Source organism: Podarcis pityusensis, assembly GCF_964106645.2.
Source record: "Podarcis pityusensis genome assembly, chromosome: 10".
NCBI classification, from domain to species: domain Eukaryota; kingdom Metazoa; phylum Chordata; class Lepidosauria; order Squamata; family Lacertidae; genus Podarcis; species Podarcis pityusensis.
This window is the reverse complement of record NC_138035.1, coordinates 4,428,392-4,569,706: the sequence shown is the minus strand read 5'-3', so window position 1 is coordinate 4,569,706 and position 141,315 is coordinate 4,428,392. Positions and strand designations below refer to the sequence as shown.

At 49.1% G+C, this 141,315-nt stretch overlaps 7 protein-coding genes and 1 long non-coding RNA gene across 16 annotated transcripts in view; 5 read left to right on the top strand and 3 right to left on the bottom strand.

Moving 5' to 3' along the window:
- Positions 1 to 12,097, bottom strand: part of LOC308486230 (uncharacterized protein) — a 16,293-nt gene extending 4,196 nt beyond the window's left edge. For both annotated transcript variants that reach the window (XM_081022790.1, XM_081022791.1), the window contains exon 1: positions 11,946 to 12,097. The gene's annotated coding sequence lies outside the window, so the exon portion shown is untranslated. The remainder of the gene's footprint in view (positions 1 to 11,945) is intronic.
- Positions 12,098 to 16,497: 4,400 nt separating this feature from the next.
- On the bottom strand, positions 16,498 to 23,015 carry LOC308486448 (lithostathine-like). Its single transcript, XM_081023310.1, has 6 exons — positions 22,957 to 23,015; positions 21,001 to 21,079; positions 20,162 to 20,274; positions 19,228 to 19,365; positions 18,675 to 18,786; positions 16,498 to 17,049 (listed from the first exon to the last, which is right to left on the bottom strand). Exons 2-6 carry the CDS (start codon positions 21,065 to 21,067, stop codon positions 16,970 to 16,972), a joined length of 510 nt encoding a protein of 169 aa, XP_080879436.1. The 5' UTR covers positions 21,068 to 21,079; positions 22,957 to 23,015; the 3' UTR covers positions 16,498 to 16,969.
- A 12,053-nt stretch (positions 23,016 to 35,068) lies between these two features.
- LOC308486443 (C-type lectin lectoxin-Thr1-like) lies at positions 35,069 to 42,973 on the top strand. 2 transcript variants are annotated; one of them, XM_081023304.1, is made up of 6 exons: positions 35,069 to 35,197; positions 36,299 to 36,376; positions 38,548 to 38,642; positions 40,439 to 40,579; positions 41,883 to 41,997; positions 42,684 to 42,973. In XM_081023304.1, the coding sequence occupies exons 2-6, from the start codon at positions 36,319 to 36,321 to the stop codon at positions 42,812 to 42,814; spliced, it is 540 nt and encodes a 179-aa protein (XP_080879430.1). In that variant the 5' UTR covers positions 35,069 to 35,197; positions 36,299 to 36,318; the 3' UTR covers positions 42,815 to 42,973. The 2 variants fall into 2 exon arrangements, with proteins under 2 accessions (XP_080879430.1, XP_080879429.1); XM_081023303.1 differs by having other exon boundaries at positions 38,545 to 38,642.
- Positions 42,974 to 54,980: 12,007 nt separating this feature from the next.
- LOC308457790 (lithostathine-like) lies at positions 54,981 to 59,346 on the top strand. The gene is given in 6 exon segments (XM_080971965.1): positions 54,981 to 55,056; positions 55,757 to 55,869; positions 56,646 to 56,739; positions 56,742 to 56,788; positions 57,231 to 57,342; positions 58,770 to 59,346. Coding segments are annotated over 6 exon segments (507 nt in total). The 5' UTR covers positions 54,981 to 54,989; the 3' UTR covers positions 58,844 to 59,346.
- A 2,063-nt stretch (positions 59,347 to 61,409) lies between these two features.
- Positions 61,410 to 69,457, top strand: LOC308486359 (uncharacterized protein). 7 transcript variants are annotated; one of them, XM_081023154.1, is made up of 5 exons: positions 61,410 to 61,563; positions 62,460 to 62,595; positions 63,737 to 63,947; positions 64,877 to 65,021; positions 65,995 to 69,457. In XM_081023154.1, exon 5 carries the CDS (start codon positions 66,122 to 66,124, stop codon positions 67,316 to 67,318), a length of 1,197 nt encoding a protein of 398 aa, XP_080879280.1. In that variant the 5' UTR covers positions 61,410 to 61,563; positions 62,460 to 62,595; positions 63,737 to 63,947; positions 64,877 to 65,021; positions 65,995 to 66,121; the 3' UTR covers positions 67,319 to 69,457. The 7 variants fall into 7 exon arrangements, with proteins under 7 accessions (XP_080879280.1, XP_080879279.1, XP_080879278.1 ...); XM_081023153.1 differs by lacking the exon at positions 63,737 to 63,947; XM_081023152.1 differs by lacking the exon at positions 63,737 to 63,947 and having other exon boundaries at positions 62,460 to 62,600.
- On the bottom strand, positions 66,269 to 80,372 carry LOC308486503. Its single transcript, XR_013991103.1, has 3 exons — positions 80,248 to 80,372; positions 79,492 to 79,659; positions 66,269 to 66,398 (listed from the first exon to the last, which is right to left on the bottom strand). It is a non-coding gene; the product is annotated as an uncharacterized lncRNA (long non-coding RNA).
- On the top strand, positions 76,019 to 124,455 carry LOC308486260 (uncharacterized protein). Its single transcript, XM_081022871.1, has 4 exons — positions 76,019 to 76,112; positions 76,979 to 77,189; positions 78,140 to 78,284; positions 119,787 to 124,455. The coding sequence occupies exon 4, from the start codon at positions 119,969 to 119,971 to the stop codon at positions 121,892 to 121,894; it is 1,926 nt and encodes a 641-aa protein (XP_080878997.1). The 5' UTR covers positions 76,019 to 76,112; positions 76,979 to 77,189; positions 78,140 to 78,284; positions 119,787 to 119,968; the 3' UTR covers positions 121,895 to 124,455.
- LOC308486341 (uncharacterized protein) lies at positions 78,678 to 81,672 on the top strand. Its single transcript, XM_081023110.1, has 2 exons — positions 78,678 to 79,008; positions 79,256 to 81,672. Exon 2 carries the CDS (start codon positions 79,383 to 79,385, stop codon positions 80,670 to 80,672), a length of 1,290 nt encoding a protein of 429 aa, XP_080879236.1. The 5' UTR covers positions 78,678 to 79,008; positions 79,256 to 79,382; the 3' UTR covers positions 80,673 to 81,672.
- Positions 124,456 to 141,315: the final 16,860 nt, after the last annotated feature.

Below are 141,315 nucleotides of genomic sequence, written 5' to 3'. Positions count from 1 at the left end.
GAAGGCCAAAATAGAATTTCCTGACTGGAACATCCTGCTGGCAGGTGACTTTAATGCCAGGATAGGCAGCGACATCAATTCGTATGGCTCCAAAACCCAGTTTTCACCAGAGGCAGACTGGTTTATCCCTTGGAGTTCTGATGAAAAGGTCTTGAATAAGGCAGGTATTACATTACTGGAGATTGCTTTTAAGCATAATTTGTACAACCTGCATGGTACTTACATGGATAGGTCAGGAGGTTTCTTCTCTTTTATCGGCCCTCGTGGTGCAAGTGTGATTGACCATATTCTGGTCTCTCCAACAATTTTGGAGAGGGCACAGGGTCTCAGCACTTTTAACAGAACTGAGAGCGACCATCTTCCTAGAGCAATCTCACTAACTCCCCTCGAATCAGGGGGATTACAACATCTACATTGTGCAGCCCCTCCTCAAGCACCGGCCCCACGCAGGCGTAAATGGAACAGCGAGCTGGAGCTTAAAATCAATCAACACCTGCACTCTCCAGATTTATTGGTTCTGAGAGACCAGTGTCCTTTACCTAACTTTGATCCTTTTTCACTATATCAGCGGGTCTCAGAGTCCCTTTTCCCATTTCTTATAAACACCAGGCCTCCCAAACAACATAACAAATCGGGGGTCTGGTTTGACAAAGACTGCCGGAAGCTAAGATCCCTGCTTAGGAAACAACAAAATAAGGTAAAACAGGAGAGGACTTTGTCATCTATGGTAAATTTCCACAGATGGCGCTCTCACTATAAAAACACCTTAAAACTCAAGAAATCCCTTTACAGGAAGGAACAATGGGAGGCACTTGATAAGGCGATTAAATCGCGAGACGATAGAAAATTCTGGGCAATAGTAGCACAGGGAGTCTCATCCAAAGGAAAAATTGTAAACAGCAGTATTCCATCCGATGTGTGGTATCAACACTTTCTCAAGCTATACACACTCTCAAATACTGCTAATTTGAGTCCGTTCCTCCCATTGAAGAGTGAGCATCTAGCTAGTTGGGATCCTGTTACGGAATCAGAGTGCCTACAGCTAATTAAAACTTTAAAAAATGGCAAAGCTCCTGGTGAGGACATGATCCCCCCTGAGGTTTTTAAATCAAATGCCCAATGGTGGGCCATCTTTTTGGCCAAACTTTTTACGGCAATAAACAACACATGTAAAATCCCAGCAAACTGGAAACTAAGTGTGGTAGTCCCCATCTATAAGAAGGGAGACATTCAAGATCCAGCAAACTACCGCCCTATAAGCCTTCTGGACATCGCATACAAACTTTATACCCGGTACTTATTAAACAAGCTGGTAGATTGGGCGGACCATTCTAACCTGTTCAACCAGGAACAGGCAGGATTTAGAAAGGGCCACAATACGATAGGTCACTGCATGGTACTACAGACCCTGGTAGCTAAATATGCAAAAGCGTATAAGAGCAGACTCTTTGTGGCCTTCGTTGACTTGACATCTGCCTTCGACTCAATCTGTAGAGATAGACTATGGGAAAAATTATATGAAACGGACATTGACAGACGACTTTTAAAAATTCTCAGAGAGTTACATACAGACATTACAGTCAAAATCAGAACTGGGTCATCGGGAACTCTTACGGACCCACTGCCATTGGGGAAAGGGGTCAAACAGGGATGCCTGCTAGCCCCATTTCTTTTTAACTTTTATATAAACGACATTGTTCAGTACATGGCAAAGTACAAGTCATCGGCTCCAGCCCTTGAAGGTAAACGCCTGAATATTTTGCTATATGCCGATGACATGGTTTTAATGGCACTCACCCGAAGAGGCTTTCGCAGCATGCTGGAGGGGATCGCAGCCTACTGTTCCCATAATTCACTAAAGATAAACCATGACAAAACAAAAATTGTGGTGTTCACTAGAGCTCGCCACACCTTTAGATGGTCTTTAGATGAACATGTGATTGAACAGTGCCCTTTTTTTAAATATCTGGGTGTTACATTCCAGGCTACATCTAGCTGGCTAGCCCACTTTAAGGCTGTAACCATCCTAACACGAAGAACAATTGGTGTTTTGCTTAGTTTCTTCCATACCAGGGGAGGACAATTGGTGATCCCGGCATTAAGAGCTTTTGTTGGGAAAGCTATTCCCCAGATGTTATATGGGATAGAACTCTGGGGGTGGAACCAGAGGCTGTTGGAACGGCTTGAAATTTTGCAAAACTACTATCTCAAGAGGATTCTAGGCCTTCCGCAAGGAACCCCAGCAGCTTTCTTGAGGGTGGAGGTTGGTTTACCCTCTGTATCTGCCAGGGCCCACTTAAGATTCCTACGATTTTACATCAACCTTGCAAACACTTCAAACACCTTATTGGCCAAACAAGCCTTTGTATCTTTTCAAAAGAACACCACTTGGCGCCAAAACTTAACTGAGATCCTGGTCAGATACACCCTACCGGAGTTTAATATCCTCAAACGGTGGAGCCCGGACAAACTCCGGAAATGGATCCTGGAGAGAGACGCTCTGTTAGATACCACAAAAATACAGATCCCAGGGTCCTCCCACTGGTTTCCCCGACTGAAAGCAGTCAAAATCTGCGCCAATTACTTGGCGAATATCACCAATCCCACTCTTCGGAGAGCCTTTACTATGGCCCGTTTTCAAACCATTCCTACGGCCTATCTGTCAGGCAGATATGCAAAAATCCCAGTAGAGCAGCGGATATGTCCTTGTTATATGAGAACCAAAGAGGATCTCATACATTACATGTTGTATTGTCCCATCTATTCGGCCTTCAGGGATGCGATGTTACAAACTATTCCCAAATCAATAGTCAACTCTGAGGACCAAGTAAAGTTTTTACTGGTGGACGCTGATCCACGGATTTCTCACGTGGTAGCGGTCTTTGTGGTGAAGGCTATGAAAACTAGGGTATGGTTCCTGGATGAAACGGTGAGGTCCCTCCCATTGCTCTCCTAACCTGTTGTTGTATCTTCTTCCCTGAATGGTGGGGTTTATTGGGTAGTTTCCTTGCTGGGACAGCATGGCATGAATTTTAGCTTACTTTTATAATCTTTTTGTTTATCTTTTAATAATGTTTTATGGTATTTTGTGTAAAGGCATGGACCTCACAAATTTAATAAATTTGTTGTTGTTGTTGTTTCCTCACAGGAAAGGCAGCTGCTCTCTGTCCATGAACAGGCCCTCTCTGTCTCCGGTTCATCGTTCCTTTGGACATTTCCCATCCTCAGCATCATACTCCTCCACCCACCCCAGTTTCCACTTCTAGTTCTTCATGAATCACCTGCACAGTCCTATTGGCCTCAGGAGGTCTATATGAACCATTATGTGAGACCCAGCTCTACATCTTTTCCAGGGACTGTGGTCTGGGTCAGCCAGAGAACTAGTGACAAGGTTTGGTGTTTGGGATCAGCTGAATGGGTGCTCAGGGAAGCTCCTGTTCTTGTAGATGGACCTCTATCTGTTAGAATTCCTGCTCCATGATTGCAGTCATAGGATTGTTGTCTTTCACATGACGGTATATGTTTGAGTTGGAAGTGACGGAGACAGGATGTTTGTGTTACAGTCTTCAGTGAAGTGGGACTATTGTCCTTTGTCTTTTTCTCTTTGCTGTCTGATGCTAGAGAGAGAGGGAGCCATGTTGCAGTGCTCTGTGTGTGTTTATATGTAAATAAAGTAGATTAGCCAACATGCTGAGTTGCTGAGGTCTGTCACGTGCAAGCTGCACAAACTCTGTTGATGCCTAAGTGTGCCGGTGTCGGTTGGCATCGGTCGCTGTGATGTTCGGGCTAAAGAAAGCTTATGAAGCTCCTGAAAAAACCGACCAGGAGGGAGAGAACATGCCAGCCGTGCATGTGTCTCTGCCAGGGTCTTACTTGAGTGTAGGCTGATCTCCTGACACTATCTACATGCCTCACATTGCATGGAGAGAGCAGGAGATGCAGAAGGAAAGCAGCTGGAGCATGTGAATCCCAGACAGAAACACCAACCCCAATTGTTCTTTATAATAATGGTGTGCTGCCTGATCTCATGCCCGTCTTCTGACACAGGACTATCCTAATCTGGCACTGAAAAAGCTGGACATTAAAGTCAAGGTGGTAACTGTACTTAGTCAACCTTGAATATGTAGTATTGATTCATTAACAACTTGAAGTTTTGTTATTTCTTGAGATATGAATTTATTCCTGATCTGTCTTGCTACGGAAATTAAGGGGGCGGCGGCACATCTTTAAAGTTAAATATTACAAATATTAAATCTGTCATTGTGGCTAGTTAAAGGTACTTGCACAACTTTAAATTGCCATTCATTTTTTCTTGGTATTAACTCATTTCCCAGTATTTTGCTATTAACATTCTAGCCGATGCTGTCACATCAAGAAACACTCTTTTATTTTCATTTGGGGTGTTAGAATGCCAAAACAGATTACTTCAGGTTTCTTAAAATGTGTGTGTCCTAGCATTTATTATTTTTGGTTCCTCATAGGTCATGTGTGTGTGTGTGTGTGTGTGTGTGTGTGTGTGTTTTACTTTGGGGAAATGTCTATCACATGTTGAAAGACATTTTCATGAAGTTCTTTTATCAGATAGCACATGGTGAATTTTAAGCTTTTTTCATTGTTTCCCCATTTTTTTCAGTCCAGTAGTAATTTGGGCCCATCACCTCCTGGCAAACAGAAGGGGAAGAAATGGAGGCAGTGAGAGATTTTACTTTCTTGGGCTCCATGATCACTGCAGATGGTGACAGCAGTCACAAAATTAAAAGACGCCTGCTCCTTGGAAGAAAGGTGATGGCAAACCTAGACAGCATCTTAAAAAGCAGAGACATAACCTTGCCAACAAAGGTCTGTATAGTTAAAGCCATGGTTTTCCCAGTAGTGATGTATGGAAGTGAGAGCTGGACCATAAAGAAGACTGATCGCCGAGGAATTGATGCTTTTGAATCATGGTGCTGGAGGAGAATCTTGAGTGTCCCATGGACTGCAAAAAGATCAAACCTATCCATTCTTAAGGAAATTAGCCCTGAGTGCTCACTAGAAGGACAGATTGTGAAGCTGAGGCTCCAATACTTTGGCCACCTCATGAGAAAAGAAGACCCCTTGGAAAAGACCCTGATGTTGGGAAAGATTGAGGGCACAAGGAGAAGGGGACGACAGAGGACGAGATGGTTGGACATTGTTCTTGAAGCTACAAACAGTGGCTGGGGAAGCCCAGCCAGATGGGCGGGGTATAAATAAATTATTATTATTATTATTATTATTAACATGAGTCTGACCAAACTGTGGGAGGCAGTGGAAGACAGGAGTGCCTGGCGTGCTCTGGTCCATGGGGTCACGAAGAGTCGGACACAACTAAACGACTAAACAACAACAAGTAATCTGTGTGGTTTTGATAATATCTTTGTATTATTTAATAATGATTCTCTTCTAAATCTGATGTCTTTGTTTCAAGTCCGTTTTCATCTGACTGGTAATCTAATTTTTTGCTTTTTATTTTTTAAACTTTCTTGAATTTTTACCCTTCTCTTTCTGTGCATGTGGATTCTTAGATCACGGACTGCAGTTTCTTGAAGATGGACTTCTGGCAAGCGATGGGCTGCACCTCACAACGGTTGGGAGAAATGTTTTTGCCAAAAATCTCAGAAACCTCATCAGGAGGGCTTTAAACTGACTAATGTGGGGGAGGGAGACAGTGCTCCTGAAGGTAGGAGTCTATCAATTGATGAAGATGATCATCCAAATGTCATAGACCAAATGGAGCAAACAGCACGCAGACCTGGTGGTGGGAGGAAAAAATCCTTAAATAAGAGACACGGGGGAATGATTAATGGACTTCAATGTCTGTACACTAATGCGCAAAGCATGGGAAATAAACAAGATGAGCTTGAGCTCTTGGTACAGCAAACTAAATATGACATAATAGGCATCACTGAAACCTGGTGGGATAAGTCCCACGATTGGAATGTAATAATGGAGGGATACAATCTATTTCAGAGAAACAGACCAGACAAGAAAGGAGGAGGAGTGGCGTTATATGTCAGGGATGTGTATACCTGTGAAGAGATCCAAGATTTAGAACCTCAAAGCCAAAGTGAGAGCATTTGGGTCAAAATTAAGGGAGAGAAGAATAACAGTGACCTCATTGTGGGAGTTTACTATAGATCCCCAAGCCAAACGGAGGACATAGATGATGCCTTCCTGGAACAGATGGCCAAGCATGCAAAAGGAAGGGAGATAGTAGTAATGGGGGACTTCAATTACCCGGATATTTGTTGGATGTCAAACTCAGCCAAGAGCATAAGGTCAAACAGATTCCTCACTGGCCTTGCAGACAACTTCATTGTCCAGAAAGTGGGAGAAGCAACAAGAGGATCAGCCATTTTAGATCTGGTCCTAACCAATGTTGATGACCTGGTTAGTGGGGTAGAAGTGGAAGGATCATTAGGCGCGAGTGATCATGCTCTTCTGAAGTTTACTATAAAGCGGAAAGGAGCAGCCAAGCATACTAGGACTCAATTTCTTGACTTTAAGAAAGCCGACTTCATAAAACTTAGGGAAGTGCTGGGTGAGATCCCATGGACAGTAATACTAAAAGGAAAGGGAGTTCATGATGGCTGGGAGTTTGTTAAGAGGGAGATAGTAAAAGCACAACGTCAGGCAATACCAATGAGACGGAAACATGGAAGGTGCCTAAAGAAGCCAGGGTGGCTATCTAAAGAACTTTTAACTGAGTTAAGATTAAAAAAGGATGTGTACAAAAAATGGAAAAGGGGGGAAACCACCAAAGAGGAATTCAAACAAATAGCCAGCACGTGTAGACACAAAGTCAGAAAAGCTAAAGCACAGAATGAACTCAAGCTTGCTAGAGAGGTTAAAAGCAACAAAAAAGGCTTTTATGGGTATGTTCGTAGCAAAAGGAAGAACAAAGAAACAGTGGGGTCACTCAGAGGAGAAGATGGTGAAATGCAAACAGGGGACACAGAAAGGGCTGAACTCCTCAATGCCTTCTTTGCCTCAGTCTTCTCCGATAAAGAAAACAATGCCCGACCTGAAGAATTTGGAGCAAATGATTCAGCAAAGGAAACACAGCCCAGAATAACTAAGGAGATAGTACAAGAATACTTGGCTAGTTTAGATGTATTCAAGTCTCAAGGGCCAGATGAACTGCATCCAAGAGTATAAAAAGAACTGGCAGATGTGATCTCAGAACCACTTGCAGTCATCTTTGAGAATTCCTGGAGAACAGGCAAATTCCCGGCAGACTGGAGGAGGGCAAATGTTGTCCCTATTTTCAAAAAGGGGAAAGAGAGGACCCAAATAATTACCGTCCAGTCAGTCTGACATCAATACCAGGGAAGATTCTGGAGCAGATCATTAAGCAAACAGTCTGTGAGCACCTAGAAAGGAATGCTGTGATCACCAATAGTCAGCATGGATTTCTGAAAAATAAGTCATGTCAGACTAACCTGATCTCGTTTTTTGACAGAATTACAAGCCTGGTAGATGAAGGGAACACAGTGGATGTAGCCTACCTTGATTTCAGCAAGGCATTTGACAAGGTGCCCCATGATATTCTTGTAAAGAAGCTGGTAAAATGCGGTCTTGACTATGCTACCACTCAGTGGATTTGTAACTGGCTGACTGACTGAACCCAAAGGGTGCTCATCAATGGTTCCTCTTCATCCTGGAGAAGAGTGACTAGTGGGGTGCCACAGGGTTCTGTCTTGGGCCCGGTCTTATTCAACATCTTTATCAACGACTTGGATGATGGACTCAAGGGCATCCTGATCAAATTTGCAGATGACACCAAACTGGGAGGGGTGGCTAACACCCCAGAGGACAGGATCACACTTCAAAATGACCTTGACAGATTAGAGAACTGGGCCAAAACAAACAAGATGAATTTTAACAGGGAGAAATGTAAAGTATTGCACTTGGGCAAAAAAAATGAGAGGCACAAATACAAGATGGGGGACACCTGGCTTGAGAGCAGTACATGTGAAAAGGATCTAGGAGTCTTGGTTGACCACAAACTTGACATGAGCCAACAGTGTGACGCGGCAGCTAAAAAAGCCAATGCAATTCTGGGCTGCATCAATAGAAGTATAGCATCTAGATCAAGGGAAGTAATAGTGCCACTGTATTCTGCTCTGGTCAGACCTCACCTGGAGTAGTGTCCAGTTCTGGGCACCACAGTTCAAGAAGGACACTGACAAACTGGAACGGGTCCAGAGGAGGGCAACCAAAATGGTCAAAGGCCTGGAAACGATGCCTTATGAGGAACGGCTAAGGGAGCTGGGAATGTTTAGCCTGGAGAAGAGGAGGTTAAGGGGTGATATGATAGCCATGTTCAAATATATAAAAGGATGTCACATAGAGGAGGGAGAAAGGTTGTTTTCTGCTGCTCCAGAGAAGCGGACACGGAGCAATGGATCCAAACTCCAAGAAAGAAGATTCCACCTAAACATTAGGAAGAACTTCCTGACAGTAAGAGCTGTTCGACAGTGGAATTTGCTGCCAAGGAGTGTGGTGGAGTCTCCTTCTTTGGAGGTCTTTAAGCAGAGGCTTGACAACCATATGTCAGGAGTGCTCTGATGGTGTTTCCTGCTTGGCAGGGGGTTGGACTCGATGGCCCTTGTGGTCTCTTCCAACTCTATGATTCTATGAGTGCAAGTGAGCAACTTCCCATGAGTGCAAGACCAGAGTCTATAATAATAAAACCCCATAGAAAGGCCAAGGCAAAGACATTTCTCTCATGACATGTCCATCCTGTGCTAGCTATGGTGAGTGCCAGGCGTCATGGTTGATATGAAAGCCCTAAGTGGATTCGCCAGGGATTGCCACTGCTGTGCCACCATGGCGTTGTGAGACCAGAGGAGAGCTAGCTTGACACCTGAGAACACACAAAAAAATGCGGAGAACAAAGCAAACTGCATTTTTCAATCGTTACTGGACCTTCCTGCTAAGTGAAAAGCATAGACCACTATTGAGCTAGAATGCCACAAGTAATTTAGTAACAAAATGCAACAGGTGTTCTTTTTATGTGATATCCTATATCCAGCTATGTCCACTGCTATACTTGCAAATGACCTTAAGAGGTGTGACTTGCAAGTCCCTTTCAGGTTTACATAAACCTACACATCTGGAAGGGTGGATACCAAGTTATCATTTAGTGCATATCTATATAACATACGGGACTAAAGGGGGGTGGGAAATATGTCTATGTCTGAACTGTAGTTAAGTGCGGAGAAAATATTTGCAGTTCCTACGGAACCTAAGGAAATTTATCTCCGAAGGGGGGAAATGTTACGGAAATTACGGGGGAAGGGGGCACATCTTTAAAGTTAAATATTACAAATATTATGCCTGAATGTATCCTTTCAACTTGACTGCTCAGGGAAGTTACCTAGTTTTAAAAATAATATAAAATCATCTCGTTTCCTCCATTCCAAAGCTATTTTCCCCTTGAAAAAGGACTCCCGGAAGTTCCCAGAGGGGACAATTGCTGGGCTCATTGTTAGCCAAAGGAAGCCAAATCTCATCACCTGACTCGCCTCAGGCTCCAGACATGAAAAAGAACTTCTATTGTACTTTTGGGTGGTGGGTACTTAAGACATATTTGTCTATGCTAATCTTATACCTGAGTCTTGCCCTGCCATGTCTGCATGTTTGCCAAGGTTAACCCCTCCCTTTCGAACTGAATTCTGGGATGTGGTGGGAAAGTTTTAAAAGTCTTTGTCACCCCATCCTCGGGGTTCAAATTTGCTCTTTGAACCTATTGTGCAATAAATTTTGGTCTACAGCTATTTGCTCCGGTTGGTGGCTGGAATCCTTCCTTTATTCCACAGGGACCCCCGGGCTCTGCCCAATGAGCTGGGTGACTGAGCAGCCTCACACCTGGATTTTTCCTTAACAGTTTTAAATATAATAATTATAGGATGTCTTGAGGTGTTAGGGGAGCGGTAGTACCTTTGCTGGGGGAAATGTAGTCCGCCTTCTGGGGTAATATTTCCACCATTGGCCCCCACCCTGCACTCATCTCTCACCTGTGGCTTCCAGAACCTGTCAGCATGCAACAGGGGCCGTGATCCAAGCAAAGGCTTCAACCGGCCAGCTAAATCCCTGGGTGCTCACTTGTGGGGTGCCTCAGGGCTCCATCCTCTCCCCCATGCTTCTTAATATCTACATGAAACCACTGGGAGAGATCATCAGGAGGTTTGGGCTGGGTGTTCCCCAGTATGTGGATGATACTCAGCTCTTCCTCTCTTTCAAATTGGAACCAGTGCGGCACATGTGTTGTTTTGGGGGGAGAGAGGGCAGGCAGGTGTGGAGGATTCCCTGGTCCTGCACAGGGTAAGTGTGCCCCTGAAGGACCAGGTGCAAAGCCTGGGTGTCATTTTGGACTCATAGCTGTCCATGGAGGTGCAGGTCAGTTCTGTGTCCAGGGCAGTTGTCTGCCAGCTCCTTCTGGTACGCTGGCTGAGACCCTCCATGCCTGGAGACTGTCTCCCCAGACTGGTGCATCCTCTGGTGATCTCCCGCTTGGACTACTGCCATGTGATACATGGGGCTACCTTTGAAGGTGACTCGTAAGCTGCAACTAAACCAGAATGTGGCAGCTAGAGAACAGAAGGGGAGCAGCCGCTGAGACACCAGTCCGAAAGGATCTTCACTGACTCCCAGTACATTTCTGAGCACAATTCACATTGTTGGTGATGACCTTTAATTTGTCTCCACCCCCATCACTCAGTCTGTACACTGAGGTCCTCCTTCGAGGGTCTTCTGCTGGTTGAACCCCCCCCCCCCATGAGAAGCGAAGGTATGCTAGCTGAGACCCTCCATGCCTGGAGACTGTCTCCCCAGAGTGGTGCATGCTCTGGTGATCTCCCGCTTGGATTACTGCCATGTGCTACATGGGGCCATCTCTGAAGGTGACTCGTAAACTGCAATTAATCCAGAATGTGGCAGCTAGACTACAGAAGGGGAGCAGCCGCTGAGACACCAGTCCGAAAGGATCTTCACTGACTCCCAGTACATTTCTGAGCACATTTCACATTGTTGGTGCTGACCTTTAAATTGCTGTGGTTGCATTTTTCAGGCATAGATTCCTGTTATGCCTTCAGTCACAAATTTATTTGCTGAAGGAATTTTTTGCTGTCTCTGAGCTTTATTTCCTACTCTGCTAATTGTATGTCGGACTTGCTGTGGAAATCATTATGGAGGAGCAAGATCATTGACCTAAAGCCCTACAGCCTCACTCTCTGTAGACCTGAAGGAGCGTCTCCACCCCCATCGCTCAGTCTGTACACTGAGGTCCTCCTTCGAGGGTCTTCTGCTGGTTGAACCCCCCCCCCCATGAGAAGCGAAGTTACAGGGAAGCAGGCAGAGGGCAAGGAAATGGGCAACTATCTGACATTTGGAAGACAGCTGAAGGCAGCCCTGTATCGGGAGGTTTTTAATGTCTGATGTTTTACTGTCTTTTATATGTACTGTAATTTGCCCAGAGTGTCTGGGGAAACCCAGCCAGATAGGCAGCGTATAAATACTACAATCATTCTTATTATATTGAGATTTTTTTGTACAGTGGTACCTCGGGTTAAAGATTTAATTCGTTCCGGAGGTTCATACTTAACCTGAAACTGTTCTTATCCTGAAGCACCACTTTAGCTAATGGGGCCTCCTGCTGCCCCCGCGCCGCCAGAGAGCGATTTCTGTTCTCATCCTGAAGCAAAGTTCTTAACCCGAGGTACTATTTCTGGGTTAGAGGAGTCTGTAAACTGAAGCGTATGTAACCAGAGGTACCACTGTGATTATTTTGGAATTCGTTCTGCAATATCAACTCACAAAATGTTATGGGTGGAGAAAATCACAGGGTTGCCATAAACTATAATCCCCCCCACAAACACTCATTCACATACAGTCTGTAAATTAGGGGAGGTCACACAGCTCACCTGTGCTAATACTGGCAGTCTTTGACCTGCATAGGCACACCTTGTATGTAGAGCCTCCAGCCACAGGCACTGTCTATCCTGAAAATGGGTCCTTTGACTGGGAAGATTCATGCAATCACTGTCATCGGATGCTGATGTCAGTCACTCTGACACTGCCTACCAAAAATAAGAGCAACAGAAATGCCTTTGAGGTACAACTTCTGTATCAGCCCTGAGAGCCATTCCATGGAATCTGCACCCCTGTTTCTGATGACAGGTGTACATTATCCTCATCCTCAATGAACCAGGCAGTGGAAAAGACAATAAAGATGGAAGCCTGAGAGAGAGGAAAAGGTTTCTGGCTGCTTCCTGGGTGGGATTGCGGAAACAAAGAGCTGCTTCTGAGAAGGCCTCTCCCCTACTCTCTTCCTCTCCTGATCTGAACCGCTGCCACTGGACAGGGCAGGGGCTTATGGGGGTGGGAAGAGGATGGAGCTTGCAGGAAGGAAGGGGTGGGGGGGACAGGACCCCCCACTTTCCAGGGATCCCTCTTTGGTCGCCTTGAAAGGGTGGTGGATTCCTGGGCCGCAGGGAGAAGCCAAGGTGGCCACTCTGGAGATTCCCCGCGTGCGTCAGGATGGAGACGTCTCCCCAACGACTGGTCTTCCTTGATCTTTCCCCCCCCCCACGCCAGTGCTGCCCTTCCCTGCCCCAGGGATGCTCCCCCCGACTTCCTTGACCCCCTCCCTCTCCCTCACCCCTCGCCCTGCGTGCCCCATCCGGAGGACGCCCCCCCCAACACGAGTCACACGGGGGTCTCTATCCAGGCGTCCCTCGCGCACTTTAACCCATTCATGCCCCGCCTTTCTCCGTGCAGATCCCACAGGGCCCCAGGGATGCCTGCGTGGAGGAAACGGGGCAAAGCGGTCCTCGTTGGGATCCCCTGGGTGGGGTCCCCATGTCCGCCGCTGCCAAGGCGCTTCAGGGGGCACAGAAAGCCCCCTTCGCAGCAGGCGTGCAGGGATCCAGGCCCTGCCCGTGGGGCTCACGAAAGGCGCTTTGGGGAGTTGGCGGGGGTCTCTGGATCCTTCTCTCCCCTCCCCCCGCGACCCCTTTACCTCTTTGTCCTCGCTCCCAATTCTCCTTTCCTTTCCTGCAACATCCACGGGGGGGTGTCCTCCCCTGCCGCCCCTCCTCCCCTTTCCGAAAGCGCGCTCCCCTAGAGCTGCGGCGCAGAGCAGCAAGCCGGAGTGGAAGCTCTACTTGCGGGAGAAGCAGGCAATTTGGAAGGGGGCTCACCCCCCCTTTATTCCCGGAACAGAAGCCGAATGGTGAGGAGGAGGAAGAGGAGGAGGAGGAGAAATGGGTGCAACGGATGGGGGCGGGATTTGGGGTTATGGGGGGTGGGGGTGAGAGAAGGATGTGCCGGGAGGGGAGGGGAGGAATTGAGGGGGGAGGGAGAGAGGAAGGTTTTTCCCCTCCCCTCTTCCGTCTGTGGATCAGGAGAGGGAGGAGGGGCTGATCCTGGCAATCCACTTGCAAAGTGGGGTCCCCCACCCCACAATGTTTACATTGCAAAATCCTTCCCTCCCACGCCGCGAGGTTAGATCCATCCGTGTTTTAGGTACTGGTGCACAATGAGCTGCGGTTCGACTCTGTGACTCCTGTGTTACGGAAAAAATGGGGCTCTGACTTTTGCACACACACACACACACACACGAGACATCCAGGTAAAATTCATCCCTTGTGTCTCCCGTCAGAGGTAACACAATGAGGCCAGTGTCGTGGGGAAAATCCGTGGGCTCTCTTGGACAAATGAAGACACCGACCAGGGCAAATCAGAGCAAAACAGCAGCCAGTAGGCTTGGTCTTTATTTAGGTAAAGACTGTCGCGACAGGGCTCCCACCGTCCACGAGGTGAAGCAAGATGGAAGCCCAGAACAAAGGACGACCCCAACTTTTATTAGTTGCTAATCCCTTACGCTACACCCCCAAAATTACATCATATTTACATCATGATTACATTAAAATCAGGAGGAGTCGAGGAGGGGCTAAACAGGTAACTTGAGAGTCCTGACACCTGGCCGGAGCCCCCTCTCCCCTCCCCGTATGAGTCAGTTTGAAGAACAAAGAGGAAGGCGAAATTTCCTGCCCCCTGAGGGGAATCCGGGCAGAGTCCTTTGTGAGAGTCCGAGTAGAATACACTGAAATATGCAAGTTATTGTATCCGTGATAGCCTTCTGTCTGCGCCCATCACGGTGGCTATCAAGGTTATCCCGTCAGCTGGGAAGGGCCGCAGAGTACGTGACCGCTCGGTCGAGGGATTATGGCTGCCCTGTCCCAGGTCTCCCCCCTTTGATAGATCTTGTAACATGCAGCAAAATAAAAGTGGTCCGATAAAAATCCATGGTACGGCTGATTTTTGGTGAATTTGTAAAGAATACAGTTACTGAAGTTCAAAGTACTTTCCCTTTTCGGAAACAACTTGCAACATTTTGATTAGATCAGTCACGGTCCAGTGAACTCGGAAACAATGAATTGAGAGCTGTCAAAAGGTGAGGGAACAGACGCTCGCAGCCTGCAGTACCAGCGTGGCCGCCACAAGGGGCGCTGCTCGACAACGCTGATTGGTTGAGGCTGCCGCTGTTTGACCTAGAGTTCGGTCGTCCGGTCTACTCTCAATAAAGATAGGGCGGCATGGAGCGCTAAGAGGGAGAGTCGTCAAGCCAGCGCTTCCTTATTTACGGAAGGCTTTTAAGGGATGGCCCTCTAAAGAGACATCCCTAGGGTCGGGGAGGGGAGATGCGTGTGTGTGTGAATGTGGTGCTTATGCGATACAAGTGTTGAATGGGGGGGGTGATTTCCGGCGACACCAGTAAGAAATCAAGGCCAGCTGTTGATCTGTTTGCGGGCAGAGGCCCCCCCCCCCATGCAAGGAATAAAGTAATCCGGTCTCTGTAGCAGTTTATTTTGTGGGGGAAATCCTAAAAAAAAAAACACAACCTCAACAACTTCAAACCCAGAAAAAAGAGTTCAACAACTTTGGTTGGCCCTTTGGCTGGCCCTCACAGCCCTTCACTTCATCAGATCTTGCCCTCTTTGAAAAAAGTTTGGACACCACTGGAATAAAGTCATTCAACTTGTGATTTGGTGTGCGTACACTGTGGACTCAGTGGATGGCGCTGGGTCGCCACGGACAACTTCGTCATTTCTTACTACGATACAAAGCTACCAGCATGAGTTTGAGCAAAATGTGGGAGGCAGTGGAAGACAGGAGGGCCTGGCGTGCTCTGGTCCAGGGGGTCACGAAGAGTCGGACATGACTAAATGACTAAACAACAACTATTTCTGGGTTAGCGGAGTCTGTAACCTGAAGCGTCTGTAACCCGAGGTACCACTGCATTACAGAAAAGTCCTTGACGCAGCCAACCAACGCATGCACTAACGTTGCTTACGATCTCCTGATAGCAGCACTGACCAATCACACCAAACGCAATGGGGGGTTGGAGCGGAACAGCTGGAAATCAGCTGATTGGCAGACGCGGAACTGCACCTGACAATTATGTGGGCGGCAATTCCCACCCAGAGGGGCGTGAGGGGGCGAGCCCACTTTGTAAGCACCCAGGAATGGCCCTGCAGGGGAGATGGCTAGCGTGCCCACAGAGAGGGCTCTGAGTGCCCACCCTGGCATGCGTGCCGTAGGTTGGCCACCACTTAGCTAGACTGAGCTTGGAGCAACTAGGCTGGTGTGGAAGGAATTTTGTTGTTGCTGGAGTGCCTCTTTTCCTCCGACTGAAGTGCTCCCAAACCCTGAATCTTAGGAGGGCATGTTTGATAATAATTATAATTTATTATTTGTACCCCGCCCATCTGGCTGGGTTTCCCCAGCCACTCTGGGCGGCTTCCAACAAAGATTAAGAATACACTGGTACCTCGGGTTACATATGCTTCAGTTTACATACGCTTCTGGTTACATACTCCGCTAACCCAGAAATATTGCTTCAGGTTAAGAACTTTGCTTCAGGATGAGAACAGAAAACGTGCTCCGGCAGCGCGGCAGCAGCAGGAGGCCCCATTAGCTAAAGTGGTGCTTCAGGTTAAGAACAGTTTCAGGTTAAGAACAGACCTCCGGAACGAATTAAGTACTTAACCCGAGGTACCACTGTACATTAAAATGTATTGTTGGCTGGTTGGGGATCCCTACAGAAGTAGCAATGGCAGGACCCCAGATTCTTGTGTTGGTATCCTAAGGCTGGCATCACCTCCCCCCCCCCCAACGGCTTGTGTCCGTGTGCCATTCTGGCTCTAGCACTCATAGGACCTGGGAGATGAGGGTTCGAATCCTCACACAGCTACGATGCTCCTGCTGGGTGATCTTGGACCAATCGTGATATTTTAGCCTGGCCTACCTCAAAGGGCTGTAGTGAGGATGGAATGGGGTGGAGGGAGAACCATGCCTGCCACATGGACCTTTGGAGGGGGGAAAGGGGGGATCTGAATGTCACAATAAACAACTATTTCAAGAATACAGAGGACATGATCACAGAATTGCATGCACAGAAAGAGGTTTATTGTCACTACGGAGGAAGACGGGAGCTGGCCAGAGGGGGGGGGCGACAGCTTGCAAAGGTTTGCATTTCCATGATGTGGTCTGGGAAAGGGGGTTCCAAAGTTGGCCCCATCACTTTGCAAAGCACAAGGAAAGCTTCGTTTACTCAGCTAACCAGTCCACAAAAGCATCTCATCTCTTTGCAGAAAAGTGAGACAGGTTTCATATCTCATGGGGCAAATTTCCCAGTTTGGGGGGGGATGTACTGTTGTTCACACCCTCAAGCTCTGGATTTTGCTAGGTCTTAATGGAATCAAGAGTCCAAACTGGATTTACTTGGGGAAGCCCCTCTTGTTTTTTCTACTCCAGGCCAATAGAGGAGGGGAGGGAATAGATTTCCTACAGGTGGACAGAGCAGGTGGGAAAGGGGGCTGGCCTTGGACCTGTTGGGAAGCTGGAGGTCTGTGGGTGTTCCTCTCAGGCCCAGGGTGGCATTTCAGGCATAATCGGAGGCCTTGTATTTGCAAAGGTATGGCAAGCAAGTCGTACAGGAACGCTGGATCCATTTCTGGGAACCTGCAGGGCAGAAGGTTGAGAGAGATTATTAGGGTGTGTCCAGAAATTGAGAGAAAATGTAGACTTCCTTTTGAGTAAATCAAGTATTTCCTTGCCTGTTTTGGAGAGGGAGACAATTACAAGGAAAAGCAACGAAGAGATTTGATAAATACAAAAGCAGAAGTATTTCGAACAAGCCATTCTACTTTTGCCAGTAGGGTGTGTGTGTGTGTGTGTGTGTGTGTGTGTGATGCAGAACCCTTTCCCCATGGTTTGTGAGATCTTTGTCATGTTTGAGGTATTTTCTTGCATTCCCCACACCTGCATGAATGAAACTTCACTGAAGCCACCTATCAAAAATCTGAATTCTGCATTTAAATTAAGTTCCACCTTTGCAATGTGCCCTACTCTGGGACAACGAAGATCATGGCCACTGGTCCCATCACCTCCTGGCAAATAGAAGGGGGAGAAATGGAGGCAGTGAGAGATTTTACTTTCTTGGGCTCCATGATCACTGCAGATGGTGACAGCAGCCACGAAATTAAAAGGCGCCTGCTTCTTGGGAGAAAAGCAATGACAAACCTAGACAGCATCTTAAAAAGCAGAGACATAACCTTGCCAACAAAGGTCTGTATAGTTAAAGCCACGGTTTTCCCGGTAATGATGTATGGAAGTGAGAGCTGGACCATCAAGAAGGTTGATCGCCGAAGAATTGATGCTTTTGAATTATGGTGCTGGAGGAGACTCTTGAGAGTCCCATGGACTGCAAGAAGATCAAACCTCTCCATTTTGAAGAAAATCAGCCCTGAGTGCTCCATGGAAGGACAGATCCTGAAGCTGAGGCTCCAATACTTTGGCCACCTCATGAGAAGAGAAGACTCCCTGGGAAAGACCCTGATGTTGGGAAAGATGGAGGGCACAAGGAGAAGGGGACGGCAGAGGACGAGATGGTTGGACAGTGTTCTTGAAGCTACAAACATGAGTCTGACCAAACTGCGGGAGGCAGTGGAAGACAGAAGTGCCTGGCGTGCTCTGGTCCATGGGGTCACGAAGAGTCGGACACGACTAAACAACAACAACACTCTGGGACAAAGAACCACTCTAGACTTTGCCCACCGACCCCAATGGAGGTAACAGTTGAAAAACAAAAATGCAGCCCAGGTGATAAGAAGTGCCAAGTATAAAGAGGAAACTAGTGGGGTTCTCTCTCTAGAGCCCCATCTCTTCCTGTCCTCAGTTCCCTTGCCAAGTCCTTTCTGCACAGGAATAAGTAAGTCTGTCCTTTTCATTTTTTGTCAGTTTCCCATTTTCCCATTCTTGAGTTCTCTATATTTCCACATCAGTTTGTGATTCTTGGTGGGTTTGATTATTTAGCTCCTCCTGAACATTCATCAACATTTTAAGGCCATTTTCAAACCATTGGCGTGTTTTTGCAAAGCAATTTTCCCCAATACAAGGAACTTTTGCATGTTACTTTTGCAGATGTTAGCATTTTAAAGCACACTGGAAGTATATGTGTTTTTGCGCACACTTGGTTGGAGAACTGCACTGCAACTTTTAGAATATCTGAGAATGCCTTTGTTTTAGTTCCCCTCAATTCCTTGAATGGAATGGGGTTTCCTTCCCCAGTCTCTCTTCTTGCGTACCTGAATAAGAAAGAGAGACACATTCACTTGAAGAGATTGAGTGGCTGATGCTCCGGCCGTCCCAGAGGGGTTGAGAGAAGACAGATCCATCGCTCCATTCCCAGATCATATTCTGGAGAGAGAGAAGGAGAAAGGAAGGTCTTGTGATAAAAGGGGAATGGAAGCCCATTGCTCCCCACATCCCCAGAGAGGACACAGCTGGGGAATCAGCACAACTGACAAGGCCAAGGGGTTGGTTTGAGTCTCCAGCGGCTGGAGACATAAAGATGAAAGGGGACTGACAATTTGTACGGTGTTGGGGAGAATCTGTGACTTTATAGATAGCGCAATGAGAGTTGGCAAGGAGGAAAGACAATGAGGAGCTGGAGCTGGAGCTTCAGAACTTCCCACAGAGCCACTCCAAGAAATAATCCCATCTCCAAATGGGATTTGACATTTGGGGAAGAAGTGGTTTCAGAGGGAAGTGAGAGCCGGTGAGCTACATCTGAAGGACCTCAAGGGAGCTGAGGAGCTCGTACAGTCAGCATCTTCAGAGAGTCCTAAAGGCACCTACCGAGGTACGGCGGTCAGCTGCCAGGCCGATCCAGACGTTGCTAGGGCCATATAGTCGCAGGTAACTGTAAACCACATTTGCTTCCCTTGCAGAAAGAATGGAGGCCAGCTGGAACCCATGTCTCCTCTGGCAACTGACCTGCAGGGAGAAGAAAGGGGGAAACCAGTGAGATGCTGCCCAGAGCCAGGATTCCCAACAAGGATGCCCTTGCTCTTCTCTCTCTCTCTCTCTCTCTCTCTCTCTCTCTCTCTCTCTCTCTCTCTCTATTTTCACAACTCCTTTTTTATTATTGCAAAGTAAATACATCAATACCAAACCATGCATAAAGAACAATATAAAGGGGGGGAAATAAAGAAGAAAAAGGGGAGAAATGCAAAGAAAAGTAGACAGTAAAAGAATAAAGAAAAGTATAATATTTCAATACAATAAACACTATTTTACAAAATAATAGTAGTAATAGACTTCCATCACTCTCACAACATTTCCTTTCACATTTAATATTTTATCTGTATTTCAGTATTATTTTCATCTTAATATATAGATATGCATATATGTATGTTTCCCCTTTTCCATTCTCAAGGGTCATTCTAGACACAGCCAAATTTTTACATTAGAACCTTGTCTTTCTAAATAATCATTCAAGCACTTCCATTCCTTCTTGACTGTAATCACTGGCTTTAGTCTTATTATGTCCGTCAGTTTGGCCAGTTCCAAATATTCACATAATTTTCATAACCATTCCTCTTTGGTCGGTACCTGGTTACCCTTCCAGTACTTTGCAACCAGGATTCTCGCCGCTGAAAGAATTTAGTATTTTCTCTAGAAATATCACTATTCAATATTCCCAAAAGGTATGTTTCTGGTCTTTTGCTATGTGAAGTTCTTAGTAACTTGTTTATTTCTTCATTTATTTCTTCTCATTCCCCCAACTTACCTCAGCATCATCCCATGAGAGGCTGGAGCTAAAATACTGGTAGCAGTACTTTCTGTAGAAGATACCTCCTGCAGGGCAGTGAGCGCGAGCGCTCTGGGTGCGATTGGCGGCACCTGTGAGGAATTGGACTGAGAATGGAATAGATGCCCCAGACCACCAACCCTTTCCTTGACAGATGGAGCCCCTCGAGGAAGCCCTGGCTTTAGGAATCAGGAGGTTCCTTCTGGCTCTTTCCATACTAATCTTTCCCCCTTGACCTGCCACCTGCTCACCCTCCGCTTTATGGGAACCCAGACGTTATTGCCAAAATGGTTGCAGCACAGTGTTGTCTATGCAGCTCCAGCAGGGGCTTTTCCACACCTGATCTGTGATATAATAATATTATTATTATTATTATTAATAATAATAACAACAACAACAACAACAACAACAACAACAATTTATTTATACCCCGCCCGTCTGCCTGGGTCCCCCCAGCCACTCTGGGCGGCTTCCAACAAAACACTAAAATACAATAACTTATTAAACATTAAAAGCTTCTCTAAACAGGGCTGCCTTTAGATGTCTTCTAAAAGTTTGGTAGTTTTTTTTCTCTCTTTAACATCTGGTGGAAGGGTGTTCCACAGGGCGGGCACCACCACTGAGAAGGCCCTCTGCCTGGTTCTCTGTAACTTGGCTTCTCGCAGCGAGGGAACCACCAGAAGGCCCTCGGAGCTGGACCTCAGTGTCTGGGCTCAACGATGGGGGGGTGGAGATGCTCCTTCATGTATACTGGACCGAGGCTGCTTAGGGCTTTCAAGGTCAGCAGCAACACGTCTTCCCTTTCTACTAATGCTCACCTTCTGCCAAAGGGTTCAGGATCAGGCAGCCCAACAGGCAGAGTCCAAGGTAGACAACTTGCCCCATCTTCTGGTTCTCCTGGGAAAAGAAAATGTCAGCAACATTCATCCCAGCTAAGGGCATGGCATTTCCAGAAATGATGGGTCCATTGTGTGGTGCAAGGTTTGTGTGTATTTTTTGGGCTTTGAGCTTGTGATCATTCAAAATTCAAAAAACAGGCAATGCTAAGTTGCTTATAAGACCCAAACTATCTCATCTGCTTTGACAACATCAAATATTGCTGCCGCAAAGCAGCCAGGTTCAATATTTTCCAAGTCATACGAAAAGCAAAGTTAGCTGTGTTGCGGTTTGTAAGAAAAATCTCCAGATGCTTTTGGGGGCAATACCATTTTGAACACCAGGACCCTAAACTGGAAGAAGAGGCTTTTACACCCCCTGAATATGGTACTTTATTCCACGAGAGAACATCTACTGGGAAAAGTCACCCAGTTTGGTTTCTGTTTCTGGAACACCTAAAATTAATTCCCGCCTTTGCTAATATACGGACTGCCTCTTTCCTCCCCTTTCTGCCTCTCTTTTCTACCTTTCAGGGGACAGAGAGAGCTGGGGAACAACAACCACTTCTTGTGTTTCCAGAGAAGGGGGAGCAGCCACAGTTATGCGTCTTTCTCCCCAGTGGAACAGCCCAAAATGGTCGGCTTACCCTGTGCCTTGGCTCTGCACTGAGGTTATTGGGCTCAGTGTGGGATCATACAAGCCTTTGCAGGCAGCGGCAGAGCAAGCCGATTGGGCACCTGGGGTGGTGCTCATGCCCTGCGCACAGGGGCGGGGCCAGTGGCCTATGGGACTGGGCGAGCCAGGGCAGGATGCTCCATGGGGCCTCCGAGGAATCTGTCAGTCTTGCGTTCGGCCAAGCTATTCCTCCGGTCGAGCCCTCCGATGTTGATTAACGACCTGAGCCTTTGATGAGGCTCCAGGCACGTTCCCCCATTACGCAGAGTATACAGCAGCATGTGGAAGGACGAGAAATATGAGCTACATGCTAAGAGTTTTATTTTCTAACTACGCAGACAGAAAAGAAAAATACATCCTCTCTCTGTGAGAGCAGAGAGGCAACTGGGACAAAGGAACAGGAAACCAGTAATATAAACATCCGTCTCCCGTGAGACTTCCAACAGCCTGGAGTCTCTGGAATGTAAACAGAGTCTTGTGACTCCAAGCACTGCACAGTGGCAATAAATAGAAACCTATCAGAATCTGCCTGCCTCCTCCCATTCAGCAGCCCTACAGCTGAGGGGGAGGCAGCGGGCGGACCGTTTGGGGCAGCATGGAGCCCGTGGGTGCCCAAGCCACCATGTCACTCCCAGGAGAGATGCGTGGCTCAGGCGCACTGCAAGCCCTCTGGTGAGTGCCGCATGCCATTTTGTCACCCCCCTCAGTGGTGACACCCGGGGCGGACTGTCCCCACCGCCCCCTTCCTCCTCCCCTGCTTGCAGGGATTCAGCCTTTGTGTTTCAACCTTTTTTTTGCCACCCCCAAGCCCTGCCCAGTGATGCCGGAGAGCTCTGCCCAATAAAGAAAAGGAATAGAAAATTGCTACAGCTCCTCTAGTTACACAGCTGAGGTTAAACAGCGGACGGCGAGAGGAACGACAAAAACTGAGACAGAAGTGCAGCAGAATGGAAACAGGTCTGCTTGCAAGGAATGCAGGCTGTAATGGAAATCTCTGCCATCTTACATTCCCAGTCCTGCCCCATTCCTGCTGGCCCAGAAGGGGTGCCCATTCCCTTATTGGCTTGCTCTTCCTTCCAGTAAAATACATTCTAGGCCAGTGGAGAATCCTTTTCTCCCCAGAGTCTGTGACGCTGCTGACCTGTTTTCTTGAACCGTTTCTCTGCTAGGAAACGCAAGAGTGTTTTGAGGGTTGCAAAGGCAAAGGGGTAGATGGGTCTCACCTGCGTCCTTCTCTCCTACTGTCTTGCTGTGGCTGATCTGGAGTTGAGGGCGATTCTTGCAGCCTGTGCAAGGTGCTGTCCACCCCTGGGCATATTTATAGGAAGAGGACAATGCAGAAGGGAGACAAAGGTGAAGCCAACAAACCCTACACAACTGACCACAAAGCAAAAAGGGTTGGGTGATGAGCCATTGGGTGCCTTTTCATGAACCTGACAGATGATTAATGAAGGTGTCAAGTGGTCATTAGCCCAGGGAGAAAGGGTGGGGTTCAATTCATTGATTTGATTCGATTGCATAGCCTTTTTTATAATAACCCTTGGCAACCCAACCACCACAGCCCAGGGATAACGAGAATCAAGAAGTCATTGCCTTGTTCCTTGTGTTGGAGGAACAACACAGTACTTTGTGCTGTTGCTGGCTTTGTGGTGGTTTTCTTCTTCTACTTCCCTATTGAGACCTCTGACCAGATATTTGCACTGGGGCTCTGTCTATGTTCCCATGGCATAACCACACAAGACATGACATTTCTGGACACCTAAGTTACGAGAAGGAGCAGGCAAGCAACAGAGGCAATAAATCAAAATCAATAAGAGCCGTGCCTTCAGCAACAACACTTGCCTTTGTCTGCCTTGGGTCTTCCAACATTCGGCTTCGTTGGATACCAGGCGTTCTAGTTTTAGGAGAGAGGTAGAAAAGCTGTTCTCTATCCACTTTCTCTTTACCATTCATAGTTTTACAAATTTCTATCCTGTTACCTCTTATTTGCCTTTTTTCCAAACTAGAAATTCTCATATGCACAACATTTGTTATTTATTATTTATACCCCGCCCTTCTGGGGGTTGTATTAAAATACAATAAAACATCAGACATTAAAAACTTCCCTAAACAGGGCTGCCTTCAGATGTCTTCTAAAAGTCAGATAGTTGTCTGTTTCTTTGACATCTGATGGGAGGGTGTTCCACAGGGCGGGCGCCACTACCAAGAAGGCCCTCTGTCTGGTTCCCTGCACCCTCACTTCTCGCAGGGAGGGAACTGCCAGAAGGCCCTCGGAGCTGGACCTTGGTGTCCGGGCTGAACTGTGATGGCCTGGGATTCCGAGTCTGAGAGTGATCCGGAGGAATCCCAGCCGGCACAGGAGTCCCCGCCTCCAGGGCTGGCTGAACTGGGGCAAGGCCTAGATGCTGAGGAAACTCAAGAGCAGGCACCAGGTGAAATCATTCAGGCCCCAGAGGTGCTGGAAGACTCAGTGGCTACAGGTGAGCCTCCCCCGGGGCCCAGTAACCCTTCGGCCTCTCCTGATCTGCAGAGGCTTAGGGCAGAGAGGCGAAGGGAACTGATGTCTCCCAGGAGGAGTGCTCGCCTTAAGGCCAAGAGAGGCGGGGCTTCTGGGGGCCGGGACCGCCCCCGGCCTTAGAAGAAGATAAAGGTCAGGCAGCCCGGTCCCAGGTTGCGGGAGCAACGTCGTTGTGGAGTACCTGCTTTACCCAGTCCTTGTTCGGCACTCCCAGTGTGCCTGTTCCTCGCCCGGCTTCCTGTTTCTGACTCTCCGGTGTTCCTGTTCCTCGCCTGGATTCCTGCTTCTGCCTTACCAGTGTTCCTGTTCCACGCCTGGACTTCTGCTTCTGCCCTACCAGTGCTCCTGTTCCTCGCCTGGCTTCCTGCTTCTGCCCTACCAGCGTTCCTGTTACCCCGCCCGGCTCCCTGTCTCGGACCTCGCGTCTCATCTAGTGATCGTCTGCCCTGCTAGAGACTCTGGACTGTTCTTGGGCTACAGTAATAGTACCTTATTCCCCCTGGGACCAGCACAGTTTGCTCCCGCCACACCCGCACTCCCTCTTTGTTGGGGTGCGTTCGGGAAGAGTCAGAGGCCATGGCCGACGAAGCGGCTAGACTGTTGGCAATAGCCCAGGAGAACCAGGCCTTGACGCACACCGTGCAGCAGCTCTGTAACGCGGTTACGGCACTACAGCAGCGTTTGGACGCCCTACCGGCTCCTGGGGCCGACGCCCCGGCTTCTGGCAAGTACCCAGTGGCCTTGCCTGAGAAATTTGATGGGGCCCCGGCCAGCTTTCCCATGTTCCTTGCCCAGGCCAAGCTGTATATTCGGGGGCGCGCCCGGAACTTCCCTGACGACCGCACCAAGGTGCATTTTTTGATTAGTTTGTTAAAGGACCAGGCGGCCAAGTGGGCGTTGCCGCTGCTCAGGCAAGATTCCCCCTTGCTGGCAGACTACGGGGGGTTTTGCAATTTGTTGGAGGCCGCGTTCGGCAACCCTCAGAAGGGGAGTCAAGCCAACCGGGCGATTCGGCGGTTGAGACAGGGCAAGTCCACGGTGGCCGCATACACCACAGAATTCCGGCTGCTGGCACAGGACTTGACCTGGAACGACTCTGCTCTTCGGGACCAGTATCTCGAGGGGCTTTCAGATGAGATACTGGACCAGCTGGCCACAATGGAACGCCCCACCATGCTAGACACCCTTATTCAACAGAGTCTACAGATAGACGATCGGCTAGAGGATCAGCGTCAGTCTCGGGGCCGCCGGCACCTCCAGTTCTCGGCCCCAGTGTTTACCAGCAGCCCCACAGGCCCAGCTGAGTCATTGGAGGAACCTATGCAGCTTGGGGCAGTGCGGCCACGCCTCTCCCCCGCAGAGAAGTCGCGGCGGCGGGAGGGGAATCTATGTCTCTATTGTGGCGAAAGTGGACACTATGCACGGTCCTGTCCTGAGAAACGCCAGCTGCAGGGAAAACCGCCTACCCCAGTAGCTGATGGCCCTGGCTACCTGGGGTCCCAAACAGCACAGAATGGGGCCGCACCAATTGAATTACAACACCTTATGGTTCCGGTACATCTATACCCTCCAGGAGGGCCATGGATTCTTACCCATGCTCTGGTGGATTCAGGGGCAACCCGCTCTTATATGGACGCTGCTTTTGCTGCCCAGCATCGGGTGCCACTTCGGAACAAGCCAGAACCGGTACAGGTGGAGGCAATCGACGGACGGCCCCTGCGTTCGGGTGCCGTTACTCAGGAGACCCAGCCCCTGGTCCTGTGCCTCCAGCAGCACCGTGAGATGCGAACTCTGGATATTGCCTCCATGCCCCGGTTCCCCCTGGTGCTTGGGATGGACTGGCTGGAGGCTCACAATGTGCAGACTGACTGGGTCAAACGGACTGTACACTTCCCAGACCCCAGTTCTCCTGCTGAGACTGAGATGCTAGCAGCTGCGCCCACTGAGGAGGCTGCTGCAACGCTCCCCGCTGAGTACCGGGACTATCACGACGTGTTCGAGGAACGGGGGGCAGACCAGCTGCCGCCGCATCGGTCCTTTGACTGCGGCATAGACCTACAGCCCGGAGCGCCTCTACCGGTGAGTCGCTTATACTCGTTAACAGAGCCAGAGCGTGAGGCTTTGCAGGACTTCTTGCGCAAGAACCTGGAGCGTGGGTTCATTAGACCTTCTACCTCGCCCACTGCTGCGCCAGTGCTCTTTGTTAAAAAGAAATGTGGGGAGCTCCGCCTTTGCCATGATTACCGGGCCCTGAACAAAATTACCATCCCGGACCGGTACCCCTTGCCCCTTATTTTGGAGTTACTGGAGCGGGTGCAAGGGGCACAGGTGTTCACCAAGGTAGACCTCCGGGGAGCCTACAATTTGATTCGGATCCGCACCGGGGATGAGTGGAAGACAGCATTCGGGACCCGGTACGGACAGTTCGAATACCTGGTTATGCCCTTTGGTTTGTGCAACGCGCCTGCTGTGTTCCAACGGTACATCAACCACGTGTTCCAGGACTTGCTAGACAAGTACGTGGTGGTGTACTTGGATGACATTCTGGTTTACTCCCGTGACCCGGCGTGCCACGAAGGCCATGTCCGGACCGTGCTGCAGCGCTTGCGCGAGCATCGTCTGTATGCAAAGCTCAGCAAGTGCGAGTTTCATCAGCGGTCAGTGGACTTCCTGGGTCACCGACTCTCACCAGGTGGGGTGCAGATGGATCCTGGGAAGGTGGCAGCGGTTCGAGAATGGGCGGCACCTCGGAACCGCAAGGACCTACAGCGGTTCCTGGGGTTCGCCAACTATTACCGGACCTTCATTGCGGATTATGCTCACCGCTCCACCCCGTTGACCCGGCTACTGCGCCCCAAGACGCCGTTTTCCTGGGACAAGGAGGCGGAGGAGGCATTTCAAGGGTTGAAGGCCTGTTTCCAGAGAGCGCCAATCTTGCAACATCCGGATCCTTCTCGACCCTTTGTGGTAGAGACTGACGCCTCCAGTACGGCTCTCGGTGCCGTCTTGTCTCAGCAGCACAGACCGGAAGCGCCACTCTTACCCTGCGCCTTCTATTCCCGCCAGCTCCTTCCAGCAGAGCGTAACTATACCGTGTGGGAGCGGGAACTACTGGCCATCAAGGTGGCCTTTGAGGTTTGGCGCCACCATCTTGAAGGAGCAAGTCACCCGGTGGAGGTGAGAACCGACCACCGGAACCTGGAATACCTCCAGACCACCCGCAAGCTGAACCAAAGGCAGATCCGGTGGGCGTTGTTCTTTTCCCGGTTCCAGTTCCGGATCCGCTACATCCCTAGCTCCCAAAACCAGAAGGCGGATGCCCTGTCCCGGAAACCTGAAGACAACGCAGACACGGTTCAGCAAGCAGCACCCACCACGATCCTACCACCAGCTGCATTCCTGGCCACCCAGGAGGTTGAGCCACTGCAGGCTCGGGTGCGGGATCAGCAGCGGGTCGACGCTTGGGCCCAGGAACGACTCCGGGAACTGGCCGAAGGATCATGCCCTCAGTATCCAGGGCTGGTCTCGCATCAGGGTCTTCTGCTGCACCACGGGCGCCTGTACATCCCACCAGGGCCGCTGCGGGCTGAGGTTCTCCGGATGACCATGATGCTCCAGCGGCGGGGCACTTTGGGCGTTATCGGACCACCCATCTGGTAAGCCGTGAGTTTTGGTGGCCCCGTTTGAAGGCTGACGTGGCTCGCTACGTCGCTGGTTGTGACGTCTGCAGGCGGGCCAAGGGGCCTACCGGGCGACCCCCCGGCCTACTTCAGCCGTTGCCGGTTCCACCACGTCCTTGGCACACAGTTTCTCTGGACTTTGTAGTGGAGTTACCCCCGTCTCGTGGCTGCACCTGCCTTCTAGTTTTCTCCGACCACTTCACGAAGATGGTGCACTGTGTCCCCTGCCCATCCGTACCCTCAGCTAAGGAAACAGCGCAGCTGTACCTTCAGCATGTCTTCCGCCTGCATGGCCTACCTGAGCGTGTAGTGTACGACCGCGGCGTTCAGTTCACGTCCCGGTTTTGGCGTGCTTTGCACCAGGCCCTCGGAACAGAGGTCTGTCTCTCATCTGCTTACCACCCACAGACTGATGGCCAGATGGAACGGGCAAACGCGGTGCTAGAACAGTACCTCCGGTGTTACTGCAGCTACCAGCAGGACGACTGGGTCGACCACCTAGCATTGGCGGAGTTCGCTTATAACAATGCGGTGAATGCGTCCACCCAGCAGACCCCGTTCCAAGCCAGTTATGGTTTTCATCCACGGTTGTTTCCGGATGTGCTGCCGGCATCTGCGGTCCCTGCGGTGACGGAGTGGCTTCAGGAGCTCCAGTCCCAGCAACAGCTGTTGATGGAGCAGCAGCGCCAGGCCAAGGAGGCGTACAAGGTCCAGGCCGACCGCCACCGCCAGGTGGGGCCGGAACTTCACGTCGGTGACGTGGTATGGCTTTCCACTCGCCACCTCCACCCTTCTCGACCTTCGCGGAAGCTGGACGCCCGGTTCACCGGCCCGTTCCCTATCGTGAACCAGGTCTCGCCTGTGGCATTCCGTCTCCGGTTGCCAGCAAACCTGAAGGTTCACCCGGTATTCCACAGGTCCCTTCTGAGTCCGGTGGCCCCACCCGACGAGTTCCACCCGGACCGTCCCCGACCGCAGCCAGTTTTGGTGCAGGGAGAGCCTGAGTACGAGGTGGAACGCATTCTGGACTCCCGATACTGCAGGGGAAGGCTGCAGTATCTCATTGACTGGAAGGGGTATGGGCCAGAGGACCGTTCCTGGGAACCAGCGGTCAACGTCCACGCGCCTGCCTGCATCCGAGAGTTTCATGTGGCGTACCCCAGCAAGCCGGGTCCGGACCCTCAAGTGAGGGGGGGCCTTGGAGGGGGGATGGTGTGATGGCCTGGGATTCCAAGTCTGAGAGCGATCCGGAGGAATCCCAGCCGGCACAGGAGTCCCCGCCTCCAGGGCCGGCTGAACTGGGGCAAGGCCTAGATGCTGAGGAAACTCAAGAGCAGGCACCAGGTGAAATCATTCAGGCCCCAGAGGTGCTGGAAGACTCAGTGGCTACAGGTGAGCCTCCCCCGGGGCCCAGTAACCCTTCGGCCTCTCCTGATCTGCAGAGGCTTAGGGCAGAGAGGCGAAGGGAACTGGTGTCTCCCAGGAGGAGTGCTCGCCTTAAGGCCAAGAGAGGCGGGGCTTCTGGGGGCCAGGACCTCCCCCGGCCTTAGAAGAAGATAAAGGTCAGGCAGCCCGGTCCCAGGTTGCGGGAGCAACGTCGTTGTGGAGTACCTGCTTTACCCAGTCCTTGTTCGGCACTCCCAGTGTGCCTGTTCCTCGCCCGGCTTCCTGTTTCTGACTCTCCGGTGTTCCTGTTCCTCGCCTGGATTCCTGCTTCTGCCTTACCAGTGTTCCTGTTCCTCGCCTGGACTTCTGCTTCTGCCCTACCAGTGCTCCTGTTCCTCGCCTGGCTTCCTGCTTCTGCCCTACCAGCGTTCCTGTTACCCCGCCCGGCTCCCTGTCTCGGACCTCGCGTCTCATCTAGTGATCGTCTGCCCTGCTAGAGACTCTGTATTGTTCTTTGGCTACGGTAATAGTACCTTATTCCCCCTGGGACCAGCACAGTAACGATGGGGGTGGAGACACTCCTTCAGGTATACTGTGGCAAGTGGTTGTGGAACAACTCCAGGCATGGACCTGGCGAATGTGGACCATTTGGATCCCTTCTAGTCGGGATTCAGGCCTCACTATGGGACTGAAACTGCCTTGGTCGCACTGGTCGATGATCTCCGGTGGGCTAGGGACAAAGATGAAAGCTGTTTCCTAGTTCTGCTGGATCTCTCAGTGGCCTTTGGTACCATCAACCATGACATCCTTCTGGACTGTCTAGAGGAGCTGGGGGCACTGTTATACAGTGGTTCTGCTCCTTCCTCCTGGGCTGTGTCCAGAAAGTGGTGTTGGGGGATGAGTGTTCAGACTCCTGGGCTATCACTTGTGGGGTGCCTCAGGGTTCCATCCTCTCCCCCATGCTTTTCAATATCTACATGAAGCCGCTGGGAGAGATAATCAGGGGGGTTGGGCTGGGTGTCCATCACTATGCAGATGATACCTAGCTCTACCTCTTTTTCAAAGCAGAAGCAGTAAAGGCGGTGAAGGTCCTGTGTGAGTGTCTGGAGGTGGTTGGAGCATGGATGGTGGCTAACAGATTGAGGTTGAATCACAACAAGACAGAAGTACTGTTTCGGGGGGACAGGGGGCAGGAGTGTGGGGGTGACTCCCTGGTCCTGAATGGGGTAATTGTGCCCCTAAAGGTCCAGGTGCCCCTGAAGGACCAGATCTGCAGCCTGGGAGTCCACCAGGGAAGTGATAGCATGGATGTTAAAATCCCCTAGGACAACCAAACCAGGTGTCTCCAGGAGCACATCCTCCATGACCTGAAGCAGCTTGGCCAGGAAATCCTTGGTGCAGCAGGGAGACCGGTACACCAGAAGGCATCCTGTACTGCTTCTATTGCCCAACTTCCAGAACATGCAATCTGAAAACTGGGTCTTCCCAATAGGATTCCTGGTATAAACTTGTTGTTTTTGTTGTTGTTTAGTCCTTTAGTCGTGTCCGCCTCTTCGTAACCCCATGGACCAGAGCATGCCAGGCACTCCTGTCTTCCACTGCCTCCTGCAGTTTGGTCAAAGTATTCTCTTCTCATGAGGTGGCCAAAGTATTGGAGCCTCAGCTTCAGGATCTGTCCTTCCAGTGAGCACTCAGGGCTGATTTCCTTCAGAATGGATACGTTTGATCTTCTTGCAGTCCATGGGACTCTCAAGAGTCTCCTCCAGCACCAGAATTCAAAAGCATCCATTCTTCGGCGATCAGCCTTCTTAATGGTCCAGCTCTCACTTCCATACATCACTACTGGGAAAACCATAGCTTTAACTATAAACTAGTGACTTCCTGAAAATCACTGCAACCCCCCTTCCCTGCCCGTATGACCTGGGCTGCTGTGCGTATGAGAAACCTGGTGGAAAAGCAGCGGCAAGGGAGGCCCATCTGCTTCATCCAACTAAGTTTCCATCTCGCATGTCATAAGGGAGTCTTTCGATCATTTTGTAGATAAAATGCACGGCACAATCTCATTTCTCAATCACCTAGGTACTGGTCATTTTTATAGGTGGGAATCTACATTGGAGAATGCAAAAGGGGATTGGGAAGGAATGATGCTACTTCTTGTATGCCATTTGACTGTTCACAATATCTATGAATTCATTTTATCATCCTGTTGTCTTAGCATTCCACACAGCCACCTCCATAGAAACGTGTTTTAAGCCATGTACCTGAACTAATAATCTTCATTAGCATCTGGTATCTGCACAAGTTAATTCCTAGCATTAGCTGAAAATACATACTTTGTCATAAAGTTGACCACAAGTCTGGGCATGGAATGTTTCCCCATTTTAAGGGTCATCACTTAATTTTTTTATGAAGATTGAAAAAATCATGATTGTCTTTCAAAAGTGGCAGTGCTACAAGAATGTGATCCTGGAGCACATCATTTGGATCATAAATATCTGAACTTTTCCCAACTCTGCAATGTCCTTTTTCAGGCATAGTCACCTGAAGACCATGCCAAGCGTCCGAGAGGATTGGCAGAGTACCAGGAATGTGACCAGGAGATTAGGACTTGCCACCAAGCCTGCGGGGGAAGCCCTGGTGAGTTTGGGGACTGCCACTTCCTCCTTCCTCCTCCAATTCTGCATGTTGGTTCTTTGCATCCTCTATTCAGATTGGAAAGCTGGCAGTTGTCCAAGGAGTGCCCAGGTCTCTTTTTACAGCAGCCTGAGTTTTGCATTGCTTGTTCCTAATCATAGCATTGCACACCTATTTGCACAGCACTTATGTAAGGTATTTCGCCTCTTTTAATTGTAGAAAGTTTTACCTATCCTTAAAGAAACTGAGGCATGTTGCACATGTGTTCTGCTTGCAGATTTGCCATAATGGGCATCTGGTTGGCCTTTGTGAAGAACAGATTGCTGGACCAGATGGGCCCCCTTTGGCCTGATCCAGCAGCCAGGCTCTTCTTAGGTGTAGGGAGGCCTGGAAATGGCTTCAACTTTACCTTCCCTGCACCCACCTTCCACTCACCTGACATTAATGCTGTCTGGTGAGCCAGTTTTGTATAGCAGTGTGCATGAAACAGAAGCCCTAAGGTGCTGGGAATCTAAAGTAGCAGAAAGTTGCCCCCACTTCCAGTCGCCTCACAGAGGCAGCTTAAGGTTCAAAAATGTTTACTGCTGCAGAAGATAAGGCTTCAGTAATACAGTTCCGGACGTTGATCTATACATACAGCTTTGCAGATACAGATACGGTGAGGAGGAAAATGTATTTGATCCCCTGCTTAATTTGCCTGTTTGCCCTCTGGCAGGTTTCGGGGGGGGGGGTTCCTGTTGTTATTTTGTCTCTCACAGCTACAGTAAACCTACCATTAAAATTATGGACTGGTCATTTCTTCGTCAGAGGGCAAACAGGCAAATTTAGCAGGGGATCAAATACTTTCCCCCCTCACTGTGTATACAAGTAGAAAGCATTTCTGTTGCTCCAGCAATCCAAGACATAACCCAGACTCTGACTCACAGATGGATTCACAGACTGACAAATGAGCAGATTTGCCTTAATCTTTTATATAGCAACTGGCTTGGCTGATCTTGAACAGGTTGGCTTATATCAGACACAGGGCGATTTGTGCCCAGGAAAGAGATTATCCCCTTCCTCTGTGTCCAGTTCCTCCAACATAAAAATAAGAATCAAACACAGAAGCCTCCAAGATCAGCTGACTCCTCCATGCCCTTTTCTAACAACCAGGGTGAGCTCAAAACAGCTCATAAAAGCAACAAAGGATTAACAAATTAAAACACTTCCTGGTACAAAATAAATATATAAGAGAGGGGATGTTGGGAGCTGCGGTGCAGAGCTCAGGTCTTCAAGAGGGGTGGGGTGAGGGTGCTGCTGACTGGTGATGGGGTTGGGGGGCAGGCTTGGTAAGAAGAGCTGGCTGGATCAGGCCAATGTCCCATCAGGATCCGAGCACCGGAGCAACGCTCTCCCCTCCTGTGGTTTACAGCAGCTGGGATTTGGAAGGAGCTGTGGGGCAGAACATAGTCTTCATGGCTAGTAGCCATCAATACCCCTTCCAAAATTCAGCTTTGTTGGATGCTGATGAGTTCTAATGTCATGAGAGAGCGGAGAAACTTTCCCTGATTCACTCTCCCCATGCCCTGCGTAATTTCATGAACTTCGATCACATCATTACTCGCCTGTTCTCTAAAGTGAAAAGTCCCAAATATTTCTCCCTTTCTTCATAGGGGAGCTGGAAGCTGAGCCTTATGAGCAATGGTCGAAGGAGCTGGGTATGTTTAGTGTGGGAAAGGGAACAAGCTTGTTTTCTCCTGCTCTGGAAGGGAGGACTTGATCCAATGGCTTCCAGTTAAAAGAAAGGAGATTCCAACGACAGTGGTACCTCTGGTTACAAATGCTTCACCTTACGATTGTAACCCGGAAGTAAGTTGTCCGAGCTCTCAGAGGCTGCCGCCGCCTGGCAGCAAACCCGGACATCCACAGGGCCTATGGAGCTCTCTGAGTCCTCCGCGAATGCTGGGAACCAAGCCGATTGTGATTGTGGAAGAGGACCCTTAGCCCCCTCCAAACAGTAAGTGCACGTAAGAAAAGAAATAAATGTTAATTTTTTTCATCTGAAATACTGTCTTATTTATTTTATAGTACAGCACATTGATTATTGCCTTCATTTTATGGGTCACTGGTCTCGTTAGACAGTAAAATTTGTATTAAATTACTGTTTTAGGGGGTGTTGTTCATCATCTGGAACGGATCAACCCACTTTCCATTACTTTCAGTGGGAAAGTCCGCTTCAGATTAAGAACAGACTTCCGGAACCAATTAAGTACTTAACCTGAGGTACCACTGTAAACATCAGGAAGAACTTTCCGACAGTAAGAGCCGTACAGCAATGGAACAGACTCCTATGAGAGCTGGTGGCCTCTCCTTCCTTGGAGGTTTTTAAGCAGATGTTGGGTGGCCAGCTGTCCTGGATGCTTTAGCTGAGATTCCTGCATTGCAGGGGGTTGGGCTAGATGACCCCTTCTGACTCTACAATTCTTTGATTCGATGATAGGGGAGTTGCTACATGCCATAAGGATTTATTTGTTTATCTATTTGCTTTTTTCTGCAGCCTGGGGCATCATCTGGTGTGGGCATCAGAGAGCAGTGTGAATTAAGGTGAGTGGTCTCTCCTCTTCTCTCCCTCTTTCTCTTGGTGAGGAATGTTTGAATAGCCTGGCATGTTTTCAGGGAAAGCCCCAGGCTGCCATCCAGGAAGGATATGGTAAAATTTTATTAGGCAAATTATTTCAACGGGACTTTGATGTGAGTGGTTGGGGCAAGTCTGCGGCATCCACTCACTCAGTTAATTGCCTACCATTGAGACGAATCAAAGGCTACGAGTAATAATAATAATAATAATAATAATAATAATAATAATAATAATATATTTATACCTTGCCCATCTGGCTGGGTTCCCCCAGCCATTCTGGGCAGCTTCCAACAAAAGATTAAAAATACATTAAAACATCAGTCATTAAAAACTTCCCTAATCTCAGGGAACGTTATTCATACACTTGTGTTTGTATAACATAAAACTCGTTTGAAGCACATGATTGTCCCACTACAAGCAAAATGCTTCCTTATTTCTGGGTCATGTTTGCTCTTAAACAAAAATTAACAGTGCCTTTTTGTGTTTCCTCCTATCTATGCAAATGCAAACCCACTAGACTCTCACTAAACCAAGGGGATATAAATGATGCAGAACGGTTTGTTTTTGTCTCAGGAGAAGCGTGAGTTGCCACCACAGCAGATACATCATCCATTCATCCAGGTGGACAGGTGAGTAGCCAATCTGGTCCCTTTGTCCAGGGTTCAACAGCAGCCAAATCCCTGGAGAAGAATCCTACTGCCCTGTGCAAGTGAATTCTTTCGACCTGGGTATGACTTTTGGGGGCACCTCAATGCCCTAAGATCAGTGGTTTTCAACCATTGTGCCGTGGCTCCCTGGGGTGCCTTGAAGGATGGTTGGGTTTCCCGGGCAACACTGGTCTCTGTCCCTCTGTCCTTCCCTTCCTCCTCTGATGCCCTCTTGCGTCTCTGCCACCCAAAGGCTTGCATAGCTGTTTGTTGTAGCAGCCCTGGCTACAAGATCCACAGGCTAATGGTACCTCTGGGGCTGGCCAGGGGGTGCTGGTTGCCAGGAGCTGAGGTGGCCTCAGCGTAAGCAAGCAAGCGGGTGAGGGAGCCCAGCCAGCCATTCCACCAGCCCTTGCTGTTGGGAACGGAAAAACAAGTCCCAGGCCCCTGTGGGGCACCTCTCCTTGGGGCAGGTGGGGCAGCTTAGAGACCATGGATGGCAGCAGCAGCAGTAGCTACCCAGAGGACTCCCAAGGAGAGGAGAGGAGATAAGAAGATGAGGGAACACTCCACAAAGGAGGGTGGGCCCTCAGGTTGGATCTGGCAATTGTCATCACAGATGAGGGTATTCCAAAGGTTGGGCACCGATCGCCTCTCTCAGCCCCATCTCCTCTTTCTCCTTGACGCGGGACACGGGTGGTGCTGTGGTCTAAACCACGGAGCCTCTTGGGCTTGCAGATCAGAAGGTGGCGGTTCGAATCCCTGCGATGGAGTGAGCTCCCGTTGCTCTGTCCCAGCCCCTGCCAACCTAGCAGTTCGAAAGCACACCAGTGCAAGTAGATAAATAGGTACCATTGTGGTGGGAAGGTAAATGGCGTTTCCATGCGCTCTGGTTTCCATCATGGTGTCCCATACCGCCAGAAGCAGTTTAGTCCTGCTGGCCACATGACCCGGAAAGCTGTCTGTGGACAATCGCTGGCTCCCTCAGCCTGAAAGCGAGATGAGAGCAGTAACCCCATAGTCACCTTTGTCTGGACTTAACTGTCCAGGGGTCTTTTACCTTTACCCTTTTTCTCCCCACAGAAAAGGAAGGAAAACTAAAGATGGGGCGTTTGGCTTTCTTTGGTCTCAGCTTCCTGATTGCTGCTCCTTTCTTGAGAGGTGAGTTCCTTCCTTCCAGACAGAGCTAAGGAGGAACCTTGGGCTCCTTGAGGAATAGGTGGGATAGAAATGGAACAAACAAACAAACAAGCATTCAGGTCTGTTGTGCCAGTTTGGGAAGTACAGAGTTGCCTCTCCAACTCCAGTTAAGCACAGTTGCGGTGTGCATAAACATTTCTGGATTATTATTTCCACAGCTATAGGCATAGAAGGGACGCGGGTGGCGCTGTGGGTTAAACCACAGAGCCAAGGACTTGCTGATCGGAAGGTCGGTGGTTCGAATCCCCATGACAGGGTGAGCTCACATTGCTTGGTCCCTGCTCCTGCCAACCTAGCAGTTCGAAAGCACCTCAAAGTGCAAGTAGATTAATAGGTACCGCTCCGGCGGGAAGGTAAATGGCGTTTCCGTGCACTGCTCTGGTTCGCCAGAAGCGGCTTAGTCATGCTGGCCACATGACCCGGAAGCTGTCTGCGGACAAACGCTGGCTCCCTCGGCCTATAGAGCGAGATGAGCGCACAACCCCAGAGTCGCCTGCAACTGGACCTAACGGTCAGGGCTACCTTTACCTTTATAGGCATAGAAAACCTTACATCAGCCTGATGATTCTGGGAAAGTCCCAGAAAGAGGATTTTGCCATCTCCCAAATGATTCACGAGATTGTTCCAGAAAATCTCGTGCTGTTGAACTGTCTCTGCACAGCCACCACCAATTATGTGCTGCCACAGAAAGAAATTTGTGGGCACAGGCATCTGCAGGCATCTCCCTCTCAAAACATGGAGAGGGGGGAGCATGCCAGTTTCTTACACAAAAAACGAGAAGAATGGCGCCTGAAACTTTTGCCTCCTATCTGAGGTGGCCCCATCCCCCCCGCAAGGATAATTTCTTTTGAAAGGGCAAGTTTCTAGCATTCTAGCACCCATGTCCTTGGATGAAATTATTAAACTGGAAGAAATTCTCTGCTCTTCTGTCCCCACAAGATCACAGGATTCTTTGCTGGTTTCCCTGCACAACTTTCCTGTCTGCTCTACCTGCTTCTCACACCCACCTGCTTTGTGCAAATTTGGGTGTCATTCCACGGACACCCCTCCCTCCCGTATTACCCCAACATCACAACCCTCAAGAACTGTCTGATTCCTTATGTTTCGCTTCGATCTGTGGGGTCCTTTGATGATTCTGGTGACTCCCCATGTGGCCCTCGAGGTTCAGTCGACCTTCACTGGCTGACTGGGTATTTGGTGTGGCAAATCCTGCCCTGTGGAACTCCCTGCCCCTAGAGGCTTGTCAGGAACCACCCCTGCCTTCGTCTGAAAACTGTGCTGCTTTGGCAGGCATTCCCAGTGTGAATTTCTCCTCTCTCCCTCTCTCATTTTTCTATTGGTTTTCCAAATTATTACAGATCAGACCATATTACTTTAATTTAATACAATTTCTTAGAAAAAATTAGCTTTCCCACTCCTGTTGCAAACATATGTCCATCACTTCCTCATGTAGCCACCAGCTCTTCTTTGTTGTTGTTTAGTCTTTTAGTCGTGTCCGACTCTTCCCGACCCCCTGGACCAGAGCACGCCAGGCACTCCTGTCTTCCACTGCCTCCCTCACTTTGGTCAAACTCAGGCTGTCCCACCATCTCGTCCTCTGTCGTCCCCTTCTCCTTGTGCCCTCCATCCTTCCCAGCATCAGGGTCTTTTCCAAAGAATCTTCTCTTCTCATGAGGTGGCCAAAGTCTTGGAGCCTCAGTTTCAGGATCTGTCCTTCCAGTGAGCACTCAGGGCTGATTTCCCTAAGAATGGATGTGTTTGATCTTCTTGCAGTCCAAGACATCTCTTCTTACCTGTGTAGTCCTTCATAGATGTTGTTCTCAGACCTGGTGTGTTGAGCCATTTAATTGCTATCTTCCTTTGTTGAGTTCACCACAGTGTTTACAAGGTCAACTCACGTTCCGTTCCCTCAGCTGTTTCTCATCTTTAACCAACCGCTATCTGCAGATGCTTCCTTTATGTTTTTAATTACATTATATGGAATTTATGTACTGATTTTGTTTCGCTTTGTGTGTTGTGAGCTGCCTAGATACAGATGCATGAAAGTGAGGATTGAAAATATCTAAACAAATAAATGAAAATCAACCCCAGGCCAGGTTCTGACTGGGCTTTTCCTTTGACTCCCTAAGCAGGTGCTGAGGCTGCCTGCTGCCACATGAACTGGTTGCCATATGGTCCCTATTGCTACAAACTCTTCAGCGATAAAGTGAGCTGGGCTGAGGCAGAGGTAAGTGCAGCCTCTTGTTTCTGGCCAAGAGCTGATGGATTGATTGATCAGTTTAGTTATATGCCGATTTTTCACATCAAGCCCAAAACGTCCTGCAGCAAACCTTAAAAAAATCCAAAAGCAGAGCACTAGAAATACAAATATCTTCTTCTTAATACTAATACTAATACTAATACTAATACTAATACTAATACTAATACTAATACTAATACCTTTATTGTCAATGTACAACCTGTGTACAATGAAATTAACCAAGCCTCCCCAATTACACTCAGTCTCATTGCACTCTGTGTGCTTGTCGCACAACACACCAACCCCAAAAGTCAGTTGCACTATATTATTTTCCATTCAGCAGCGCAGCCTAACAGCCCACGGATAGAAACTGTTTTTTAGCCTGTTGGTATGGCTGATTCTACTTCTATATCTCCTGCCCGAGGGTGGAAGATTAAAGAGGTGCTGGCCGGGGTGTGAATTGTCCCTGAGAATTTTCCTCGCTCTCCTAAGGCAACGATCCCTTGCGATGTCATCTGGCGGGCTCAGGGGACAGCCCATGATATCATGTGCTGTGTTCACCACCCTCTGTAAAGACTTTCTGTCTGTGGCTGTCAACGTACCACACAATATGAGAGGGCACTTTCTGTTGTGCACCGGTAGAAGGAAGTCATCAATTGTCGTTTAGCATTGTTCTTTTGCAAGACCTTGAAGAAATGGAGTCTCTGTTGGGCCTTCCTAACCACCTGAGTTATATTGTTTTTCCAAGTGAGGTCTTCACTAAGGTAAACTCCCAGGAATTTAAAGGAAGAGACTCTCTCTACACACACACACACCCATGTACAATGGGGCTAGTTCCCCTCTCTTCCTCCGAAAGTCCAACACCATCTCCTTTGTCTTGCTAATATTTAGGCACAAGTTATTCTCTAAGCACCATGTAGATATTTTTTGAACCTCCCCCCTGTACGCTGATTCTTCTTCTTCTTCTTCTTCTTCTTCTTCTTCTTCTTCTTCTTCTTCTCCTCTTCCTCCTCCTTTGGCGATCCCTTGTAGCCAAGTAAGACTGTCTTCCATAAATGTGGTTTTAACAATGAGTCCATAAGTGACTGTGGAGGCCAATTCTGGATCCACACGTCCTTCCACAGTGGGGACATTGGTTTCCAGGTGGGAGTTGATCCTGGTTGGCAAATACAAATATACAAATAGAAATACAAATATGCAAATATACGAAATACAGAACAGGGGGACCTGGAAGAGCAATGGTGCAAGCACCTTGTCGCAAATCTGCATATGCTAATTCATAAGTATTAGGGGTGCTGACTAATGGGGGCTGAGGGGTCTTCATCCCCCCCCATATTTTTCAAGGAGGGGGCTGTCCCTGTCCTTGGCATCTGAAGGCAGCCCTGTTTGGGGGAGCTTTTAATGTTGAATAGGTTATTATATTTTAGTGTTCTGTTGGAAGCCGCCCAGAGAGGCTGGGGAAACCCAACCAGATGGACGGGGTATAAATAATAATTTATTATTATTATTATTATTATTGGCAGGGGTGGGGGACAGGTCACGTGACGTCGGTGCCCCAGTTAGGTATACGTGCGATTTTAGACAGAAAGAGGAAAACAAGCTCTGCCTCCAGCTTTCAGGGCTTACTCTGAGTTTTGGGGTGCCACAAAAGAGCCCCAGATCCTCATTCCCACCTGCAAACACTTTGGGCTTCCATGCATGTTCCCTCATCCCTGCCCTTTACTGAATCCTCCCTGATTTCCTGCTCTTTGGTTAAAAATGATGTTTCTCTTGTCCTCTCTCAGATCGCCTGCCAACATTACTTCGTCGGCGGCCACCTTGCCTCCATCCACAGCGCAGAACAATCTGCCGAGCTGGCCGAGTACATCACTAAATACCGCAAAGATGGAAGGCATGTCTGGATTGGACTGCATGACCCCCTGAAGGTGGGTTTGCTGGCTTATTTTAGCTTCTAAGGTGCTTTTGGACTCCAATGCAGGTTGCAGGGGGGGGGGGGGAGGCCTTGTAGAAAGATGCTGAACTTAATAAGAGGGCAGGGTGCTCCCAGCCCCGGAATGTCGGTATTTTTCACTCCATAAAACGCATGCAACCATAAGATGCACCTAGTTTTTAGACGGGGAATGCAAGAAAAAAAAAGTTCTTTAAAGGGGGCGCTGAGCAGAGCCTGTATGCATCCCAGGCTCTGCTCAGCACTCCCTTTCACGATCCGCGTGGAGCACGTGTGTAGCACTTGCAGGCTTTTCCCCGAGGAGGGAGGAGGGCAGCCTGTCACTGACGGGTTGCCCTTCTCCCTCCTCAGGGAAAAGCCCCCAAGAGCCCCACACACGCTCCACACGCTCTTTAAAGGGAGCGTGGCTCTTGCTGGCTTTTGCGGGAGGTGGGGGAAGGGACAGAGTGCGACTAAGCCAGAAGCTAGAACAGCGAGAGGGAGGCCAGCGATCCCTCTCACTGTTCTGGCTTCTGGGATAGCTGTGCAGCTTGCATTCGCTCCATAAGACGCACACACATTTCCCCTTACTTTTTAGGAGGGAAAAAGTGTGTCTTATAGAGCGAAAAAGACGGTATTTGGAAATTCATTGGGATTCTTCCTTGTTGTGAACCATTTTCATATCTATGTATCAGTAGCAGAATAATTTAACTTTTAAAAATACTATGCACTGCGGTCACACTGGCCGAGTGGTTACTATTTAATTTATTGCATTTGTGTCCCACCTCTCCTCCAAGGAGTGGAAAGTGGTCCCAACTAAAGAATAATGGGAACTTAAGTTGACAGAATATGCGCAGCTTGCAGACTTAACGTATAGAATAAGAGAACAAGAAGGACACACGTTTAGAGAAGATTGGAAAACGTTGATTGAATATATGGGAAATAACTGTGTACAACTGAAAACGCTGGCAGCATTAAGATAAATTCAACAGTGTAAACAAGTTTTGATGGATGCAATAATGGAATACTGAATGGTACAGTTTCTGTTCAATATGCAGGGGTTTATGATTTGCAGAATGAACCATGGAAAGAAAAGAAGGGGAGCCATTGACGTCTTAAGGATGTAAAAATGAGTATTTTAAATTGTAAAACAGAAAATTTAATTATATACGTATATGTAAAAAAAGAGTGTGAGCAGCTGCTGCAAGGAGACTCCAGGTCTCCCATCTGCCTAACAAGAGCCTCGTCTGGGCATCTTTGCTCTCTTCCCTGACAACCAAACTGCTTTTCTGTCCACACAGAACCGGCAGTGGCAGTGGACGGATCGGTCTTCAAACAGCTACAAGAACTGGAATGCTGGAGAACCCAACAGCCTCAAGAACAACGAGAACTGCGTCGAGCTTTGGGCTGACACAGGTGAGCCAAGAGGGAGAGCTTCCTGCTCTGGCACCCAGAGCAGCGCACATGCGGGGGTGTGGCTTGTGCGCGTCTCAGGTGCGCGGCGCACATGGGGGGGTGCGTGGTGAGCGGCATGTATTCCAGGGGCAGCAAGTGATGTCACGCCCCCCCCCCAGAATGACACCCGGGGTGAACTGCACCCCCCGCACCCCCTTCCTCCGCCAGTGGGTGAGCCCAGGTGACGTGGACATGTTGGCGAGAGTGGGGGGAGGGCAATGAACTGAGCAGCCTGGCTGTGGGACCTCCTAGGAATGGAGGGTGGGCTTGCAGAAAGAGAGATTTCTTTGAATCTTATTAACCATCAGGGTAAATGTAAAGGTACCCCTGACTGTTAGGTCCAGTCGCAGACGAATCTGGAGTTGTGCGCTCATATTGCTCTATAGGCCGAGGGAGCTGACGTTTATCTGCAGACAGCTTCCAGGTCATGTGGCCAGCATGACTAAGCCGCTTCTGGCGCACCAGAGCAGCACACGGAAACGCCGGTTACCTTCAGGCTGGACTTGCAAGCAGCAGCAAAAACTGACCACGTTTTTGCTTGAGTTCTCCAACATCTCTAGCAATATCTCAGTGACATCCATTGCAATATTAAACCTTGGAAAATCTCAGAGTGGAGCCTGAGACACAGGTTCTCTTTTGCTTTCCAGGGTACATGAAGTGGAACGATGAGAACTGCAACTCTGCTCGTTCGTACCTCTGTCAGTACAAACTCGAGGATGGAGTCCCCGCTTCTCATCACCTGAGAAGGCAGGGTCAGGGAGACACACCCTTCAGATAAAGGAAAGGGGATATTCCTGCAAGGACCCCATCTCTACATCCTTTTATGATCTCTCCTTGTTGATTGGTGGTTAGTTTGCTTGCTTACATCTCCTGGTTGTTGATCAGAAAAATGTAACAGCCAATAAACTTCATCTTTATCTCTTTGTTCATTGAATAAGATTTTACTTACTGCTTTCTCTGTATTTCAAAGGAGTTGTGTAAGACTTAATCCTCCATGACTTCTAACGTACATACCTCTTATGTATATCTTATGTACATACCTCTTATGTATATTCCCTGAGATTAGGGAAGTTTTTAATGACTGATGTTTTAATGTATTTTTAATCTTTTGGTGGAAGGCGCCCAGAGTGGCTGGTGAGACCCAGCCAGATGGGCAGGGTATAAATATATTATTATTATTATTATTATTATTATTATTATTATTACTCGTAGCCTTTAATTCGTCTCAGTGGTAGGCAATTAACTGAGTGAGTGGATGACTCAGACTTGCCCCAACCACTCACATCAAAGTTCCATTGAAATAATTTGCCTAATAAAATTTTTCCATATCTTTCCTGGATGGCAGCCTGGGGCTTTCCCTGAAAACATGCCAGGCTATTCAAACATTCCTCACCAAGAGAAAGAGGGAGAGGAGAGGAGAGGAGAGACCACTCACCTTAATTCTCACTGCTCTCTGATGCCCACACCAGATCACTGAAGTAAGCAAGCCAAACCCCAGCCTGCAGAAAAAGGCAAATAGATAAACAAATAAATCCTTAGGGCATGTAGCAACTCCCCTATCATAGAATCACAGAATTGTAGAGTCAGAAGGGGTCATCTAGCACAACCCCCTGCAATGCAGGAATCTCAGCTAAAGCATCCAGGACAACTGGCCACCCAACATCTGCTTAAAAACCTCCAAGGAAGGAGAGTTCACCAGCTCTCATGGGAGTCTGTTCCACTGCTGAACGGCTCTTACTGTCAGAAAGTTCTTCCTGATGTTTACAGTGGTACCTCAGGTTAAGTATTTAATTGGTTCCGGAAGTCTGTTCTTAACCTGAAGCGGACTTTCCCACTGAAAGTAATGGAAAGTGGTTTGATCCGTTCCAGATGATGAACAACACCCACTAAAACAGTAATTTAATACAAATTTTACTGTCTAACGAGACCAGTGACCCATAAAATGAAGGCAATAATCAATGTACTGTACTAAAAAATAAATAAGACAGTATTTTAGATGAAAAAAATTAGCATTTATTTCTTTTCTTACATGCACACTGTTTGGAGGGGGCTAAGGGTCCTCTTCCACAATCACAATCGGCTTGGTTCCCAGCATTCACGGAGGACTCAGAGAGCTCCGTAGGCCCCGCAGATGTCCGGGTTTGCCTCCTGGCAGCAGCATGGCCTCTAAGAGCTCGGACAACTTACTTCCGGGTTACAATCGTTCGTAACCTGAAAAAAGGTAAGGTGAAGCTTTCGTAACCCGAGGTACCACTATCGTTGGAATCTCCTTTCTTTTAACTGGAAGCCATTGGATTGAGTCCTTGTAGATTTATTGATTAGGCGTGACCCGCTAATTGATTTACAATCCAACTTAGCTCTTTATGGCCGGTCCGGCACGCTTCCTCTCCGTGCCTCTGCTCCGTCCAGTCACGCCTCAGCAGAGTTAACACAGCGTCAAAGCTGTCACTTAGCGTCCGACAAACACACAGAGTCCCGGTTTGTCTATTTCAGTTCTTTATTCCGACATTCCCCAGAAAACTCCTGGGCTACTCGCAGCCATGACAAACTGCGACCTCTTCCCTCAGAGACAGAGAGGAACAGAGATAACTCCTCCCAGCTTCGAAAGCTGACGTCAGAATGTTGAGGCATCATGGGAACAACTTAACCTATTAAGTTCCAAACCCCATTCCCCCTCTTGCCGCACATTCTGACAAGACCTTTTTGAGTTCAACACCTTTCCCATTGCCTTTTGCCCCTTCCCGGCATCTTTCCCAGGCACCTGTGACCTGATACCTCTCAGGTTGAACACCCTTTGTGGCCCGAGAAGAATGCCTGGGCACAAACTGGGGTGCTTCATCTGAACTTCCCTCTGACCCACTTGGGCCAGCAGTTGTGTCTTCTCCGTCAGACTCCTCCCCCTCTGACTTGACAACCCGTCTTTGAGCCTTCTCCATTATGCTAACAGGAGATGAAGACTCATACCTGGACACTCCTTTAACAACTCTTGGAGACGCCCAAACCTGCCCTGAACCCTGATCCTGGACCTGGTCCCCATCACCGGGTTCAGCCTCTGGCTCCCTTTCCTCCCTTTCCTCCTCAGAATCAGACAGACATTCTGAGAGAAAATCAAGATCATCCCTGAGTCTTGACCACCCATCCTGTTCACAGAACTCAGCATGCTTACTGACCAGCAGCTTGGTCTGATCACCCTCTGGGTATGCAAACTTCCACCCATTGGTCGCAGGTTCATATCCACAGAAGATCATTTCCTGAACCTTTGGACCACCTGCCTTCCGCTGAGCTGTTGGTATTGGCACAAAAGCCTTGGACCCAAACACGCGGAAGAAATGCACCTGTGGCTTTTTCCGGTGCAACAGAAAAAACGGTGTGTCCCCTATAACGTGGTTATAGGACCTGTTAAAAACAAAGTTGGCAGCTTTCCAAGCTTCACTCCAAAAGCTCTGAGGCAGCCCAGAGTCACACAGCAAAACCCTGACAGCTTCAGCCAGTGTTTCACTCCTGTGCTCTGCCACGCCTCTCTCTTGAGGAGACTTTGCACCCGTCACCTGGTGACGTATTCCCTTTTCCTTGAAAAACTCCTTCAGAGCAGACCCAGTAAACTGTGACCCTCGGTCGCTCCTGAACCCTTGCACCCTGGTGGAGAACCTTAGTTCCACCTCCGCAACCCAATCCTGGATCAGTTGCGCCGCCTCCCCCTGTGATTTGAGAGAGAAACACCAGCCAACCTGGCTGTAGTGATCTGTCAGCGTCAGCACAAACCTGGCCCCACCCAGACTCTCACACCTCATGGGTCCTGACAGATTTGTGTGAACAAGCTCAAAAGGCTCTTTGGCTATCCTCCCAAACCCGGGAAAACCATGTATCTTTGCACCTTTGCATGCCCTGCACCCTAGGGACCTCCCACATTTTGTGATTTTACAACCTTTGGTGCAGCTGGGCAACTTCTGCACATCTTCTAAACTGCTGTGCAACATTCTCCTGTGCCACAAATGAACACATGAATCATGACTGGGAACCTTAGCACACTGCGCCTGTGCTTTTCCGGCATTCCCACCACCCTCCAGAGGTGATTCCAGAACAAAGAGATTGTTCTCGCTCTTCACGTTGACCAGTTGTCTCCCCCCTCTGAAAATGGAACAGGCATCATTTTCAAAGCAAATTTTGTATCCCTGCTTCACAAGAGCAGGTACAGATAACAGACAACAATGCATTTCCGGCACAACGTAGACCTCTAGCTCCTCCTGTAAAGGGAAAAAAAACATGTTAGCCACAGCAGAAACTGATTTTCTCGTTCCGTCTGCTAACATTACAGTCATTCCAGTTGAAACAGCCCTGCAGTCCCGCATTCCACCAGCAGGCTTGCTTATCAGGTGATGACTGACAGTAGCATCCAACACCCAGCGTGTCACCGTGTCCTGGCTGGAGTTGTTCTTCACAGTTGCCATAGAAGCAGTGATATGAAAACAACCCTCAGTGTCTGAGTCACGTCCTTCCCTTGCGTTCCCACGCTGGCCTCCGCTCCGAGACTGATTCCCATGAGAAACGACCTTGGAACTTTCCTGCCCAGATGCCTTCGCTCTCTGTGGGCAGCAGCGACGCAAGTGTTCCGTCGAATTACACACGTAGCAACGACGAACTTCAGTGGAAAAACACTGCCCGGGGCTCCTCCCAGCTGGCCTGGCCCTCCTTCTTCCGGAAAAGCACTCCTTGCTAGCACGCACAGTGGAAAACTTTTTAAACTTGCCTTTGGAATTCTTCGCCCCCCCGACTTGCTCACCAGCGCTCCTTGAGGCTAAAACATCAGGAACAGGGGCTCCAGCCATCTCTAGGCTTTTCAATACTTCTCCAGGGCTCTGGCCTCCTGCTGAAGCTTCACAGCACATCCCAGACAGCCCTTGCTGACTTTACACCCTTGCCCAACTTCTTAGAGTGAGCTTTTCAAACGGAACGTCCTCAAAGACCTGGCTGTCTGCCATTTTCTTCCCGGGGCCCCAAGCTTACTCACCAGCTTATCCGGCACCCGTATCCAAGCTGCTCTCAGCTTGCAGCTCTCGCTTGCCTCTTAACAGCAGGCAAAAAACACACCGCCTCCTGCCAGCTTCTCTGCATCAAACCGCAGACTTCAAAGCATTCCGGCAGCCTCCAGCGACAGCTTTACGAGCGGTAATTAGGCTCCATAACCTGTGGAATTGATTGATTAGGCGTGACCCGCTAATTGAGTTACGATCCAACTTAGCTCTTTATGGCCGGTCCGGCACGCTTCCTCTCCGCACCTCTGCTCCGTCCAGTCACGCCTCAGCAGAGTTAACACAGCGTCAAAGCTGTCACTTAGCGTCCGACAAACACACAGAGTCCCGGTTTGTCTATTTCAGTTCTTTATTCCGACATTCCCCAGAAAACTCCTGGGCTACTCGCAGCCATGACAAGCTGCGACCACTTCCCTCAGAGACAGAGAGGAACAGAGAAAACTCCTCCCAGCTTCGAAAGCTGACGTCAGAATGTTGAGGCATCATGGGAACAACTTAACCTATTAAGTTCCAAACCCCATAGTCCTCCCTTCCAGAGCAGGAGAAAACAAGCTTGTTCCCTTTTCCACACTAAACATACCCAGCTCCTTCGACCATTGCTCATAAGGCTCAGCTTCCAGCTCCCCTATGAAGAAAGGGAAAAATATTTGGGACTTTTCACTTTAGAGAACAGGCGAGTAATGATGTGATCAAAGTTCATGAAATTACGCAGGGCATGCAGAGAGTGAATTGGGGAAAGTTTCCCCACTCCCTCATGACATTAGAACTCATGAGCATCCAACAGAGCTGAATTTTGGGAGGGGTATTGATGGCTACTAGCCATGAAGACTATGTTCTGCCCCACAGCTCCTTCCAAATCCCAGCTGCTGTAAACCACAGGAGGGGAGAGCGTTGCTCTGGTGCTCGGATCCTGATGGGACATTGGCCTGATCCAGCCAGCTCTTCTTACCAAGCCTGCCCCCCAACCCCATCACCAGTGAGCAGCACCCTCACCCCACCCATCTTGGAAGCCTGAGCTCTGCACTGCAGCTCCCAACATCCCCTCTCTTATATATTTATTTTGTACCAGGAAGTGTTTTAATTTGTTAATCCTTTGTTGCTCTAATGAGCGGTTTTGAGCTCACCCTGGTTGTTAGAAAAGGGCATGGAGGAGTCAGCTGATCTCGGAGGCTTCAGTGCTTGATTCTTATTTTTATGTTGGAGGAACTGGACACAGAGAAAGGGGATAATCTCTTTCCTGGGCACAAATCGCCCTGTGTCTGATATAAGACAACCGGTTCAAGATCAACCAAGCCAGTTGCTATATAAATGATTAAGGCAAATCTGCTCATTAGTCAGTCAGTGAATCCATCTGTGAGTCAGAGTCTGGGTTATGTCTTGGATTGCTGGAGCAACAGGAATGCTTTCTACATGTATACACAGTGAGGGGAAAAAGTATTTGATCCCCTGCTAAATTTGCCTGTTTGCCCTCTGACGAAGAAATGACCAGTCCATAATTTTAATGGTAGGTTTACTGTAGCTGTGAAAGACAGAATAACAACAGGAAACCCGCCCCCGAAACCTGCCAGAGGGCAAACAGGCAAATTTAGCAGGGGATCAAATACGTTTTCCCCCTCACTGTATCTGTATCTGCAAAGCTGTATGTATAGATCAACATCTGGAACTGTATTACTGAAGCCTTATCTTCTGCAGCAGTAAACATTTTTGAACTTTAAGCTGCCTCTGTGAGGCAATTGTAAGTGGGGGCAACTTTCTGCTACTTTAGATTCCCAGCACCTTAGGGCTTCTGTTTCATGCACACTGCTATACAAAACTGGCTCACCAGACAGCATTAATGTCAGGTGAGTGGAAGCTGGGTGCCCTGTCTGTAGGGGAAGGGAAGGTAAAGTTGAAGCCATTTCCAGGCCCCCCTGCACCTAAGAAGAGCCTGGCTGCTGGATCAGGCCAAAGGGGGCCCATCTGGTCCAGCAATCTGTTCTTCACAATGGCCAACCAGATGCCCGTTATGGCAAATCTGCAAGCAAAACACATGTGCAACATGCCTCAGTTTCTTTAAGGATGGGTAAAACTTTCTACAATGAAAATAGGCGAAATGCCTTACATAAGTGCTGTGCAAATAGGTGTGCAATGCTATGATTAGGAACAAGCAATGTAAAACTCAGGCTGCTGTAAAAAGAGACCTGGGCACTCCTTGGACACCTGCCAGCTTTCCAATCTGAATAGAGGATGCAAAGAACCAACATGCAGAATTGGAGGAGGAAGGAGGAAGTGGCAGTCCCCAAACTCACCAGGGCTTCCCCCGCAGGCTTGGTGGCAAGTCCTAATCTCCTGGTCACATTCCTGGTACTCTGCCAATCCTCCCAGACGCTTGGCATGGTCTTCAGGTGACTATGCCTGAAAAAGGACATTGTAGAGTTGGGAAAAGTTCAGATATTTATGATCAAAATGATGTGCTCCAGGATCACATTCTTGTAGCACTGCCACTTTTGAAAGACAATTATAATTTTTTCAATCTTCATAAAAAAAAATTAACTGATGACCCTTAAAATGGGGAAACATTCCATGCCCAGACTTGTGGTCAACTTTATGACAAAGTATGTATTTTCAGCTAGTGCTAGGGATTAAGTTGTGCAGATACCAGATGCTAATGAAGATTATTAGTTCAGGTACATGACTTAAATCACCACACGTTTCTATGGAGGTGGCTGTGTGGAATGCTAAGACAACAGGATGATAAAATGAATTCATAGATATTGTGAACAGTCAAATGGCATACAGGAAGTGGCATCATTCCTTCCCAATCCCCTTTTGCATTCTCCAGTGTAGATTCCCACCTATAAAAATGACCAGTACCTAGGTGATTGAGAAATGAGATTGTGCCGTGCATTTTATCTACAAAATGATCGAAAGACTCCCTTATGACATGCGAGATGGAAACTTAGTTGGATGAAGCAGATGGGCCTCCCTTGCCGCTGCTTCTCCACCAGGTTTCTCATACGCACAGCAGCCCAGGTCATACGGGCGGGGAAGGGGGGTTGCAGTGATTTTCAGGAAGTCACTAGTTTATAGTTAAAGCTATGGTTTTCCCAGTAGTGATGTATGGAAGTGAGAGCTGGACCATAAAGAAGGCTGAACGCCGAAGAATGGATGCTTTTGAATTCTGGTGCTGGAGGAGACTCTTGAGAGTCCCATGGACTGCAAGAAGATCAAACCTATCCATTCTGAAGGAAATCAGCCCTGAGTGCTACTGGAAGGACAGGTCCTGAAGCTGAGGCTCCAATACTTTGGCCACCTCATGAGAAGAGAAGACTCCCTGGTAAAGACCCTGATGTTGGGAAAGATGGAGGGCACAAGGAGAAGGGAACGGCAGAGGACAAGATGGTGGCACAGTGTTCTTGAAGCTACAAACATGAGTTTGACCAAACTGCAGGAGGTAGTGGAAGACAGGAGGGCCTGGCATGCTCTGGTCCATGGGGTTACGAAGAGGTGGACACGACTAAAGGACTAAACAACAACAAAAACAACAAGTTTATACCAGGAATCCTATTGGGAAGACCCAGTTTTCAGATTGCATGTTCTGGAAGTTGGGCAATAGAAGCAGTACAGGATGCCTTCTGGTGTACCGGTCTCCCTGCTGCACCAAGGATTTCCTGGCCAAGCTGCTTCAGGTCATGGAGGATGTGCTCCTGGAGACACCTGGTTTGGTTGTCCTAGGGGATTTTAACATCCATGCTATCACTTCCCTGGTGGACTCCCAGGCTGCAGATCTGGTCCTTCAGGGGCACCTGGACCTTTAGGGGCACAATTACCCCATTCAGGACCAGGGAGTCACCCCCACACTCCTGCCCCCTGTCCCCCTAAAACAGTACTTCTGTCTTGTTGTGATTCAACCTCAATCTGTTAGCCACCATCCATCCTCCAACCGCCTCCAGACATTCACATAGGACCTTCACCACCTTCACTGCTTCTGATTTGAAAGAGAGGTAGAGCTGGGTGTCATCTGCATATTGATGAACACCCAGCCCAAACCCCCTGATTATCTCTCCCAGCGGCTTCATGTAGATATTGAAAAGCATGGGGGAGAGGACGGATCCCTGAGGCACCCAACAAGTGATTGCCCAGGAGTCTGAACACTCATCCCCCAACACCACTTTCTGGACACGGTCAAGGAGGAAGGAGCGGAACCACTGTATGACAGTGCTGCCAGCTCCCAGCTCCTCTAGACAGTCCAGAAGGATGTCATGGTTGATGGTATCAAAGGCCACTGAAGATCCAGCAGAACTAGGAAACAGCTCTCAGCTTTGTCCCTAGCCCACCGGAGATCATCGACCAGTGCGACCAAGGCAGTTTCAGTCCCATGGTGAGGCCCGAATCCCGATTGGAAGGGATCCAAATGGTCCACATTCACCAGGTCCATGTCTGGAGTTGTTCCACAACTACTTGGCACAGTAGACCTGAAGGAGCGTCTCCACCACCTTCGTTCAGCCCGGACACCAAGGTCCAGCTCCGAGGGCCTTCTGGCAGTTCCCTCCCTGCGAGAAGTGAGGTTGCAGGGAACCAGACAGAGGGCCTTCTCGGTAGTGGTGCCTGCCCTGTGGAACGCCCTCCCATCAGATGACAAAGAAATAGACAACTATCTGACTTTTAGAAGACATCTGAAGGCAGCCCTGTTTAGGGAAGTTTTTAATGTCTGATGTTTTATTGTATTTTAATACAACCCCCAGATGGGCAGGGTATAAATAATAAATAATAAATGTTGTGCATGTGAGAATTTCTAGTTTGGAAAAAAGGCAAATAAGAGGTAACAGGATAGAAATTTGTAAAACTATGAATGGTAAAGAGAAAGTGGATAGAGAACAGCTTTTCTGCCTCTCTCCTAAAACTAGAATGCCTGGTATCCAATGAAATCCAAGGCAGACAAAGGCAAGTGTTGTTGCTGAAGGCGCCGCTGATTAATTTTGATTCATTGCCTCTGTTGCTTGCCTGCTACTTCTCGTAACTTGGGCGTCCAGAAATGTCATGTCTTGTGTGGTTATGCCATGGGAACATAGACAGAGCCCCAGTGCAAATATCTGGTCAGAGGTCTCCATAGCGAAGCAGAAGAAGAAAACCACCACAAAGCCAGCAACAGCACAAAGTACTGTTTTGTTCCTCCAACACAAGGAACAAGGAAATTACTTGTTCCTGGGCTGTGGTGGATGATCTGCCAAGGGTTATTAGAAAAAAGGCAATCAAATCAAATAAATTAATTGAAACCCACCCTTTCTCCCTGGGCTAATGACCACCTTCACTTATCATCTGTCAGGTTCATGAAAAGACACCCAATGGCTCATCACCCAACCCTTTTTGCTTTGTGGTCAGTTGTGTAGGGTTTGTTGGCTTCACCTTTGTCTCCCTACTGCATTGTCCTCTTCCTATAAATATGCCCAGGGGTGGACAGCACCTTGCACAGGCTGCAAGAATCACCCTCGACTCCAGATCAGCCACAGCAAGACAGTAGGAGAAAAGGACGCAGGTGAGACCCATCTACCTCTTTGCCTTTGCAACCCTCAAAACTTTGGCCATTAAATCCTGCCGTCCAGTCAGCGCTTCCCTGCGTAGTTCTGCTTGGGGCTGACCTGGGCAGGAAAACAGAGTCGCAGCAGTCCTGCCGTCCATGTGAGATAGAGGGTTAAATCATGTCCAGAGACAGTTCGTTGCTATCTCTAAAAGTGTTTATTTACAAGCCACCAGAACTTTCCGGCATCTCTCCGTGCTAAAAGCACACACAGCTTCTTTTGCAGCGTCTCTCAGTCTAAAGTGAAACCAACTCTTACAGACAACACAGACAAAGCCTGTGACGTAAGGCCCTGCGTCAGGCCCCTCCCCAGATACAGGACACCAAGGAGTTTTAACCCTGTAAACTCCAAACTCCACAAAAACAGTCTTGCGTTTCCTAGCAGAGAAACGGTTCGTGAAAACAGGTCAGCAGCGCCACAGACTCTGGGGAGAAAAGGATTCTCCACTGGCCTAGAATGTATTTTACTGGAAGGAAGAGCAAGCCAATAAGGGAATGGGCACCACTTCTGGGCCAGGAACGGGGCAGGACTGGGAATTTAAGATGGCAGCGATTTCCATTACAACCTGCATTCCTTGCAAGCAGACCTGTTTCCATTCTGCTGCAGTTCCGTCTCAGTTTTTGTCATTCCTCTCGCCGTCCGCTGTTTGGCGTCAGCTGTGTAACTATTTATGCAACTTACATCCATGCCAATGTGAAGGAAACATCAAAACAATGTAAAAGAAAAACAAACAAAAACCTCACAAACATTGTTTTATATCGTTTTGAACTTAAAAAAAATATTACTGCGATGTGGACTAATATTGATCACATTTGCTTTACTGGTTGCTGTTCCTGACCACAAACCATCTCAGGAGCTGTAGCAATTTCCGATTCCTTTTCTGTATTGGGCAAAGTTCTCCGGCATCACTGGGCAGGGCTTGGGGGTGGCAATAAAAAAGGTGAAACACAAAGACTGAATCCCTGCAAGCAGGGGAGGAGGAAGGGGGGCGGTGGGGGCAGTCCGCCCCGGGTGTCACCACTGAGGGGGGTGACAAAATGGCATGCGGCACTCACCGGAGGGCTTGCAGTGCGCCTGAGCCACACATCTCTCCTGGGAGTGACATGGTGGCTTGGGCACCCACGGGCTCCATGCTGCCCCAAACGCTGTAAGGCTGCTGAATGGGAGGAGGCAGGCAGATTCTGATAGGTTTCTATTTATTGCCACTGTGCAGTGCTTGGTGTCGCAAGACTCTGTTTACATTCCAGAGACTCCAGGCTGTTGGAAGTCTCACAGGAGACGGATGTTTATATTACTGGTTTCCTGTTCCTTTGTCCCAGTTGCCTCTCTGCTCTCACAGAGAGAGGATGTATTTTTCTGTTCTGTCTGCGTAGTTAGAAAATAAAATTCTTAGCATGTAGCTCATATTTCTAGTCCTTCCGCATGCTGGTGTATACTCTGCATAATGGGGGAACGTGCCTGTAGCCTCATCAAAGGCTCAGGTCGTTCATCAACGTCAGAGGGCTCGACCGGAGGAATAGCTCGGCCGAACGCAATCCGACTGATTCCTCGGAGGCCCCATGGAGCATCCTGCCCTGGCTCGTCCAGTCCCATGGGCCACTGGCCCCACCCCTGGGCGCAGGGCCCATGGGCCCTGGGCCGCAGGTGCCCAATCGGCTTGCTCCACCACTGCCTGCAAAGGCTTGTATGATCCCACACTGAGCCCGATAACCTCAGTGCAGAGCCAAGGCACAGGGTAAGCCGACCATTTTGGGCTGTTCCACTGGGGAGAAAGACGCATAACTGTGGCTGCTCCCCCTTCTCTGGAAACACAAGAAGTGGTTGTTGTTCCCCAGGTCTCTCTCTGTCCCCTGAAAGGTAGAAAAGAGAGGCAGAAAGGGGAGGAAAGAGGCAGTCCGTATATTAGCAAAGGTGGAAATTAATTTTAGGTGTTCCAGAAACAGAAACCAAACTGGGTGACTTTTCCGAGTAGATGTTCTCTTGTGGAATAAAGTGCCATATTCAGGGGGTGTAAAAGCCTCTTCTTCCAGTTTAGGGTCCTGGTGTTCAAAATGGTATTGCCCCCAAAAGCATCTGGAGATTTTTCTTACAAACCGCAACCCAGCTAACTTTGCTTTCCATATGACTTGGAAACTACTGAACCTGACAACATCTGCTTTGATGTTGTCAAAGCAGATGAGATAGTTTGGGTCTTATAAGCAACTTAGCATTGCCTGTTTTTTGAATTTTGAATGATCACAAGCTCAAAGCCCAAAAAATACACACACACCCGACGCAACACACTGGACCCATCATTTCTGGAAATGCCAGGCCCTTAGCTGGGATGAATGTTGCTGACACTTTCTTTTCCCAGGAGAAGCAGAAGATGGGGCAAGTTGTCTACCTTGGACTCTGCCTGTTGGGCTGCCTGATCCTGAACCCTTTGGCAGAAGGTGAGCATTAGTAGAAAGGGAAGACGTGTTGCTGCTGACCTTGAAAGCCCTAAGCAGCCTCGGTCCAGTATACCTGAAGGAGTGTCTCCACCCCCATCGTTGAGCCCAGACACTGAGGTCCAGCTCCGAGGGCCTTCTGGTGGTTCCCTCACTGTGAGAAGCCACGTTACAGGGAACCAGGGAGAGAGGGCCTTCTCAGTGGTGGTGCACTCCCTGTGGAACGCCCTCCCACCAGATGTTAAAGAGAAAAATAACTACCAAACTTTTAGAAGACATCTGAAGGCAGCCCTGTTTAGGGAAGCTTTTAATGTTTGACACACTAGTGTATTTTAATATTTTGTTGGAAGCCTCCCAGAGTGGCTGGGGAAACCCAGCCAGATGGGCAGGGTATAAATTTATTATTATTATTATTATTATTATTATTATTATTATTATTATTATATCACAAATCAGATGTGGAAAAGCCCCTGCTGGAGCTGCATAGACAACACTGTGCTGCTACCATTTTGGCAATAACGTCTGGGTTCCCATAAAGAGGGGTGTGAGCCGGTGGCAGCTCAAGGGGGAAAGATTAGTTTGGAAAGAGCCAGAAGGAACCTCCCGATTCCTAACGCCAGGGCTTCCTTGAGGGGCTCCATCTGTCAAGGAAAGGGTTGGTGGTCTGGGGGATCTATTCCAGTCTCAATCCAATTCCTCACAGGTGCCGCCAATCGCACCCAGAGCACTCGCGCTCCCTGCCCTGCAGGAGCCGTCTTCTACAGAAAGTACTGCTACGAGTATTCTAGCTCCAGCCGCTCGTGGGATGATGCCGAGGTAAGTTTCACCAGGGGGAATGAGAAGAAAGAATAAAGTTACTAGGAACTTCACATAACAAAAGACCAGAAATATACCTTTTGGGAATATTGAATAGTGATATTTCTAGAGAAAATACTAAATTATTTCAGCAGCGAGAATCCTGGTGGCTGAGTACTGGAAGGGTAACCAGGTCCCGACCAAAGAGGAATGGTTATGTAAATTATGTGAATATTTGGAACTGGCCAAATTGACGGACGTAACAAGACTAAAGCCAGTGATTACAGTCAAGAAGGAATGGAAGTTCTTGAATGATTATTTAGAAAGACAAGGTTCTAATGTAAAAAATTGGCTGTGTCTAGAATGACCTCATGAATGTAAAAGGGGAAACATGCATATATGCATATCTATATATTAAGATGAAAATAATACTGAAATACAGATAAAATATTAAATGTGAAAGGAAATGTTGTGAGAGTGATGGAAGTCTATTACTACTATTATTTTGTAAAATAGTGTTTATTGTATTGAAATATTATACTTTTCTTTATTCTTTTACTGTCTACTTTTCTTTGCATTTCCCCCCTTTATTCCCCCCCCCTTTATATTGTTCTTTATGCATGGTTTGGTATTGATGTATTTACTTTGCAATAATAAAAAAAGGAGTTGTGAAAACAGAGAGAGAGAGAGAGAGAGAGAGAGAGAGAGAGAGAGAGAGAGAGGAGCAAGGGCCGACTCCTTGGGAATCCTTGCTGTGGGCAGCATCTCACTGGTTTCCCCCTTTCTTCTCTCTGCAGGTCAGCTGCCAGAGGAGACATGGGTCCCAGCTGGCCTCCATTCTTTCTGCAAGGGAAGCAAATGTGGTTTACAGTTACCTGCGACAATATGGCTCCACAACGTCTGGATCGGCCTGGTAGCTGACCGTGGTAGCTACCACGTGGTAGGTGCCTTTAGGACTCTCTGAAGATGCTGACTGTACGAGCTCCTCAGCTCCCTTGAGCTCCTTCAGCTGTAGCTCACCGGCTCTCACTTCCCTCTGAAACCACTTTCTTCCTCAAACGTCAAATCCCATTTGGAGATGGCATTATTTCTCGGAGTGGCTCTGTGAGAGGTTCTGAAGCTCCAGCTCCAGATCCTCATTGCCTTTCCTCCTTCCCAACTCTCATTGCGCTATCTATAAAGTCACAGATTCTGCCCAACACCGTACTAATTGTCAGTTCCCTTTTATCTTTATGGCTCCAGCTGCTGGAGACTCAAACCAACCCCTTGGCCTTGTCAGTTGCGCTGATTCCCCAGCTGTGTCCTCTCTGGGGATATGGGGAGCAATGGGCTTGCATTACCCTTTTATCACAAGACCTTCCTTTCTCCTTCTCTCTCTCCAGAATATGATCTGGGAATGGAGCGATGGATCTGTCTTCTCTCAACCCCTCTGGGATGGCCAGAGCATCAGCAACTCAATCTCTTCATACAAATGTGTCTCCGTTTCTTATTCAGGTATGCAGGAACAGAGACTGGGGAAGGAAACCCCATTCCATTCAAGGAATTGAGGGGAGCTAAAACAAAGCCATCCTCAGACACTCTGAATGTTGCAGTGCAGTTCTCCAACCAAGTGTGTGCAAAAACACATCTCCTTGGGTAAAGGTAAAGGTAAAGGACCCCTGACAGTTAAGTCCAGTCGTGAATGACTCTGTGGTTGCGGTGCTCATCTCGCTTTACTGACCGAGGGAGCAGGTGTTTGTCCGCAGACAGCTTCCAGGTCATGTGGCCAGCATGACTAAGCCGCTTCTGGCGAACCAGAGCAGTGCATGGAAAGGCAGTTTACCTTCCCACCGGAGCTGTATCTATTTATCTACTTGCACTTGGTGTGCTTTCGAATTGTTAGGCTGGCAGGAGCTGGGACCGAGTGACGGGAGCTCACCCCGTTGTGGGGATTCAATCCGCTGACCTTCCGATCGGCAAGCCCTAGGCTCTGTGGTTTAGACCACAGTGTGCTTTAAAATGCTAACATCTGCAAAAGTAACATGCAAAGGTCCGTTGTATATGAGGAAATTGCGTTGCAAAAGTGTGTTGACTGGTTGATAGTAAAGGTAACGGGACCCCTGACAGTTAGGTCCAGTCGTGGCCGACTCTGGGGTTGCGGCGCTCATCTTGCTTTACGGGCCGAGGGAGCCGGCATACAGCTTCTGGGTCATGTAGCCTTAAAATGTTGATGAATGTTCAGGAGGAGCTAAATAATCAAACCCACCAAAAATCACAAAATGATGTGGAAATATAGAGAACTCAAGAATGGGGAAATGGGAAACGGGCAAAAAATGAAAAGGACAGACTTACTTATTCCTGTGTGGAAAGGACTTGGCAAGGAAACTGAGGACGGGGAGAGATGGGGCTCCAGAGAGAGAACTCCACTAGTTTCCTCTTTACACTTGGCACTTCGTATCACCTGGGCTGCATTTTTGTTTTTGAACTGTCACCTCCACTGGGGTTGGTGGGCAAAGTCTAGAGTGGTTCTTTGGCTCAGAGTAGGGAACAGGGAACTCTGCCCCATGGAAATAGTTGGAACTTAATTTAAATGCAGAATTCAGCTTTTTGATAGGCGGCTTCAGTGATGTTTCATTCATGCAGGCATGGGGAATGCTAGAAAACATCTCAAACATCACAAAGATCTCACAAACCAAGGGTTCTGTATGACACAGACAGACAGACAGACAGACAGACAGACACACCCTACTGGCAAAAGCAGAATGGCTTGTTCAAAATACTTCTGCTTACGTATTTATCAAATCTCTTCGTTGCTTTTCCTCGTAATTGTCCCCCTCTCCAAAACAGGGAAGGAAATACTTTATTTACCCAAAAGGAAGTCTACATTTTCTCTCAATTTCTGGGCACTCCCTAACATTCTCTCTCAACCTTCTGCCCTGCAGGTTCCCAGAAATGGATCCAGCGTTCCTGTACGACTACCTTGCCATACCTTTGCAAATACAAGGCCACCTATTAGGCCTGAAACCCTGGACCTGAGAGGAACACCCAAAGACCTCCAGCTTCCCAACAGGTCCAAGGCCAGTCCCCTTTCCCACCTGCTCTGTCCACCTGCAGGAAATCTATTCCCTCCCCTCCTCTATTGGCCTGGAGCAGAAAAAACAAGAGGGGTTTCCCCAAATAAATTCAATTTGGACTCTTGATTCCACTAAGACCTAGCCAAATCCAAAGCTTGAGGGTGTGAGCAACAGTACACCCCCCCCCCCAAACTGGGAAATTTGCCCCATGAGATATGAAACCTGTCTCACTTTTCTGCAAAGAGATGAGATGCTTTTATGGACTGGTTAGCTGAGTAAACGAAGCTTTCCTTGTGCTTTGCAAAGTGATGGGGCCAACTTTGGAACCCCCTTTCCCAGACCACATCATGGAAATGCAAACCTTTGCAAGCTGTCTGCTCTTTCTCTCTCTGGCCAGCTCCCGTCTTCCTCCGTAGTGACAATAAATCTCCTTCTGTGCATGCAATTCTGTGTCCATGTCCTCTGAATTCTTGAAATAGTTGTTTATTGTGACATTCAGATCCCACCTTTCCCCCCCTCCAAAGGTCCATGTGACAGGCATGGTTCTCCCTCAACCCCATCCCATCCTCAGAACAGCCCTGTGAGGTAGGCCAAGCTGAAAGATCACGATTGGTCAAAGATCACCCAGCAGGAGCATCGTAGCTGTGTGGGGATTCGAACCCTCATCTCCCAGGTCCTATGAGTGCTAGAGCCAGGATGGCACACGGACACAAGCCGTTGGGGTGGGGGAGGTGATGCCAGCCTTAGGATACCAACACAAGAATCTGGGGTCCTGCCTTTGCTACTTCTGTAGGGATCCCCAACCAGCCATCAATACATTTTAATGTACAGTGGTACCTCGGGTTAAGTACTTAATTCATTCTTAACCTGAAACTGTTCTGAACCTGAAGCACCACTTTAGCTAATGGGGCCTCCTGCTGCTGCCCCGCTGCCGGAGCATGTTTTCTGTTCTCATCCTTAAGCAAAGTTCTTAACCTGAAGCAATATTTCTGGGTTAGCGGAGTATGTAACCAGAAGCGTATGTAAACTGAAGCATATGTAACCCGAGGTACCAGTGTATTCTTAATCTTTGTTGGAAGCCGCCCAGAGTGGCTGGGGAAACCCAGCCAGATGGGCGGGGTACAAACAATAAATTATAATTATTATCAAACATGCCCTCCTAAGATTCAGGGTTTGAGAGCACTTCAGTCGGAGGAAAAGAGGCACTCCAGCAACAACAAAATTCCTTCCACACCAGCCTAGTTGCTCCAAGCTCAGTCTAGCTAAGTGGTGGCCAACCTACGGCACGCATGCCAGGGTGGGCACTCGGAGCCCTCTCTGTGGGCACGCTAGCCATCTCCCCTGCAGGGCCATTCCTGGGTGCTTACAAAGTGGGCTCGCCCCCTCACGCCCCTCTGGGTGGGAATTGCCGCCCACATAATCGTCAGGTGCAGTTCTGCGTCTGCCAATCAGCTGATTTCCAGCTGTTCCGCTCCAACCCCCCCATTGCGTTTGGTGTGATTGGTCAGTGCCGCTATCAGGAGATAGTAAGCAACGTTAGCGGTAGTTGGCTGCGTCAAGGACTTTTCTGTAATGCAGTGGTACCTCGGGTTACAGATGCTTCAGGTTACAGATTCTACTAAGCCAGAAATAGTTGTTGTTTAGTCATTTAGTCATGCCCGACTCTTCGTGACCCCCTGGACCAGAGCACGCCAGGCCCTCCTGTATTCCACTGCCTCCCCCAGTTTGGTCAAACTCATGCTGGTAGCTTCATATCTTAGTAACAAATGACGAAGTTGTCCATGGCGACCCAGCGCCATCCACTGAGTCCACAGTGTACGCACACCAAATCACAAGTTGAATGACCTTATTCCAGTGGTTTCCAAACTTTTTTCAAAGAGGGCCAGATTTGATGAAGTGAAGGGCCATGAGAGCCAACCAAAGTTGTTGAGCTTTTTTAGGACTGAAGTTCTTGAGGTCTTTTTTTAAGGATTTTACCCCACAAAATAAACTGCCACAGAGACCGGATTACTTTATTCCTTGAATGGGGGGGGGGGGGGGCTCTGCCCGCAAACAGATCAACAGCAGGCCTTGCTTTCTTACTGGCCTCATTGTGTTACCTCTGACGGGAGACACAAGGGATAAATTTTACCTGGATGTCTCGTGTGTGTCTGTGTGTGTGCATGCAAAAGTCAGAGCCCCATTTTTTCTGTTCATTGTGCACCAGTACCTAAAACACGGACGGATCTAATCTGGTGGCGTTGGGTGGGGGAGGGAAGGATGTTGCAATGTAAACATTTTGGGGTGCGAGACCCCACTTTGCAAGTGGATTGCCGGGATCAGCCTCTCCCCCATCTCCTGATCCACAGGAGGAAGAAGGGAGGGGGGAAACCTTCCTCTCCCTCCCCAATTCCTCCCCTCCCCTCCCGGAACATCCTTCTCTCACCTCGCCCCCACAACCCCAAATCCCGCCCCCATCCGTTACACCCATTTCTTCTCCTCCTCTTCCTCCTCCCCTCCCAAACTGCCTGCTTCTCCCGCAAGTGGAGCTTCTACGCTGGATTGCTGCTCTAAGCCGTAGCTCTAGGGGAGCGCGCTTTCGGAAAGGGGAGGAGAGGACACCCCACCCCACCCTGTGGATGTTGCAGGAAAGGAAAGGAGAATCTGGAGCAAGGACAAAGAGGTAAAGGGGTCGCGGGGGGAGGGGAGAGAAGGATCCAAAGACCCCTCGCCAGCTCCCCAAAGCGCCTTTCGTGGGCCCCACGGGCAGGGCTAGGATCCCTGCATGCGTGCTGCGAAGGGGGTTTTCCTTGGCCCCTTAGGCGCCCTGGCGGGGGCGGACATGGGACACCCACCCAGGAGGTCCCTACGAAGACCCCCTTGCCCCGTTTCCCCCACGCAGGGATCCCTGGGGCCCTGTGGGCTCCGCATAGAGAAAGGCGGGTCATGAATGGGTTAACGGGCGCGAGGGACGCCTGGATAGAGACCTCCGTGTGGCTCGTGTGTGTGTGGGGGGGGTGTCCTCTGGACGGAGAGATGGGGTGCGCAGGGCGAGGGGTGAGCCACGCCAATGAGGCCTCTGGGTGCAGGGGAGAGAGAGAAGGGGGGGGAGAGAGACTAGACTTTAGGGAGAGGTCTCCATTGTGGCGCCCAAGGGGATTCTTCGGAGGGGCCGCCTTGCCTTCTCCCTCCCGCCCAGGTATCGGCCACCCCTTCAAGGCGACCAGAGAGGGATCCCTGGAAAGTGGGGAGTCCAGTCCCCCCACCCTTCCTTCCTGCAATCACCATCCTCTTCCCACCCCATAAGCCCCTGCCCTGTCCAGACGCAGCGGAAAAGGGAGGGGAGAGCCCTTTTCAGAAGCGGCTCTTTGTTTCCGCAATCCCACCCAGGAAGCAGCCAGAAACCTATTCCTCTCTCTTAGCTTGCCATCTTTGTCTTTTCCACTGCCTGGCTCATTGAGGATGAGGATAATGTACACCTGTCATCAAAAACATGGGTGCAGAGTCCATGATATGGTTATCAGAATAGATATAGAAGTTGCACCTCGAAAGCATTTCTGTTCCTCTTATTTTTGGTAGGCAGTGTCAGAGTGACTGACAAGCTGAGATTCTTCCCAGTCAAAGGACCCATTTTCATGGTAGACAGTGCCTGTGGCTGGAGGCTCTACATACAAGGTGTGCCTATACAGGCCACAAACTGCCAGTATTAGCACAGGTGAGGTATGTGACCTCCCCTAATTTACAGACTGTATGTGAATGAGAAGTAGTGGGTGGGATTACAGTTTATGGCATCCCTGTGATTTTCTCCACCCATAACATTTTGTGAGTTGATATTGCAGAACGAATTCCAAAATAACTACAAAAAACAACAACAATATAATAAGAAAGATTGTAGTATTTCTAGCCTGCCCACCTGGCTGGGTTTCCCCAGCCACTCTGGGCAGCTTACACTACATATAAAGGTAAAGGTAAAGGTACCCCTGCCCGTACGGGCCAGTCTTGACAGACTCTAGGGTTGTGCGCTCATCTCACTCTAGAGGCCGGGAGCCAGCGCTGCCCGCAGACACTTCCGGGTCACGTGGCCAGCATGACGAAGCTGCTCTGGTGAGCCAGAGCCGCACACGGAATCACCGTTTACCTTCCCGCTAGTAAGCAGTCCCTATTTATCTACTTGCACCCGGGAGTATTCGAACTGCTAGGTTGACAGGCGCTGGGACCGAGCAACGGGAACTCACCCCGCCGCGGGGATTCGAACCACCGACCATGCGATCGGCAAGTCCTAGGTGCTGAGGTTTTACCCACAGCGCCACCCGCGTCCCTACAGCGCCACACTACATATAAAAGACCGTAAAACATCAGACATTCAAAACCTCCTGATACAGGGCTGCCTTCATCTGTCTTCTAAATGTCAGATAGTTGCCCATTTCCTTGCCCTCTGCCTGCTTCCCTGTAACTTCGCTTCTCATGGGGGGGGGGACCAGCAGAAGACCCTCGAAGGAGGACCTCAGTGTACAGACTGAGCGATGGGGGTGGAGACGTTCCTTCAGGTCTACATACCGAGGCTGTTTAGGGCTTTAGGTCAATGATCTTGCTCCTCCATAATGATTTCCACAGCAAGTCTGACATACAATTAGCAGAGTAGGAAATAAAGCTCAGAGACAGCAAAAAATTCCTTCAGCAAATAAATTTGTAACTGAAGGCATAACAGGAATCTATGCCTGCAAATTGCAACCACGAAAATTTAAAGGTCAGCACCAACAATGTGAATTGTGCTCAGAAATGTACTGGGAGTCAGTGAAGATTCTTTCAGACTGGTGTTATGTTGTCTCAGCAGCTGCTCCCCTTCTGTTCTCTAGCTGCCACATTCTGGATTAGTTGCAGTTTACGAGTCACCTTCCAAGATGGCCCCATGTAGCGAATGGCAGTAGTCCAAGCGGGAGATCACCAGAATATGCACCACTCTCGGGAGACAGTCTCCAGGCATGGAGGGTCTCAGCCAGCGTACCAGATGGAGCTGGCAGACAACTGCCCTGGACACAGAATTGACCTGCGCCTCCATGGACAGCTGTGAGTCCAAAATGACCCCCAGGTTGTGCACCTGGTCCTTTTGGGGCACAGTTACCTCCATCAGGTCTAGGGCGTCTCCCACACCTGCCTGCCCCCTTTCCCCCTGGGGCAGTATTTCTGTCTTGTCAAGATTCAGCCTCAATCTGTTAGCCACCATCCATCCTCCAGACACTCATACAGTACCTTCACTGGTTCCAATTTAAAAGAGAGGTAGAGCTTGGTATCATCCACATACTGGGGAACACCCAACCCAAACCCCCGGATGATCTCTCCCAGCGTCTTCATATAGATATTAAAAAGCATGGGGGAGAGGATGGAGCCCTCAGGAACCCCACAAGTGAGAGCCCAGAGGTCTGAACACTCATCCCCCGACACCACTTACTGGATATGGCCCAGGAGGAAGGAGGGGAACCACTGCACATGGTCAAATGTGCACATACCATGGTCAAAGGTCTCCAAAGCCGCTGACAGATCCAGCAGAACCAGGAAACAGCTTTTTCCCCCTTGGTCTCTAGCCCATCGGAGATCATCAAGCAGCGCAACCAGGGCAGTTTCCGTCCCATGATCCCAATTGGAAGGATAATGGTGGCAGAAGCTTTCCTGGTCCTGCCCCTCCAAAAGCTCCAGGCCCAAGACTTTCATTAGCTTTCAAGGGGCCATCGGAGATGCTGGAAGGAGGTGTGCAGGACACCATCCAATTGTCTTAGAGAGTCCATTCTGGATTTGTGTAGGTTCCCCCCCATAGCCTTCTCTTCTCCTGAAGATAACTCACAAGGCAGCGAAGGTTTAGGATCAGAGCTTTCCTTCTCGATGGGCTTCCTTCCCCGGTTGACAATCACATCTGCCCTTCACTTTCCTCTGCAGCATGGGCGGAATCTGCCTTTTTGACTGTGGGATTCACTGTTGTTCTCCTCCTCTCCATCCACCAGGGTCTGCCTTCACCTGCACCAGAATTCCCCAACCCACCAAGCGTTTGAGACCCATCAGGTATCCTCACCTGGTTTAGCCGGCCCGTTGAAGCTGTTGCTTGGATCGCTGCCTCTGTTGCATTCTGGCAGCTTCTGGAAGCCACAGGTGAGAGCTGAGTGCAGGGTGGGGACCAATGGTGGAAATATTACCCCACAAGGTGGACTACATGTCGCCCACCAAAGGTACTACCGCTCCCCTAACACCCCAAGCCATCCTATAATTATGATATTTAAGACAGATCAGGAATAAATTTATTTCTCAAGAAACAACATAACTTCAGGCTGTTAATGACTCAGTACTACATATTCAAGGATGAAGTTTCCATTAAATACAGTTATCTATTTGCCTTTAGTATTCAGATTTGTAAGTGTCATTTTAGGATAGTCCTGATTCAGGAGACAGGCACAAGATGAGGCTGCACCTCATTATTATACGGAGCAATGGGGGTGGGTTTTTCCGTCTGGGATTCCCATGCGCCAGCTGCTTTCCTTCTGCTTCTCCTTCTCTTTCCATGCAATGCAAGGCATCTAGACGGAGGTCCATCTCCAAGAACAGGAGCTTCCCTGAGCACCCATTCAGCTGACCCAAAGCACCAAGACTTGTCACTAGTTCTCTGACTAACCCAGACCACAGTCCCTGGAAAAGGCATAGACCTAGGTCTCACATAATAGTCCATATGGACCTCCTGAGGCCAATGGGACTGTGCAGGTGATTCATTAAGAGACAGAGGTGGATGGAGGATTATGTTGCAGAGGATGGGAAATGTCCAAAGGAACGATGGACCAGAGAAAGAGAGGGCCTTTTCATGGACAGAGAGCAGCTGCATTTCCTGTGAGGAAACAATTGATTTGAAAAGTCTGTATTCCAATATCATGCTGCTTTATCATGCTGCTGATTGAGGATTATGAAAGGTTGCTGATGCATTGCTATCATTTGATGACATTGCATTTTCATTTCCTAAAAATTTGGAACAAGGGTAGGATGCGGGGAAATGTAGGATATGTTGAAATATGAGGTGGTGCTAATGGCATCTGATGTGCTCTCTTTTCCTTTGTTCTCTTCCTTGAAACCCAAACAGGATTTCCTTTCCTCCCACTCTGAAGAAGGTGAAGGAGAAGACAGTCAAAACTTCAGGGGATCGGGCACCTTCAGTTTAATTCGGAAGAGAAATTAAAATGTGTCAAATGTGGAATATGCTTCACTGAATGAACATACATAGCACACATAAACCATTTAAATGTATGGAGTGCGGAAAGAGCTTCAGTTTCAATGGAAGCCTTAGAACACATCAACTGACTCACACGGGTGAAAAACCTTTTAAATGCATGGAGTGCGGAAAGAGCTTTAGTGAAAATGGAGACCTTAGAATACACCAACGGACTCACACAGGGGAGAAACCATATAAGTGTATGGAGTGCGGAAAGGGTTTCAGTCGGAGTGGAAATCTTAAACGGCACAAACGGACTCACACGGGTGAAAAACCTTTTAAATGCATAGAGTGTAGAAAGAGCTTCAGTCAGAGTCAACACTTCAATATTCATCTACAAAGTCACACAGGGGAGAAACCATATAAATGTATGGAGTGCGGAAAGAGCTTCAGTCAAAGTGGAGAACTTAGAACACATCAACGTACTCACACAGGGGAAAAACCATTTAAATGTATGGAGTGTGGAAAGAGCTTCAGTCAGAGTGGAGGCCTTAGAACACATCAACGGACTCACACAGGGGAAAAACCATTTAAATGTATGGAGTGCGGAAAGAGCTTCAGTCACAGTGGAGGCCTTAGAACACATCAACGGACTCACACAGGGGAGAAACCATATAAATGTATGAAGTGCGGAAAGAGCTTTAGTGATAATGGAAAACTTCGAATACATCAACAGACTCACACAGGGGGGAAACCATTGAAATGTACGGAGTGCGGAAAGAGCTTTAGTTTCAATTCAACCCTTAGAATACATCAACGGACTCACACAGGGGAGAAACCATATGAATGTATGGAGTGTGGAAAGCACTTCAGTCAGAATGCACACCTCAATATACATCAACAGACTCACACAGGGGAGAAACAATATAAATGTATGGAGTGTGATAAGAGCTTCAGTCGGAATGGAAACCTTAGAAGCCATCAACGGATTCACACGGGTGAAAAACCATATGAATGCATGGAGTGTGGAAAGAGCTTTAATTTCAATGCATCCCTTAGAACACATCAACGGACTCACACAGGGGAGAAACCATTTAAATGTATGGAGTGCGGAAAGAGCTTCAGTCAGAGTGGACACCTCAGTATTCATCTACGGACTCACACAGGGGAGAAACCATTTAAATGTGTGGAGTGCGGAAAGAGCTTTCATCATAATGGAAACTTTAGAAGACATCAATGGAATCACACAAGGTAGAAACCATTTGAATGCCTGGAGTGTGGGAAGAGCTTCAGTGAAAGTGGAAATCTTAGAAAACATCAGCAGACACACATGGGAGAAACCATTTAAATCTATGGTGTGTGGACTTCCGGGTCAGCGCCATTGGTGAATGGCGGAGTTCCTCCGACTGGAGGAATGGGCTCCGTGAAAACTGTGTCTTCCCGCCGCGGCGAAGGTGGAGACCCACTCGAAATCCCAGGCGGAGGAAGCCTGGGAACGTGGGGTTCGGCAGGGCACCAGAAGCGCCCCCCTACTCACGGGGAATCCTATCTAGGGGCTCCGGAGCGAAGTGGGGTGAGAAGCGCGGTGCTACGAACTGACTGCTACTTTCACGGAGTGAAGCCGCACAGCCATTGCCAGAGAGCGCTGACTTTTTCGTGTGGACAATTGGACTTAAAACAAGTACCCGTGAGTAGAAACGGAAAATTGGATCAAGAAATTGTTTTAATTTGGTAACGAAGCGGGAAGGTGTAAACAGGAAGTCCGCCTTCCGTTTCTTTGTATATAGACTAAAGCAAAAATTTTGCAAGCTAAAGCCGGGAAGCTGTCAAAAAAGGACTAAATTTCCTTCATTTAGAACCACTGAAACCCCCCTTGGAAGCAGGAGAAAAGGCGGGGGGACTCTGTTTAACCCTAGCAGGAGAGGGAGTGAAGAAGGATAAGTTTCCATCGTCTCTAACCTGGGAACAGGGTGTCAGAGACAGAAACTGTTGCTGAGGTTCATTGATGGTGAACGTAACACTTTGACAGATAGCTAATGAAGAGAAACAAGTTGATTCTAATGTTGCCTTTTGCATCTTAAAGAAACAAAATATCTGAAAAACGTCTGAAATAGCTGAAAAGTGAAAGTAACTTTCCTTTGTCTTTAAAGAAAAAAATGGCTACAAGTAGATTGTCTCCTTTGGAGGGAGCTTGCTAAATTGTTGTTGCAGCATATTTGAGACCCAACATCTGTGAGATTAAGACTGTGGGAACAGACTTTTCCGACCTTGAACAAAGATGAGCTGGGAGAAAGACTGGTTGCTTGCTCTATGCAAGACAAATGCTTGGCTGGAACAGATGCATAAAAAGATGGACTTGATGAATGAGAAAATGGATTTGACTGTTGTGGTTAATAACATCGATACAGAAATCATCCGAGAACCAACCTATCAATCTGTACCGACTGGGCAAGTGCAGTTGACAATGGAGGAGGATGTGGCTGCACCTCAGATAGTAGAAATGGAGAGACCCGAGGCCCTACAGGAGCATAAGCCACTGTTATTGAAGATTGAAGCTGGAGTGGGCCAAGGGGAGTCTGGAGATGAGGAGACTTCTAGCTTTGGAGAGATTCTGAAATTTGATTTTAAATTCATTTTGGATTACATCGAGGACTGTGGGGAGTGGGACTGTGGGGAATGGGTGAGCTGGATGAAGGGTGATGGAGACAATTTTGGGTTGGAATCCCCCAGAGACCTACTCCTCAATAAGAAAGGAAAGAAACTAAGACAGAGACCAACAAGAGACAAGGAAAAGGGCAAGCACAAACAAGATGAAGAAGAATTGCAGAAGGGACATGGAAGAGATTTAAGGGCCTCGGACATAAGGCTTCCAGGTTGATGGACTAGACAGAATGGACAATAAGGACAATAAGGACTGACATGACCCGAGACCAGGAAGAAGAGACGCTGGATGATGATTGGAAGAGAATTTATAATGGAAACTTTTTTATTTTAGAATCAGCTAATGAATATTAGGGAAAATGTGGGAATGAAACTATACGACTCTAGCAGAAATGATATTAGGAGTTATGTATATTTGAAATTTAAGATTTAAGTTTTAAGGCAGTTAGGGGTAAGATAAGGTTAAATAAATTAAGGTAATCTAATAATAGAATATGGGGAAAGATGGTAAGGATTTGTTAATTATTAGGTTAAATTGTTAAGACAAATTTTATAACAAAAATTGAGAAAGATGGAAAGAATTTGCTGAAATAATCACTAAACTAGAATACAAAAACGGAGGTGTGAGGAGGTCAATGAAACAAGCAAATGGAAATTATGGATATGCAATTTGGGATTTGTGTTTTTTTCTCTTTTTTCTTCTTTTTTACTTTTTTATTGCTGTATTGGTTTTCACATTTTGTGCTTTTCTCTTTTTTATTGTCTTTTTCTTTTTTCTGTTTTTGTATTGTAGTGTTGTTTGCTATTTTTTATTTTTCTTGTAATTTTGAAATTAGCAATAAATAGTATTTTTTAAAAAAATCTATGGCGTGTGGAAGGAGCTTCAGTCAGAGTGGAACCCTTAATTTACGCCAACAAACTCACCCAAGAGACAAACCATATAAATGTCAGGAAAGGCGATAAAGGTTCAGTCCTAGTGGAAGTCCTATATCAACAGACTCATGGACAGGAAGAACTTTAAGAGTTGAAACCCGACAAACCATCAACAAACTCAAAGCGGAGAAGCAGCTTAAATGGAAGGATTACAGAAAGTGCTTTAGTTATAATGGAGTGTTTAAGAAACATCAAGAGAGTCTCAGATGGGAGAACCCATTTAGATGTATGGAGTGCGGGACATGTTCCTCTCAGAGTCCCCTCTTCTTCACAGCAATGAACTCAGAGCAGTTCCGGCTTCAGGGCCCAGCTGAGTGTTGTCATTATCTCGAACTGGGTAACTCCTGTCTAATCTTCACTGTGTCTGTGTCTCTCCCTGCTTCTGAGACCACGGGAAATGAGGGGGGCTGTTTCTCCCCCTCCTCTTCTGAGGAAAGCTAATCTCCTTGAGAATGCATTCCCCAATATTCAGCTTCAGACCATTCCCTGACAAAACACATTGCCCTGTTTCGTTCCAGCCTCTTGCCTCCCTTGCTCCCTTCTGCTGGTGTGTGTACCTGTGTGCTGTATTTCTTTAAATGAAGGTAATGTCTCACAATAGTGAGAATAATTTTAGATATAAAGTACCTTTTGACAGGGACGCGGGTGGCGCTGTGGGTTAAACCATAGGTTCGTGGTTTGAATCCCTGCGACAGGGTGATCTACCATTACTCGGTCCTTGCTCCTGCTAACCTAGCAGTTCAAAAGCATGTCAAAGTGCAAGTAGATAAATAGCTACCGCTCAGGCGGGAAGGTAAACGGTGATTCCGTGTGCTGTTCTGGTTCGCCAGAAGCGGCTTAGTCATGCTGGCCACATGACCCGGAAGCTGTACGCCAGCTCCCTCGGCCAGTAAAGCGAGATGAGCGCCGCAACCCCAGAGTTGGTCACGACTGGACCTAATGGTCAGGGGTCCCTTTACCTTTACCTTTTGCACCAAACTCTGTCACCACCACCACCGCATGATCTATACACACATCTTCTTCACCAGAACTTCATCCCTGCCCCCTGTACATTCTGAAGAAAACTTAAAATACTGTAATTTAACGATAGAGTTTCCCCAAGCCTAATTGCAAGAGGGGGAAGGAGGGGCTGCAGGTACGAGGGAAGTCTCCTGGGGGGTCCCATCTTCACTCATGAACCCCCTGGAGGAACCCCAGAGCTCCTGCTTATTCCGGGGTTTGGAGAAGATAGTACTTTTCCATAGTCCCAGAAGTTATTATTCAATCATGCTGCTAGGGAGTTTTCCTACCAGAGGACCAGACTGCATATTACCATCATAGTGATTTTACTTGTTATTTCTGCTTTTACTGTCATGGACTGGCTGGGTTCGGGGGGGGGGGGGAGGCACCAGCCGGGGGACCCACAAGGGAAGAAGGCTCAGAGCCTGGGGACTGGTGGTGGGATGGCAATGAGCAGAAAGAGGTAGAAAATGGAGCAGAATGGGAGGGGAGGTGTTGCAAGCTGAGGAGGAAACAGGGTTTGGTGAGCAGGAAGAGGCTGGGGCAGAGTGCAGTTCAGGCTCAGAGGGAGGAAAGGGGGGGGACAGGAGACCCAGAGGAGGCCGGCTGATGAAGCATCCAGGGAGACTCCCCCTCCTGCTGCAACCAGCTCCCCTCTCCCCTGGTCTCCTAGAGCACACAGAGAAACCTGGTTCAGACCCCATGATTCTGCACATGATATTAAGAGGGTGTTCCCCTGCCCCCCAACATGCATCACTTTAATCTCGTTGACAATGAACTGTATTTTCAGCCCAATCACCCCGTTTGGAGAGCTCTTTTTGGAGCTCCTTGCAATCTGTCTTTGAACAATCCTGGACAATTTCCTGCCACCAGCAAACTTTGCCCCCTCTCTGCTCACTCCTAACTCTAGATCATTTATGAACAAGTTGAAAAACCACAGGTCCCAATACTGATCTGTTGGGGACTCCACTTTCTGCTTCTCTCCATTCACAGGAGTGTTCGTTTACTAATAAGGGTTCCTCCCTCCCCCCATCCTTCTGTGCTGCGGAGGGAACCCTGCGGAAAAGTTATGGAGGGGTGGTGGGAAAATTGTTATCAGCTCTCCCACTGGTTCGGTAGTGATGCAACCGTTCTTAGGATATGCACGGGGTTGTTGTTCTTGGGGATAAGTTGCAGCATTTTCCCAATTTCCCGGCATCGATGGTGTTATCTGAATTGCTGGGACCATCGGGGGGTCTTCATCAAAGACAATTAAATCTGTCTCTGGCTTTCTGTGTGTCACATTTCCCTTGGGAGGAGCGTCACTTGGCATTGGCTGATCAGATTCCAACTGGGGTAAAGAGTGGTGAAATTCTGGATCTGCCAAAGGCGTAATGGAGTGTCCTATCATTGAATTATCTAGATTGGGCTGGCGTTCTTTGTGTGTTTGGCCTTTTTTGCTCTGATGTTTTCCTCTCCAAGGGAGTGTTACAGCTGGGTTCACCGCACGTATCCATCTTTGACGGCCCTTCCAAATGAATCATGGCCCTATGGCGAAAGCCCTTCGGCAGAGAGGGCGTTGATTGCTTGGGGTCGGTCCGGCAGAAAGAAAAGCAAAGCCTACTCAAAGGGAAGCCGCTTCAGCTTCCAGCCTGTCTGCTCCCACAATGGCTGAAGAAGAATTCCCCTTAGGGAATGGAAGAGATGAATGGAAGCGGGCAAGGAAGTCCCACAATCGCTCCTGCTGGAGGAATAGGGGCACTGACCCTATACTCAAAGGTGATGGCCACTTCTGGAATCCAGGAAGGAATTCTCCCCACACTGGTCACATGCAGCTGGGCTCACTTTCCAAAGCCACCTGGAGGGCCTGCCAACAATTCCCATCATCCCTAGTCTTGCTAGCTTGGGATGGTGGGATCTGTAGTCCAAAAACAGCTGGTGACCCAGATTTGGGAAACCCTGTTCTCCCTGAAGGACAAAGGAGGATTCACTTGCATCAGAATATCAGGCAAGTTCTGTAGGATCAGGCCCTGTCTTCTCAGGGGCCCAGCAGGGGCCTCTTCTGGGAAGCCCACTGGCAGCACTTGAGCACCAGAGAAGGACGGCTGCCTCTGACTGGGGAAGCAAATTTCTTCTAGATGGGCGGGGTATAAATCATAAATCATTATATATATTCTTATATGGGGTGCCCACGATGCTCCCCAGCCCGGCTCCAGACTGCCAGGGAAGCTGTGTTGTGTTCTGCTGCAGGTGAGCCTGCCCTGTGCAACGCTGGGCTCTTAAAGGAACTTGGAGCTCCAGGCGGAGGGGCCACAGCTTCCCCACACTTGTGAAGCAGCCATGGGAGCGATGAAGAGGCAGGCGGCTTGCGGTGGGGAGTGGTGTGGACTGGAGGAATCTGCTAGAAGGAGCTTCTGGAGCCTATGCACCCCACTCCTTGCCTGCTCCCTGAAGGTTTCCTGAGCCTCCCCCCTTTTCATTTCAGGGATTGGGGGACCTCAGCATCCCAGGGTTGCTTTGTTCTGGGGGTGGGGGAAAGCTATTTTGTTTGCTGAGGGCAGGAGTCATAATCCTGTCCCATTGTGTTGTGTCTGGCTTTTAGGTAAGGGGGTGAGGCTCAGGTGGGAAAGAGAAAGAAAAAATCCTGGGGTGCGGATTTACTCCGCTGCCCAGCTCGTCAGGGTGCCACTCCCCGGGGGTCCCTCTGGTTAGCAAAAGAAGGAATCTCCAGCCACGTTAAATATACAAAACCTCGGTCAGCAGACCTGATCTTTATTTGTTGCAACAAGGTTCAAACACAAAGATTGTTTGGTTGCGTTATGAGGTGGGAAAGCTGCTCCTTTATCCTTTATGGGGTATCCAAGTGCCCATATAGAGTCCTTTTGTAGGTTCTCTATCGGTAGGAGGAAATAACAGAGGCCAACCAGAGAATATTAAGTAGCAAAGCAGCTAGTAAGCCTGATCTTTATTAAAGCTGTTTCAACAGGGTGTTCCCCCCACAGGAGGAGAGAAGAGGACCCCTAACAAAGGAGTGCAAGCCCTTATATAGACATTTTGAAATTGCCCCCCCTGGAGCCCAAGACCGCCCCCCCCGAAACATCGTAAATACATCACAGAAGGGTTGTAGCCCAAGACCACCCCCAAGACAGCATACCTACACCAGAGAAGGGGTGGACTACAACAGAAATCTGAGTGCATTGTTTCTCTCCTGTCTACCAGGTTACCTGACTGGAATACCTGGGCATCCTGGCCCCTCTTTTCTTATGATAGCTACTCAGTTCCTGAATCCATGTCACAGGCTCACCCTATTCATATCTTAAATGTGCCCTTAAGAAAGGATTTGTGAGCAAAGAGAAAATGGGGAGGTTTCCAACTTTGACCTTGCAGAGAAATATTTGAGGTCAATTTGGGAGGGACAAAATGGTTCCAGAACTTTTTCTGTGCGCTTCAGACCTGTGGTGTGGGTGGGTGGGTGTGTATGTGTACACACACACACACACACACACACACAATTGCTTGTTTGGAACATTTATTTTATATATATTGGACCTTAAAATTCTTACAACAATTGCATATGGTTGCATGAACTTTTAAGACCTCTCCCTATTTCCCACAATACATTTTTTCACAGCATCATCCATAAATCACAAATGTGTCACAAAGTAGGAGTCTTTGGAATTTAGAAACATGAGCCCGTCACCCTGCCCGTCAGTAACCCCATTTTCCCACACCTTTAACTACCCTCTTCCCCAAAGAACCATAATAGTATTTACACATCCCTTAGCTGCAAGGCTTTCCTGCGATTCTCCTTCGAAAGTATCAGGATTCAATCTGCCATCCCGATGGATTTCTGTCCGGGGCATGTGCTGCCCTTGATCGCCTCCTGCCTCCTAAGGGAATGTGGATTATGAATTGGATCCCCCAATTCCAGAGGAGTCATTAGGCGTTGGAAACCAGGAAATCCGTCAAACCGTTGACTTGACGATTATTTGACGTTTCTACAGTTTTCTATACAGTATTGGATAGTCGGAGGAAACAGTCCGATTCATGGTATCCGCTTCTTGCTACAATTGTATAGGCTGCTTTTCTGAGCCTCTTTGCTGTTGTGCATGGAAGGTGCTTGTGTCAACGGTCATTGTCCCGGCCTTAGTCCGAGGCTGTGGTGGGGACTTGGGGTTTTGGGGGAGTCGTATAACTGTCCCCCCCATCCTGGTCTGAAGAGCACCAATACCTAAAACACGGACGCACGGCTCGTGGCGTGGGGTGGGTGAGGGAAGGATTTTACAATGTAAACATTGGGGGGGGGGACCCCACTTTGTAATTAGTTTGCGGGATCAGCCCCTCCCCCGCTCTCCTGATCCACAGATGGAAGAGGGGAGGAGGGAAACCTTCCTCTCCCTCCCCCCAATTCCTCCCCTCCCCTCCCGGCACATCCTTCCCTCACCCCGCCCCCACAATCCCAAATCCCCTCCCCAATATGTTGCCCCTCCTCCTCGCCATCCGACCTCTGTTCCGGGAATAGAACTCTGTTCCCAACCTGCCTGCTTCTCCCGGAAGTGGAGCTTCCACTCCGGATTGCTGCTCTGCGCCGTAGCTCTAGGGGCGCGCGCTTTCGGAAAGGGGAGGGAGGAGGCAGGGGACCCCCCCCCCCCGTGGATGTTGCAGGAAAGGAAAGGAGAATCTGAAGCGAGGAGAAAGAGGTAAAGGGGTCGCGGGGGGGGGGGGAGGACAGAAAAGGACCCAGGTAGGGACGCCGCGCCAGCTCCCCAAAGCGCCTTTCGTGGGTCCCGTCGGCATGGCCTAGATCCCTGCACCCGTGCTGTGCCTTGGCAGCGGCGGACATGGGGCGCCCACCGAGGGGGTCCCACCAGGGCCCCTTTGCCCCGTTTCCCCCACGCAGGGATCCCTGGGTCCCTGTGGGATCTGCACGGAGAAAGGCGGGTCATGAAAGGGTTAACGGGCTCGAGGGACGCCTGGATAGAGACCCCCGTGTGGCTTCCTTCTTGCAAGCTGCATCCTCTTCACGCCCCCATAAACCCCTGCCCTGCCCAGTCGCAGCGGTTCAAATCAGGAGAGGAAGAGGGGAGGGGAGAGGCCTTCTCAGAAGTGGCTCTTGGTTTCCACAATCCCCCCCCCCCACCCGGGAAACAGCCAGAATCCTTTTCCTCTCTCTCAGGCTTCCATCTTTAATGTCTTTTCCACTGCCAGCTTCATTGAGGATGAGGATAATGTACACCTGTCATCAGAAACAGGGGTGCAGAGTCCATGGAATGGCTCTCAGGATTGACAAAGAAGGTGCACCTCAAAAGCATTTCTGTTCCTCTTATTCTTTGTAGGCAGTGTCAGAATGACTGACAATTTGAGATTCTTCCCAGTCAAAGAACCTATTTTCATGATAGACAGTGCCTGTGGCTGGAGGCTCTACATACAAGGTGTGCCTATACAGGCCACAAACTGCCAGTATTAGCACAGGTGAGGTATGTGACCTCCCCTAATTTACAGACTGTATGTGAATGAGAAGTAGTGGGTGGGATTACAGTTTATGGCAGCCCTGTGATTTTCTCCACCCATGACACTTTGTGAGCTGATACTGCAGTACGAAATCCAAGAAAACTACAAAAGAATAACAATATAATAAGAATGATTGTAGTATTTCTACCTTGCCTAACTGGCTGGGTTTCCCCCGCCACTCTGGGCAGCTTATAGTACACATAAAAGACAGTAAAACATCAGTTACAGATAGGTAGCCGTGTTGGTCTGCCATAGTCAAAATAAAAAAAATCCTTCCAGTAGCACCTTTAAGACCAACTAAGTTAGTTCTTGGTATGTAAAACATCAGACATTAAAAACCTCCTGATACAGGGCTGCCTTCAGCTGTCACCTAAATGTCAGACAACTGCCCATTTCCTTGCCCTCTGCCTGCTTCCCTGTAACTTCGCTTCTCACGGGGTGTGGGGGGGTGAACCAGCAGAAGACCCTCAAAGGAGGACCTCAGTGTACAGACTGAGCGATGGGGGTGGAGACACTCCTTCAGGTCTATAGAGAGTGAGGCTGTAGGGCTTTAGGTCAATGATCTTGCTCCTCCATAATGATTTCCACAGCAAGTCCGACATACAATTAGCAGAGTAGGAAATAAAGCTCAGAGACAGCAAAAAATTCCTTCAGCAAATAAATTTGTGACTGAAGGCATAACAGGAATCTATGCCTGAAAAATGCAACCACAGCAATTTAAAGGTCAGCACCAACAATGTGAATTGTGCTCAGAAATGTACTGGGAGTCAGTGAAGATCCTTTCAGACTGGTGTTATGTTGTCTCAGCGGCTGCTCCCCTTCTGTTCTCTAGCTGCCACATTCTGGATTAGTTGCAGTTTACGAGTCACCTTCCAAGATTGCCCCATGTAGCGCATGGCAGTAGTCCAAGCGGGAGATCACCAGAATATGCACCACTCTGGGGAGACAGTCTCCAGGCATGGAGGGTCTCAGCCAGCGTACCAGATGGAGCTGGCAGACAACTGCCCTGGACACAGAATTGACCTGCGCCTCCATGGACAGCTGTGAGTCCAAAATGACCCCCAGGTTGTGCACCTGGTCCTTTTGGGGCACAGTTACCTCCATCAGGTCTAGGGCGTCTCCCACACCTGCCTGGCCCCTTTCCCCCTGGGGCAGTATTTCTGTCTTGTCAAGATTCAGCCTCAATCTGTTAGCCACCATCCATCCTTCAACTGCCTCCAGACACTCATACAGTACCTTCACTGGTTCCAATGTAAAAGAGAGGTAGAGCTTGGTATCATCCACATACTGGGGAACACCCAACCCAAACCCCCTGATGATCTCTCCCAGCGTCTTCATATAGATATTAAAAAGCATGGGGGAGAGGATGGAGCCCTCAGGAACCCCACAAGTGAGAGCCCAGAGGTCTGAACACTCATCCCCCGACACCACTTACTGGATATGGCCCAGGAGGAAGGAGGGGAACCACTGCACATGGTCAAATGTGCACATACCATGGTCAAAGGTCTCCAAAGCCGCTGACAGATCCAGCAGAACCAGGAAACAGCTTTTTCCCCCTTGGTCTCTAGCCCATCGGAGATCATCAAGCGGCGCAACCAGGGCAGTTTCCGTCCCATGATGAGGCCTGAATCCCAATTGGAAGGATAATGGTGGCAGAAGCTTTCCTGGCCCTGCCCCTCCAAAAGCTCCAGGCCCAAGACTTTCATTAGCTTTCAAGGGGCCATCGGAGAAGCTGGAAGGAGGTGTGCAGGACACCATCCAATTGTCTTAGAGAGTCCATTCTGGATTTGTGTAGGTTTCCCCCCTTAGCCTTCTCTTCTCCTGAAGATAACTCACAAGGCAGCAAAGGTTTAGGATCAGAGCTTTCCTTCTCGATGGGCTTCCTTCCCCGGTTGACAATCACATCTGCCCTTCACTTTCCTCTGCAGCATGGGCGGAATCTGCCTTCTTGACTGTGGGATTCACTGTTGTTCTCCTCCTCTCCATCCACCAGGGTCTGCCTTCACCTGCACCAGAATTCCCCAACCCACCAAGCGTTTGAGACCCATCAGGTATCCTCACCTGGTTTAGCCGACCCGTTGAAGCTGTTGCTTGGATCGCTGCCTCTGCTGCATTCTGGCAGCTTCTGGAAGCCACAGGTGAGAGCTGAGTGCAGGGTGGTGACCAATGGTGGAAAAATTACCCCACAAGGTGGACTACATGTCGCCCACCAAAGGTACTACCGCTCCCCTAACACCCCAAGCCATCCTATAATTATGATATTTAAGACAGATCAGGAATAAATTTATTTCTCAAGAAACAACATAACTTCAGGCTCTTAATGACTCAATACTACATATTCAAGGATGAAGTTTCCATTAAATACAGTTATCTATTTGCCTTTAGTATTCAGATTTGTAAGTGTCATTTTAGGATAGTCCTGATTCAGGAGACAGGCACAAGATGAGGCTGCACCTCATTATTATATGAAGCAATGGGGGTGGGTTTTTCCGTCTGGGATTCCCATGCGCCAGCTGCTTTCCTTCTGCTTCTTCTCTTTCCATGCAATGCAAGGCATCTAGACGGAGGTCCATCTCCAAGAACAGGAGCTTCCCTGAGCACCCATTCAGCTGACCCAAAGCACCAAGACTTGTCACTAGTTCTCTGACTAACCCAGACCACAGTCCCTGGAAAAGGCATAGACCTAGGTCTCACATAATAGTCCATATGGACCTCCTGAGGCCAATGGGACTGTGCAGGTGATTCATTAAGAGACAGAGGTGGATGGAGGATTATGTTGCAGAGGATGGGAAATGTCCAAAGGAACGATGGACCAGAGAAAGAGAGGGCCTTTTCATGGACAGAGAGCAGCTGCCTTTCCTTGTGAGGAAACAATTGGTTGGAAAAGTCTGTATTCCAATATCATGCTGCTTTATCATGCTGCTGATTGAGGATTATGAAAGGTTGCTGATGCATTGCTGTCATTTGATGACATTGCATTTTCATTTCCTAAAAATTTGGAACAAGGGTAGGATGCGGGGAAATGTAGGATATGATGAAATATGAGGTGGTGCTAATGGCATCTGATGTGCTCTCTTTTCCTTTGTTCTCTTCCTTGAAACCCAAACAGGATTTCCTTTCCTCCCACTCTGAAGAAGGTGAAGGAGAAGACAGTCACAACTTCAGGGGATCGGGCACCTTCAATTTAATTCGGAAGAGAAATTAAAATGTGTCAAATGTGGGATATGCTTCACTGAATGAGCATACATAGCACACATAAACCATTTAAATGTATGGAGTGCGGAAAGAGCTTCAGTTTCAATGGAAGCCTTAGAACACATCAACTGACTCACACGGGTGAAAAACCTTTTAAATGCATGGAGTGCGGAAAGAGCTTTAGTGATAATGGAGACCTTAGAATACACCAACGGACTCACACAGGGGAGAAACCATATAAATGTATGGAGTGCGGAAAGGGTTTTAGTCGGAGTGGAAACCTTAAACGGCACAAACGGACTCACACGGGTGAAAAACCTTTTAAATGCATAGAGTGTGGAAAGAGCTTCAGTCAGAGTGAACACTTCAATATTCATCTACAAAGTCACACAGGGGAGAAACCCTATAAATGTATGGAGTGCGGAAAGAGCTTCAGTCAAAGTGGAGAACTTAGAACACATCAACGTACTCACACAGGGGAAAAACCATTTAAATGTATGGAGTGCGGAAAGAGCTTCAGTCAGAGTGGAGGCCTTAGAACACATCAACGGACTCACACAGGGGAAAAACCATTTAAATGTATGGAGTGCGGAAAGAGCTTCAGTCAGAATGGAAACCTTAGAAGCCATCAACGGACTCACACAGGGGAGAAACCATATAAATGTATGAAGTGCGGAAAGAGCTTTAGTGAAAATGGAAAACTTCGAATACATCAACAGACTCACACAGGGGGAAAACCATTGAAATGTACAGAGTGCGGAAAGAGCTTTAGTTTCAATTCAACCCTTAGAATGCATCAACGGACTCACACAGGGGAGAAACCATATAAATGTATGGAGTGTGGAAAGCACTTCAGTCAGAATGCACACCTCAATATACATCAACGGACTCACACAGGGGAGAAACAATATAAATGTATGGAGTGTGATAAGAGCTTCAGTCAGAATGGAAACCTTAAATTACACCAGCGGACTCACACGGGTGAAAAACCATATGAATGCATGGAGTGTGGAAAGAGCTTTAATTTCAATGCATCCCTTAGAACACATCAACGGACTCACACAGGGGAGAAACCATTTAAATGTATGGAGTGCGGAAAGAGCTTCAGTCAGAGTGGACACCTCAGTATTCATCTACGGACTCACACAGGGGAGAAGCCATTTAAATGTGTGGAGTGCGGAAAGAGCTTTCATCATAATGGAAACTTTAGAAGACATCAATGGAATCACACAGGGGAGAAACCATTTGAATGCCTGGAGTGTGGGAAGAGCTTCAGTGAAAGTGGAAATCTTAGAAAACATCAGCAGACACACACGGGAGAAACCATTTAAATCTATGGCGTGTGGACTTCCGGGTCAGCGCCATTGGTGAATGGCGGAGTTCCTCCGACCGGAGGAATGGGCTCCGTGAAAACTAGGTCTTCCCGCCGCGGCGAAGGTGGGGACCCGCTAGAAATCCCTGGCGGAGGAAGCCTGGGAACGTGGGGTTCGGCAGGGCACCAGAAGCGCCCCCCTACCCGCGGGGAATCCCATCTAGGGGCTCCGGAGCGAAGTGGGGTGAGAAGCGCGGTGCTACGAACTGACTGCTACTTTCACGGAGTGAAGCCGCACAGCCATTGCCAGAGAGCGCTGACTTTTTCCTGTGGACAATTGGACTTAAAACAAGTACCCGTGAGTAGAAACGGAAAATTGGATCAAGAAATTGTTTTAATTTGGTAACGAAGCGGGAAGGTGTAAACAGGAAGTCCGCCTTCCGTTTCTTTGTATATAGAATAAAGCAAAAATTTTGCAAGCTAAAGCCGGGAAGCTGTCAAAAAAGGACTAAATTTCCTTCATTTAGAACCACTGAAACCCCCTTTGGAAGCAGGAGAAAAGGGGGGGGGACTCTGTTTAACCCTAGCAGGAGAGGGAGTGAAGAAGGATAAGTTTCCATCATCTCTAACCTGGGAACGGGGTGTCAGAGACAGAAACTGTTGCTGAGGTTCATTGACGGTGAACGTAACACTTTGACAGATAGCTAATGAAGAGAAACAAGTTGATTCTAATGTTGCCTTTTGCATCTTAAAGAAACAAAATATCTGAAAAACGTCTGAAATAGCTGAAAAGTGAAAGTAACTTTCCTTTGTCTTTAAAAATAAATGGCTACAAGTAGATTGTCTCCTCTAGAGGGAGCTTGCTAAATTGTTGTTGCAGCATATTTGAGACCCAACATCTGTGAGATTAAGACTGTGGGAACAGACTTTTCCAACCTTGAACAAAGATGAGCTGGGAGAAAGACTGGTTGCTTGCTCTATGCAAGACAAATGCTTGGCTGGAACAGATGCATGAAAAGATGGACTTGATGAATGAGAAAATGGATTTTTTTTTTTTTAAATGATATTTATTAAGATTTTCAAAAATACAGAAAGTAAAGATTAAAGTACATTCAAAGCCTTATTTTCATACATCCACTTTCCGGGACTCCCCCCTTCCCCCACCCCTACCATATTCCCCTTTCATATTGTTGGCTCCACAAGCTCTCAGTTCTAATTAAAACTTAATTTGTTTAGACCGTTATTCGAATTTAAAATTTATACACTCCTCATCAATACCCTTAATAAAAGACAAAAGTTCTCTCCCCAGGGCCCACCCCATTTTCATTCCACAATTTCCCTTTTTTTAAAGATAAGGACACCCCACACAATAGAAATATAAGAAATAAGAAATAAAAAGTATAGTAGGTGAAAAAGAGCCAGTTCAGAAAAAAAAGTTGACAAGCCTTTGGATTTTAGTTCTCCCCCCCCTGTCCCCGGTTTAATTTCCCCCTGACCACCAAACCATGTTATCTGCCTGGAATTCTTAAAATCCATAAATCACCTATTTCCCCCAACTCCTTGCTGGCTTTTTCTTTTTATAGTTATTTTTTAAAACATTTAACTTCAAATCTTTAATAAAACTCCCCCCATTGTTCTTTCCAAGTTGTAGTCCAATTTCCTCTTGTTCCGCTGCTGAAACGTTCTAATTCAGAAGTTTAGTAACTCTGCAGGGATTATTGTTATTCAGGAACAAAAACTTGCGTTCAGTCCCTTCCTTTCTTCAATAGAAAATTCTATTGTCTCCTTTAGCTGAACACCCTGTAGACAAAATATTATTTCCGTTTTGCAGCTTTCCCAGAAGATAACCAGTCCTGTAAAATTCCAATGGTATTTTTCCACTTACGACCATCTTTGTAATGTCCCAAAACTCCTCTAGGGGGATTGTTGTAACTTTGTTTTCTCTAGTCCAAAAGTCCGATTGTTATCCATGTTTTCGCCATTTTGTATCCAAGTTTTAACGAGTTATAGCAAATTGTAACAAATTTAACCAGCAAAGTTCTCATAATAAAATCCTCTCTGCTTTCCGACTTTGACAGCTACTTTGACAGCTGTCAAACTCTCCGACTCTTTTCACCAGGCTCTCTCTTCAATCACCCCGGTTCCCAGGGGGGGGGGTCACGTTTCCCTTCTCCCTCAATTCTTCCTCCAGCACAGTTCTTGTAGTTCCCCATCGTGGAATTCTTAGTTTTTATCAGCAATACAAATCTTTTTGGACCTTGGTTTCCCCGTCCTTGTTTTGGAAGGTTTACAGTAGGGAGGGGGACTGACTTCCTTTTTGGATCCCCCCCCCGCTCGTGTCCAATCCGAAAAAAAAAATTTTTTTTTCTCCTTTTGAACCCGGTTTCCAAATTACTCACGGGTTGTTGTTAAGAAGTCCGAATTTTCAATAGAAGAAGTCAGCGCTCTCCGCCGGATGGCATGCGGCTGCGCTCGGCAGGGATAGCAGAGGACTCAAAGCACCACGCTTCTCCCCGGCACCCGATCCGTAGCCTTTAAAAAGGCTCCTTCACGAGTCGGGAGGGCGCTAGCGGTGCCAGCCGAGTCTCCATGTCCACGGCCTCCGTGGCCGTGGTTTTTAAGGGTCCCCGCATCGCCGGTGCGGTAGGACCCAGCCCCTGCCGAGCAGGCTCCCTCCGGAGCTCGGAGGGAGTCCGCCATTCGGCGATGGCGCCAACCCGGAAGTCCGAGAAAATGGATTTGACTGTTGTGGTTAATAACATCGATACAGAAATCATCCGAGAACCAACCTATCAATCTGTACCGACTGGGCAAGTGCAGTTGACAATGGAGGAGGATGTGGCTGCACCTCAAATAGTACAACTGGAGAGACCCGAGGCCCTACAGGAGCATAAGCCACTGTTATTGAAGATTGAAGATGGAGTGGGCCAAGGGGAGTCTGGAGATGAGGAGACTTCTAGCTTTGGAGAGATTCTGAAATTTGATTTTAAATTCATTTTGGATTACATCGAGGACTGTGGGGAGTGGGACTGTGGGGAATGGGTGAGCTGGATGAAGGGTGATGGAGACAATTTTGGGTTGGAATCCCCCAGAGACCTACTCCTCAATGAGAAAGGAAAGAAACTAAGACAGAGACCAACAAGAGACAAGGAAAAGGGCAAGCACAAACAAGATGAAGAAGAATTGCAGAAGGGACATGGAAGAGATTTAAGGGCCTCGGACATAAGGCTTCCAGGTTGATGGACTAGATGGAATGGACAATAAGGACTGACATGACCCGAGACCAGGAAGAAGAGACGCTGGATGATGATTGGAAGAGAATTTATAATGGAAACTTTTTTATTTTAGAATCAGCTAATGAATATTAGGGAAAATGTGGGAATGAAACTATACGACTAGCAGAAATGATATTAGGAGTTATGTATATTTGAAATTTAAGATTTAAGTTTTAAGGCACTTGGGGTAAGATAAGGTTAAATAAATTAAGGTAATCTAATAATAGAATATGGGGAAAGATGGTAAGGATTTGTTGAGTTAATTATTAGGTTAAATTGTTAAGACAAATTTTATAACAAAAACTGAGAAAGATGGAAAGAATTTGCTGAAATAATCACTAAACTAGAATACAAAAACGGAGGTGTGAGGAGGTCAATGAAACAAGCAAATGGAAATTATGGATATGCAATTTGGGATTTGTGTTTTTTTCTCTTTTTTCTTCTTTTTTACTTTTTTATTGCTGTATTGGTTTTCACATTTTGTGCTTTTCTCTTTTTTTATTGTCTTCTTTTTCTTTTTTCTTTTTTTGTATTGTAGTGTTGTTTGCTATTTTTTATTTTTCTTGTAATTTTGAAATTATCAATAAATATTATTTTTTAAAAAAATCTATGGCGTGTGGAAGGAGCTTCAGTCAGAGTGGAACCCTTAATTTACGCCAACAAACTCACCCAAGAGACAAACCATATAAATGTCAGGAAAGGCGATAAAGGTTCAGTCCTAGTGGAAGTCCTATATCAACAGACTCATGGACAGGAAGAACTTTAAGAGTTGAAACCTGACAAACCATCAACAAACTCAAAGCGGAGAAGCAGCTTAAATGGAAGGATTACAGAAAGTGCTTTAGTTATAATGGAGTGTTTAAGAAACATCAAGAGAGTCTCAGATGGGAGAACCCATTTAGATGTATGGAGTGCGGGACATGTTCCTCTCAGAGTCCCCTCTTCTTCACAGCAATGAACGCAGAGGAGATCCGGCTTCCGGCTTCAGGGCCCAGCTGAGTGTTGGCATTATCTCGAACTGGGTAACTCCTGTCTAATCTTCACTGTGTCTGTGTCTCTCCCTGCTTCTGAGACCACGGGAAATGAGAGGGGCTGTTTCTCCCCCTCCTCTTCTGAGGAAAGCTAATCTCCTTGAGAATGCATTCCCCAATATTCAGCTTCAGACCATTCCCTGACAAAACACATTGCCCTGTGTCGTTCCAGCCTCTTGCCTCCCTTGCTCCCTTCTGCTGGTGTGTGTACCTGTGTGCTGTATTTCTTTAAATGAAGGTAATGTCTCACAATAGTGAGAATAATTTTAGATATAAAGTACCTTTTGACTGGGACGCGGGTGGCGCTGTGGTTTAAACCATAGGTTCGTGGTTTGAATCCCCGCGACAGGGTGATCTACCATTACTCGGTCCTTGCTCCTGCTAACCTAGCAGTTCGAAAGCATGTCAAAGTGCAAGTAGATAAATAGGTACCGCTCAGGCGGGAAGGTAAACGGTGTTTCCGTGTGCTGTTCTGGTTTGCCAGAAGGGGCTTAGTCATGCTGGCCACATGACCCGGAAGCTGTACGCCGGCTCCCTCGGCCAGTAAAGCGAGATGAGCGCCGCAACCCCAGAGTTGGTCACGACTGGACCTAATGGTCAGGGGTCCCTTTACCTTTACCTTACCTTTTGATAGAGAAGGGGAGAGGGTGAATATGGATTGCTGGTGGTGGGTGAGGATTAGGGCTGGGCGATATATTGATATCTTATCCAATGCTGGTTTCTAGACCATATCCCGATTACCTTTGAAGAACAACTGATGTGGCAATACACTGCGAATCACAGTGTGTATTTTGGGATGTGCCTGGAAGCAGCCGGCAGAAAGCTTTGCTTCGTGAAATCCCTGCAGATGCTATGCTGCTGACTTCTCTCCCAGACGACAGAAATCGAAAGACACACCTCCATTGCCCTGTGTCCTTCCAACCTCTTTCCTCCCTTGCTCCCTTCTGCCGGTGTGTCTGCCTGATGTAGATATCCTGTGTGCTGTATTTTTTTACTGCTGAAACTGGATTTGCTCACAGGTGCTAAGTTTCGTGCCTCTCTGGGGACCCAGTGAGTACTGTATGCTTTGAAAGCTCAGTAAAGTATTACTGAAGAAGTCCTGCTGCCCCTATGTGTGTTTTTGTCCTCAGCGTGGGACTTGCTCTGCATGTGGCCCCTACCCTGCTGATACTTGGCTGGAGTTGCTCTACTCAAGCATGCAAGACGGGTGCATCTGTGTGTGACTGGTTTTTGCACCAAACTCTGTCACCCCCCCCCCACCGCATGATCTCCAAACACTGCTTCTTCACCAGAAATTCATCCCTGCCCCCTGCACATTCTGAAGAAAACTTAAAATACTGTAATTTAACGATAGATTTTCCCCAAGCCTAATTGCAAGAGGGGGAAGGAGGGGCTGCAGGTACGAGGGAAGTCTCCTGGGGGGTCCCATCTTCACTCATGAACCCCCTGGAGGAACCCCAGAGCTCCTGCTTATTCCGGGGTTTGGAGAAGATAGTACTTTTCCATAGTCCCAGAAGTTATTATTCAATCCTGCTGCTAGGGAGTTTTCCTACAGAGGACCAGACTGCATATTACTATCATACTGATTTTACTGTTGTTTCTGCTTTTGCTGTCATGGACTGGCTGGGTGCGGGGGGGGGGGTGAGGCACCATCTGGGGGACCCACAAGGGAAGAAGGCTCAGAGCCTGGGGACTGGAGGTGGGATGGCAATGAGCAGAAAGAGAGGGAAAAGGGAGCAGAATGGAAGGGAGGTGTTGCAAGCTGGAGGAAACAGGGTTTGGTGAGCAGGAAGAGGCTGGGGCAGAGAGCAGTTCAGGCTCAGAGGGAGGAGAGGAGGGGGGCCAGAAGACCCAGAGGAGGCCGGCTACTGAAGCATCCAGGGAGGCTCCCCCTCCTGCTGCGACCAGCTCCCCTCTCCCCTGGTCTCCTAGAGCACACAGAGAAACCTGGTTCAGACCCCATGATCCTGCACATGATATTAAGAGGGTGTTTCCCTGCCCCCCAACATGCCTCACTTTAATCTCGTTGACAATGAACTGTATTTTAAGCCCAATCACCCCGTTTGGAACGCTCTTTTGGGAGCTCCTTGCAATCTGTCTTTGAACAATCCTGGACAATTTCCTGCCACCAGCAAACTTTGCCCCCTCTCTGCTCACTCCTAACTCTAGATCATTTATGAACAAGTTGAAAAGCCACAGGTCCCAATACTGATCTATAGGGGACTCCACTTTCTGCTTCTCTCCATTCACAGGAGTGTTCGTTTACTAAAAGTGTTCCTCCCTCCCCACATCCTTCTGTGCTGCGGAGAGAACCCTGCGGAAAAGTTATGGAGGGGTGGTGGGAAAATTGTTATCAGCTCTCCCACTGGTTCGGTAGTGATGCAACCGTTCTTAGGATATGCACGGGGTTGTTGTTCTTGGGGATAAGTTGCAGCATTTTCCCAATTTCCCGGCATCGATGGTGTTATCTGAATTGCTGGGACCATCGGGGGGTCTTCATCAAAGACAATTAAATCTGTCTCTGGCTTTCTGTGTGTCACATTTCCCTTGGGAGGAGCGTCACTTGGCATTGGCTGATCAGATTCCAACTGGGGTAAAGAGTGGTGAAATTCTGGATCTGCCAAAGGCGTAATGGAGTGTCCTATCATTGAATTATCTAGATTGGGCTGGCGTTCTTTGTGTGTTTGGCCTTTTTTGCTCTGATGTTTTCCTCTCCAAGGGAGTGTTACAGCTGGGTTCACCGCACGTATCCATCTTGGACGGCCCTTCCAAATGAATCATGGCCCTATGGCGAAAGCCCTTCGGCAGAGAGGGCGTTGATTGCTTGGGGTCGGTCCGGCAGAAAGAAAAGCAAAGCCTACTCAAAGGGAAGCCGCTTCAGCTTCCAGCCTGTCTGCTCCCACAATGGCTGAAGAAGAATTCCCCTTAGGGAATGGAAGAGATGAATGGAAGCGGGCAAGGAAGTCCCACAATCGCTCCTGCTGGAGGAATAGGGGCACAGACCCTATACTCAAAGGTGATGGCCACTTCTGGAATCCAGGAAGGAATTCTCCCCACACTGGTCACATGCAGCTGGGCTCACTTTCCAAAGCCACCTGGAGGGCCTGCCAACAATTCCCATCATCCCTAGTCTTGCTAGCTTGGGATGGTGGGATCTGTAGTCCAAAAACAGCTGGTGACCCAAATTTGGGAAACCCTGTTCTCCCTGAAGGACAAAGGAGGATTCACTTGCATCAGAATATCAGGCAAGTTCTGTAGGATCAGGCCCTGTCTTCTCAGGGGCCCAGCAGGGGCCTCTTCTGGGAAGCCCACTGGCAGCACTTGAGCACCAGAGAAGGACGGCTGCCTCTGACTGGGGAAGCAAATTTCTTCTAGATGGGCGGGGTATAAATCATAAATCATTATATATATTCTTATATGGGGTCCCCACGATGCTCCCCAGCCTGGCTCCAGACTGCCAGGGAAGCTGTGTTGTGTTCTGCTGCAGGTGAGCCTGCCCTGTGCAACGCTGGGCTCTTAAAGGAACTTGGAGCTCCAGGCGGGGGGGCCACAGCTTCCCCACACTTGTGAAGCAGCCATGGGAGCGATGAAGAGGCAGGCGGCTTGCGCTGGGGAGTGGCATGGAGTGGAGGAATCCGCTAGAAGGAGCTTCTGGAGCCTATGCACCCCACTCCTTGCCTGCTCCCTGAAGGTTTCCTGAGCCTCCCCCCTTTTCATTTCAGGGATTGGGGGACCTCAGCATCCCAGGGTTGCTTTGTTCTGGAGGTGGGGGGAAGCTATTTTGTTTGCTGAGGGCAGGAGTCACAATCCTGTCCCATTGTGTTGTGTCTGGCTTTTAGGTAAGGGGGTGAGGCTCAGGTGGGAAAGAGAAAGAAAAAATCCTGGGGTGCGGATTTACTCCGCTGCCCAGCTCGTCAGGGTGCCACTCCCCGGGGGTCCCTCTGGTTAGCAAAAGAAGGAATCTCCAGCCACGTTAAATATACAAAATAGCAGTCAGCAGACCTGATCTTTATTTGTTGCAACAAGGTTCAAACACAAAGATTGTTTGGTTGTGTCATGAGGTGGGAAAGCTGCTCCTTTATCCCTTATGGGGTATCCAAGTGCCCATATAGAGTCCTTTTGTAGGTTCTCTATTGGTAGGAGGAAATAACAGAGGCCAACCAGAGAATATTAAGTAGCAAAGCAGCTAGTAAGCCTGATCTTTATTAAAGCTGTTGCAACAGGGTGTTCCCCCCACAGGAGGAGAGAAGAGGACCCCTAACAAAGGAGTGCAAGCCCTTATATAGACATTTTGAAATTGCCCCCCCTGGAGCCCAAGACCGCCCCCCCGAGACATCATAAATACATCACAGAAGGGTTGTAGCCCAAGACCACCCCCAAGACAGCATACCTACATCAGAGAAGGGGTGGACTACAACAGAAATCTGAGTGCATTGTTTCTCTCCTGTCTACCAGGTTACCTGACTGGAATACCTGGGCATCCTGGCCCCTCTTTTCTTATGATAGCTACTCAGTTCCTGAATCCATGTCACAGGCTCACCCTATTCATATCTTAAATGTGCCCTTAAGACAGGATTTGTGAGCAAAGAGAAAATGGGGAGGTTTCCAACTTTGACCTTGCAGAGAAATATTTGAGGTCAATTTGGGAGGGACAAAATGGTTCCAGAACTTTTCCTGTGCGCTTCAGACCTGTGGTGTGGGTGGGTGGGTGGGTGTGTATGTGTACACACACACACACACACACGATTGCTTGTTTGGAACATTTATTTTATATATACTGGACCTTAAAATTCTTACAACAATTGCATATGGTTGCATGAACTTTTAAGACCTCTCCCCATTTCCCACAATACATTTTTTCACAGCATCATCCATAAATCACAAATGTGTCACAAAGTAGGAGTCTTTGGAATTTAGAAACATGAGCCCGTCACCCTGCCCGTCAGTAACCCCATTTTCCCACACCTTTTAACTACCCTCTTCCCCAAAGAACCATAATAGTATTTACACATCCCTTAGCTGCAAGGCTTTCCTGCGATTCTCCTTCGAAAGTATCAGGATTCAATCTGCCATCCCGATGGATTTCTGTCCGGGGCATGTGCTGCCCTTGATCGCCTCCTGCCTCCTAAGGGAATGTGGATTATGAATTGGATCCCCCAATTCCAGAGGAGTCATTAGGCGTTGGAACACAGGAAATCCGTCAAACCGTTGACTTGACGATTATTTGACGTTTCTACAGTTTTCTATACAGTATTGGATAGTCGGAGGAAACAGTCCGATTCATGGTATCCGCTTCTTGCTACAATTGTATAGGCTGCTTTTCTGAGCCTCTTTGCTGTTGTGCATGGAAGGTGCTTGTGTCAACGGTCATTGTCCCGGCCTTAGTCCGAGGCTGTGGTGGGGACTTGGGGTTTTGGGGGAGTCGTATAACTGCCCCACCCCCTCCTGGTTTGAAGAGCATCAATACCTAAAACACGGACGCACGGCTCGTGGCGTGGGGTGGGCGAGGGAAGGATTTTACAATGAAAACATTGGGGGGAACCCCACTTTGTAATTAGTTTGCGGGATCAGCACCTCCCCCGCTCTCCTGATCCACAGATGGAAGAGGGGAGGAGGGAAACCTTCCTCTCCCTCCCCCCATTCCACCCCTCCCCCCCCGGCACATCCTTCTCTCACCCCGCCGCCACAACCCGAAATCCCCTCCCCAATATGCTGCTCCTCCTCCTCGCCATCCGACCTCTGTTCCGGGAATAGGGGGGGAGAGCCCCCCTCCCAACCTGCCTGCTTCTCCCGGAAGTGGAGCTTCCACTCCGGATTGCTGCTCTGCGCCGTAGCTCTACGGACGCGCGCTTTCGTAAAGGGGAGGGAGGAGGCAGGGGAAACCCCGCCCCCCCGGATGTCGCAGGAAAGGAAAGGAGAATCTGGAGTGAGGAGAAAGAGGTAAAGGGGTCGCGGGGGGGGGGGGAGGACAGAAAAGGACCCAGGTAGGGACGCCGCGCCAGCTCCCCAAAGCGCCTTTCGTGGGTCCCGTCGGCATGGCCTAGATCCCTGCACCCGTGCTGTGCCTTGGCAGCGGCGGACATGGGGCGCCCACCGAGGGGGTCCCACCAGGGCCCCTTTGCCCCGTTTCCCCCACGCAGGGATCCCTGGGTCCCTGTGGGATCTGCACGGAGAAAGGCGGGTCATGAAAGGGTTAACGGGCTCGAGGGACGCCTGGATAGAGACCCCCGTGTGGCTTCCTTCTTGCAAGCTGCATCCTCTTCACGCCCCCATAAACCCCTGCCCTGCCCAGTCGCTGCGGTTCAAATCCGGAGAGGAAGAGGGGAGGGGAGAGGCCTTCTCAGAAGCGGCTCTTTGTTTCCGCAATCCCACCCGGGAATCAGCCAGAAACCTTTTCTTCTCTCTCAGGCTTCCATCTTTAATGTCTTTTCCACTGCCAGCTTCATTGAGGATGAGGATAATGTACATCTGTCATCAGAAACAAGGGAGCAGAGTCCATGGAATGGCTCTCAGGGCTGATATAGAAGTTGCACCTCAAAAGCATTTCTGTTCCTCTTATTCTTTGTAGGCAGTGTCAGAATGACTGACAAGCTGAGATTCTTCCCAGTCAAAGGACCCATTTTCATGATAGACAGTGTCTGTGGCTGGAGGCTCTACATACAAGGTGTGCCTACACAGGCCAAAGACTGCCAGTATTAGCACAGGTGAGGTATGTGACCTCCCCTTATTTACAGACTGTATGTAAATGAGAAGTTGTGGGTGGGATTACCGTTTATGGCATCCCTGTGATTTTCTCCACCCATAACATTTCATGAACTGATATTGCAGTACGAATTCCAAAATAACTACAAAAGAATCACAATATAATAAGAATGATTGTAGTATTTCCACGCTGCCTATCTGGCTGGGTTTCCCCAGACGCTCTGGGCAAATTACAGTACATATAAAAGACAGTAAAACATCAGACATTAAAAACCTCCCGATACAGGGCTGCCTTCAGCTGTCTTCTAAATGTCAGATAGTTGCCCATTTCCTTGCCCTCTGCCTGCTTCCCTGTAACTTTGCTTTTCACGGGGGGGGGGGGGGAGCAGAAGACCCTCGAAGGAGGACCTCAGTGTCCAGACTGAGCGATGGGGGAGGAGACGCTCCTTCAGGTCTACAGAGAGTGAGGCTGTAGGGCTTTAGGTCAATGATCTTGCTCCTCCACAATGATCTCCAGAGCAAGTCCAACATACAATTAGCAGAGTAGGAAAAAATGCTCAGAGACAGCAAAAAATTCCTTCAGCAAATAAATTTGTTACTGAAGGCAAAACAGGAATCTATGCCTGCAAAATGCAACCACAGCAATTTAAAGGTCAGCACCAACATTGTGAATTGTTCTCAGAAATGTACTGGGAGTCAATGAAGATCCTTTCGGACTGGTGTTATGTGGTCTCAGCGGCTGCTCCCATTCTGTTGTCTAGCTGCCACATTCTGGATTAGTTGGGGTTTACGAGTCACCTTCCAAAGTGGCCCCATGTAGCGCATGGCAGTAGTCCAAGGGGGAGATAACCAGAGCATGCACCATTCTGGGGAGACAGTCTCTAGGCATGGAGGGTCTCAGCCAGCGTACCAGACGGAGCTGGCAGACAACTGCCCTGGACACAGAATTGACCTGCACCTCCATGGACAGCTGTGAGTGCAAAATTTGGCTTTACTGCTCTGGCTGCCTTTGCTGTCATGGACTGGCTGATTGCGGGGGCGGGGGTGAGGCACCAGCTGGGGGACCCACAAGGGAAGAAGGCTTAGAGCTTGGGGGCTGGTGGTGGGATGGCGATGAGCAGAAAGCGGGAGAAAAGAGAGCAGAACGGCTGGGGAGTTGTTGCAAGCTGAGGAGGAAACGGTTTGGTGAGCGGGATGAGGCTGGGGCAGAGAGCAGTTCAGGAGAGGAGGGAGGAGAGGAGGGGGCCAGAAGACCCAGAGGATGCCGGCTGCTGAAGCATCCAGGGAGACGCCCCGCCCCTGCTGTGACCAGCTCCCCTCTCCCCATGTCTTCTAGAGCACACAGAGAAACCCGGTTCAGACCCCATGATCCTGCACATGATATTAAGAGGGTGTTTCCCTGCCCCCCAACATGCATCACTTTAATCTTGTTGACAATGAACTGTATTTTCAGCCCAATCCCCGTTTGGAGAGCTCTTTTTGGAGCTCCTTGTATTCTGTCTTTGTTTGAACACTCCTGGACAATTTACTGCCATCAGCAAACCTTGTCCCCTCCCTGCTTACTCCTAACTCTAGATCATTTATGAACAGGTTGAAAAGCCACAGGTCCCAATACTGATCTATAGGGGACTCCACTTTCTGCTTCTCTCCATTCACAGGAGTGTTCGTTTATCACGACGTGCTCCTCCCTCCCCCCATCCTTCTGTGCTGCGGAGGGAACCCTGCAGAAAAGTTATGGAGTGAATTTCATTTCCCCACACATCCAACACTGCTCAGCATTCAGGGAAATGGAAGAGGAAAGCTGGCCACAATCCAAGAGACTGAGGTCAACAGAAAGGGAAGCAAAGCCTACTCCAAGGGAAGCCGCTTTAGCTTCCAGCCCGTCTGCTCCCACAATGGCTAAAGAAGAATTGCCCTTGGGGAATGGCGGAGCTGAATGGAAGCGGGCGAGGAAGCCCCACAATCGCTACTGCTGGAGGAATAGGGGCACTGACCCTATACTCAAAGGTGATGGCCACTTCTGGAATCCAGGAAGGAATTCTCCCCACACTGGTCACATGCAGCTGGGCTCACTTTCCAGAGCCACCTGGAGGGCCTGCCAACAATTCCCTTCATCCCTAGTCTTGCTAGCTTGGGATGGTGGGATCTGTAGTGAGCTGGAGACCCAAATTTGGGAAACCCTGTTCTCCCTGAAGGACAAAGGAGGATTCACCTGTATCAGGTGAGCCCTGCAGGATCAGGCCCAAGGGGGCCCCTGTCCTCCCAGGGGCCAAGCAGGGGCCTCTTCTGGGAAGCCCACTGGCAGCACTTGAGCACCAGAGAAGGACGGCTGCCTCTGATTGGGGAAACACATTTCTTCTTGTTTGTTTTTTTGTTTTTTTTATATATAATATTTATTAAAGGTTTTAAACAATATAACACCATACACATACACACCCCAGAAACAATAAGGAAACACCATCACCAAAATAAAAAAGACATACAAAAAGGAAGGACAACAGACAAAAAATCATATAAAGAACATAAAAAATGGTTCAGTTTCATAAACCAAATTTCCATAACCCTCTTTTTCGACTCCCTCACATCTCCCTTTTCTGTGTTCCCGATTATAAAGTCATGTTCAGCAATACATCACCTTCTCTCAAAACTTGTTTTAGATTGTACGTTTCAACTATTATGTCTCCAATTTTACCCTATATTACAAATATTTTGGTATTAGGCTTGACATAATATTATTGTTATTCAAATTTCACCTTTGTTCTTATAATTCAATTATTTTCATGCTCCTTTCAACTACGTCACTAATGCCAAATTGTCTATATGTCCTGCATCATTCTAACATTCATACAATTTACAATACTTTTGCAAATAGTCCTTAAATTTCTTCCAGTCCTCTTCCACTGTCTCTTCTCCCTGGTCTCGAATTCTGCCAGTCATTTCTGCCAATTCCATGTAGTCTATCAGTTGTGTCTGCCATTCTTCCAGAGTGGGCAAATCTTGTGTCTTCCAGTGTTTAGCGATGAGTATTCTTGCTGCTGTTGTAGCGTACTGTGATGGGACGATGAGCTGCTTGTGTGTAAAATCCTAGTCCCTCAGAGTTTGGTCAAGTTTGCAAACCTCTGTCTGTAACGGAGCCCCTTAAACATGGCTCCGTCAGTCGCTGGCAGATTCCGACAGTGGTTGCTTTCGGAATCGCTTCCAACATAAAAGCTCCTTAACGGAAACACGTCTTCTGGACTCTCTGCGTGACAGTTTCCGGCGAGGAGTGGGTGTCCCTACAGGAGGTCCTGAAACCTCCCCACTGTTTTCGCTGGAAGTGTCTCTGAGCCATCCCTCCAGCTCCCTTTCCCTCAGCTCAGCTCCTCTCCCCCTACTGGTTCCCTCTTCAGCTGCTGAGTCTCTCCCAACCTGTGTGAGCCCTTTCACTTCCCTTCCTTCCGATGGCAGTTCCCTGACATCCACCTCCCCTCCAGGGCCCCCTTCATCCCCTCTCGCCCCCTCCTCTACGGGCGGTGAGGAGGCAAAACCCCGGAATGAACTTCCTTCATCTTCCGATGTCCCGAACACTTCTCTCCACCTGTTGCGGTTCCTGGTCTCGAAGTACTCCTCCTCCTCAGAGTCCATCTCCCCTTCCCCTTCCGATTCCGAGAATCCTTCCAACTCCTCCTCCTCATCGGTGGTCCCAAAGTATTCCCTCCGGAACCTCTCCACAGGCTGAGGTTTCCTTGGGAACCTTTGATGGAACGTTTCTATCAATACCTCGTCATTGATATCTTCTGCCATTACCCAAGTGTTTTCTGACTCCGGTTCTCCTTCCCACGCTACCAAATACTCCACCTGATCCCCCTTCCATCTGGCGTCGAGGATTTCTGCCACATGGCTGCTGCATTCCCTTTCTTCTATGACCGGTCCCCGAGTGGCCATCCCTTCTCGTCCCCCCTCATACGGTGACAGTAACGACCTGTGAAATACTGGGTGCAGTTTCATGTGGTTGGGTAACCGGAGCCTGAAAGCCACTGGGTTGACCTGTTGAATGACCTCAAAGGGACCCAATCTCCTGGGTCTTAATTTCTTACAACCTCCTTTGAACGGCAACCCTTGGGTTGACAGCCACACCCTATCTCCCACCCTTATGGTTTCACCTTCCCTTCGGTTCTTGTCTGCCTGCCTCTTGTATTCTTCCTTCGCCCTTTCTAAGTTGAGTTGGAGCTGACGATGGATTGCTTCCATTTCTTCTACAAAATGCTCGGCTGCCGGGACAACCCATCTCTCCCCTTCTCCCCCTGGGAAAGCCCTGGGATGACACCCATAATTAGCCAAGAAGGGGCTCATCCCTGTGGACACATTCTCGGCATTGTTGTAGGCAAATTCCGCCAGCGCCAACTTTTCTACCCAGTCATTCTCTCTGTCATTGACATAACACCTCAGGTATTGCTGGAGGACCCCGTTTGCTCTTTCCGCCTGCCCGTTGGTTTCAGGGTGCCGGGCAGTCGAAAAGTTGACCTCCACCTGCAGTAAGCTCATGAGCTTCCTCCAGAACCTGGAAGTAAATTGTTTTCCTCGGTCTGAGACCACCCTCAATGGCACCCCGTGCAACCTAAAAATGTGTTCTACAAATAACTTCGCTGTCTCTTCCGCCGTGACTGCATGCGAGCAGGCTACAAAGTGGCACATCTTTGTTAGTAGGTCTACCACCACCATGATGGCTGTTTTCCCCTTGGACTTCGGCAGATCAGTCATAAAATCTATCGACACTGCCTCCCAAGGTCGTTCTGGGGTTGGTAAGGGTTCTAATAGCCCCGCCGGTGCCCGCCTCTCCCCTTTGGCTCGCTGGCATTGCTCACACCCTCTTACATACTCCCGTACATCTTCCCTCACCTTAGGCCACCAAAATTCCCTGGTGACCAACCACATGGTTTTGTGTTGTCCAAAATGCCCCGCCGTGGGGCTGTCGTGCAACTGCTTGAGTACCCTCCCCCTTAAGTCTCCTTCAGGGATATACAGTGCCCCTTTGTAATACAAAGCTCCATTTCTTTCCTCGAAACCCCCTGGTTCCTCTCCCTCACCCCTAAGACCTCTGAGCTTATTCTGGGCGTATTCATCATTCTCTGTTTCCTCTACCAGTTCTCTTTGTCCCACCAATGCCGCCCCACACACCCAGCGGTCCTCTGGAATGACATGTCTCTCTTCGGGTGCTCCCTCCCCCTCCAAATATTCAGGTTTGCGTGAGAGAGCGTCCGCCCTAATGTTCTCTGGGCCTGGCACGTAACAAATCTCAAAGTTAAATTTGGAGAACTCCTGGGCCCATCTCACTTGCCGTTGGTTGAGCACTCGTGCCGTCCTCCAATACTCTAGGTTCTTGTGGTCAGTGCACACTTGCACCTTATGTTGTGCGCCAATTAGCAGGTGCCTCCATCTCCGGAACGCCTCATGAATGGCTAGTAGTTCTCGGTCATACACCGTGTAGTTCCTCTCGGATTTGTTCAGCTTTCGCGAAAAAAAGGCACACGGTCTCCACTCTGACTCCTCCTTCCCTGGCTGCAGAAGCACCGCCCCAATCGCTCTGTCTGATGCGTCAGTTTCCACTCTCATCGGTTTTTGTAAATCCACATGCAGGAGTTGTTGTTCCGAGGCGAAGGCCCTTTTTAGTTCCTCAAATGCTCGCTCCGCCTCCTCAGTCCAAACGAACTTCTTCTTACTGCTGAGACAGTCCGTAATGGGCGCCGTCAGGTGGGCAAAGTTTCGGATGAACTTACGATAGAAGTTCCCAAATCCTAGGAACCTCTGCACATCCTTCCTTGTTTTGGGTGTTTTCCATTCCAGCACCGCCTGGACCTTGCCGGGATCCATGGCCAATCCCTTGTCTGACAGGCGATACCCCAGGAATTCCACCTCCTTGGTATGAAACTGACACTTCTCCAGTTTCACCCACAGCTGGTTGGCTTGCAGCCTGCTCAACACTTCTCTGACGTCTCTCACATGCTGCTCCTCATTCTCAGAATACACCAACACGTCGTCTAAGAAGGCCACACAATTCTTGTAAAGCAAAGGCCCCAGGACGTGGTTCATAAACGATTGAAAGCACGCGGAGCCTCCTTGTAGGCCGAAGGGCATAACTAAATATTCAAATGCCCCCAAAGGGGTGAACATGGTGGTTTTCCATTCATCCCCCTTCCTTATTCGTATCAGGTTGTACGCCCCCCTTAGGTCCAGTTTAGTAAAAATCTTTCCCTTCCTGACCCTTGTCAAAATGTCGTCAATCCTGGGCATAGGGAAAGCCACTGGTTCTGACACTGCATTTAAGGCCCTGAAGTCACACACAAGCCTCGGCTTGTTCGTGTTTTTTTTATCCACAAAAAACACTGGGCTGCCCCCCACCGCCCTGGACTCTCTGATGAACCCTCTCTTCAGGTTCTTGTCAATGAACTCTCTTAGCTCCTGCATCTCTCTGTCTGACATGGCGTACAGCTTGCCTACAGGGAGCTGTGCCCCAGGGAGTAAATTGATTTGACAGTCAAAGGGTCTATGCGGGGGTAGTTGGTCAGCTTCCCTTTCGCTGAAGACGTCGCGGAGATCTGCGTATTGTCGTGGTACCTTCACGTTCTCCGTTACTTCAGTCCCTGCTAGGGTGGCTTGGGCCCCTGCCAAACCCTTTCCCTCTTTGCAGTGTTCTAAGCAATGTGCTGAACCAAAAGAAACCACTCTCTGATGCCAGCCCACCAGCGGATCATGTAACGCTAGCCAGCTCATCCCCAATATAATGGGAGCTCCTCCCAAGGTGGCCACATTAAACGCTATCAGTTCGGTGTGCCTTGCCACCTTCATTATCATTGGGACGGTCTGCAAGCTGACTTCTCCTCCCAACAGCTCCCTGCCATCGATCGTGGTCACCTGCAGGGGGTTGCTTAAAGGGATCGTCTGTATCTGGTGTTCAGCTGCAAACTCTTTGCTCATGAAATTGCAGGAGCTGCCTGAGTCCAACAGCGCCTTTATCTTTAGAGGGTGTCCGTTTGGCAGCTCTAGCGCCACTTCTATCACTAGGGCGGGTTTAGGAGGTTCTGGCGTGGGCACTTTCACTGCTCTTTGGCCTGGCTGCTGTGCCCCGACGGTGGCAGCCAGGCGTTGGCTTTTACTTGCTTCGGTATTTCTTCCTCTCTTCCCTCCACAGCTCCTACCATCCCTTGCCATTCCTTCCTCTGGGGGCAGACTCTGGCAAAGTGACCTGGCTGTTGGCAGAGATAGCATTTCCGGGCGCCTTTTCCCTCCTTCTTTCCCCCCTCACTGGGCTTTGAAACTGCGCGCGCGCGCGCTGTTCCGATTTCCATCGGCTCTGCCGGCGGGAAAGTTGGCTCTGGAATGTCTGGAATGCGGAACTCCTTCCAACGTTCCCCCTTCCCTTCCCGCCTCTCCAATGCTCTCGCCTCCTGGCGCGCTCCTATGGTCAGCGCTGATTTGGTCAGCTGGTCCATAGACTCCGCCCTGGGCGCCCGGGAAAGTTCGTCTTTCACAGCCGAAGAAAGCCCTTCTTCAAAGAGCATTTGAATGGGTTCCGCCGATAGATCCCACCCCAATTTATGGATCAACATGGTGAACTCAGTCCAGTACTCACGGACAGATCGGCTCCCCTGTTTGCAAGCCATTAACTGTCTGCGGACCACTCCCTGTTCAATATCGCTGGAAAACATCAGATCCATGGCGCGAAAGAACTTCATCGTGTCCTTTAGGACGTCACTATTCGCTGCCATCAGGGGTCTAACCCAGTCTCTCGCCCCCTTTTCAAGATGCCCAATCACGAAAGCCACTCGTGATTCCTCGTCAGGGAATTCATCAAACTGCAGATTGAGGGCATATTGCATCTCTGTCCGAAAGCCATGATAGTCTTTGGGCTCCCCCCCAAACTTCTGCACCAATCCTGGTACCTTTCTGACGAGCTGGGTGTCTTTCCCCTTTTTGTCTGCATCCTGAGCCCTCCTCTCCTCAAGCCTCGCCGTCTGCAGCGCTAGCTGGACCTCCAACACCCGGTACCTTTCTTCCAGGCTTGGACCCGCTCCAGCTCCTGCTTCTCCGGTTCCGGCTGGGTTGCTCATGATGCCTTCTCCTGCACAAGCTGCTCACGAAGTCTGTCGGAATGCTGTGATGGGACGATGAGCTGCTTGTGTGTAAAATCCTAGTCCCTCAGAGTTTGGTCAAGTTTGCAAACCTCTGTCTGTAACGGAGCCCCTTAAACATGGCTCCGTCAGTCGCTGGCAGATTCCGACAGTGGTTGCTTTCGGAATCGCTTCCAACATAAAAGCTCCTTAACGGAAACACGTCTTCTGGACTCTCTGCGTGACAGTTTCCGGCGAGGAGTGGGTGTCCCTACAGGAGGTCCTGAAACCTCCCCACTGTTTTCGCTGGAAGTGTCTCTGAGCCATCCCTCCAGCTCCCTTTCCCTCAGCTCAGCTCCTCTCCCCCTACTGGTTCCCTCTTCAGCTGCTGAGTCTCTCCCAACCTGTGTGAGCCCTTTCACTTCCCTTCCTTCCGATGGCAGTTCCCTGACACGTACATGAAAAACGTCCTGTCCTTCTTTAACACCATTTGGCCAACAATGCCCAAAAGAAAGGCCTCTGGTTTCTTAGGGAAGGTATATTTAAATACCTTTTTCAGTTCATTATAGATCTTTTCCCAGAAAGCCTTAATCCTGGGGCACGTCCACCAAAGGTGAAAGAACGTTCCCTCAGTTTCTTTACATTTCCAACACTTATTGTCTGGCAAATGGTATATTTTTGCAAGCTTGACTGGGGTCATGTACCACCTGTATATCATTTTCATAATATTTTCTTTCAGGGCATTACATGCCGTAAATTTCACACCGGTGGTCCATAACCATTCCCAGTCAGCAAACATAATATTATGACCAATGTCTTGTGCCCATTTTATCATTGCTGATTTAACCGTTTCATCCTGAGTGTTCCATTTCAACAGCAAGTTATACATTCTTGAAAGTACCTTGGTTTTTGGTTCTAACAGTTCTGTTTCTAGTTTCGATTTTTCCACCTGGAAACCTTTTTTTTTTTTTTTTTTAAATAATATTTATTAAAATTCTCAAAAAAAAAGAAAATACAGAAAGCAATAATTAAAATACGTTCATAGCCTTATTTTCATAAATCCACTTTCTGGGACTCCCCCCTTCCCCCACCCCTACCATATTCCTTTTTCATATTGTTGGCTCCACAAGCTCTCAGTTCTGAATAAAAACTTAATTTGTTTAAACCATTATTCGAATTTAAAATTTCTACGCTCCACATCAATACCCTTAATAAAACACAAAAAACTTCTTTCCCAGGGCCCACCCCATTTTCATTCCACAATTTCCCTTTTTTTTAATAATAGAAACACCCCACATAATAAAGATATCAGAAATAAGAAATAAAGAGTATAAAAGATGAGACAAAGCCAGTTCAAAAAAAGAAGTTGACAAGCCTTTGGATTTTAGTTCTCCCCCCCTGTCCCCGGTTTAATTTCCCCCTGACCACCAAACCATATTATCCGCCTGGAATTCTTACAATCCAAGAATCACCTATTTCCCCCAACTCCTTGCTGGTTTTTTTTCTTTTCTTTTTTTCCCTTTCATAATTATTTTTAGAACACTTAACTTCAGATCTTAAATAAAACTCCCCCCATTGTTCTTTCCAAATTATAGTCCAGTTTCCTCTTGTTCCGCTGCTGAAACGTTCTAATTCAGAAGCTTAGTAAGTCTGCAGGGATTATTGTTATTCAGGAACAAAAACTTGCGTTCAGTCCCTTCCTTTCTTCAATAGAAAATTCTATTGTCTCCTTTAGCTGAACACCCTGTAGACAAAATATTATTTCCGTTTTGCAGCTTTCCCAGAAGATAACCAGTCCTGTAAAATTCCAATGGTGTTTTTTTTTTCACTTACGACCATCTTTGTAATGTCCCGAAACTCCTCTAGGGGGATTGTTATAACTTTGTCTTCTCTAGTCCAAAAGTCCGATTGTTATCCATATTTTCGCCATTTTGTATCCAAATTTTAACGAGTTGTAGCAAATTGTAACAAATTTAGCCAGCAAAGTTCTCATAATAAAATCCTCTCTACTTTCCGACTTTGACAGCTACTTTGACAGCTGTCAAAATCTCCGACTCTTTTCACCAGGCTCTCTCTTCAATCACCCCGGTTCCCAGGGGGGGGGGGGGTTACGTTTCTTCTCCCTCAATTCATCCTCCAGCACAGTTCTTATGATTCCCCATCGTGGAATTCTTAGTGATTATCAGCAATACAAATCTTTTTGGACCTTGGTTTCCCCGTCCTTGTCTTGAAAAGTTTACAATAGGGGGGGGGACTGACTTCCTTTTTGGATCCCCCCCCGCTCGTATCCAATTTCAAAAAGAAATTCTTTTTTTCCTCCTTTTAAACCCAGTTTCCAAATTACTCACGGGTTGTTGTCTAAAAGTCCGAATTTTCAATAGAAGAAGTCAGCGCTCTCCGCCGGATGGCATGCGGCTGCGCTCGGCAGGGATAGCAGAGGACTCAAAGCACCACGCTTCTCCCCGGCACCCGATCCGTAGCCTTTAAAAAGGCTCCTTCACGAGTCGGGAGGGCGCTAGCGGTGCCAGCCGAGTCTCCATGTCCACGACCCTCGTGGCCGTGGTTTTTAAGGGTCCCCGCATCGCCGGTGCGGTAGGACCCAGCCCCTGCCGAGCAGGCTCCCTCCGGAGCTCGGAGGGAGTCCGCCATTCGGCGATGGCGCCAACCCGGAAGTGGAAACCTATTTTTTTATCAACCTTAAAGATCTCCCTAATCTGACCATAGTGTAACCAATCTCGCACCTTACCCTTTAATTTCTCAAAACTCTGCAGTCTCCAAGTATCTCCATCTTCTTCTACTATCTCCCAATATTTTGGCCAATTGGCCTCCATATTGAGTTTTTTCTGAGCCTTAGCTTCCATTGGTGACAACCACCTTGGGGTCTTACTCTCTAATAAGTCTTTATATCTTGTCCAGACATTAAACAATGTCTTTCTGACAATGTGGTTCTTAAATGCTTTATGAGCATTTATGACCTTGTCATACCACAGATATGCATGCCACCCAAACACATTGTTAAAACCTTCCAAATCCAAAATGTCAGTGTCCTCAAGAAGTAGCCAATCTTTCAACCAGCAGAAAGCTGCTGATTCATAATACAGTTTCATGTCTGGCAGGGCAAACCCCCCTCTTTCTTTAGCATCAGTTAGTATTTTAAATTTTATTCTGGGCTTTTTGCCCTGCCAGACAAACCTAGAGATATCTCTTTGCCACCTCTTGAAACAGTCCATCTTGTCCACAATTTGCAAAGTCTGAAAAAAAAACAACATTTTTGGCAATACATTCATCTTTATAACAGCTATTCGGCCCAACAAGGAAAGCTTCAGTTTTGACCAAATTTCCAAATCCTTTTTAATTTCTGACCAACATTTTTCATAATTATCTTTAAATAAATTCAAATTTTTAGCCGTCATATTAACCCCTAGATATTTCACCTTTTTAACCACATTTAATTCTGTCTCCTTCTGAAACCTTTCTTTTTCCAAAGTCGTCAAGTTTTTACTCAAAACCTTAGTTTTTTGCTTGTTTAATTTGAATCCTGCCACTCGACCAAATTCCTGGATCAATTCTAACACCCTTTTCGTACTAGATTCTGGCTCCTGTAATGTCAAAACGAGGTCATCTGCAAAAGCCTTAAGTTTATATTGTTTAGCTCCGACCTGAATTCCTTCAATCAACCGGTCTCCTCTAATCATGTTCAAGAGCACCTCCAGGACCGAGATGAATAACAGTGGGGAAATAGGGCAACCCTGTCGTGTTCCTTTCTCAATTTTAAACTCTTCTGACACCACATTATTAACTATCAGTTTAGCCTTTTGTTCTGAGTATATTGCATCTATACCATTTTCAAAACCCCGTCCCACTCCCATCCCTTTAAGATTTTTCTTCATAAATTTCCAAGAAATGTTATCAAAGGCCTTCTCCGCATCTATAAAAATCAAAACTGCTTTTGTATTAATATTCGTTTGCAATAGTTCCAAAATATCAATAATGTTCCTTGTATTGTCACACAAATGTCTACCTGGGAGGAAGCCTGCCTGATCTTTATGGATCACTCACATTTAACACTCGTTTTAGTCTATTAGCCAAAATGTCTGCAAAGATTTTGTAATCCACATTTAAAAGGGAAATAGGACGGTAGTTCTTGAGTTGTGTCTTTTCAGTCTCAGATTTAGGAATAAGTGTGATGAAAGCTTCTTTCCACGTTTCAGGTGCCTTCTTCCCCTCCATAATCTCATTACATACCTCCTTCAGTGGTTGAATCAGATGGTCTTTTAGAGTCTTATAATACTTGGAGGTTAACCCATCCGGCCCTGGAGATTTGCCCAATTGCATATTTTGAATTGCACCTTCAATCTCTTGAAGTTTAGGGAAGTGTTTTAATGTTTAATGCCGTACAGTGGTACCTCGGGTTAAGTACTTAATTCGTTCCGGAGGTCCGTACTTAACCTGAAACTGTTCTTAACCTGAAGCACCACTTTAGCTAATGGGGCCTCCTGCTGCTGCCACGCCACCAGAGCACAATTTCTGTTCTCATCCTGAAGCAAAGTTCTTAACCTGAAGCACTTTTTCTGCGTTAGCGGAGTCTGTAACCTGAAGCGTATGTAACCTGAAGCATATGTAACCCGAGGTACCACTGTATTGTGTGTTTAGTATTGGGCTGGGAGCCACCCAGAGTGGCTGGGGAAGCCCAGCCAGATGGACGGGGTATAAATAATAAATCATTATATATATTCTTATATGGGGTCCCCACGATGCTCCCCAGCCTGGCTCCAGACTACCAGGGAAGCTGTGTTGTGTTTTGCTGCAGGTGAGCCTGCCCTGTGCAACGCTGGGCTCTTAAAGGAACTTGGAGCTCCAGGCAGAGGGGCCACAGCTTCCCCACACTTGTGAAGCAGCCATGGGAGCGATGAAGAGGCAGGCGGCCTGCGGTGGGGAGTGGCATGGAGTGGAGGAATCCGCTAGAAGGAGCTTCTGGAGCCTATGCACCCCCCTCCCCGCCTGCTCCCTGAAGGTTTCCTGAGCCTCCCCCCTTTTCATTTCAAGGATTGGGGACCTCAGCATCCCAGGGTTGCTTTGTTCTGGGGGTGGGGGGAAGCTATTTTGTTTTCTGAGCGCAGGAGTCACAATCCTGTCACATTGTGTTGTGTCTGGCTTTTAGGTAAGGGGGTGAGGCTCAGGTGGGAAAGAGTTGAGAAAGAAAAAATCCTGGGGTGCGGATTTACTCCGCTGCCCAGCTCGTCAGGGTGCCACTCCCCGGGGTTCCCTCTGTTTAGCAAAAGAAGGAGTCTCCAGCCACGTTAAATATACAAAACAGTGGTCAGCAGACCTGATCTTTACTTGTTGCAACAAGGTTCAAACACAAAGATTGTTTGGTTGCGTTATGGGGGGGGGGGGAAGCTGCTCCTTTATCCCTTATGGGGTATCCAAGAGCCCATATAGAGTCCTTTTGTAGGTTCTCTATCGGTAGGAGGAAATAACAGAGGCCAACTACAGAATATTGAGTAGCAAAGCAGCTAGTAAGCCTGATCTTTATTGAAGCTGTTGCAACAGGGTGTTCCCCCCACAGGCAGGAGAGAGGAGGACCCCTAACAAAGGAGTGCAAATATAGACATTTTGAAATTGCCCCCCCTGGAACCCAAGACCGCCCCCCCCCGAAACATCATAAATACATCACAGAAGGGGTGTAGCCCAAGACCACCCCCAAGACATCATACTTACATCAGAGAAGGGGCAGACTACAACAGAAATCTGGGTGTGCTGTTTTTATCCTGTCTGCCAGGTTACCTGATTGGATTACCTGGGCACAAATATGTCACAAAGTAGGAGTCTTTGGCATTTAGAAAAATGAGCCCGTCTCCCTGCCCGTCAGTAACCCTATTTTCCCACACATTTTAACTACCCTCTTCCCCAAAGAACCGTAATGGTATTCGGACATCCCCCCAACTGCAAGGCTTTCCTGCGCTTCTCCTTTGAATGCATCAGGATTCAATCCGCCATCCCGATGGACTTCTGTCTGGGACATGTGTTGCCCTTGATCGCCTCCTGCCTCCTAAGGGATGATGGAGTCAGGGGGAGCCCTGGATCCCCCAATTCCAGAGGAGTCATTAGGCATATTGTATCCACAGATGGAAGAGGGGAGGAGGGAAACCTTCCTCTCCCTCCCCCCAATTCCTCCCCTCCCCTCCCGGCACATCCTTCCCTCACCCCGCCCCCACAATCCCAAATCCCCTCCCCAATATGTTGCTCCTCCTCCTCGCCATCCGAACTCTGTTCTGGGAAGGGGGGGTGAGCCCCCCTCCCAAACTGCCTGCTTCTCCCGGATTTGGCTCTTCTGCGCTGGATTGCTGCTCTGCGCCGCAATCTCTACGAGAGCCAGTGTGGTGTAGTGGTTAAGAGCGGTAGTCTCCTAATCTGGGGAACCGGGTTCGCGTCTCCGCTCTTCCACATGCAGCTGCTGGGTGACCTTGGGCCAGTCACACTTCTTTGAAGTCTCTCAGCCCCACTCACCTCACAGAGTGTTTGTTGTGGGGGAGGAAGGGAAAGGAGAATGTTAGCCGCTTTGAGACTCCTGAAGGGGAGTGAAAGGCGGGATATCAAATCCAAACTCTTCTTCTTCTTCTTCTTCTTCTCTAGGGGCGCGCGCTTTCAGAAAGGGGAGGAGGGGCGGCAGGCGACAACCCCCCCCCATGAATGTTGCTGGAAAGGAAAGGAGAATCTAAAGCAAGGACAAAGAGGTAAAGGGGTCGCGGGGGGGGGGAGGACAGAAAAGGACCCAGAGACCCTCGCAAGCTCCCGAAAGCGCCATTCGTGGGTCCCATCGGCATGGCCTAGATCCCTGCACCCGTGCTGTGCCTTGGCAGCGGCGGACATGGGGCGCCCACCGAGGGGGTCCCAAGAGGGCTCCTTTGCCCCGTTTCCCCCACGCAGGGATCCCTGGGTCCCTGTGGGATCTGCACGGAGAAAGGCGGGTCATGAAAGGGTTAACGGGCTCGAGGGACGCCTGGATAGAGACCCCCCTGTGGCTTCCTTCTTGCAAGCTGCATCCTCTTCACGCCCCCATAAACCCCTGCCCTGCCCAGTCGCAGAGGTTCAAATCAGGAGAGGAAGAGGGGAGGTGTCAGGGAACTGCCATTGGAAGGAAGGGAGGTGAAAGGGCTCACACAGGTTGGGAGAGACTCAGCAGCTGAAGAGGGAACCAGTAGGGGGAGAGGAGCTGAGCTGAGGGAAAGTGAGCTGGAGGGATGGCTCAGGGACACTTCCAGCGAAAACAGTGGGGAGGTTTCAGGACCTCCTGTAGGGACTGTTGGAATTCTGCCTGGGTCAGAGGAATGTGCCACAGCGTAGGCACCGGCAGATATTCCTGTCGACCTCCCCGCGTCTCCACTCTGCTGATAAGCAGGCGAGGTCCGGCGATTCTTCTCAGATGTATGAGAGGAACACACCGTTCTTCCTCTCTCCCCTTTGGTGTCCCCAGGGAGGGGAAAGAAGCAGACAGAAAACTATTTACATCATTTATTTCTGCCTCTTACATCAGTACAGAGAATCATGTCTGCACTCAACAACAGCAAGAAGAAACTCCTCCCAAGTACATCCAGTACGGGTCATATGACACACACACACTGAGCTAACATCCGGTGCTCAGTACAGAATGGACTGCCCCTTTGTTCCCATGGCAACAGTCACAAACATCCTGTCTGGCTTTCCAGCCACAAGCAGCTGGCTGAGCTGCTAGAGCCTTTGCTTGCTGCAGCATTGGTGCTTTATGGTAACATACTCCCCCTAAAGTATCAATGTGTGCCGCGAGCAAAGCGTCATCCAGAGAAGAAAACAAACAGTTGTTATATTTATAACATTCCCCTGTTGTTTCAGTTCCACCCTTGGAACTACCCGCCACTGGTTTAACCAATGTACCTCTCTGGTTGTGTGACTTCGCATTACCTCAGTTAACAACTCTCTGTTGTGCCTTTGTCTCTGACTCAGACACAGCTTCAATCTGTCCTTGGTCGTTTACAATAGCAACATATGCAAGGTTAGCAAACTCCTTTGAATACCTCTTGGGTGGTACACCCTTCGTTGCTCTCTCAGACCTACGTAAAAGTTGCTGCTCTTCTCTGCTTTCTGGTTCAGCCTCTGAACTCTCTGGAGAACCAGTGCTAAGCTTAATCAATGGTTCATCCTCCTCTTCTGAGGGTCTAGTCATTATGTGAGATTTCCTCTCAATGACTGTGACAACTGAGCTGTCTGAGCTATCGCTGTCATCATCAGTACTACTGAACTCAATAAGATCAAACTCATCATCATCATTATCATCAGAATCCTCTGTGGGAAATGCGTGAACAATCAACCTCTCCTGTTCAGGAGCACTCTCTAGAAACCTTGTGAGAATCACCTGACCAGATTCAGACAAAATTACTCTGTAGAGACCTCTTTCATAACCTACGAAAATGCCTCTGGCATTCTTTACTCCACCTGGAGCTTCTGTTCTCACATGAGACCCGAAAACCTTGAAATAGGCAACAGAAGGTTTTCTATTGAACAGCTTCTCAAAAGGAGAACATCCCAACTCTGTTGAGACTTTTCTCAGCCACACATGAAGATAGGACGCTAGCGATTCGGCCCAATATTCATGTGACAAATGTGAACTCAGCAATTGCGCATTCATCCCCTTTCGCAATTCTTTGTTCACCCTCACACAGACCCCCCTGTTCCACGCTTCTTGCGAAACTGCAACTTTGTGGTCTATCCCTTTTCCATCCAGGAACTTCTGAAACTTCTGTAACAGAAAAATTTGCTTCTCATCTGTGAAAAGACAATCAATGTTAGCATCATGCATATTTTTAACCTTGTCACAAAACTCCTGAAACTTTTCTAAAGTTTCTTGCGGTTTCTCCATCATATAAACCCAAGAATAATTAGTGAAACAATCCACACACAAAAGGTAAAATCGTGCACCGCCTCTAGATGGTTCTAGAGGACCAATCACATCAGCATACACCCGCTGAAATGCTCTGTCGACCTTCTTGGTCTTAGTCACCTTCCTGGTGCTCACACTGGTCTTGGTCACCCCTGCAAGAGAGATTTCGTTAGAAACAGAAGAATTACATTTCATGTAATCACTTTGATCAAAAGTCAACAAATACAGTCCATCTTTCTCTTTGGCAGTAAGAAACAGTTCTCCATCTTTGTAGATCTTGCAGCTTTTAGCATCATAGGACAGTTTCAGTCCTTTCTTTGCAATCTGTGACACGCTCAGCAGATTAAATCTCAGTTCTGGAACCAGGTAAACATCACTTATAGTCAAGTTCAGACTCTCAAGATACACAGTCCCAATTCCAGTCGCTTCCAACTCCTGACCGTTGGCCTGTTTCACAGTGAAGCTTTGCTTCCTCAACGTCGAAAATAGTCCTCTGTGCGGGCACATGTGAACCGTTGCGCCCGTGTCAATTATGAACGAGTTCCCAACATCTGGCGTGGTTCCTTTCGCCATCATAACCTTTGCAGGTTTCACCTGGCACTTGGTACGGCTTTTGCCTGACGCCTCAGGCTTCGTAGAGCTGCTCTTTGCTCCTCTTGACTGGCGCGGCTTCTTACAGTTTCGCTGTAGATGCCCAGTCTGTCCACAATTGTAGCATCGGACAGCACTCAATGCTACACCATGCTCTCCAGTAGCATCAGCAGTGGGGGAATTAGAACTCTGTTCTTCCCTCCCCCTGTCTTTTTCTTCCAGTGCAGCAAGTCTGTCGTGTTCATTCAGGACCACAGCACACACTCTCTCCGCGGTCAGCTGCGCGGCCGGTAGGGAACCAAGCTGACTGGCAACAACCTTGTAGGTGCGGCTAAGGCTGTTTATCATCATGAAGCAAAACACTTCCTCCTGAAGACGAAAATTGCGTTCCACCATCTGTTGACGCAGAAACTTCATTTCTGTCAGGTGCGCTTGAACATCTCCATCAGGCGCAAGTCTCAGATTGGTCAATTTCTCAAAATACAGCAACGCTGAAGAACCAGCATCTCTCTGATGCGTTGTACGCAGCGTGTCCCATACCTCTTTCGCATTTTCTAAATGCTGAACATGCACCAACTGATCATCTGAGACACACAGAATTATTGCAGTCCTGGCCCTTACGTTCTGTGACTCCCAACCTCTGGTTGGTGCTGCAGGGATGGGGTTTTCAATTACATCAAAAAGCCTCTGATTCTGCAGCAGGGCCTTCATCTTTACAGACCAAGATGAATAATTGTCATTGGTTAAGGGAGGAGGGCAAGGCAAACCTCCCCCTTTCTTGGCATCCATCTTGAAGCCAAGCCTCCAGCTCACACTGTCAAACAAACTGTGAAATCCAACAGTTGTTTTTTCCTTTCTCACGCAGCAAACTGCAAATTGTTTACGCTCTTTGCACCTGGCAGCTAAACTCAGGCTGCTATTGAAAAGTCCCTTCCAAGAGCTCGTAAACTTTGTAGCCAAAACATTCTCTGGTTTTGTTTCGCTTTCCCAGGCTTACACTCAGAGTCCAGCCCCTTTGCCAGTAACTTTCCAGGACCGTTACCTAGCAACAATGCATTTCAATAGGACATCTTATCTACCACAAAAATTTGTGGAATGCAGGCAATGCAGGCTTCAGCCTTCAAGCTGCAGGCCTCTTCCTCCGGAGCTTTTGTTTTCTTTGAAACGCAGCTCCGTGAACCAGGGAATTAATCTTCCTGCGTTCACACTTTTAGCCCGAAATGCAGCATACCTTGAACTTTGTTGCTCTGGAAAACACCTCTTCTTTCCACCAGCTGTCTGTGGAGCCTCTGGCTTCTTTCAGACGCTTCTCTTCCTCCTTGGAGCAGAGGAGGACAATCCACCAGCCTCTCATGCAGATGTCCGATGAATCGCAACCATCCGAAGGCTGCCACTGTTGGAATTCTGCCTGGGTCAGAGGAATGTGCCACAGCGTAGGCACCGGCAGATATTCCTGTCGACCTCCCCGCGTCTCCACTCTGCTGATAAGCAGGCGAGGTCCGGCGATTCTTCTCAGATGTATGAGAGGAACACACCGTTCTTCCTCTCTCCCCTTTGGTGTCCCCAGGGAGGGGAAAGAAGCAGACAGAAAACTATTTACATCATTTATTTCTGCCTCTTACATCAGTACAGAGAATCATGTCTGCACTCAACAACAGCAAGAAGAAACTCCTCCCAAGTACATCCAGTACGGGTCATATGACACACACACACTGAGCTAACATCCGGTGCTCAGTACAGAATGGACTGCCCCTTTGTTCCCATGGCAACAGTCACAAACATCCTGTCTGGCTTTCCAGCCACAAGCAGCTGGCTGAGCTGCTAGAGCCTTTGCTTGCTGCAGCATTGGTGCTTTATGGTAACAGGGACACCCACTCCTCGCCGGAAACTGTCACGCAGAGAGTCCAGAAGACGTGTTTCCGTTAAGGAGCTTTTATGTTGGAAGCGATTCCGAAAGCAACCACTGTCGGAATCTGCTAGTGACTAGAGGAGCCATGTCTGAGGGGCTCCGTCACAGACAGAGGTTTGTGGACTTGAACAAACTCTGAGGGGATACGATTTTACGCACAAGCAGCTCATCATCCCATCACAGCATTCCGACAGTCTTTGAAAGCAGCTTGTGCAGGAGAAGGCATCATGAGCAACCCAGCCGGAACCGGAGAAGCAGGAGCTGGAGCGGGTCCAAGCCTGGAAGAAAGGTACCGGGTGTTGGAGGTCCAGCTAGCGCTGCAGATGGCGAGGCTTGAGGAGAGGAGGGCTCAGGATGCAGACAAAAAGGGGAAAGCCACCCAGCTCGCCAGAAAGGTACCAGGATTGGTGCAGAAGTTTGGGGGGGAGCCCAAAGACTATCATGGCTTTCGGACAGAGATGCAATATGCCCTCAATCTGCAGTTTGATGAATTCCCTGACGAGGAATCACGAGTGGCTTTCGTGATTGGGCATCTTGAAAAGGGGGCGAGAGACTGGGTTAGACCCCTGATGGCAGCGAATAGTGACGTCCTAAAGGACACGATGGAAGTTCTTTCGCGCCATGGATCTGATGTTTTCCAGCGATATTGAACAGGGAGTGGTGCGCAGACAGTTAATGGCTTGCAAACAGGGGAGCCGATCTGTCCGTGAGTACTGGACTGAGTTCACCATGTTGATCCATAAATTGGGGTGGGATCTATCGGCGGAACCCATTCAAATGCTCTTTGAAGAAGGGCTTTCTTCGGCTGTGAAAGACGAACTTTCCCGGGCGCCCAGGGCGGAGTCTATGGACCAGCTGACCAAATCAGCGCTGACCATAGGAGCGCGCCAGGAGGCGAGAGCATTGGAGAGGCGGGAAGGGAAGGGGGAACGTTGGAAGGAGTTCCGCATTCCAGACATTCCAGAGCCAACTTTCCCGCCGGCAGAGCCGATGGAAATCGGAACAGCGCGCGCGCGCGCAGTTTCAAAGCCCAGTGAGGGGGGAAAGAAGGAGGGAAAAGGCGCCCGGAAATGCTATCTCTGCCAACAGCCAGGTCACTTTGCCAGAGTCTGCCCCCAGAGGAAGGAATGGCAAGGGATGGTAGGAGCTGTGGAGGGAAGAGAGGAAGAAATACCGGAGCAAGTAAAAGCCAACGCCTGGCTGCCACCGTCGGGGCACAGCAGCCAGGCCAAAGAGCAGTGAAAGTGCCCACGCCAGAACCTCCTAAACCCGCCCTAGTGATAGAAGTGGCGCTAGAGCTGCCAAACGGACACCCTCTAAAGATAAAGGCTCTGTTGGACTCAGGCAGCTCCTGCAATTTCATGAGCAAAGAGTTTGCAGCTGAACACCAGATACAGACGATCCCTTTAAGCAACCCCCTGCAGGTGACCACGATCGATGGCAGGGAGCTGTTGGGAGGAGAAGTCAGCTTGCAGACCGTCCCAATGATAATGAAGGTGGCAAGGCACACCGAACTGATAGCGTTTAATGTGGCCACCTTGGGAGGAGCTCCCATTATATTGGGGATGAGCTGGCTAGCGTTACATGATCCGCTGGTGGGCTGGCATCAGAGAGTGGTTTCTTTTGGTTCAGCACATTGCTTAGAACACTGCAAAGAGGGAAAGGGTTTGGCAGGGGCCCAAGCCACCCTAGCAGGGACTGAAGTAACGGAGAACGTGAAGGTACCACGACAATACGCAGATCTCCGCGACGTCTTCAGCGAAAGGGAAGCTGACCAACTACCCCCGCATAGACCCTTTGACTGTCAAATCAATTTACTCCCTGGGGCACAGCTCCCTGTAGGCAAGCTGTACGCCATGTCAGACAGAGAGATGCAGGAGCTAAGAGAGTTCATTGACAAGAACCTGAAGAGAGGGTTCATCAGAGAGTCCAGGGCGGTGGGGGGCAGCCCAGTGTTTTTTGTGGATAAAAAAAAACACGAACAAGCCGAGGCTGGTGTGTGACTTCAGGGCCTTAAATGCAGTGTCAGAACCAGTGGCCTTCCCTATGCCCAGGATTGACGACATTTTGACAAGGGTGCGGAAGGGAAAGATTTTCACAAAGCTGGACCTAAGGGGGGCGTACAACCTGATACGAATAAGGAAGGGGGATGAATGGAAAACCACCATGTTCACCCCTTTAGGGGCATTTGAATATTTAGTTATGCCCTTCGGCCTACAAGCAGGCTCCGCATGCTTTCAATCGTTTATGAACCACGTCCTGGGGCCTTTGCTTTACAAGAATTGTGTGGCCTTCTTAGACGACGTGTTGGTGTATTCTGAGAATGAGGAGCAGCATGTGAGAGACGTCAGAGAAGTGTTGAGCAGGCTGCAAGCCAACCAGCTGTGGGTGAAACTGGAGAAGTGTCAGTTTCATACCAAGGAGGTGGAATTCCTGGGGTATCGCCTGTCAGACAAGGGATTGGCCATGGATCCCGGCAAGGTCCAGGCGGTGCTGGAATGGAAAACACCCAAAACAAGGAAGGATGTGCAGAGGTTCCTAGGATTTGGGAACTTCTATCGTAAGTTCATCCGAAACTTTGCCCACCTGACGGCGCCCATTACGGACTGTCTCAGCAGTAAGAAGAAGTTCGTTTGGACTGAGGAGGCGGAGCGAGCATTTGAGGAACTAAAAAGGGCCTTCGCCTCGGAACAACAACTCCTGCATGTGGATTTACAAAAACCGATGAGAGTGGAAACTGACGCATCAGACAGAGCTATTGGGGCGGTGCTTCTGCAGCCAGGGAAGGAGGAGTCAGAGTGGAGACCGTGTGCCTTTTTTTCGCGAAAGCTGAACAAATCCGAGAGGAACTACACGGTGTATGACCGAGAACTACTAGCCATTCATGAGGCGTTCCGGAGATGGAGGCACCTGCTAATTGGCGCACAACATAAGGTGCAAGTGTGCACTGACCACAAGAACCTAGAGTATTGGAGGACGGCACGAGTGCTCAACCAACGGCAAGTGAGATGGGCCCAGGAGTTCTCCAAATTTAACTTTGAGATTTGTTACGTGCCAGGCCCAGAGAACATTAGGGCGGACGCTCTCTCACGCAAACCTGAATATTTGGAGGGGGAGGGAGCACCCGAAGAGAGACATGTAATTCCAGAGGACCGCTGGGTGTGTGGGGCGGCATTGGTGGGACAAAGAGAACTGGTAGAGGAAACAGAGAATGATGAATACGCCCAGAATAAGCTCAGAGGTCTTAGGGGTGAGGGAGAGGAACCAGGGGGTTTCGAGGAAAGAAATGGAGCTTTGTATTACAAAGGGGCACTGTATATCCCTGAAGGAGACTTAAGGGGGAGGGTACTCAAGCAGTTGCACGACAGCCCCACGGCGGGGCATTTTGGACAACACAAAACCATGTGGTTGGTCACCAGGGAATTTTGGTGGCCTAAGGTGAGGGAAGATGTACGTGAGTATGTAAGAGGGTGCGAGCAATGCCAGCGAGCCAAAGGGGAAAGGCGGGCGCCGGCGGGGCTATTAGAACCCTTACCAACCCCAGAACGACCTTGGGAGGCAGTGTCGATAGATTTTATGACTGATCTGCCGAAGTCCAAAGGGAAAACAGCCATCATGGTGGTGGTAGACCTACTAACAAAGATGTGCCACTTTGTAGCCTGCTCGCATGCAGTCACGGCGGAAGAGACAGCGAAGTTATTTGTAGAACACATTTTTAGGTTGCACGGGGTGCCATTGAGGGTGGTCTCAGACCGAGGAAAACAATTTACTTCCAGGTTCTGGAGGAAGCTCATGAGCTTACTGCAGGTGGAGGTCAACTTTTCGACTGCCCGGCACCCTGAAACCAACGGGCAGGCGGAAAGAGCAAACGGGGTCCTCCAGCAATACCTGAGGTGTTATGTCAATGACAGAGAGAATGACTGGGTAGAAAAGTTGGCGCTGGCGGAATTTGCCTACAACAATGCCGAGAATGTGTCCACAGGGATGAGCCCCTTCTTGGCTAATTATGGGTGTCATCCCAGGGCTTTCCCAGGGGGAGAAGGGGAGAGATGGAGCGTCCCGGCAGCCGAGCATTTTGTAGAAGAAATGGAAGCAATCCATCGTCAGCTCCAACTCAACTTAGAAAGGGCGAAGGAAGAATACAAGAGGCAGGCAGACAAGAACCGAAGGGAAGGTGAAACCATAAGGGTGGGAGATAGGGTGTGGCTGTCAACCCAAGGGTTGCCGTTCAAAGGAGGTTGTAAGAAATTAAGACCCAGGAGATTGGGTCCCTTTGAGGTCATTCAACAGGTCAACCCAGTGGCTTTCAGGCTCCGGTTACCCAACCACATGAAACTGCACCCAGTATTTCACAGGTCGTTACTGTCACCGTACGAGGGGGGACGAGAAGGGATGGCCACTCGGGGACCGGTCATAGAAGAAAGAGAATGCAGCAGCCATGTGGCAGAAATCCTCGACGCCAGGTGGAAGGGGGATCAGGTGGAGTATTTGGTAGCGTGGGAAGGAGAACCGGAGTCAGAAAACACTTGGGTAATGGCCGAAGATATCAATGACGAGGTATTGATAGAAACGTTCCATCAAAGGTTCCCAAGGAAACCTCAGCCTGTGGAGAGGTTCCGGAGGGAATACTTTGGGACCACCGATGAGGAGGAGGAGTTGGAAGGATTCCCGGACTCGGAAGGGGAAGGGGAGATGGACTCTGAGGAGGAGGAGTACTTCGAGACCAGGAACCGCAACAGGTGGAGAGAAGTGTTCGAGACATCGGAAGATGAAGGAAGTTCATTCCGGGGTTTTGCCTCCTCACCGCCCGTAGAGGAGGGGGCGAGAGGGGGTGAAGGGGGCCCTGGAGGGGAGGTGGATGTCAGGGAACTGCCATTGGAAGGAAGGGAGGTGAAAGGGCTCACACAGGTTGGGAGAGACTCAGCAGCTGAAGAGGGAACCAGTAGGGGGAGAGGAGCTGAGCTGAGGGAAAGTGAGCTGGAGGGATGGCTCAGAGACACTTCCAGCGAAAACAGTGGGGAGGTTTTAGGACCTCCTGTAGGGACACCCACTCCTCGCCGGAAACTGTCACGCAGAGAGTCCAGAAGACGTGTTTCCGTTAAGGAGCTTTTATGTTGGAAGCGATTCCGAAAGCAACCACTGTCGGAATCTGCTAGTGACTAGAGGAGCCATGTCTGAGTGGCTCCGTCACAGACAGAGGTTTGTGGACTTGAACAAACTCTGAGGGGATACGATTTTACGCACAAGCAGCTCATCATCCCATCACAGGAGGGGAGAGGCTTTCTCAGAAGGAGCTCTTTGTTTCCGCAATCCCCCCCCCCCCCGAGCAGCCAGAAACCTTTTCCTCTCTCTCAGGCTTCCATCTTTAATGTCTTTTCCACTGCCAGCTTCATTGAGGATGAGGATAATGTACATCTGTCATCAGAAACAGGGGTTTAGAGTCCATGGAATGGCTCTCCGGATTGATCTAGAAGGTGCACCTCGAAAGCATTTCTGTTCCTCTTATTCTTTGTAGGCAGAGTCAGAATGACTGACAATTTGAGATTCTTCCCAGTCAAAGGACCCATTTTCATGATAGACAGTGCCTGTGGCTGGAGGTTCTACATACAAGGTGTGCCTATACAGGCCAAAGACTGCCAATATTACCACAGCTGAGGTGTGAGACCTCCCCTAATTTACAGACTGCGTGTGAATGAGAGTTTGAGGGTGGGATTATCGTTTATGGCATCCCTGTGATTTTCTCCACCCATAACATTTCATGAACTGATATTGCAGTACGAATTCCAATATAACTACAAAAAACAACAATATAATAAAAATGATTGTAGTATTTCTACCTTACCTAAATGGCTGGGTTTCACCAGCCACTCTGGGCAGCTCACAGTACATATAAAAGACAGTAAAACATCAGACATTCAAAACCTCCTGATACAGGGCTGCCTTCAGCTGTCTTCTAAATGTCAGATAGTTGCCCATTTCCTTGCCCTCTGCCTGCTTCCCTGTAACTTGGCTTCTCATGGGGGATCGGGGTGGGGGTGAACCAGCAGAAGACCCTCGAAGGAGGACCTCAGTGTACAGACTGAGCGATGGGGGTGGAGACACTCCTTCAGGTCTATAGAGAGTGAGGCTGTAGGGCTTTAGGTCAATGATCTTGCTCCTCCATAATGATTTCCACAGCAAGTCCGACATACAATTAGCAGAGTAGGAAAGAAAGCTCAGAGACAGCAAAAAATTCCTTCAGCAAATAAATTTGTGACTGAAGGCATAACAGGAATCTATGCCTGAAAAATGCAACCGAGGCAATTTAAAGGTCAGCACCAACAATGTGAATCGTGCTCAGAAATGTACTGGAAATCAGTGAAGATCCTTTCGGACTGGTGTTATGTTGTTTCAGCGGCTGCTCTCATTCTGTTGTCTAGCTGCCACATTCTGGATTAGTTGCAGTTTACGAGTCACCTTCAAAGATGGCCCCATGTAGCACATGGCAGTAGTCCAAGCAGAAGATCACCAGAATATGCACAACTCTGGGGAGACAGTCTCCAGGCATGGCGGGTCTCAGCCAGCGTACCAGATGGAGCTGGCAGACAACTGCCCTGGAACAGAATTGACCTGCCCCTCCATGGACAGCTGTGAGTCCAAAATGAACCCCAGGTTGTGCACCTGGTCCTTTTGAGGCACAGTTACCTCCATCAGGTCTAGGGCGTCTCCCACACCTGCCTGCCCCCTTTCCCCCTGGGGCAGTATTTCTGTCTTATCAAGATTCAACCTCAATCTGTTAGCCACCATCCATCCTTCAACTGCCTCCAGACACTCATACAGTACCTTCACTGGTTCCAATGTAAAAGAGAGGTAGAGCTTGGTATCATCCACATACTGGGGAACACCCAACCCAAACCCCCTGATGATCTCTCCCAGCGTCTTCATATAGATATTAAAAAGCATGGGGGAGAGGATGGAGCCCTCAGGAACCCCACAAGTGAGAGCCCAGAGGTCTGAACACTCATCCCCCAACACCACTTTATGGACATGGCCCAGGAGGAAGGAGGGGAACCACTGCACAGCTGTGCCCCCAGCTCTCAGCTCCCCTAGAGGGTCCAGAAGGATACCATGGTCAAAGATCTTCAAAGACGCTGAGAGATCCAGCAAAACCAGGAAAGAGCTTTCCCCTTGGTCTCTAGCCCATTGGAGATCATCAAGCAGCGCAACCAGGGCAGTTTCCATCCCATGATGAGGCCTGAATCCCAATTGGAAGGATAATGGTGGCAGAAGCTTTCCTGGTCCTGCACCTCCAAAAGCTTCAGGGCCAAGACTTTCATTTTCCCCCATAGCCTTCTCTTCTCCTGAAGACAACTCACAAGGCAGTGAAGGTTTAGGATCAGAGTTTTCCTTCTCGATGGGCTTCCTTCCCTGGTAGACAATCACATCAGCCCTTCACTTTCCTTTGCAGCATGGGCGGAATCTGCCTTTTTGACTGTGGGATTCACTGTTGTTCTCCTCTCCATCCACCAGGGTCTGCCTTCACCTGCAGCAGAATTCCCCAACCCACCAAGAATTTGATACCCAGCAGATATCCTCACCTGGTTTAGCCAGCCCGTTGAAGCCGTTGCTTGGATCGCTGCCTCTGTTGCATGCTGACAGCTTCTGGAAGCCACAGGTGAGAGCTGAGTGCAGGGTGGGGACCAATGGTGGAAAAATTACCCCACAAGGTGGACTACATGTCGTCCACGAAAGGTACTACCCTAACACCCCAAGCCATCCTATAATTATGATATTTAAGACAGATCAGGAATAAATTTATTTCTCAAGAAACAACATAACTTCAGGCTGTTAATGAATCAATACTACATATTCAAGGATGAAGTTTCCATTAATTACAGTTATCTATTTGCCTTTAGTATTCAGATTTGTAAGTGTCATTTTAGGATAGTCCTGATTCAGGAGACAGGAAAAGATCAGGCTGCACCTCATTATTATAAGGAGCAATGAGGGTGGGTTTCTCCGTCTGGGATTCCCATGTGTCAGCTGCTTTCCTTCTGCTTCTCCTTCTCTTTCCATGCAATGCAAGGCATCTAGACGGAGGTCCATCTCCAAGAACAGGAGCTTCCCTGAGCACCCATTCAGCTGACCCGAAGCACCAAGACTTGTCACTAGTTCTCTGACTAACCCAGACCACAGTCCCTGGAAAAGGCATAGACCTAGGTCTCACATAATAGTCCATATGGACCTCCTGAGGCCAATGGGACTGTGCAGGTGATTCATTAAGAGACAGAGGTGGATGGAGGATTATGTTGCAGAGGATGGGAAATGTCCAAAGGAATGATGGACCAGAGAAAGAGAGGGCCTTTTCATGGACAGAGAGCAGCTGCCTTTCCTGGTGAGGAAACAATTGGTTTGAAAAGTCTGCATTCCAATATCATGCTGCTTTATCATGCTGCTGATTGAGGATTATGAAAGGTTGCTGATGCATTGCTATCATTTGATGACATTGCATTTTCATTTCCTAAAAATTTGGAACAAGGGTAGGATGCGGGGAAATGTAGGATATGTTGAAATATGAGGTGGTGCTAATGGCATCTGATGTGCTCTCTTTTCCTTTGTTCTCTTCCTTGAAACCCAAACAGGATTTCCTTTCCTCCCACTCTGAAGAAGGTGAAGGAGAAGACAGTCACAACTTCAGGGGATCGGGCACCTTCAGTTTAATTAGGAAGAGAAATTAAAATGTGTCAAATGTGGAATATGCTTCACTGAATGAGCATACATAGCTCGCATCAACGACCTCCAACAGGAAAAACCATTTAAATGTATGGAGTGCGGAAAGAGCTTCAGTTTCAATGGAAGCCTTAGAACACATCAACGGACTCACACAGGCGAAAAACCTTTTAAATGCATGGAGTGTGGAAAGAGCTTTAGGGTAAATGAAAAACTTAGAATACATCAACGGACTCACACAGGAGAGAAACCATATAAATGTATGGAGTGCGGAAAGAGCTTCAGTCAGAGTGGACACTTCAATATTCATCTACAAACTCACACAGGGGAGAAACCATGTAAATGTATGGAGTGTGGAAAGAGCTTCAGTAAGAATGGAGACCTTAGAATACATCAACGGACCCACACAGGGGAGAAACCATATAAATGTATGGAGTGCGGAAAGAGCTTCAGTCAGAGTGGACACTTCAATATTCATCTTCAAACTCACACAGGGGAGAAACCATATAAATGTATGGAGTGCGGAAAGAGCTTCAGTCAGAATGGAGACCTTAGATGTCATCAATGGACTCACACAGGGGAGAAACCATATAAATGTATGGAGTGCGGAAAGAGCTTTAGTAAAAATGGAAGGCTTAAAACACATCAACGGACTCACACAGGGGAAAAACCATATAAATGTGTGCAGTGTGGAAAGAGCTTTACTGATAATGGAAGGCTTAGAGCACATCAATGGACTCACACAGAGGAAAAACCATTTAAATGTATGGAGTGCGGAAAGAGCTTCAGTAAGAATGGCGTCCTTAGAAGACATCAACGGACTCACACGGGTGAAAAACCTTATAAATGCATAGAGTGCGGAAAGAGCTTCAGTCAGAGTGAACAGCTTAAATTACACCAGCGGACTCATACAGGTGAAAAACCATATGAATGCATGGAGTGTGGAAAGAGCTTTAATTCCAGTTCATCCCTTAGAACACATCAACGGACTCACACAGGGGAGAAACGATATAAATGTATGGAGTGCGAGAAGAGCTTCAGGCAGAGTGGACACCTTAAATTACACCAGCAGACTCATACAGGTGAAAAACCATATGAATGCATGGAGTGTGGAAAGAGCTTTAATTTCAATGCATCCCTTAGAACACATCAACGGACTCACACAGGGGAGAAACCATTTAAATGTATGGAGTGCGGAAAGAGCTTCAGTCAGAGTGGACTCCTCAGTATTCATCTACGGACTCACACAGGTGAGAAACCATTTAAATGTATGGAGTGCGGTAAGAGCTTTCATCAAAATGGAAGCTTTAGAAATCATCAACGGACTCACACAGCGGAGAAACCATTTGAATGCCTGGAGTGTGGAAAGATCTTCAGTCAGAGTGGACACCTCAATATACATCAACGGACTCACACAGGGGAGAAACGATATAAATGTATGGAGTGCGAAAAGAGCTTCAGTCGGAATGGAAGCCTTAAATTACACCAGCGGACTCATACAGGTGAAAAACCATATGAATGCATCGAGTGTGGAAAGAGCTTTAATTCCAATTCATCCCTTAGAACACATCAACGGACTCACACAGGGGTGAAACGATATAAATGTATGGAGTGCGGAAAGAGCTTTCGTCAGAATGGAAGCCTTAAATTACACCAGCGGACTCATACAGGTGAAAAACCATATGAATGCATGGAGTGTGGAAAGAGCTTTAATTTCAATGCATCCCTTAGAACACATCAACGGACTCACACAGGGGAGAAACCATTTAAATGTATGGAGTGCGGAAAGAGCTTCAGTCAGAGTGGACACCTCAGTATTCATCTACGGACTCACACAGGGGAGAAACCATTTAAATGTATGGAGTGTGGAAAGAGCTTTCTTCATAATGGAAGCCTTAGAAGACATCAACGGACTCACACAGGGGAGCAACCATTTGAATGCCTGGAGTGTGGGAAGAGCTTCAGTCAAAGTGGAAATCTTAGAAAACATCAGCAGACACACATGGGAGAAACCATTTAAATCTATGGCGTGTGGAAGGAGCTTCAGTCAGAGTGGAACCCTTTAATTTACGCCAACAAACGCACCCAAGAGACAAACCATATAAATTTCAGGAAAGGAAATAAAGGTTCAGTCCTAGGGGAGGTCCTACATTTTCCTGCTTGGCAGGGGGTTGGACTCGATGACCCTTGTGGTCTATTCCAGCTCTGTGAGTCTATGATTCTATGATCAACAGACTCATGGACAGGAAGAACTTTAAGAGTTGAAACCCGACAAACCATCAACAAACTCAAAGCGGAGAAGCAGTTTAAATGGAAGGATTACAGAAAGTGCTTTAGTTATAATGGAGTGTTTAAGAAACATCAAGGGAGTCTCAGATGGGAGAACCCATTTAGATGTATGGAGTGCGGGACATGTTCCTCTCAGAGTCCCCTCTTCTTCACAGCAATGAACTCAGAGGAGATCCGGCTTCCGGCTTCAGGGCCCAGCTGAGTGTTGCCATTATCTCAAACTGGGTAACTCCTGTCTAATCTTCACTGTGTCTGTGTCTCTCCCTGCTTCTGAGACCACTGGAAACGAGGGGGGCCGTTTCTCCCCCTCCATCTCTTCTTCTGAGGAAAGCTGATCTCCTTGAGAATGGATTCCCCCATATTCGGCTTCAGACCATTCCCTGACAAAACACATTGCCCTGTGTCGTTCCAGCCTCTTGCCTCCCTTGCTCCCTTCTGCTGGTACGTGTACCTGTGTGCTGTATTTCTTTAAATGAAGGTAATGTCTCACAATAATGAGAATAATTTTAGATATAAAGTACCTTTTGACAGGGACGCGGGTGGCGCTGTGGGTTAAACCATAGGTCCGTGGTTTGAATCCCCGTGACAGGGTGATCTCCGATTACTCGGTCCTTGCTCCTGCTAACCTAGCAGTTCGAAAGCATGTCAAAGTGCAAGTAGATAAATAGGTACCACTCAGGTGGGAAGGTAAACGGTGTTTCCGTGTGCTGTTCTGGTTCGCCAGAAGGGGCTTAGTCATGCTGGCCACATGACCCGGAAGCTGTACGCCGGCTCCCTCGGCCAGCAAAGCGAGATGAGCGCCGCAACCCCAGAGTTGGTCACGACTGGACCTAATGGTCAGGGGTCCCTTTACCTTTACCTTACCTTTTGATAGAGAAGGGGAGAGGGTGAATATGGATTGCTGGTGGTGGGTGAGGATTAGGGCTGGGCGATATATTGATATCTTATCCAATGCTGGTTTCTAGACCATATCCCGATAACCTTTGAAAAACAATTGATACGTCAATACACTGCGAATCACAGTGTGTATTTTGGGATGTGCCTGGAAGCAGCCGGCAGAAAGCTTTGCTTCGTGAAATCCCTGCAGATGCTACGCTGCTGACTTCTCTCCCAGACGACAGGAAGCAAAAGACACACATCCATTGCCCTGTGTCCTTCCAGCCTCTTTCCTCCCTTGCTCCCTTCTGCCGGTGTGTCTGCCTGACTTAGATATCCTGTGTGCTGTATTTTTTTACTGCTGAAACTGGATTTGCTCTCAGGAGCTAAGTTTTGTGCCTCACTGTGGACCCAGTGAGAACTGTATGCTTTGAAAGCTCAGTAAACTATTACTGAAGAAGTCCTGCTGCCTCTGTGTGTGTTTTTGTCCTCAGCGTGGGAATTGCTCTGAATGTGGTCCCTACCCTGCTGCTACTTAGCTCATGCCCTGGAGTTGCTCTACTCAAGCATGCAAGACGGGTGCATCTGTGTGTGACTGGTTTTTGCACCAAACTCTCTCACCCCCACCACCGCATGATCTCCAAACACTGCTTCTTCACCAGAACATCATCCCTGCCCCCTGCGCATTCTGAAGAAGACTTAAAATGCTGCAATATAATGGGAGATTGTCCCCCAAGCCTTATTGCAAGAGGGAGAATGAGGAGCTGCAGGTACCCAACAGAACATTAAAAATACAGAGATTGAGGTCAGCAGAAAGCGAAGCGAAGCCTACTCCAAGGGAAGCCCTTCAGCTTCCAGCCTGTCTGCTCCCAGAAGCGCTGAAGGAGACTTGCCATTTGGGGATGGCAGAGCTGAATGGAAGCGGGCGAGGAAGCCTCACAATTGCTCCTGCCAGAGGAATAGGGTCACTCACCCCTATACGCAAAGCTGATTGACAGGAAGGAATTCCTCCCCACCCTTGTCACATGCAGCTGGGCTCACTTGCCAGAGCCACCTCGAAAGCCTGACTAGAATTCCCATTCATGTACTGTCTATGGAAAAGGAGGCGGATTCTCTGTTATGTTTCTGTGATTGTTATTAAGAAAATGTATACATTATAGTCCCAAAAGTGTAAAGCCTTGCCTCTAACGTGGTCATGTTGATTCCACAAACGTACTGTGTAATGCTTTGAATGTGCTACTTAAACAGACTTTGTAAAACTTTGTACAAAATAACTGGAACAAAGTGTAACTGTTGCTGTCATGACAGACCCAGTATAGACAACTCCACACTGCCGTCTACTGGGTCTACAGTATATAAAAAAACACCCATTCATGACTAAGACACTTTTATTGAATAAACCATTCTTCAAACAAAGTAACAGCCCTTCACAAATAAAGACTGACTTCTCCCAGTAAGAGTTCTAATCTGACACTAAGATGGGAGCAACTTGTGGGAATGTTCAGGGTGGCAGGAGAGGATATATTGTTTGTTAATATCCTTCCAAACTTGCGGCAGCAATTTCCTTTATGAAGCAGAGCGCATTCCCCTTTTTACATGCACAGCAGATAACTGGTTGCAGGCTTGTGTGAGCCTCTCACTATTATACAATTCAATCTGTCTCAGATTGACTTGTACTGCTTCTGATGGATCACATTCCACACATCTTAGCACAACAGTGGGAACTGTGAACGCCCATACATGCACTGCTTGTTGCTTCCAATGCTGTTTCCTCTGTCCATTCCTGCAGCATCACAAAAGGGACAGCCATTAACAGAATGGGTGCAGCCCAGACCCCAGCACCAGGTACTTTGCAAACACATGAATAATGTCACTATCACCATCCACTTCACAAACGATCCTCACCTGTAACCTCACCCTGCGGCACCTCCTTCCTGACGTCCTCCATGACAGATCTACAAGGGTGGGAAATGGTGGGGTGGAAATTTATAAAAGTATGGTCTTTCTTTTGTTCAGAGTTCCCACCTTCCTCCTGCGTGAGTGGCTTCAGACCCTGCTGCAGAAGGTCTATTAATAAAAGATCAGGGGGGATGTGGGTGGTGCTGTGGTCTAAACCACAGTGCCTCATGGTCTTGCTGATTGGCAGTTTGAATCCCCGCAATGGGGTGAGCTCCCGTTGCTCCTGCCAACCTAGCAGTCTGAAAGCACACCAGTGCAAGTAGATAAATAGGTGGCGGGAAGGTAAACGGTGTTTCTGTGCGCTCTGGTTTCTGTCATGCACCAGAAGTGGTTTAGTCCTGCAGGCCACATGACCAGGAAGCTGTCTGTGGACAATCGCCAGTTCCCTCAGCCTGAAAGCGAGATGAGAACTGCAACCCCATAGTCATCTTTGACTGGAGTTAACCGTCCAGGGGTCCTTTACCTTTCTTACCTTAATAAAAGGTCAGGCATAGCAGCCGCTTTGAGCCAGCATTACCTTGGTTGGTCTCTGTTAGTTTCTCTGACTGTTGGGAGACCGACTGTTTCCTAGACAGGCTCCTTGTGCATCCCGTAAGGAGAAGGAGCTATTTTACGATCTTTTCCACCATCATCCCTGATCACTGGTCTTGCTAGCTAGGGGTGATGGCAGCTGTAGTCCGAAAACAGCTGGAGACCCAAATTTGGGAAACCCTGTTCACCTTGAAGGAGAAAGGGGGGCTCACCTGCAGCTGGAGGAATGCCAGGTAAGCCCTGCAGGATCAGGCCCAAGGGGCCCCTGTGCAAGGGCCACAGCTTCCCCACAAGTGAAGAAGCTGTAGGAAAGCTGGAGAGGCAGGAGGAGAGGGTGTGGAGGAATAACTGAGAATGAACTTCTGGAGCCTGGGAAGCCCCCTCCCCGCCTGCTCCCTGAAGGTTTCCCAAGCCCCTCCCCTTTTCACTTCAAGGACTGGGGGACCTCAGCATCCCAGGGTTGCTTTGCTCCAGTGGGGGGAGGGGGGAGCTATTATGTTTGCTGAGGGCAGGAGTCACACTCCTGTCACATTGTGTTGTGTCTGGCTTTTAGGTAAGGGGGTGAGGCTCAGGTGGGAAAGAGTTGAGAAGGAAAATATCCCGGGGTGCTGATTTACTCCGCTGCCCAGTTAGTAAGGGTGCCACTCCCCGGGGGTCCCTCCGGTCAGCAAAAGAAGGAGTCTCCAGCCAAGTTAAAGATGCAAAACAGCAGTCAGTTGACCTGATCTTTATTTGTTGCAACAAGGTTCAAACACACCAAGAGCAGGAACCCCAAGAAGATGGTTGCATGGATTTTTAAGACTTCTCCCCATTTTCCACAATACATTTTTCCACAGCATCTTTGATGCATCACAGATTTGTCACAAAGTAGGAGTCTTTGGCATTCAGAAACATGGACCCGTCACCCACCCCTGTCAACAGCCCCAGTTTCCCACACCTTTCCCCCAAAGTACCAGAATAATCCATAATCCGATGGATTTCTGCCTGGGGCATGTGCTGCCCTGCATCGCCTCCTGCCTCCTAAGGGATTATGGAGTCAGGGGGAGCCCGAGATCCCCAAATTCCAGAGGAGTCATTAGTCGTGGGAACCAGGAAATCGATCAAACCCTTGAATTGGGGCGATTACCGGTATTTGACGTTTCTACAGTTTTCTATATTGGATACTCGGAGGACACAGTACTATTCATGGTATCCGCTTCTTGCTACAATTGTATAGGCTGCTTCTCTGAGCCTCTTCGCTGTTGTAAAATGGAAGGTGCCTGTGTCAACGGTCATAGTCCTGGCCTTAGGCCGAGGCTGTGGTGGGGACTTGGACTTTTGGGGAGTCGTATAACTGCCCCCCCCATCCTGGTCTGAAGAGCGGCAATACCTAAAGCACGGACGCACGGCTCATGGCGTGGGGTGGGCGAGGGAAGGATTTTGCAATGTAAACATTGTGGGGTGGGGGACCCCAATTTGTAATTGGATTGCCAGGATCAGCCCCTCCCCTGCTCTCCTGATCTACAGGAGGAAAACGGGAGGGGAATAACCTTCCTCCCCGTCCCGTCTCAATTCTTTCCCTCCCCTCCCGGCACATCCTTCTCTCACCCCGCCCCCACAACCCCAAATCCCCTCCCCTATATGTTGCTCCTTCGCCTCGCCACCCGACGTCTGTTCCCGGAATAGGGGGGGCGATGAACCCTCCTCCCAAACTGCCTGCTTCTCCCGGAAGTGGCTCTTCTGCGCCGGATTGCTGCTTTGCGCCGTAGCTCTAGGGGGGAGCGCGCTTTCGGAAAGGGGAGGAGGGGCGGCAGGGGAGGACACCCCCCCGTGGATGTTGCAGGAAAGGAAAGGAGAATCGGGAGCGAGGACAAAGAGGTAAAGGGGTCGCGGGGGGGGGGGAGAAAAGGACCCAGAGACCCCCGCCAGCTCCCAAAAGCATATTTCGTGGGCCCCTTAGGCGCCTTGGCAGCGCCGGACATGGGACCCCCACCCAGGGGGTCCCCACGAAGGCCTCCTTGCCCCGTTTCCCCCGCACAGTCATCCCTGGGGCCCTTTGGGATCTGCACGGAGAAAGGCGGGCCATGAAACGGTTAACGGGCGCGATGGACGCCTGGATAGAGACCCCCGTGTGGCACGTGTTGGGCGGGGGGTGTCCTCTGGATGGAGAGATTGGGCGTGCAGGGCGAGGGCCGAGCCCCGCCAAGGCGGCCTCTGGGTGCAGGGGAGACTCAGGGAAAGAGGGAGGGGGTCGAGGAAGTTGGGAAGGGGAGCATCCCTGAGGCAGGGAAGGGCAGCATTGGCAGGGGGGGCGGGGCGGGGAGAGAGAGATACAGGACGACCAGTCCTTGAGGAGACGCCCGCGGGTCCTCCTGGAGAAGAAAGGAAATTCCAAATGGAAGAGAGGAGGGTGGAGGCCTTCTCAGAAGCGGCTCTTTCTTTCCGCAATCCCACCCAGGAAGCAGCCAAGAACCTTTTCCTCTCTCTCAGGCTTCCATCTTTATTGTCTTTTCCACTGCCTGCTTCATTGAGGATGAGGATAATGTACACCTGTCATCAGAAACAGGGGTGCAGAGTCCATGGAATGGCTCTCAGGGCTGATATAGAAGTTGCACCTCAAAAGCATTTCTATTCCTCTTATTCTTTAAGGCAGTGTCAGAGAGACTGACAAGCTGAGATACAATCGATCATCATTCAATGACAGCGACTGCATGAATCTTCACAGTCGCAGGACCCATTTTCATAATATACAGTGTTTGTGGCTGAAGGCTCTATACGCAGGGTGTGCCTATACAGGCCAAAGACTGCTAGTATTAACACAGGTCAGGTGTGTGATGTTTCCAAATTTACAGACTGTATGTGAATGAGAGTTTGTGGGTGGACAGTCTTTAGGCTGGTAGGGTCTCAGCCTGCGTACCAGATGGAACTGGCAGACAGCTGCCCTGGACACACAACTTCTTCTGAAAGTGACCCTGCCGTCCAGCCAGCGCTTCCCCTGTGCAGCTCTGTTCGGAAGCTTGAAGCTGACCCAGGCAGGGAGCAGAGCAGCAGCGGTCCTGCTCCGTGTGAGATGAGGGATAAATCAAGTCCAAAGACAGATTGGTGCTTATCTCTAGTAGCGTTTATTTACAAGCCATAAATCAGTCACATTCCAGCAGAGCTTTCCGGCATTTTTCTCTGTGCCCAAAAGCACACATACGCAGCCTCTGTGCCAAGCTGCTTGTTGCTCTCTGTCTCAGTCAGAAGTGAAAGCACTTCTCACAGACAAAGCCTGTGACGCACTTCCCTGCGTCATGCTCCTCCCAGATACAGGACACCACGGAGTTTTAACCCTGTCAGTTCCAAACTCCACACCCCCTCTTGTCCTGCATCTGGGGACAACAGCCAACAATGCTTTCCCCATACACAGACCCTCACAGAACTCCTCATGCTTCTGGAAGGTCAATGGTTTTGTGAAACCATCAGCGAGGTTCTTTGTTGAGGGACAGTATTTCAGAGCAACTAGCCCCTCATGAACGCTCTGACATACATTCCGGAAACGTATGTCCAAATGTTTAGTCCTCGCCTTGAATTGCCCCGTCTCAGCCAATTTGAGGCAAGGTTGATTGTCTTCATGCACCACAACAGGCAGACAATTCTCTCCACAGATTTCCTTGACCAAACACACATAGAACTCCAGCTCTCTGCAAGCATCTGATAGCGCACTGAACTCAGCTTCAGTAGATGAAAGCGCTATGAGACTTTGCTTCCGGGACTTCCACCCAACTACTGAGTCCCCTAACTTCACCACTAGGCCTGACACTGATTTGCGGTCTTCAGAGTTAGCCCAATCCGAATCCACAAAGCAAGTCAGCTTTACTTCTCCTTGAGCTGGCAATCTAAGACAAAAGTCTTTGGTTTCCTGCAAATACCTCAGAACTCTCTTTATGCCATTCCAGGCTTGCACACTAGGGTTTGATGCTTCCCTGCTGAGCAGATTGACAGCAAACGCAATGTCAGGTCTGCTCCACTGGGACAAGTACAACAAACTCCCTAGGGCTGACTGAAACACTTCAGTATTTTCGAACACAACGCGTTCTGCTTGCTGACATTCTTTTACGTATCCAGCCTCCATGGGTGACCTGGCACCTGCACAATCAGACATTCTGAACTTCTCAAGCAACTGTTCAATCTTACCTTTCTGGCAAAGCAAAAAGCTACCATCCTCAGTCTTCGCTATTTGAACACCTAAGTAGGATTTGACATCCCCAAGCTGCTTCAGCTTGAACCGCTTTCCAAGCTCCCTAGCAAACTTCTTCACCTGTTCACTCGTCTGTGCCATCATTAAGATATCATCAACGAACACAAGAATCGCTTCCTGTGTCTCTCCTGACCCCTTCAGGTACAGGCAACTGTCTGCAACAGACCTCTTAAAACCTAGCTCTTCTAAGGCTTCATGTAGGCACATATTCCAATTCCTGGCAGATTGGCGTAATCCATAGATGGATTTGTGCAACTGCCACACGATGCCTTGCTCCTCCTGGAGATCTGAATTCAGGTAGGCAACATCTACATCAAAATGACTCACCTTCCAACCTCTCTGTGCTGCTATCGCCAAAAGCATTCTCAAAGTTTCCGCTCTTGAGGTCGGCGAATAGACCTCTGTGAAGTGGGCACCCTTTTTCTGTGTGAATCCACGTGCCACTAATCTCGCTTTGTACTGTGGTTCTCCCGTTTCTGTGGGTTTCAAGCGGTAAATCCACCTACAACTAACAGCCCGCTGGTTAGCCGGCAGTTGAGTGAGTGAGAACACACCAAGAGACTCCATTGAGTTCATCTCCTTCTGCATCGCCTCACGCCATTTGCTAGCTTCTTCCTGAGGCAACTTCTGAACATCCTCAAAGGATTCAGGCTCACATCTAGCCACACCAACCCAGACACTAGTGGCTTCATACCTTTCAGGAGGCTTACCTTTGGTTGATCTAGCTGACCTCCTCAGCGTGAACTCTGGACCTGCGCCTGATTCACCTGGATCAGCCCTACCATCTCCTGTGTCAGAAACCTCCCCCTCTGACCTGCTGCGCCGTTTCGGGCGTACAGCTGGTTCTGCTGGCGAGGATGGCTCACTCCTTGGCTCAGACTTTACAGAGACCTGTGGAGGGGTCTTGGGACTCCCTTTTGGAGAGGTTTGGGGCTCTGCCTTGGAGATCCCTGCTCTGGACTCTGTGCCTCAGCAACAGGTTCAGCCTCCTCCTCCTCCTCCTCCTCATCACCTGAGTCTAACAGAACATCCGGGTTCCCGTGAAGATGTTTCCACCCACTCTGCTCGCAAAACTCAGCACTGCCGCTAATAAGCAGCTTAGACTGGTTGCCAGTAGGGTATGCGAAACGCCACGCCTTTGAACTCGGCTCATAGCCTACAAAGATCATCTTCCTAGACCTTGGCTCACCCTTTCTGCGCATGGCCTTTGGAACCAAAACCCAAGCCTGAGAACCAAAAATGTGCAGAAAGTCCACCTTCGGTTTCTTCCCATGAAGCAGAAAGTACGGTGTGTCTCCTACACTTGAATTGAACACCCTGTTCTGCACAAAGCATGCTGTCTTATAACTTTCAGCCCAAAAGCGCTGTGGCAAACCCGAGTCTGCCAACATAGCATTCGCTGATTCCTGTAAAGTGCGAAACTTCCTCTCCGCCACTCCGTTCTGTTGCGGAGAGTAGGGGGCAGTCAAACAATGACTGATACCTTTCTGCCTGAAAAACGATTGCAGCGCAGAACCTGTGAACTCCCCCCCGCAATCAGATTGAAAGGAAACCACCCTGGTAGAGAAACGCAGCTCTACCGCTGTGATCCAATCTCTGATCAGTGCAGTTGCTTCTGACTTGCATCTAAGCGTAAATAGCCAGGAATGTTTCGAAAAATCATCAATCAGAATCAGAACCCATTTAGACCCAGCTAAAGAAGGTGTGGGCATGGGTCCTGACAAATCTGCATGCACAAGTTCAAAAGGTTTACTGGTTCTCCTCTCTGACCTGGGGTATGTGCATGTTGTGACCTTTGATTGCTTACAGGCTTGACAATCTAGGTATCTGTCACATGCCTTGAACCTACACCCAATTGTGTTCATTGCTGCTTTCCGCACAAGTGACCACCCAGCGTGTCCAAATTTCCTGGGCCATAAGTGTATACAATCATGGTGTGGTGGGACATTAGCACACTGCACTTGGGCACCATCAATGGACTCTCCACTAGCCCCATTTTCCACCAGCCCCATTTTCCCACCAGCCCCATTTTCAATGGGCATCTCCACCAGAAAGAGCCTGTCTTTCTTCTCAACACTGTAGATCTTCTTCCCATCCCTGTAAAAAGAGCACAAATTGTTAGAGAACAAAACATCAATTCCAACAGTCGTAAGAACTGGCACACTTAAAAGAGAATGGGCAAGTTCTGGGACCACAAAAGCTTGCACTTCACAACCTAGAAAAGAGCAAAACAAAGACCCAGATTCAGTCAGAGGTCTTTGAGACCCATCTGCTAAGATAACAGAGCGTGCAGTTTTAACTGTCTTGCAGTTCCTCAGGAGCTCTCTGGAGGCCACTAAACAATGCGAAGCTCCACTGTCGACAACAAAAGAAAAAGTGTCTCTTTGGCTGTTTTCCAAAGATGCCATGGCGTTGGTCGCACCCCCACTGCCAGTGTCCTTCCTGGTTGCCATGGCCACAGCCTCCCCCCGACTAGGGCTTTCGCAGCTTCCCAGAGATACCAACGCAGCTGTGAGGTGATAAGGCGCCTTGTCTTCCTCCAGGCCTGCTGCTTTCCCACGCCTCGCTCTGGGAACTTGCTTTGTTGACATTCCACGCCAGCCGGTGTCCTTGGCAGCCTGGGCTTCTAGCAGATGCTTCCCAGCGCTGTTGGACGTCGCCTCAGAGCACAAACAACTCTTGGAGATAGGTAGCCGTGTTGGTCTGCCATAGTCAAAATAAAAAAAATTCTTCCAGTAGCACCTTAAAGACCAACTGAGTTAGTTCTAGGTATTAGTTCAGATACTTGGTATCTGAAGAAGTGTGCATGCACACGAAAGCTCATACCTAGAACTAACTCAGTTGGTCTTTAAGGTGCTACTGGAAGAATTTTTTTTATTTTAACTCTTGGAGACTTTGGCTTTCTCAGAGCTCTTGGAACGGCTTGCCTGGCCTGCACCCCCTCTCGTGGGTGCTCTGCTGCCTAAGGAACAGCTTGCCACTGCCTTCCTCTTCCCAGCTCTCAGCCTCTCTCCAGCACACAGTCCATCACACAGACGTGTTGAAGCATGTACACAGCTTCCCAAAACAGCTCCAGCCCCCTCTGGACATAGGGCTTTCTTTGGGCAACTCTCAGCCCCCTCTGGTGTGGCTCCCACTGAGGCTTGACATGCCCTCTTCAGTGCCTGCCACGTGACCCAGGGCTTCCTCCCTTGGAGCTTTGGCAACAGCCAAGTATCAACGCTGGACTTTAAAATGGCTAGCACCTTTTGCTCTCTCTCCAGAGCAGCCACGTCTGCTTCAGAAGCTTCTGCAGACCTCTCACTGGACTGGGCAAAGACTGGATCGGCCTGGGTGCAGTCCCACAGCTTCCTTTCTGCCAGCCAGCGGTGCATGCTCTTACTCCAGGCCTCCCAATTGGCCCCATGCAGCCTTTCGAAGGGGATATTGAAGCTTTCATGGCCCTGCTGTGCCTGAGCAGCAGCCATCTCCTCCCCCGGGGCTTCAAGCGTACTCACAAGTTGCCAGCAAGCTGGACCTCCGAAGCAGGAGCCTCCCTTGGCTCTTGGCTCCGCTCTCCAGCATTCTCCCACTGCCCTCCTGGCAGGAGTTCAAAGCAGCTCACAGCTGGCAGCCTTCCTCCCTTCTCACACGTGTCAGGAAACACGGACCGTCCATAACCTCTTCTGAAAGTGACCCTGCCGTCCAGCCAGCGCTTCCCCTGTGCAGCTCTGTTCGGAAGCTTGAAGCTGACCCAGGCAGGGAGCAGAGCAGCAGCGGTCCTGCTCCGTGTAAGATGAGGGATAAATCAAGTCCAAAGACAGATCGGTGCTTATCTCTAGTAGCGTTTATTTACAAGCCATAAATCAGTCACATTCCAGCAGAGCTTTCCGGCATTTTTCTCTGTGCCCAAAAGCACACATACGCAGCCTCTGTGCCAAGCTGCTTGTTGCTCTCTGTCTCAGTCAGAAGTGAAAGCACTTCTCACAGACAAAGCCTGTGACGCACTTCCCTGCGTCATGCTCCTCCCAGATACAGGACACCACGGAGTTTTAACCCTGTCAGTTCCAAACTCCACAGAACTGACCTGCGCCTCTATGAACAGCTGTGAGTCCAGAATGACCCCCAGGCTGCGTACCTTGTCCTTTAGGGGCACAGTTTCCCCATCAGGTCTAGGGAGTCCTCCACACCTGCCCGCCCTGTGTCCCCCCCAAATGTTACCTCTGTCTTGTCAGGATTCAACTTAAATCTGTTAGCCGCCATCCATCCTCAAACCACCTACAGGCACCAATCCAGGGCATTTACTGCCTTCCCTGGTTCCAATTTTAAAGAGAGTAAGAACTTGGAATCATCCACATACTGGTGAACACCCAGTCCCAACGCCCTGATAATCTCTCCCAGTGGCTTCATATACAGTGGTACCTCAGGTTAAGAACTTAATTTGTTCTGGAGGTCCATTCTTAACCTGAAACTGTTCTTAACCTGAAGCACCACTGTAGCTAGTGGAGCCTCCCGCTGCCACCGCCATGCGATTTCTGTTCTTATCCTGAAGCAAAGTTCTTCACCCAAGGTACTATTTCTGGGTTAGCGGAGTCTGTAACCTGAAGCGTCTGTAACCTAAAGCGTCTGTAACCCAAGGTACAACTATAGATGTAAAAAAGCATATAAGGATTGCAGAATCTTCAAAGAATATTTAGATAACTATGGAATAAAAGGAAACATCTTGGCAGAATTAGACTGATCCCTGTATTGTATAAATATAAGTTTGTAGGGAGGTAAAAAGAAACTATATAAGAAATATGTAACTGTGCAGTATAAAGTAATGGATAGACAAAGTACAGTGAAATTAATTGGAAGTCAGTTTTAAATTTCTATAAATTTTATAATTGTGTTCAATACCAGGAGTATATATGATGATAATTATATTAATCTTCTTATATCTTATAGTGTGGTGGTTTGCTTGATTTTTCTGTTATTTGTTTGTTTGATTGTATGTTTGTTCACTTGTATGTACATCTGTTTTTCATAAATATATTTATTTTAAATTAGGATATAGTAATTAAAGAAGAAGAAGCATGGGAGGGGAAGGATAATGGTGGCAGGAGCTTTCCTGGTCCTGCACCCCCAAAAGCTCCAGGCATTACACTTTCATTAGCTTTGAAGGGGCCACTGGATACTTGGTGGTCTTTTCTTCAAAGGACAAATATTCTGCATAATTTTTCACTGACGTATGATGTAAACAGCACTACTGTTTTATGTATTTGTCAGGGGCTCAGGAACAGAGGCACAGGGGAGGAAGGAAATGGAGAGCGAAGGGGAAGAATCTGAGGGCAGCGTAGGGGAGTATGACAGTGACCCGAGAGATTCCATGAGCTTCTCCAGCGGATCGGAAGATTCCCAGAAGGAGGCGCCGATGGTCAGGGCAAGGGGGGTCCCAGGGGGGACGCACCAGAAACAAGGGGCCAGTGGGGACTCCCAAAGCAGCAACGGGAGATCAGGACCAGCTTCCCCACCAGAGCGTAGTGGGGGGGAAGAGTCCCATGTGTCAGGGCCAGCGTCTCCTCCAGCAGGGAGAGAAGATGAGTCAGGGCTGACCACGCCTCTATCGGAGAGTGGGGGAACGGAGGGGAGGTCAGGTCCAGCTAGCCCCCCCCGAAGGGGGAAGCAGTGACAGGAGCAGTGTAACGGTCAGGAGGAAGGTTGCCGGCTGGGCGCGCGCGCCAAGTTCGAATGTACAGGCGTGTGGGACAGCAGAAAATCCGGATTGGGAACCAGGTCCTAAAGCCCGCCAGAGGCAGGGGGAAGATTCAGGGGACTCAGCGTCAGAAGAGTCTAGGAAGGGCAAGACCACAGCGGACGGGCGGAACCAGAGGAGGAAAGAGCAAAGGAAGAGGTGGAGCAAGGCCAGAGTCTTAAACTGGTGTCTGGGGGGAGGAGATTCAGACGGAGCTTCAGCGGTCTAGCGTTTCAGACGTAGAGCTGCGCGCTGCGGCTGTGAAAGCAAAACTGAACTTCAATAAAGACTTTTGTATATAACAACGAACCGGCGTTGGTCCTTTGTGAGCTGGGACCTCGGGCAGCTCTGACAGTAAGCTCCGTCTCCCAAAATTATAGAATTGAACCCTCGCAGCGTGAGTTGGCGCAGCAAGGGGCAAAACTCGGTGTTTTGCGAGCTCACGAAGATAGGCAAAGATGACTACGGAGGAGAAAGTTACAGAATTGCAAGAAGCAGTCACGAGGCTTTACACAGAAGTAACAGCATCCAGAAAGAGAGAAGAAGAAGCAGTAGCGCTCTGCCGGGATCTGCAAACCAGGTGGGAACGTTTGGGCAAAGAGGGGCTGCCGGAACCCAAGCCGGAGGGAGTTGGCCTCGGGAAGAGGGGGGGCAGCATCGTAGCCCACTTTGACGGGAACCTGCAGCAGTATCCTAACTTCAGAGCAGACATAGTTTTCGCGCTCAATTTGCTTCGGAAAGACTTTAGAGATGAGGAGGAGAAAGTAGGCTTCATAATAACTCACCTGCATGGGGAAGCTAAATCGTGGCTGCGCAATTTATGGTGCGAAAATGATCCCGCCCTCCAAGATTCAAAAGCGTTTATCAAGGCTATGGGGGATTGTTTTAAATCAACGGTAGATGTGGATGTGGCCAGGAGGGAAATGCACGGGCTGAAGCAGGGCAAAGCCACTGTGAGACAATATCACTCCCGCTTTTTTGCGTTAGTAAATGTGCTGGGCTGGGAGAAGGAGTCCGCTGCCGTAAGGGATCTGTTCTGGGAGGGACTAAATGGGGCCGTGAAAGATGAGCTGGCGAGGGGGGAGAGACCTAACAGTACCACAGAAGTCGTCCAGAGAGCGCTGGCGATAGGGGTGCGCCTGGAAGAACGCCCTTGGAGCAGGGATGAGGGACGTATGGCATGCACACCAGCCAGAACAACTCCCTTCCTACCCAGAGAGACAGGGTGCGCGCAATCCACGCCTCCACTGGGGGGGGGGGGGGGAGAAGAGCCGATGGAGATAGGTGGTGCCAGGGCTCAGACAGCGACCAGAACCCAAACACCAGGAGCAGTCAAGGCGAAGGCTCCTAGAGGGAGCAGGAAGTGTTATATCTGCGACAGTGCACAGCACATGGCCAAAGAGTGTCCCCAGAGGATCCAGAGGCACACTGCAGCCTCAGCAACAGTAAGGGGAGCAGTTCAGCAGGGGGAACAGCTGCAGGGAAACGACGAAGCCTGGTTGGAGGCAGAGGCACTGGGGCCCAGCCAGGCGAGTCAGTGAAGCAGTCCCCAGAGATTTTACAGCCCACAGACCCCCTCCCACCCAAACCAGTGGTGCAACTCACCGCATCGCTCCAGCTGCCCAATGGACTCGCCCTGGAAGTCCCTATTACCATTGACTCTGGTAGTAATGCAGACTTTGTAGGAGTGGACTTCATCAGGCAACATCGCATAGCGCTCCTACCGGCCACGATGCCCCTAAACGTCGTCACGGTCGATGGCAGAGAGCTACTGGGAGGACAGGTGGTACAGCAAACACCGCCTATGGTAATGCAAATTGGAAATCACCGCGAAGTCATCAGCTTCAACGTCACCCACCTGTCGGACACGCCCATAGTGTTGGGCATGAGTTGGCTGGATAGACACAGCCCGGCATTAGCATGGTACCAGCGGCAATTAACCTTCTGCTCCTCCTACTGCGCAGAACACTGCATCCGGACCAGCCAGGAAGAGGAGGGACAAGAGGATGAACCACAGCTACGCCTAGGCATGGTGCAAGCGGTACCCAACAAGTACAAGGCGTTTTTGGAGGTCTTCTGTGAGAAGGAAGCGGACAAGCTGCCTCCCCACCGGCCCTACGACTGCATGATTGACCTCCTGCCGGGGGCGACGCTGCCGACTGGAAAACTGTATTCCATGTCGGAAGACGAACTGCAAGAACTCAGGGAGTTCATAGATCACAACTTGAAGCGGGGATTCATCCAAGAATCCAAAGCAGTGGGGGGCAGTCCCGTGTTTTTTGTGAAGAAGAAAGACACGCCCCAACGGAGGCTGGTAGTTGATTACAGAATCATCAATTCCAGGACAAAGCCCACAGCATTCCCCATGCCCAAGATCGACGACCTGCTCGCGACGTTGAGGAAGGGACGAATCTTCACCAAGTTGGATCTACGAGGGGCGTACAACCTTATACGCATGCGGGAGGGCGATGAGTGGAAGACAGCCATGTTTACGCCTTTAGGCACCTATGAATATCGAGTTATGCCGTTTGGTCTGCAAAATGGCTCCCATTGTTTCCAAGCCTTCATGCACCACGTGTTAGCGGGACTCCTCTACAAGAAGTGCGTATGCTTCCTAGACGACATCCTGATCTTCTCGGAATCGCAGGAGGCTCACGAGGGAGATGTCAAGGAGGTCCTGCAGAGACTACGGGAGCACAGACTTTACGCCAAACTGGAGAAGTGCCAGTTTGACATGACGGAGGTGGATTTCCTGGGCTACAAGCTGTCCGACAAGGGACTCACCATGGACAGCACCAAGGTCCGCTCGGTGTTGGACTGGAAGAGCCCGCGCAATCGGAAGGAGGTCCAGAGGTTCGTCGGCTTCGCCAACTTTTATCGCAAGTTCATCAAGGGGTTCGCGAAGGAGACGGCGGCCATCACGGACACCCTCAGCTCCAAGAGGAAGAAGTTCACCTGGACGGACCAGGCGGAGCAGTCCTTTCGGAGACTCAAGCGTCTCTTCGCGTCCGAAGAACAGCTGCTACACGTAAACCCCAGCAAACCAATGAGGGTTGAAACGGACGCCTCGGACAGAGCGGTGGGGGCGGTCCTGTTGCAGCAAGATCCGCAAGGGAACTGGAGGCCCTGCGCATTCTACTCCAGGAAACTCAGCAAGTCGGAACAGAACTACACCATCTGGGACAGGGAGTTGCTGGCCATTCATGCAGCCTTCAAGGCGTGGCGGCACTTCCTCATCGGAGCCAGACACACAGTGCAGGTCCGCACGGACCATAAGAACCTGGAGTACTGGCGCACGGCGTGGTTCCTGAACCAGAGACACATCCGCTGGGCGGAGTTCTTTGCGGATTTCGACTTCCGGATAGAATACATCCCGGGAGACAACAACGTCATGGCGGATGCACTATCCAGGAAACCGCAGTATCTCGAGGAAGCGGCACCGGTGGCGGCCAAACATATTTTCGCACCGAAAGCGTGGGCGTGCGCTTCAGCCACCGTGGAACTGGACGTGGTGCGTCGCGCGCTGCAGACGGATTCGTTCGCACAATCCAAGATGGAGGAGGTGCGAAGAGGCACAGCGAAGGACGACGAGTTCCAGATACGCGACGGACTGCTCCTCCGCAAAGGGGCTCTCTACGTGCCGGGAGACGACCTCCACGCGAAAGTCCTGCAGCAGTTACACGACGCGCCCAGCGCTGGGCACTTCGGCAAGGACAAGACAGCGGAATTAGTAGCCAGAGACTTTTGGTGGCCCAAGATGAGGGGAGAAGTTGCGGATTACGTCTCTAGGTGTGACACATGCCAAAGGGCCAAACCAGTACACAGGAAGCCGGCGGGACTGCTGGAACCGCTACAGACGCCGCTCGAACCGTGGGAGAAAGTGGCCCTGGACTTTGTCAGAGATCTGCCCAGCTCGCGAGGCAAAACAGCGGTACTCGTGGTCATAGACCTGTTCACCAAGATGGCGCACTTCATTCCTTGCGCGAAGGTGGCCACAGCGGAACAGATCGCCAAGCTGTTCATAGACCACGTGTTCAAAGTTCACGGCTTACCGCGGTCCATCCTGTCCGACCGGGGTCGCCAATTCATCTCGAGCTTCTGGCAGAAGCTACTGGGCATCCTGAACGTCAAGATCAACTTAGTGTCGGCACGACACCCGCAGACCAACGGACAAGCGGAGAGGGTCAGCGCCATCATGCAGCAGTACCTGCGATGCTACGCGAATCAACAGCCCTCGACCTGGGTGGACTACCTACCGCTGGCCAAGTTTGCCTACAACAACACGAAGCACGGGTCTACAGGGGTGACACCGTTCTTCGCCAACAATGGGCGGCATCCCAGAACCTTCCCGGGGTTAGAGACGAAGGGGGAGGGGGAGCCACGAGGAGCAGAGCACTTGGCAGCAGAGTTACAGGAGGTCCACGAGCAACTCCGAAGGCACTTGGAACTAGCAAAACACGCCTACAAAATGCAGGCAGACAGGCACAGGAGAGTCGGGGAAGACATCCAGTTGGGGGACTGGGTCTGGTTAGCAGCCCAGGCAGTGCCGGCCAGAACGTTAGCTAAGAAGAAACTCAGACACAAGCAGCTAGGGCCTTACCAAGTCAAGGCACAAATCAACCCAGTGGCCTTCCGGTTGACACTCCCGGAGGGCTCCAGAATGCACCCGGTCTTTCATAGGTCAGTGCTCACACCCTACAAGGAACCCCACAGGTTTCAGGCGCCAGGGAACGCACCAGACCCACTCAGAAAATCGCCAACAGGGGAGGAGTCACCGAGGGCGGTGCCACTCAACGAGGTCACGGAGATTTTAGACTCGAGATGGGGGGAAGAGGGAGTTGAATATCTCCTCGCCAGGGAAGATACCCCGGCCAGCACCAACAGGTGGGTACCGTACTATGCCGTGGAGGAGCACTACCTCAAAGACGAGTTCCATGCACTCTTCCCACACAGACCTATGCCGGCAGATTATTTCGACGACTGTCTTTTCACACCCACACTTTCAGCCAGCACGTTCCAGGGGTTCTCATCAGCTGAGGAAACGGCGCCAGAAACAAGCTCCCCAGAGGGATCACTCTCGGGGTTTGTCACAGACCGCTCTTATTGGTGGGACGATCAACCGGAGGTGGGGTGGAGCAGGGAACTGCTGAGGGGGCCCTTACACGCAACTTCTCCTGAGGTAACAGGGGGAGGGAAGGACATGGACGTGTTGGGGGAGGATCCCGGGTTCGAGCACGAATGCAGAGAGATGGAAGCAGAGGAGATTGACGTCGACGAGCCCATTACGGGCTGGCCGGATCCAGCTGGCCGGCTGCACACCAGGGGGAAAGAACGGTATCCTGCACTCACCCCCACAGCAATGGAGCACCCGGAACCCGCACCCGAAGAGGGGGAGGGGGGAAGGGGGGCTTTGAGGGGGGGATGGATGTCAGGGGCTCAGGAACAGAGGCACAGGGGAGGAAGGAAATGGAGAGCGAAGGGGAAGAATCTGAGGGCAGCGTAGGGGAGTATGACAGTGACCCGAGAGATTCCATGAGCTTCTCCAGCAGATCGGAAGATTCCCAGAAGGAGGCTGACCACGCCTCTATCGGAGAGTGGGGGAACGGAGGGGAGGTCAGGTCCAGCTAGCCCCCCCGAAGGGGGAAGCAGTGACAGGAGCAGTGTAACGGTCAGGAGGAAGGTTGCCGGCTGGGCGTGCGCGCCAAGTTCGAATGTACAGGCGCGTGGGACAGCAGAAAACCCGGATTGGGAACCAGGTCCTAAAGCCCGCCAGAGGCAGGGGGAAGATTCAGGGGACTCAGCGTCAGAAGAGTCTAGGAAGGGCAAGACCCCAGCGGACGGGCGGAACCAGAGG

Bases quoted from the DNA above. Each gene is read 5' to 3' on its own strand.
- LOC308486448 (XM_081023310.1), bottom strand. From the start codon at position 21,067: ATGGGGCAAGTTGTCTACCTTGGACTCTGCCTGTTGGGCTGCCTGATC. The intron at 19,366-20,161 runs GTAAGTTGGGGG...TTCTCCCTGCAG, and splicing joins TCTCATGGGATGATGCTGAG to GTCAGTTGCCAGAGGAGACA. The intron at 18,787-19,227 runs GTAGGTGCCTTT...CTCTCTCTCCAG, and splicing joins CAGCTGACCGCCGTACCTCG to AATATGATCTGGGAATGGAG.
- LOC308486443 (XM_081023303.1), top strand. From the start codon at position 36,319: ATGGGGCGTTTGGCTTTCTTTGGTCTCAGCTTCCTGATTGCTGCTCCT. The intron at 36,377-38,544 runs GTGAGTTCCTTC...TGACTCCCTAAG, and splicing joins TGCTGCTCCTTTCTTGAGAG to CAGGTGCTGAGGCTGCCTGC. The intron at 41,998-42,683 runs GTGAGCCAAGAG...TTTGCTTTCCAG, and splicing joins CGAGCTTTGGGCTGACACAG to GGTACATGAAGTGGAACGAT.
- LOC308486359 (XM_081023158.1), top strand. From the start codon at position 66,122: ATGAACATACATAGCACACATAAACCATTTAAATGTATGGAGTGCGGA.
- LOC308486341 (XM_081023110.1), top strand. From the start codon at position 79,383: ATGAGCATACATAGCACACATAAACCATTTAAATGTATGGAGTGCGGA.
- LOC308486260 (XM_081022871.1), top strand. From the start codon at position 119,969: ATGGAGTGCGGAAAGAGCTTCAGTTTCAATGGAAGCCTTAGAACACAT.